This window comes from Chamaea fasciata, unplaced genomic scaffold (assembly GCF_029207755.1).
Source record: "Chamaea fasciata isolate MVZ Bird 193981 ecotype frontalis unplaced genomic scaffold, bChaFas1.0.hap1 SCAF_11, whole genome shotgun sequence".
In the NCBI taxonomy this organism is placed as follows: domain Eukaryota; kingdom Metazoa; phylum Chordata; class Aves; order Passeriformes; family Sylviidae; genus Chamaea; species Chamaea fasciata.
Genome location: NW_027094096.1, coordinates 12,078,560 through 12,206,168, shown reverse-complemented (window position 1 = coordinate 12,206,168; position 127,609 = coordinate 12,078,560). Strand labels below are relative to the sequence as shown.

The 127,609-nt window shown below is 41.0% G+C and overlaps 4 protein-coding genes and 1 long non-coding RNA gene across 14 annotated transcripts; 2 read left to right on the top strand and 3 right to left on the bottom strand.

Annotated features, from left to right (window-relative positions):
• Positions 1–7,900: 7,900 nt before the first annotated feature.
• Positions 7,901–49,303, bottom strand: U2SURP (U2 snRNP associated SURP domain containing). 8 transcript variants are annotated; one of them, XM_066193271.1, is made up of 28 exons: positions 49,205–49,302; positions 42,199–42,246; positions 39,237–39,341; positions 38,033–38,147; positions 37,499–37,632; positions 36,292–36,333; positions 35,410–35,477; positions 34,018–34,112; positions 33,899–33,934; positions 33,721–33,803; positions 33,174–33,339; positions 32,561–32,772; positions 31,571–31,614; positions 28,209–28,313; positions 27,203–27,269; positions 26,948–27,111; positions 25,694–25,856; positions 25,127–25,206; positions 23,995–24,082; positions 22,266–22,388; positions 21,196–21,352; positions 20,765–20,860; positions 20,108–20,174; positions 18,951–19,113; positions 11,222–11,332; positions 10,622–10,740; positions 9,670–9,846; positions 7,901–8,418 (listed from the first exon to the last, which is right to left on the bottom strand). In XM_066193271.1, the coding sequence occupies exons 1-28, from the start codon at positions 49,247–49,249 to the stop codon at positions 8,280–8,282; spliced, it is 3,012 nt and encodes a 1,003-aa protein (XP_066049368.1). In that variant the 5' UTR covers positions 49,250–49,302; the 3' UTR covers positions 7,901–8,279. The 8 variants fall into 8 exon arrangements, with proteins under 8 accessions (XP_066049368.1, XP_066049369.1, XP_066049370.1 ...); XM_066193272.1 differs by having other exon boundaries at positions 33,902–33,934; XM_066193273.1 differs by having other exon boundaries at positions 39,243–39,341.
• An 8,174-nt stretch (positions 49,304–57,477) lies between these two features.
• PAQR9 (progestin and adipoQ receptor family member 9) lies at positions 57,478–65,236 on the top strand. The gene has a single exon (XM_066193269.1). The coding sequence runs from the start codon at positions 57,478–57,480 to the stop codon at positions 58,693–58,695; it is 1,218 nt and encodes a 405-aa protein (XP_066049366.1). The 3' UTR covers positions 58,696–65,236.
• Positions 65,237–76,737: 11,501 nt separating this feature from the next.
• LOC136295291 (uncharacterized) lies at positions 76,738–78,218 on the bottom strand. The gene is made up of 3 exons (XR_010722625.1): positions 78,137–78,218; positions 77,949–78,042; positions 76,738–76,802 (listed from the first exon to the last, which is right to left on the bottom strand). It is a non-coding gene; the product is annotated as an uncharacterized lncRNA (long non-coding RNA).
• An 8,368-nt stretch (positions 78,219–86,586) lies between these two features.
• Positions 86,587–107,910, top strand: PCOLCE2 (procollagen C-endopeptidase enhancer 2). 2 transcript variants are annotated; one of them, XM_066193267.1, is made up of 9 exons: positions 86,587–86,915; positions 87,860–87,968; positions 95,443–95,698; positions 96,489–96,613; positions 99,524–99,660; positions 100,945–101,099; positions 103,539–103,622; positions 105,531–105,698; positions 107,322–107,910. In XM_066193267.1, the coding sequence occupies exons 1-9, from the start codon at positions 86,800–86,802 to the stop codon at positions 107,456–107,458; spliced, it is 1,287 nt and encodes a 428-aa protein (XP_066049364.1). In that variant the 5' UTR covers positions 86,587–86,799; the 3' UTR covers positions 107,459–107,910. The 2 variants fall into 2 exon arrangements, with proteins under 2 accessions (XP_066049364.1, XP_066049365.1); XM_066193268.1 differs by having other exon boundaries at positions 86,587–86,888; positions 107,322–107,908.
• A 905-nt stretch (positions 107,911–108,815) lies between these two features.
• On the bottom strand, positions 108,816–126,789 carry TRPC1 (transient receptor potential cation channel subfamily C member 1). Of its 2 annotated transcripts, XM_066193266.1 has the most exons (14): positions 126,531–126,789; positions 125,151–125,305; positions 123,868–123,969; positions 122,830–123,032; positions 121,538–121,669; positions 120,948–121,143; positions 119,647–119,983; positions 118,494–118,633; positions 116,763–116,906; positions 114,029–114,204; positions 113,692–113,893; positions 112,995–113,189; positions 111,930–112,171; positions 108,816–108,987 (listed from the first exon to the last, which is right to left on the bottom strand). In XM_066193266.1, the coding sequence occupies exons 1-13, from the start codon at positions 126,664–126,666 to the stop codon at positions 111,944–111,946; spliced, it is 2,346 nt and encodes a 781-aa protein (XP_066049363.1). In that variant the 5' UTR covers positions 126,667–126,789; the 3' UTR covers positions 108,816–108,987; positions 111,930–111,943. The 2 variants fall into 2 exon arrangements, with proteins under 2 accessions (XP_066049363.1, XP_066049362.1); XM_066193265.1 differs by lacking the exon at positions 108,816–108,987 and having other exon boundaries at positions 110,244–112,171.
• Positions 126,790–127,609: the final 820 nt, after the last annotated feature.

The following is a 127,609-nucleotide window of genomic DNA, read 5'->3' as shown; positions in this document are numbered from 1 at the left end:
ACTTCATGTCAATCTATTTTAGGCTCACTAATTTCAGTGTACTAGATCACCCATGTCAAATAATAAAGTTTCCTTTCTTCAAAAAGCAAAATTCATCATCAAAAAAGTAAAATTCAAAGGCCCAACACTTCTTTCTAGGCCAGCTTTACTTTTTGACAATTACATGTAGTTTCCTTTGAGGAGCAGAAGAGAATGCTCCTTTTCCAGGGCAGATTGTTGCACATTACAAAACTCAGAAGTAGGGTGGCTCTATTTACCTCAAACTCTCCAGCCAGCAATGCGTTAAGCGAGGGATAAGTAACTGCAATTAAAATGCCCCGACTTAAAATATGAGGGGAATTTTTTTTCATTCAATACTTAAATATTTTATATTACAGTTTAGTATTTTATATTTAGCAACTATATTTATGAATTTTACATGTAATATTTAGCCAACCCAAATCCTGACTAGCTGAATTTCTTCCTCCTTTAAAGTGATACTGCCCCAGTCAGAATTCTCCAAGGTCCCCTCCACAACATCCCTTCATTTAAGCAATGGGACTGAAAAAGGTTTCATACTTACTGGAGCACTTCCCAACTTTCTATTTTTTCGTGCTTTAAGATTTGTCTTTCTCACATTCACAAGGATGCAATGGGCACAAGGAGAAGTTTCTCCTGAAGTCAAACTTGAGCAACTTTATCTTTTAAAAGAAATTGAAAGATGGAGATTTATGCTGTTATATTCCTAGTGTGAGATAAGTTCTGGGTGCTGATTAAATAGTCCTGTATCTAGCCTAATCTATTCAGGATAAATAGAGATCCTGAATTCCTCAAACATTACCCAAAAGTGAGATTCTTAAAACTAAAGCACAAATTATAGACCACAAAATGTGAACAAAATTTATATAAAATTGGGTAGCTCTCAAAACTTGGGAAACCTATGAATTTGTTTAAGACTGTATTTTAGTCTCACCACTGGAGATGAGTGAGAAGAATCTGTACAGTAGCATTGAGAATTGCAGGTGTTTATATATTGCACGCTTCCTTTTAGTATTGTGCATGATGTCTAAACAGCATATTCAACATGTCACGCAGCAGTGGCAGCTGATTTCCCCCAAAACACACTTTTTTCCAGTAATGTTGAATCCTTCAGCAGCCATTCCATTAAGTGATGGCAGCCACAACCTGCCTCCTAAAGTATCCATTTTCTCTTGGACTTCCTTCTGAACTGTGTGTGCAGAAGCACCTGCCAGGGACCGAAATTAAAGCAGCCACTCATAAACCAGAAATACAAAGCCAAGTGGACAACCTGTCCGTAACAAGATGTTCCCTTCCACCCGTTTCTCTTTCATGTTCTCTTCCAGTTGCACAAGTGATGTTTTCCATAAACTTAATTTCAATAAATATTTATAAATTTTTGTTTGTGCAGCTGAAGGAATTCTAGAACTTTGCAAATGTCCTGGGGACACTGAAGTGTAGATTAGTCTCTATTTGACTTTTATTTAAATTAGAAATCTTTTTTTTTTTTTTTTGGCTGTTGTGTAACTGGTTCAAGTTCTAACGGAAATTAAGAGACTCTACTTTTATAACCACGTAGCTTTAAAACCACGAGCAGTGCACTGTTTCACATCAAAAGCTTCCCAAACCTTTAGCAGGTCACACCTAAGAGCTACCTCAGCCCCACACATTCAGGCATCTCTAAACTCCCTCCAACTAAATCCATGATCCTGGGTTAATGACTGCCCTAGTACCCTCTACCCCTGGGCCTCGGGGGTGCCCAGGAGCCCTTCAGCTGCTCAGGGCAGCCCTTTCCCTGGATAACATCCCTGTCCCAGCCACCCCAGGAATGTCCCATAACATTTCTGAAGGCTGGTATGAAAGATGAACTTTCCTCTGGTGAAGCTGCCTAGAAATCAGGCTTTATTACAAACTTATCTTCTTTCTCTATTTTTTTTTAAAAATATATTTAGTACAATTACCCTGTGCAAAAACAGAGCATGAGAATCTCCAGCCCCTTGGTTCGCACAATGGTCAGAATCCAAACTCAGTCTCATGTCTAAAAGTTTATAGCGCATTCTTTTCCAGAATTTGCCCAAGGCAAAAATCTCCATTCAGTTAGTCAGCAGACTGTTCTTTTCTCATAGCACAGGGAGGACAGCCTGAAATGCCAGGGAAAAAAAACCCAAATCACCAGCAACCCAAGAGATGCATATTTTGTGGTGAAAATGCCCAGTATCAGCTGCAGTCCAAATCTCTACACCATAATAAGTTCAGAAGATTCATCCCTACCCTCCTGAGCTTCTATTTGCAAGAATGTGGTCAGGGTTGGCTCTGGCAGGATCTAGCAGGTGAAAACATTTGGCTGCATCATTCCTGAAACACCAGAGCTGTACGTCTCTAGCATGGCTCAAGAAAGATGAAAACTGGTTTTTACTCCCAGTGATGGCTTTGATGATGATTCTGATTGCTGGTAATGATCCTGCAAGTTCAATCCTGGGCACAGGCTGTTCCATCTTCCACAAATCCAAATGGTATGCATCAATTCCACCCTCCTCTTCCCACGCCAGCTAAATTTTAAAACAAGAACAGTTTGTCATAGAGAATTAAGAAATTCTGCCAGGTTAAATCTTTCTGTGAAAGATTTCTGAGAGCTTTACACAGAGTGTATGCTTACCCTTTCCCCTTGCCCACCTCTCTACAGGCATAGTAACCATACACAAGCTCTAATCTCAGACCCAGGTCCAGGCTCAGGAGGCAAAGAAGGATTCAGGAAACATGCTCCACGCTTGTTTGCACACAGCCTCTTAGCAAGGTCTTGAAGAGTCAAACTGATGGTCTGCATTTAAGGCAAACAGCTACAAGTTCCCCAGTCCACACAAGAGTAAAAATAGAGCAAGGTCCAGGGATATCAAAACATTCCGTGTTTGGGAACTCTGAGCTCTAAGTGGAGATTCTCAGTTACTGGGATTTGTAATCTATCCCAAAGGAATACTCTGGGCTCCAACATAGAGTTCATATTCCTGCCTTTCCCATCTTGTGGGGGCATCTGAGGTCTTTTTCCTCATTTTCACCTTTCACAGATCTTGCAGAACCTAAATTATCTTGGAGGTATTTTCTCCTTTCAGGTTTGAGTGCTGTGTTCAAGTGTCCCTGGAGCGAAGGGGAGAAGGCGAGAGGCATAGCCTGTAACAGCTCACGGCTGCTAAGGGACGGCCCCAGTTCTGCACCTCATCCGTGGGCCTGCCCACCCTGTGCCCACTCACCCCTTCCACAAGGCAAGCAGTCAAACAAGGCAGCAGAAAGGACAGCAGAGAACAAGGGCACAGGGAAGGCTGGAACAGGACCTGCCCCCAAAGCAGCACCGAGGTGTGACACTGGCCCAGCCACAGCACTCAGGGTCCCACTGCCCTCGCCGCCCTCCTGCAAACTGCTGCCAGTGCTGATGAGCTGCTCATCATCTCCCTACCCAGCAGCAGTCCCGAGTGGGAGTTTCCTTAGTCCAAGAGAGATTTATACAGACAGCTACAGAGCGAGCAGCCTGTGCCTCATTAATGAGTTAGAGGAGCACAGAGGTCACTGTTGACAGAGGAACAGCAGCAGCCATTAGGGTTGGATAACACAGGCAGAACAGCATAAAGCAGCAGAAGAGCTGGTGAGGCCAAGGAACTGTTCATGCATAGCAGGCACGAACATTGCTCTCTTCCAGGTTAAAAATAAAACCATTTCTGGATATCAGCAAACTGACAATTTTATTGTTGCCATGTTAATTGGAAAATTTTCTGTATAAAATACGAACCCAAAGCAAGTAAGACAAAAAAGTTCTTGTGAAACTACCATTTCCTCTTTAAATAACCACAAACAGAAAACTTTCCAGCTTATGACAGAGTTACACTGTAGAACATCCCAGCACAAGACCCGACATCAGAAGTGGCAAATGGCACAGGTTCACCCATGAAAGCCAACACTGTAGAGACAGAAGCAGGTGGAGGAAAAAACAGTATGCAATTGTTTAAGACTTCTGTATCCTACAGGGGAAAGAAATTTGGACAAAATTAAATAAGCATTTTAGTTGAGATCCTTACAAGAGTGCCTTACGAACTGAGGAGCAGCAGCTCCAGCAGCAGCAAGAACCACCAAAGTACTGGAAGTCTTGCAACAGCACATGCAGCAATGAGAAAATGAAATTTTAAAATACTACTTTGAGCCGTTTTATTAAAATGACCTCAGCTGCCTTATTCAGAAAATGATACAATTTTCAGGCTGACAGTATCAGGTTTGTAATTTGATAAATCTCATTATACTGAGCAGTGCTTGATTTTAAGAGAAGGTAACTAAAATTCTCATCTAGATTATGCCACTGTTGCTGTCTTCTCCTCTAGAATATTCACCCTAAATATTCAGGCTAGACCGAGAATAGCTGACAGCCCTCCCACCACAAACTCCTCACACAGCTGTACAGAAGTGCAGCAAGCTACCTTTCTAAAAACTACCAAGCTCAGACCTTAGTCCATCTGCAGCAATACAGCAATGCTTTGCATTTTTACTTATTCAAGGCATTAATTCTACTGAAGCACTGTCAATGCCTGCGGAGAAAAACCCCACAAGCAAGCTGCCTCAAGTGATTAGAGAGAGTCAGAACAGATTTGCAATTTGTGGCTGATCCTGCTTTTCTCATCCCAAGATTCTGGTTTTTAAGGCATTACATGAACTCTTTGCTCTCGTGTCACCAGGACATATGAACTCACATCAGTGATAGTTGTGATTCTAAATACACACTTTGGAAAACATTGATTTGTTGCCCTTGTTCCTAAGTTGTTGTTGATTCTTACACTTCAAAACCTGCAAAGGGGAGGTGGGGGGAGACCTCATGCACATGTACGGTGTCTGAATAATAACCTGACACTGACGTTCAGAAACCAGCTCTTCCTCAAACAGTATTACAAAAAATGCATGCAGCTGTTGTGCAGGGAAGTCAAAAAAGTCAGAGTTTAAAAAAGGCAGTTCAGATACAAATACTTCTGTAACACTGGGAAGATTTTAATTGTTGAAGGAGGCTTTATGCACTATGCAGCTTTCTGCAGCAGCACAGGGCCCACAGATCAGCCCTGAGCCTGACCAAGCCTTGTGGAGACTCTCCCGAGGCCAGGACTGGCTCAGAGCAGACGCAGCTGTGTCCCTTGAAGGCCTTCCCGTAAGCATCGGGATGTCCAGGAGTGCAGGGCAGGCTTCACCAAAGCTTACCAGAACAGCAGTGTCCAGCAGATCTGGGAACACACCAGGGACATTCCCTTTCCGAGGTCACCCCACACTGTTCCTGGCTGCAAGGGGTTCTCAGCTAGCCTGGAACTGGACTGTACGAGCTACACTCTGCTCCTCTGCTTTGGACAAGCCTGAACACTGAAGCATGAACACTTCCCTCTGGTTTCCCTAGGGCAGGGCAGGAGAGGAGCCTGTTGCCCACTCGTGTCTCCACACCCTCCCAAAGTGAAGAGCGGGATGCTCACACACTGAGGGGTCTCAGAGGATAATGGGCTCCCTCTTCCTCTACAACCACCATTGGGAGACACAGGCCCACACCTCCTCAGGACAGGACTTTATCTCACAAGGATTCATCTGAATGCTACTTCCTGAACCCCAGATCAGTTATTGCCATTACCCATTCAGCACTTCACCCCAAAATGCTGCAGAAACACAAGTCACACAGTAATGGCACACGGTGATTGTACCTTGTCACGGCAACGTGACCTGAAGAAAAATGAATTTCATAAGCAGCCTAATTTAAAGTCTTCAATAATACTTTGCATCTTTTACAAAATATTTGTTACCAGATTTCCCCCCTTCCCACTTTGTGGAAAAGCCAAGCTATAAACAAAAGTACAAAAGCAGGAGGAAATTAAGACTAAGGAGGATCAGAAGATATTCTTTTCTACAGGGCAAAAAAGCCCGGGCAATCCAGTAAAGGATACAGATTCTTAATTGCTCTTCAGAGACTACTGGGTAAGAACAGCTGTTCAAGAGCCCAGGACACAAAGCAAAGAACAAGAGGTATGACAGGGGTATTCAGAGAACAGATTCTGAAAAAGGCATTGCATAATAGAGCAGTTACAAACTAAACCCTAATGGGTGTGCCCCTTTAGCCCTCTTGCTACTTGGCTTAAACTTTCCATAATCACTGATGAGAATTTTATAAAAGCTGAAATGAAAATTAATTATTGAAAAGTACCTGAAATGCTAAGTGATTTTCTACCCTGAGGCTTTTTAGCTATTAAATGAAATATACAATTGATTCTGCAGATAAAATACTCCTGTGGCAAAGCATCTTTAGTCCCATTTGACCCAGAACACTGACATTTATCACTCCTCCATTTATAAACAGCTACAAGATAAAAGTAATGAAGAAGGTAATTGGATCTGAAGTGATCATCTTCCCACTGCAGTTAGGATTTCCTGTCCCCAACTGATTTTAGTACCTACTTTTGTCTCTAGAAAGCCTCATCTGATCTGTGCCTGGTATGAATACACAGCATTTAAGAAAAAAATAAATTGGTTCATAATAGCTCAGCAACCAAAATCTCTGCTGAATCCTATCCTGAAACACCTTATGTTACGGGGAGGAAAAAAAATATGAGAAATAAACTCTGCATATTTCTCAAACAGATTCTGTATAATGTATTACAAACAGATAAAATGTGTATTTTCTCATTATCAATGCATCTATTCAATACTCATTCTAAGAAAAGTCTTTGCAGTATGCATGCGTTCTTCCTATTTTCAGAGTTCCAGATCACTTCAGAGTTCTCATTAGCAAAGGGAATTCTCCACTTAATTCTCACATATGCAACAATTTACATAATTTTATAACAATGTCTCTCATAAAGAAAAAAAGAGAGAATTTTTTTTGTAAGACCTCTTAGATCCTGCTTCTGGAAATGCAGCCAGTGAGACTATTTACACGTCCAACAGGTTTTCCCCAACACATTTACCAATCTCTGTGTGAAGCCTGTGGATACACCAATGTACCAAGAGTGTACCAGCAGGCCATCATCCAGCACTGTGTGCCTGCAGCTAAGCATAGCTTTGGCTTCTACAAACAGTTCACAAGAGGCCAGATCCCTTCTGATTTTATGTTTTTATTACAATCTCCCCACACCTCCATGTATAAACACTGAACCCTCCCCCTACCACAGAAAGGTTGCATGGTAAGGTGATGCAATTTAAAGCCACATCAATGCCTAAAATACAGAACAAGTTTGGAGAAGGGAAAGTCTAACACGAAATAAAGAAGTAAACAGCCTCTTGAATCAAAAATGTTAATAAATATGTAATAAAATTTAATTTTTCCTACCTTGAAAAATTTTCACAACAGAGGAATAAATTCAATAAAATAATGTAAAAGCTTTCCTTTTGCAGGAAAAATCAGTTTTAGAAAACAAGAATGTACTGAAGGCTGCAATTATTGTATCTGTACGTAAGAAATCACAGAGCCTCAGGCTTGCTTGTCCTGTAGTGTTCCCCAGTAAGTGTTCCACACTTTGTGTGCCACATCACACATATGCTACACAGAGGATGTCTTTGCAGAGGCTCCTTTTTTAAAAATGAACTGAAACATTACTGTGGTGTTATAAACATTCCCTGTGATTAAAATGGAGACATAAGAAGCAAAGATTTACCTGTAAAGCTTATCAGGGTAGGTAGCAGACTGTTCAATTCTTCTTACAGTAAAATCTCACAGCAGGAAGAAACCCCATCCACTGGATTCAGAAGGTGCCTTTATCTGGACAGTGAAACCAGTGAGAACAGGAACAGCCACACTGCACTGAACCATCCAGCACCACAGTCTGTCTGAAATACACAGTACTTCCAAACAAACTCTGCACTCCCTTAGGGATCTGGATCACCAGTGGGGCAAGAAAACAACATCTTCATTTTCTGTTCAGATTTTATTTGAAATCTAATTCAAATTGTCAAAGCTACAAAAAGGGGGAACATTTGGGTTATTTCTGCTATGTCACAACATTCTAAAAACAAAATATCACTACTGCCAGCAGATCAGTTACACACATTTCTGATGAAACTTCTAAACACAAAAATGTTTCTTTTGGGAAATAGTCACAATGAAGATATTTTGTACAATATAAAACAATGACAGGTCTACAGATGCTGATACTTATGAGAATACACGTGCATTCACAAAAAAAAAAAAATCAGGAATGCTTTTTTGTTTTTAAACAGACTGTTCAGGCACAAAAACAAAACTGCATTTCCAGTAAGTGACAGCATCATAAAAAATATTAACATTGTCAGTGTTTGCTTTTCTTTGACTTCTTGTGAGATCTGTGAGGAGAACGGGACTGAGACCTGGATTTTTTCCCTGACTTCTTAGGGGATCTGGATCGTGATCTTCTTGATCTTTTGGGTGTCCTGGACCCAGATGGCGACCTGCAAAAAACCAAAGTTCTATGTCAAATACTAATAGATAAAAACACCTTTTCCTGAAGTTATTTGTATTCATTTATTGAGCCAAACGACGTAGAAAATATTTTCCTTAATAACAAAAGTAACAGGATGGTATCTTGCTTTTGAGAAAAAGGCCACTTTTGCATTATAAAGTTTTGAGAGTATTTTAATGTAACTTTAGTGCTTAGAATCCACATGAAAAAATACCACACTCATGTCCTTAAACCCACATCGGGAATTCCCAGCCTTTCACATAAGCCTCAACCAGCTTAACTCTTGTATGAATTGCAGCCTATGTCCATACAAAAATGAAAAATGATGCTCAACTGTGTTATAGTGAAACACTTTTGATTCTCATCAAACATTCAGATTGCGATGCAACCCCACAGAAAAAAAAGGGACACTGAATATATGTACTGTCATCTAACACACACCTAAAATATTGATCTAATATAATGAAAACTTAATGAGCATCATATTAACTCTAAAAAAAGTCTCAACTATTTTTCTACTTTTATTTGAAATCTTTATTTACAAAAGCACAAGAATACTGTAGTTTTGTGCTACGGTTTTTTCAACACCAACAAAGGAGTTTTCCTCAGCCTGACTGAGGAATTTTATATCAGTAAGATATTCTATACTTCTAAAAGAAGTGGAAGGTGAGCTTTCAAGTTACAGCACCATTAGCAGAATAATAAAATTTCACCTCAAATTTAACATTAACTAAAGACAAATATTTGTGTCAGAGAGGAGGTTAGGAAATACCTAGTTTGGAAACAAAACCCCATAAGCAGTATCCAATTTCTTTTTTCCTTAAAAAACAAACTATAGGAGTGAGTAGCTTCATGTAAGCAAATCATCAGTGAAAGGCTGCACGGTCACTGTAATTTGAGAGGTTCTATAGAGGGGCTACAGAAATTTTAGAAGGACTACAGAAGACTTATCCTTTGAAAATAAAAAGCTAAGAAAGATGCAAGGTGCTCTAGTTTAAAGCAGCATTTCTTCAAATCACCAGTAAACAGGTAAACAAAACCACAGCAGAGCAGAGTCTGGAGCTATCGGGGCAGGAGGCTGCGTGCACTTCCATCCTCAGTGCCCATAGGAATTAATGAGGAATTTGCACTGTGGGAGAAAGTACTTGAGCATCAAATGCGCTCTGCTGAAACACCCCCGCCCCAAACCCCAGCCAAACACACCCATCGGCTCCCTGAACCAGAGAAGATACCAGCTCACCTTTTGCCTTTTTTACTGACATCTCTGGGAGAATCTTTGTGTGAGGAGCGGGAGCGGGAGCTCTCCTTGTGGGAGCGCTCGGAGCGCTCAGAGCGTTCCGATTTGGGCGAGGGCGACTTGGCTCGGCGGCTGCCGCTGCTGCGGGACGGGCTGGGGGAAGCGCTGTGCCGCCTTTTCCTGCCCACGGCAGCCACGCACACGGGGAGGGAAAAGGCACAGTAAGAACAGCTGCTCCATTCTGCAGGGATTTGCTTTAGCCAATGGCATGCCCAGTTATTTTTAAGTAATTAAGATATTGTAGGCTTTTTGTTATTGAAACAAAAAATCGAGCTGAACGCGTGCAACAGATTTTCTCTGCTTGGAAAAAATTAAGGCCTGTGAGTCATTTGGTAGTGTAAACACATTCTGTCACAGGTCCCTGAAAAGCAAGGCCTTTTACCATAGCTACACTGAGAACCATGGCAGAGTTTGCCTATGCAAGCATCAGAAGATTAGCGTCCAATCAGCTACCCCAAACCCAGGGCTCAAAGGGTCTGCACTATGAGATGAGTAACACGGAAACCACTGCCTATCATTTGTGGTCTGTCCTCAGAAGAGTGTTCTGACTGAGGCACTGCAGGCAATTCACTGCTACAAGACAGTTAACCCCGTTTGCAACTGGTAATCATTTTAGCATGCTTCCCCAGAGCATAAATGCGCCAAAGGGCAACTCTGCTCAAAGGGAAGTAGTGCCTCACTTGGGGTAGGGCAAAAATGACAATTCCGTTAACATTTTGCAACATGTTTTCATAGCCAAAGCATGGGTTTTGTTGGTTTTTTGTTCTGATGGGTGGTCTTGTGTTTTTCTTTTAAAATCAGATGTGTGATTCAAGGTAATTTCAAGGCTGCCACTGCCTACAAAGATACCGTGAGGGTTTTCCTCCCATCCACTTTAGTCCAAGGAGAGCCATACCTCTCTTTTCGTGTTGGTGTACATTCCTCTTTTTCCTTCTTATCTTTGGACCTGGTCTCAGACTTTTCCTTGTCCTTTTTGTCTCTGTCCCGTTCTCTTTCCATCTCTTTTTCTTTTTCCTAGATTATTAGAAGCATCATGATTTCAGATAAGGTGTGAATAATTATTAGAGGCAATCAAGCTAATGACAAACAGCATAAAAGCAGTGAGCACCGATGGGACACAGTACATGATCTGAACTAATGGTCACACCCTCCCAGCTCTTCAGCCCTTTGCTCTTGCTTAGGACACAGCACAAACATTCACAGTAACACAAACTAACAAAAACATGAGGGGTATCACCCTCAGTGAGAAAACCTGAGTATCTAACTGGAAATGAACAGTCTTTACACACTGTGATACCCAGCTGTACAGTGGGAAACGCGACAGGATTTGGATTAAAAAAGGAGATTTATCTGTTCTGCAGAAAGCACTTAGACATGCAGTTTGACAGTATTTTAACAAGAACCATGTGTTGTTATGTTTAAGCCACCTTACATTCAATAAACTCAATAAAAGCCTATCACAAAATCAGAGGCAAACATAAAGAACAGTTCTTACCCTCTGGAGCAGCTTGTCTCTATAGTGTTCAACTTGTTCCTGAAAACTCTGGCCTGGCTTCTTGGGTCTTTTCCCAGATTCTAACTCATCCTGAAACTTCATCACCTTAAGCTGTGAAAATAATACTGACCATTAGATTATTTGACTTATTATTACACAGTTAGGCAGGTGGCTGAGAATGAAATTTCCATGATGAATGATCTGCGTTCTTCATTCCTTCTATACAAGCTTGTGCACAGATACTAAATTTATTTAAACTGGATCTAAGTAACAAAACCACACTCACCTGCAGGCACCTGCAGTTGTTTACAGACACAGTGAGAACTAAAAATAGAGGGAATTTTTTTCTGTTATTCTACTAAATTCTGTTTCCATCATTAGTACACTGCAACCTTGTATTTCTTGGGTCATTATCTGTTTTTTTCTTTCAAAATGAAATCATTTACTGCAGGTGTCAATATATTCTTTCAACTTCTCATCTACTTTAAAGTTTCCTTTGGAAACTGCCTTTTTTCCATTTAACCCTGAATGTTAAAATCAAATGACTGACATAATTAGGACATAAAACAATGCTCCTCCTCTTCAGGGCTGTTTGCACAAAGTGGCTGATTTGAAAGAACTGATTTTTACTAACATAATACTTTTTCATGTGCTAACAAGCTTAGCAACTGAATTCAGTTCCCAAGTGCTGCTAAATGTAACACTAAATTTGCTTCAGTATCCCAGACAGAGTCAAAAAGTTAAGCAAATGTCAGAATTTCTCCATGTGTTGGAGTTTTTTTGTGGGTTGTTTTTCGTTTATTTGTTTGGGTTTTTTGGTCTAGATGAACTAAAACATTCTCCAAGTTGATTCACATCATGAAACTTCACCCACATCTCTTATCATCTGTTATTTCTTTATTCCCAGTGACATGTCCTTGTACAAACAATAATTCCTTTTTTTTTGGAGGAGAAGGTATCTCTTTTTTGGGGAAGGAGGGAAGAGCTTGGTAATAATTCAGGTTGTATTTGTCAGTCCTCGTCCAAATGTTCATGCTCTGACCCTCCTGCACATCCTGTTCCAACACCAACATTCTTTATATGAGTAGTTTTATTCAGTGCTTGAGCTTTTATTTCCAGCAAACACACTATGTTGTTTTATCTTTAAAAATATTTAATTCTTCCACACTGGAAACATACAAAGGAAAATACTTTGCAATCGTGTCCATTTTGATTATTTGAAAGGATTCCTACTCTCCAGGTCCTCAATTCCCTAATATGAAGTAGTCACAATATCAAACTCTACAGGGTTTTTCTTCCCTCTCAAAAATCCAGCAGACTGGATCTAATCAGCCCTTCCAATCACTGACAGAAAGGAAAGGTATCACAAAAACACACTAATCACAAGTATGTTAAGAAACATAAAACCCAAGCAAGGATAAAACTATTTTGAATAAGATCCCCTTTCCCTTCAGTTACAGAACTTATGCCAACACCACATTTTTCATTTTAGTCTCAAATATAAGGGAACAACTTGCTTTGGGGGAGAAAGAAATAAAATTTTTAAAAAGCACTGTTATCTCACACCACAGTAAATTTCTGTCAACTGTTCTACTTTCCTCCCTCACTTACAGAGCCTGCTCTACCTGCAGTTGTGCATTTTTTCTGACAATTCAGCCAATGGAAAACTGTCATTATCATTTGTAACATACCACCTTCTATAAAGGAATGTTTTTCTTCCTCCACTTTAAAAACAGAGTTTCAAAGGCAGAAATACCTTTTGGAACCATATACTCAGTGTAACTGTCCCACCTGTTCTGCCATGAAATCAGGATAGCATTCCCTACCATCACATAAACTCCAGGTCAGCAGCTGCTCAGCACCTTCAGTACCAAAGAGGAGGAATATAGAGGATGCTCAGCTGATCCAGGAAGCCTCTTAGGCTGTCGTGGCATGAATATGCCCATAAGACTTTGTTTTCCCAACTAAATAACCCATATAATTTAAAAAACAAAACAGAAACAAAACCCCAAAGCAATAAAGTCCACAAAAACTCTCCATCCTCATGTGGTTTTTTACATTTTTAGCCAACAAAGCTGTGACAGTCTCTGTTTAACCATATTTTGAAAGCAAGGAAGCCTTTGAATATAGTCCAAAGTAACCTAAGATGAAAATAAACTAGGAATCCAAACAACAGGGTTCACCTGATTTAACAAGCTAAATAGATGGGTAAAAAATGCTGACATGCATGGCGTATAACACACTGTCGGCAGTAAGTTTAAAATGGCAAAAGGATTATTTGCATGTAGCTTCTCCAGAAACTGTGGCTGGAGTGGGGGGCTGAAAGTGGTCATTAGCAGGCGCCTTGAAAAGGGAGAAAATAGGACAGGCTACCCTGTGGTAACATCTCACTCAACACCTCCCCAGACTCCAGCCATGGCAGGGTTATGAGGTTTCCTGAGACAGCTGTGGTCTTTTACCACATAGATGGATGTCTCCTCCACACAATTGCCGTATCTCCCTTTGAACCCATGCAAACAGACTTCTTTTAAAAGATGCTGTGGGCAGAGGAAATGAGTACACTCCCTGGAAAGGTGACCAAGTGTTACAAAGTTCTGAGATGGTATCAACAGCTCACTACAGAGTGATCAGGCTCTTCCATCCCTTCCTGCACTCCAGGCAAAGGGTCCCCCCTTCCACCCTTCCCTTGCACCAACTGCAGTGTCTGGCTGAGCCTTCCATACACCAGAAGCTCACCCTCTTCCCCAGTTCAATTTTCCCTCCCTTAGTGAGATGTATTGGGTCAGAGGAAAGTGTCAGCAACTCACAGGATCAGGATGGTTCCTCACCCTGCAGAGGTGAGCAGTTAGTCAGATCAGTTCATCCTACACGTTAAGGTAGAGAAGCTTTTGCTATTTGCTCTCCTCCATCACTACTGTAACTGTGTTTTTTAAGAAAGTTCCAAAGGCCACAAAAGAATTCTCTAAAATTTCTGACCACTCAGAATTACTATCTGAACTTAGATGCTTGCTCAAGCCTTTCACTGCTCACTGTACACTGGCCATAGTGAACGCTCTTCTCACCATCTCTCCATGCAGAGTATGGGATGCTCATATTCCTATCACACTGTTCAAGATACTCTCCCAGGAGAAAAAGATCCTTAATACTTAGGCTTAAATCTGCATAAACATCTAATTGATTAATTTTGTAAGCATTTCACTTTGTAAACCTGCATTGAGAATGAAGAAATACATCCTCACTGCATTGGTTATTCTTCAACCATTCTTGTTCAACAGACAAGAACTGGTAAGCCCGTTCATTTTCAGGAATAAATACATCAACTTTTATCTAGACTATCCCTGAAGTCAGTAATACTCATTATAAAATGGAAGAGGAAAATGTTTCAAATCCCTGTGTCAAAACTTTGCAATACTAATTCCTTAGACAGAGCAGTTTCCCAGAGCAGAGCTCCCAGTTCAGAGACTGAAATGCAGAAGTGTCAGATGTCACTGGAGCTGCTGTGAGCAATCCCGATGTATATGCTGCACTGCAGGATCACACTTCTCACTAACGAGGAGCTCTTTCCCATGAGCTCAAGACCAACACTCCACAGCCTAACTCCTGTCCATTGGTTCTCATCTGGAGCCTTCCCCCCTCTCTCCTTGAACCCATCTGAGGAGCATTTAAAGGGTTCAGCCTTAGCTAGAAGCTGAGGCCTTGATTACAGCCCACCCAGGGAGCAAGCAAGCCAAAGGAACTGGGAACGTTCTGCTACCATGGCTCAGGGAAACCAGACTGCTCCAAACCAAAGCTCTGCTTTTTCCATTTAGATACCAACAGGTGTGCTGTCAGCAGCCTCCCTCACTTAAAACTGCTCTGCTTCCAAAAACTGTTGTTTTCTAATCTTCTGCTGATACTGAGTCCATGCACAGGGTCTTCAGTGCAAAAAGGTTTTTTCACAAGAGGCTACTCCACAGTTACACAGCCTCTGAACTTAAAGCGGCCATGTTCAAACATAACTAATTTGAGATAAATCAGCTGTATGCTACATATTAGGATGAACAAGGAAGCTAATCACCACACACTTGATGGAATATAGGAATTTCTGCTTGGTAAGTAATGTAAGCACTCCAATGTAGACTGATTAGAGACAGTACAGACATCCAAACAGACTAAAGTGTTTTGGTTTTCTTTAGAACAGTCTTGCCCCAACAATGGCTGTCACAAGTCCTAGATTTGGCCAGAAGCAGAGCAAAATATTTCTTTGAAAGCTTGATTTTTCCAGCAAATCTATGAGCAGTGGAATCTCTGCAGCTACAATATTATCAACAACAGATGACAGATATACTGACATACACATGTGAAATATCTCTTCTTCCACAGACCCCTCTGGCACGCTCCATCACATTCACAGGTTGCCAAGTGTTGTGGAGCTAAGCAATTCCTTGCTTTTGGCTTTGTGTAAAATAGAAATAGAGTCAAAGACTTAGACCAGAATCTTCTGAGTAGTCATCACCTTCAAAGAAACAACTGCTATAAATAGTGAAACTATTGGTTAAGTAAAAGCCAATTTGTCTCATCTGTTATTATTAAGCCCCAATCAGTAGGATATTCAATAGGGTGTCTTTATGCCATTTTGCAGCAGCCTCAAATGAGCCAGCTACAGAAACCACCACAGACTACAAAAACCAAAGGGTTTTATTTTGTTCTAGTGATGATTACAGCAACTCCTGTGACCTGACAAACAAATACTCAACAGCTGAGTATTCTGCACACAAAGCAACATAACCCAGAGAAAGAAATAACAGAAACTGTATGGAACTTCTTGACAAAGGTAACCACCTGTCCTTTGTGACATCCAGGAAAATCTCCTTGGCTCTTGGTAGAACAATAAATTGGACTTTCAGTACTGTGAAGGGGCAGGGGGTGTTTGGTGTGGAGTATCTGTGCAGGGGGCAGGGAGGCACTGACAGAGCACAGGCACAGGATCGTGTAACAGGATCCAACCCTGCCCTCCTGCAGCTGGGGGGATCAGCAGAAAGACTCAGCATGAACCCCCTCCCCACCCCTGGTCTCCTGCCTCAGTCATACTCTCCTTTGAGGTCTCAGGTGGCCAACATGAAGCTGAGTAAAGGACTAAAATCCTGTTTAACCCTTTTGGAAGCACTGATATGTCTGGATTTGTGATGAGCCTGCAGCTGCAGATGAAGCCTGTGCTGTGCTTTTTTGTTTGGAGTAGGATTATCAAAATTTGTGCAGCAAGGTGAAGGCAGAAGTAAGATACCCTAGAGAAAGGTCCAAAGAGGACTACGCTGCTTCATTTTGTCTGTGAGTTTATCTACACTCTAAGGGACACTTAATGAACAATTTAAATAATAAAATTCCTATTTTTCTTCCACTTTATAGCACTAAGGTCTCTTTACAAAGAGGAATACACCTTTTTTTTTCAGATGTTCCAGGGGGGAAAAAAGACACACAAAGCACCATAAAGACAACTCTGAAATTTGATTTATACTATAAAGCAAAGTGCCAGTCTTTCCACACGTAAAAAAAACAGTTAAGAAATCACTGTTCTTCAGTGTTACAGGAAAGGCTCTGCTCCTGCTAAGTTCTGGAAAGAACTGACACTTCGGAAGGATTAACAGGGGCATGAGGGAAGCAAACAAAAGGTTACTAACTTGCCTCCTCTGATGGCACCAGTCTGATGCCGGAGGCCAAAGTTTGTTTCTTACTTCACTTTCTCCTTCCAGCTAACAAGCTTAATTTACTAACTGTGCCAAGAGAAAGAATTGTTGCTTTATTAATGAATTTCCAAAAAATGCATGAAAAAATGCTTTTCAGCTTCCCTGGCAGTCACTGTGTAGACTGTGTAGCTAGAGATTTAGACTTCACCTTTTTTTTTTTGCCAAATATTTTACAGAACATTTTTTACAGTGCATTTAGATGGCACAATTGTTCAAGGTGGTAATTGGTTGTTTTTTTCCTCAGCTCCTTTCCTCAAATTTAATAATGGATGGGGGCTTTGGCAAGGATTGGGTACACACTAAGAAGAAACCATGAGCGTGAATGCTCTGAAGTACAGGGAGTACTTTCCTGTCAATGACAAACTTGAGGAAAATTTTAAGTACTCCTACATAGCGTCTGAAATGTTCTCAAAAGAAAAAAAAGATTTTCTCCTGACAATTCCAAAAGTCTAAAACCAAAATGGTAATTTACTTACCAAAAAGAATAAAATGTAAGCATGCACTTGAAAAACTCAAATATTTGCCACCTAAAACTTTTACTGACAGAATACACTGATGAAAGAACTTAAAACACTTGTGCAGTGTAAAACTAACAATGGTTAAAGCAAATCACTGCCTAATCTGCCTCCACAACTGCCAAGATAATGTCTGTAAAACAGATACTCACTCTGAAAGGAGCTCTTTCCATAACCGCTACAATCAGTATTACAATCAACATGAAAATTAGTTTCACTTGTACTTTCATTAGTTGAACATCAAGTATTTTCTACAAAAATACTGCCACCATGAGTCAGGTCAGACATAAATCCCTTCCAGCTTCTCACATTCAGAATTTATTCACTTAATATGGCTGCATATCATGAACTTTCAAACTGCTGTGCAAAGCAAGAGATTTCTAAGTGCTTAGTGAGAGTCTATTAATTTAAATAAAATCTGAATAGTTAAAAGGAGGCATATTTAAGAGAAACAACATTTGTGACATTTTAAAATATTATAGGCTGAACATATTAGAAAAATATTACAGAGCTGTACTAATGTCTGATTTTAGCTAACTACCACAGTATAGTATGAACAGGTAGGCAGCCACAACTCCACCTTCAAAACATCACCCAGGTTATAACCTCTCATTTGGAGATGCTACAACTGCAATAAGCATTTAGCAACTTCTTAGTATCATTTTAGTGCACTGAAGAGAAGCTGCAAGAATTCTGGTGTTCAGTGTCCCCTGGGTTTGAATACTGAATACAAGCCAGGAAGTCACATACATTTTTAAACCTGATTTTACATGGCAGCATGTCAGAAAGGCTCCACTACTACACAAAGCTGGTGCTAAATTCCAGTTCTGGTTACCTTCTCAGTCAAGCACAAGCTCAGAAGCCAGAACAAAGCCATAACAACCTCTGCTGATCAAGTTTAACGGCTACACCAACACCTGTGCTTGAAGAAAGGAGAGAAGAACCAGGGAGCCCTATGAACTGAACACAGGGCTTCAATTAAAATACCTCTAATTCCACAACTGTGTGGGATTAGTTCTGTCTACTTCTTTGTTTGATGGCTGAGACAGTGAAAATAGACACTGTTAAATGCAATAAAATAGACACTTCAAGACAAGAAACAGAAAACAAGAAAGGTAGAGGTCTAAAGCTACATCCAAAAGTTAATCGCAAAAGTTCATTAGCCAAAGGGAGGAAAGTGTAAGGGCACCCAAGCAATCTAAAGCTACAGTGGCACTGAAACAGAGCACTGAAAAGGAACAGACATTCTCAACATGCAATATGCCCTATTTTTCATTTCTTCCTCCATTATTTTAAATGTCAAAACCAGGCAAGGTAAGGGTGTGCATGAATAAACCTTTACAAAAATACACCAGACTACAACAAAACCCCACTATATAACAGGACTATAATTATTTCAGTAAAAATAACTCTGAATTGTACATAGAGAAATCTGGATGGGCTGAAGACTGAAAAGGTACAGAAGGGTGGCACAAAACACCCCGTGCTCACCTCTATCTCTCGGAGTTTGGCACGCTTCTCTTCACTCATTTCTGAATATTTGACTGATGACTTGGATTCAGGCATTTCCTCTTTAATAGGATTGGAATACATGTGTTGTTCTTCTGACTTAGAACTCTGTGTGTCTTCTTCATCTTCACTTTCTTCTTCTTGACTTTACAGAAAACATACAGAATTAACTAAGATGTCACAGATATCTTAAGTACACATGAAATGCACTATTTCTCTTAGTTTCTATGATTACTAGTTTTGAAATCTGTTAAGTTAGATTATGTAAGTCTGCAGCTACAAATTAGTCTCCATCTGAGAGACAAATCTTTCTCATTTAATTAAACTGTTAGTTTTTATTACTCACACAATTTACACTTTTCATAGAAACAGAGTCCAGAAGAAATCATTAAATTTACAGTCATCAAATACAGATCTACCTCAGCTGCAAAAGGAAACCCACTCCCTCAGCAGAACCTCAAAGTGCTGTAATGGTGCTTTTCAGGTATATTAAGTTTAACAGAAGAACAATATTTACTAGTTTTGCTCTTGGAAGCAAAAGAGGTAGCTGCATCTGAGAGGTGGCAGATACCCAAAATTTTATTTTTATTCCCAGGCTGACCACTAGAGTGCTGCAGGATGCCATGGAATGCAGGAAGTATTTACAGCATTAACTGAAAGATTAATTCAACTCTGAGCTGCCTGAAGAGCAAAAAGACAACTCAAAACCAACTTCTGCTGGCATGGAGCCTATCAGCATCCAATGAAACACCCCAGAACATGACTCACTGTGCTTTTTTCAGCAGCAGAAGGCAGAGGTTTAGATTCATTCATATATACCTGACAGCAACATTTCCATACTACTACCTTAGCTCTTACTATTTGACACTGAATTCTCAAATCAGCATAAATTCAAAGATTATAGTTAACAACTCTACCAAAAAATCTAACCCATCATGTTAGAAAAAAAAAATCATGGAGGCTGAAAGCATGCTGTACTAAAATCCTGAGTTTTCACCACTTTCTTATTTTCCTACTTTCAAAGTTTCATTTTTGTTCTACTCATGTAATAACATATCTATCTCATAAGGAGTTCCAAAGACACTGAACCGTAGATACATAAAAGAATTATGCTTTCATTAGAATGAAAAAGTATTTACTTTTGAATTTCCTCCTCCTCAGATTCTTCATGTTGGTCAAAAAGCTCCCACTTAGAAGTAGTAACAGCTAGAAGAGACAGTAGGATAATTTCAACAACAAAAAAACCTACCACTTAATCAGAAAATTAGCATATGTAATATAATTATAGTGAGATATATATACATATAAAAATATATACTCAGTATATAACATATGATAAGAATTACGATGTGGTAAAATTTACCAGCATACATACCAACATTAAGAAATATTCTAACCAGCCCATTATCAGAATATTTACTATTCACAGAGCTATTCACTCACACTACATTTCACATTGCAGTAAAGCCTTCAAAAGCAGAAAAGTATCTGTCAGTTTGTAAAACAATATATTTCAAGCCAAGAGTTAAAAAGACTGCCAGCCACATACCCAGGTTGTTTGGGTTTTTTTGCTGTTTTCAGTATTTATTCTTCATAAACTGGAAATTACTTTTAAAGGTTGATAGGTTATTGAAGTAGAATAACCATAACGGAATACACTGTTTTCCTTTTCGGTTAAAAATTCAGTGAACAAGTTCCAACAGAAAATGCTGATCTGTTACAATATGAATCCTATTAGCATTTTAGCACAGATCAGCTGAAAATAACCATTACATAAAGATACTTTCAGAACTAACCTTGAGCTTCCAGTTCCGATTCATCCACTGCTTCCCACTTCGAAGGGGCAACTTTAAATATAGGCTCATTCTTTTTTGAGTCTTCAGTTGTATCCACTGTGGAGACAGACACAGAAAAATAACTTACAAAGCTCTTCAGAAGCTGAAACCAAAAAGTACTAAGGTAACAGTCAGAATAATGAAATAGATTATACAATCTTAATATTTACGAAGTAAAGCAACCAGGGTTTAGATCCTGACATGTGTAACATGGGAAGACACCTCCTGTGTTTCTGAAGCAACTACTATCTAAAGACAGTAAAGCATATTGAAATTAATCACATTTTACAAAGCTACATGCCAGATCAATTCTAGGCTGCATTTCTAAAAACTACCCAGGAAGAAAAGATCAAAGATTGAAGATTCAAATTGGAAGTTGAAACATTTCGTACAAGGAACTCCATCAAGATCATCATCCAGCGATTTAATTGGGACTCCATCCAGATCATCAATAGGAGCAGCATCAATAGGAATTCCATCCACGTCTTCCAGTGGAGCACCATCAAGCTCTTCCTCAATGGGAGCACCATCAAGATCATCCGGTACTTCCTGAAAGCAAATAGTATGTCATTATTTCAAGTACAAATCTACATTGCTTTTCTTTACTGCTCCAATTATCAAATAATTTCTTTTTAAAGAAGCACTTTTATAAATACCAAAACCTCAAAAAATCTACTTCAACAATTTTTACCAGCAATTTTAGTTGCTTATTGTTGAAGAAATAACACAACAGTATCTTCCTATAAAAAATTATAGGCAAGAACTTGGAATGTGTCCACAATGTACTGGAAGCTTTCCAATACCTATATTCAAAAGAAGAGCTATTAAGTTGAGGTTTAGCTCAAAGTCAGTAAATTAGAGTCAGATAAATCATACTTCCTTGATATGAAAGTTTACCCATGACCAATAAAATGAACAACTGACAAAAACGGACTATTTAGCAGGAACACCAACTTAAGGAACACACAAATTATAAATACAGCTGTGTATTCTAACTTGTTAGATACATGCACTGTCCTTCATATGTGTGTGTTCACCCTGCTCTTCCACTCCGAGAAATCAGCTTTAGTTAAATTATACTGCAGGCCTCCCTCCCACTGCTCTGAAAGGCATCTTTGCACACAGTTACAACGCCTGAAATTCCACTCAGAATTCAGAGACAGGTATTACAGAGTATTTCCAGCACAAAGGAAGTTCAGTGATTCTGTGCTAGTCTGCTATGAAACAACTTTCACAATGTAACTCCACCACACCACCTATTCTGCAAGCAAGAAACTCATGAACAGAATAAACAGTATTTGCTTTTGAAAATACGTTACACCTCTATTTAGGAGCAAGGACTTGGAAGAAAGAGAGGTTTATTCACCCCAAAAGAGAGAGCAAAATAATCCTTGCCAACCCTATTTTATATTAACACATTTTTCCCCTGCCATCTGAGAGCATCACTCCTGAGGTCACTTACCTCTGTTTCTTTATCTTCCATGATATTTACAAGTCCCAAGAAAATATTCTGTAGTTTGATCAGAAATGGTTCTGGATAGATTGCCCAGTCTTCCCATGCTCGGAAGCATGTCATCACCCGTTGCTAGAAGCAAGAGGAAAAAATAAATGCTAAAACATTTGTACGGAGAAATTTAATGTGATGGGAAATAAACCACATAGAACTACTACTGCAGACAACTATTTTCAAGTAGTTTCGTACTGAAGTATATTACAATGGTACCATGCTGGGCAAGACTAGTAATTTTACAAAAATACGTATATAGGAACTACATTTTAAGAAATCTCACTTGGGTTTCATTTTCCCTTTAAATTCTTATTACATTATCCATTTTGGCTGTTGCCAGTTCTCCCCTGAGAGTAAATTTTATTCTGCTCCAATGTTCGAAGCAGGTGCCTCTACCAAATCTAAGAGAAAATATCTCTTTGTAAAATAAAATAACTAAAAATTAACATTGGCTTATACGTATTATTGAACTAGAATTGTGCTCCTACTTTCATTTTGTTCAGCCTGCAGAAGAGAAGGCTCTGGGAAGACCTTAGAGCCCCTTCCAGCACCCAAAGGGACTAAAAGAAAGCTGGAAAAGGATTTCTTACAAGAGCAGGTAGTGATAGGACAAGGGGGGAATGGCTTTAAGCAGAAAGAGGGTTGGTTTAGATTAGCTATTATCATGAAACTCTTCAGTGTGAAGGTGCTGAGGCAATAGCACAGGTTGCCCAGAGAAGCTGTGGCTTCCCCAGCCCTGGAAGTGTCCAAGGCCAGGCTGGATGGAGTTCTGAGCAATATGGGATAGTGAAAGGTGTCCCTGCCCATGGCAGCAGGCTGGAACAGATGATCTTTAAGGTCCCTTCCAAACCAAGTAATTTTATCATTTTTCTTTTTAAAAAGCCTATTTGAAAGGTGTATTGAAAAGATGTGTTTCAGTTCAAGTTTGACACACTAAATTTAACTGAAGAAGCAGATATATTTAAAAAATCTGTCTCTCTTTATCATATAATTTAACTAAGTTTTAAAATAGCAGGTAACTAAAATTGATTCTCAATCCAGACCAACTGAGAGCAGAAGAAGGATAACCAGGATGAAAATCTTAATACACACCAACTAACTACTCTGTAAGCTTTGTATTTAAAGCTTCTGACTGAAAAACAAGAAGAAAAAAGAAGTGCAGAGGCATCATGGAAACAGAAGGAAACAGGTTGAGCATGAGAAGCTGAGAGCATTTGACCTCAAAAATCACTCTCAAGTACCCATGGTCAGACTGCTTATCAGAACTCTAAAATAAAGCCTGACACAAAAAAAACCCATTTAGAAGTAACTTTATGCTGTTCTGCCCAGGAGCTTCTCTCCCACACCGAGCACTTAACACAAGTTCACTTCTGAAATTGAAAGACAGGTGGCCCAAGAACAGTAAGAAAGCTAGAAGGCTTTGTTTGCAATTCACGTAATAGATATATATCCTCACAACTGCACAACTGTACATCTACTGGTACACTTCAGCCGGCAAATCCTCATTTTCTTCCTTAATTTCAAGGCTATCCTTGCACAAGAGAAAAGGTTTTTTAGATTATTCTTTTTAAAGCCTAAATAGGGACCTTGATGTCTAAACCACCTATCATAGTATGCAATCTCTTGTGCAGGAACATCTATTTATGTGACTTCTATGTCATGTAAATAACAATGAAATACATACCTTGAAATTTTCAGACTGTAAATGGCCTTGTATTGTACGGTAAGTAGCATTGAGATCAGAGAATATCTGACATAATTTTGTTTCAAAACTAGAATTAAACATATACATTTCTTTAGTTAAACTTCATAATATATGTTTTCTGGACATACATAATTCATGAAAATACCTGGGACATAGGACTCAAAAGCACAAGGTTCTGATCCTTACAGTAGCTATGAACTGAACTATAAAGCAAGTATGATTACTATATATTAAATCACCTTGGACAACAACAGAACTGTGAAGGGAGATCTTCACATCTGCTGCAGTCTCTTTATACACCCTGGAAAGATTGGAGGACGATAAAAGGAGTTTTACAACCTTAAATAGAATGAAAGAGTTGTCTCAAAATTCAATCTGTATTTTAAAAAAATTCTTAAGTTATACTTGTATTTTAATTTATTCAGTGAGGCCCTCAATGAAAGCACAGTGAGCAACAGCTGCCCAGCTTCCCTTGAGCTTCTCACGATGTGCAAAAAATAAACCAGGACAACACAGACACACTGCAACAAGAAACATCAATTGCAATCACTAGTTTTGTAACATGCTGAGTATTTCCCACCATGCTGCCCTAACATAAGAGGGACTCCAGGAACTAGACACAAACATTTAATATGACAAAGATACTGTCCCTTGGACATTTTTCCTAAATTCTCCTCAGCACCTCAGTAATAAAGTATGTAACATCCCCTTATACCTTATCCAGAGTTTATGGAAAGTTACACCTCCCCGCCCCATTTTAATAAAAATAAATATGCTTCAAAAATTTACTTCTTTGCTTGAACTATCTGCTACACCATATCTTGAGTATTATCTACAGGCTCTTTCTGTCAAGAGGCACATGAGGTACTCTCACCTTTATGCAGTTCCATGCAAGTGGTCCCTTGCATAGGGCACATACATTTTTTGCATTACCAACATGCTACATCTTACACATTTTCATGCAAACAGATACAAATACCATCAGTCTGTAACGGCAGTAGCACAGAAAAGTCTGGAATTTCCTACAGCCACACTTATCCAGAAATGTACATACAGAGATGAATACAAGAAAGCTTTTTTAACTGCCAATCATCTAAAATATTATACTTACAATTTTCTATAGTAGGAAGCATTGGCAACTTTAGCTGAGGAGTTGTATAACACATCCGACACCAGATACAATCTTGCGATCTACAATAAAAAACCATCAAATTAAGATAGCTCCAATTTAAATTCTCCTGAAAATAAAGGCGTTTTCACAGAAAGAATACGAGACAGTTTAAAGTACCTGGAAGTACCTAATTAGAATTAAGCGTAGGACAGCTACATTATTAATAAACATGTTAGAGAGGCAATTACCCCCTCTTATGCTATAGGGTACTAACTACTGTAACATTACCAGAGCATTACAAAGGAGAATCATGGCAATCCCATTTTAATTACCTCATTTGAACAGATCATTTCACTGTTTTCAATTTCACAATAAGCCAGAATATTATTTACAAGCAACTCCATAAAGAATAAAAAATATGTAACAAAATTCCATAGGAAGAGATCATACTTAAATACAAAACCTCAACACTACCTGAAACTTATGAAATAATGCCTGTAAATTACATGGATGTGCTGTTAAGTGAGCTCTTCCCCCAAAATACAAGATTATGGAAAACATCCACACCTTCTTAGGAAGAGGAGTCTTGAGGATGGACAATGACTCTGTAATGCAGTCCACAATTTCTTCAGCAGCTTCTGCATTATTTAGACAGAAAACCATTGCATCTCCGATGTCATTCTTCCGAGGTGTTAATCCACGAAGAATTTCCTCTAGTTTGTCCCTCTGCCTGAAATACCAGGAATTTTAATACTTTCAATATGAAATGAAAAGTACTTTTTCAAGTTTCCATTTAACAATGTTTTTTTGTTTTTCCATCCTTAGGACAAAAGCAATTTTCAATATTTTTAAATTTTTTTTTGCCTGAGCTCTTTCAGTGGTTCCTGAATTTGTGTGTCCATATTACATGAAGTGCAAAAAATTCTCAATCAAGTCCTGATTACATACAGAAATCAAGGAAAAATAGCTGAGAAATATCTAATTAAGCACATCAATTATCTTTCTGGATTTAGTTTAGGCCTAAACCAAATGGATAAATCTAAAGCGTGCAAGTCATTTCTGCTACAGAGTAAAAAAGACTAGATCCAGAAAGCTAGTAAATAAACAATTACTTCACATTTTCTCTGACCTCCATATGCAGAGAACATTTTTAAAAGAATCTCTTTTCGAGCCTTTGCAAAAGAAGGCATAAGAAACAAACTGTGTGTTAAAACCTACAGAAGCATGACTGGTGTGATAACTATGATCAGAAGAATTAAGGAAGGAAAAAAATTCCACGTTAGTAACATATTTGTAACAACAGCAGCAAAATTAGGAAAAGCAGGTCTCTACTTCCACTACCACAGCCATCCCCAGTACACTGACACTTCACAGCAAAGAACTCTGATGATCTCTCCCTGTTTATTGACAACTGTCCCCAACTTTAATTTCTGATGAACGGCATCAGAAAGTTTAAGATGACAACAGTTTAGTTTGTGAGGTCATAACAATGTTGAGAAAGATGCTTCATATATCCTCAGCTACAGACAGCAGCAGAAAATGGGGAACAACTCTCAACTTCCTAATCCCTTTCAAATTAAGGGTTAATAACAATTGGAATGAAAGGTTCAGTGATGACAAAGCTAACTAAATCAAGAAAGTATTTAGCAACAAGTATGATTAGAAGCACTGAGGTGAAGAGACACTTACTCATACACGTACACAATACTATGACAAGTACGACAAATTTATGGGATGGCACATTAGAACTACAAAAACCCAATGGGCAAAGGCAGCAGAGCAGCTATCAAGGCAGCACCATCAGTCAGTGGTGGTACATACTCTTCCTTAAGTGCACCCTTCTTGTTGGGTTCCTCCACAAACGCTTCCGTTTCTTGCTCCTCTGACATCCCATGTAGGTATGGATTCAATGGTGGTGGCCTCCAGAAGGATCCATTCTTGAACATACGGAAATCTTCTGTCCTCCACTTGGTTGGAGCATCCCCCTTTGGAAATTAAACCAGAAGTATTTTTACTTTGGTGTTATTTTACTTCACTATGCTTGAAGCTATGAATTATCACTAAAATTCTACTTGCCTGAAGAATTGAATAAAGCTTCCATCTATAATACACATGGGCTGGAGTCTGGTTTTCAAATAAAAACCTAAACAAAAGAGCAAAGAAAAGACACAAAGCATATTACAAATCTTGAACTGACACAAATTTAGAGGAAACAATTAGAAAAAAACCCAACAAAACCCTGTTCAGAATCCCACCCCAGCTGCAGAGTGAACACAATGAGCTAAAATCAGGCACACCCACAGCCAGGCAGAACATGTGAAACTGCTCCACACACTCATACGCACACACATGCAATCTGCAGAGAGCAGAGCTCCCCAAAGCCACAGCACTCCTCGGAACTCAAGAGCAGAACAAACAGGGTCAGAAAGAACACCTGTGCAACCTCACAGCAAAGCAAAAGAATCATCACTGCACAGAGTCACTACAGGAGCAACTGCAACCTCAGCACAAGTGATGCAGGAGCTTGCAGTTGCACAGTGAGGTGACTCATCAAATACTGAGTGACCTGAAGTTTTCTACCAGTAAATTGTCTGGCAGAACACTGGCAACATCTGACAGAGGATGTGAGGGACAATTTTTAATGGCATATTTTCTCACTTTGCATATAAAAATCGTAATGAAGCACTTCAAACTTACCGCAAATAAAACACTGCTAAAAGGTCATTTAGCACTTCCCTGAAAACCTTTTTTCAGAGACTGCACTTCACAAGAAATTTGGAAACTGGACCTTTTTTATTCTATTAATGACAAGTGCTAGAAGTTCTCAAAACTTCCCTTATGTCAGCTGTAGTTTAGGGTGTTAGTATACCATTTTACTTATTTATATGTACACATTAGTAACAACTGGAATAAAAGTGCATTCTTCCTTATAAAAGGATAGCACAGCCTTAGGTGCAATTTGTAAAGTTTACATCTGCACATGAAGATAAACACAGCAAAAGCCAGCCTTATTAGTATTTCAAGAATGCAGAATATTAACAACAGTGAAAACAGCCGGTGTTATAAGCAATGTAATAAGCACCTGAACATTGGGTTGTTGATTTCTCGGTTCATGATCATGGCTTCGAACATGGGCCCTTCCCGAACCACAAACTCTATCATTCGATGTATCAAAGCGAGCAAATTCCTACAACAACAACACAGTTAAAGAAAAATTGATTCAGACCTAACACTATATAAAACTACACTCCACCTAAGATACTACAACTGTGCAGGAGATTATTTTGCTGTATTGTTAAGAAATCTGCATAAAAGATAAGGCAACATGGAACATATTATAGCTTTGCATCACAGACACGGGCATTTTAAAAATCAAACCATGCCTAGCAGTGGTGGAGTAAGAATTTAAGAAACCTCCTTCCTGAATTTCCAAGGCTTAGCCGACAACCATGTCTTGCTTAGCAGAAGCCTGATACACAAATGTGGGCACCTGAACGCCAGAGTACAATTAGCTATCAGAAACTAAGCCCTCATCTACACTGTCTAGAACACTGAAGTGTTAAGTGAACTTCTGCAGGGGAACAAGTGGCTGAATATTTTGCTCAAAATAAAACACACATACTTCTGAATACTCAATAGAATCTGCATTCACCTTTCAAACTATTCAAGTATGAAAGGAAAAGCAAATAGCCTTCTTGATGCCAAACAGGGCAATGTATTAAATTTAGATCATCTCTTTTTGGTCAAGACTTCAATATTGGCATAGAACAAAACTGTCCATCCTTTTGTGTCATACCATCCCATGTTCCCTCCCTCATACACCCAAGAGAACTAAATCACAATTAAAAAAAAATAAAAATCTGTATCACTTCATTCAGCACTACATCCTGAGACAGGCAAAAAGTGGATGTGAAGTGCACATTTTTCAATGCAGAGTCACTTCTAAGCATGCTAACAGGAGTCAGTCACAAAAGCTTTATCAAAAACAGTGATAGCCAGTTTCCACCCCTTTGAGGTTTTATGGAAACAGGGCCCTGAATTTTTAAAATTGAATTACCTACATATAGCAAAAGCTTCACAGCACGTGTCCTTTGAATGTGATGCAAGCCAAAAAAAATACAGATTTTTACATTTTTTAATTTATTTTCTTAGATGCAACAACTGGATATTGGTTCTTTACATGTAATTCATGAGATTTCCGTATAGCACTTTTTTAATGACTGAAATTCCGTAATTGCTACATTGAAAAGTTGCAGAATTTTCTATTACTTCTTAGCAATGAGGTGACTATTTTCTACCATGAGTATCCCAAGTTCTGCCACAGATATAATGCACTAAATTTAAAAAAATCAACTTAAAAACACAGTAACAGAAATCTATCCCTGCCATCTGCAAGTGTTCTTTTGAACCATCTAGCATTGAACCTACATTTGCCTCAAATATTACATAAATAAAATTAAACAGCTACCAGTTCAATTTTCCTGTCTGCTTTTAATAATCTCAAAAACATTGCAAAGAGGATGTAGTTTCAACAACTCTGTACCCATTTTATTTACAGCAGTGTTCTGAAAGTCTAAACACCCAGACTCTTCTTGTTATATGAACTGTATTTGAAAACATCAGCAAGAAAGAAATCTATAATTAGCTTTCAAGCCTCTAAGCCATTACAGCATTTGTTTATTTTAAGGCAAATCCAGTGTGATCACTTCTGGCTTCCTGCAAACCATCATTGGTTTTCATCTAATTTTTCTTTCATCAAGTAAAATCAAGTTGTGTAAGAGCAGCTTATGCTTGAACAAGAACATCTGCTTCGTGTAGACCTCCAATGTATGAAAATAGATTCAGCTCATCCCATATCTAGAAGAGGTTGTTACAGGCATCTTGGTATGGAAGATGTGACTACTGGGAAGTGAATTTCTCAGACAGAACAATTGATCATACACACTCAAAGTTTGTTGTTTACTAAGAAGTAAGAGATGTTAAAAATGGTATTGAAAAATTTTAATTGAAGGAGAATAAATGTATTATCCCACTGAAGTCAGTCAAAATTTTTGCACGAAAGGATGCACTGAGTAATGAATGGTCTTAGCACTAGTCATTGGCAACTTCCAAAATCATCAGGAATCATTAGAAGTGTTTTCAAATACAATTCATTTAACGTGAGTTCATACAGGCTTTTACAATGCTACAGTAAATAAAATGGACATAGAAAAATAAAAATTTTTCTCTGACAGCTACTCTGTGAGCACTGTACAGTTTTACCATTACTTGTTCTACTACTCAATATGTTTCTCAAATCAAGACTCCTCCTGGTCGCCCCAATTAATCAAGTCTCTACCCAACAAAAATTGTACTGTCCTAAAATTCCATCAAAAATACAGCACATTGGACATGTACTGGCAAGTTTGTTAATGCACTATAACCAGCTTCACAAATCTCCTTCTGCCCCCTCCCCCCACGCGAAAAAAAGAAAAAAGGGACTTCGTGACAATTAAGACAGTGTAGTAAAAAACCAATAGTGCATTATTTTAAAATGTCATTTAGTTTAAATTGGCCAACAAAAAAAAAGGCTTTTCAGTTATAATAAAACCACATTTATTGGAGCCGATCGTACCAATGTCTGGTCAAAAACTGTATACTTTCCCAATCCATCCCATGATGTTTTCCTGGTCCCCCGCTGCCGCAGACAGTTCAGCTGGTGTTGCTCACCAAGGCCAATGTCAAAGAGAATTTGGTAATCTTTTGTGCTTCTTTACTTTCAAAACAGTGTTGTGTTCCTATGTTTGGGAAAAGGCTTTAGCTTAACTGAGCAAGAGTATGCCTAGACTAGCCTGAAGGTAGGAACAGTGATGGGGACCAAGATGGAAAAATATCCTTGCAATAATACAAAATTATCTTTTTCAGTGACAAAAATTATTAACTGCTGCATTTAAAAAATGAGCAGAAAATCAAAAGTGATTTCAAAAGTGATTTTCAACTGAACTGGTTATAAAATGTATAAGTAAAAAAAAAAAACAAAAAAAAAACAAAAAACCAAAAAAACCACCAAAAAAAACCCACAAAAAAAACCCCACCCAAAAAAACCCCAAACCAATAAAACACCACCCACAGCTGCCTCCCACAGAGGTTTATGTCAGGACTTATGCTGCATCTGTAAGACAATATTTCACCCCAGTGTCCACTCACAAAACTACCCTGCATCTATTTCTAGTGCTCAAATTAAACGCAAAAGATAGTTACTTAAGGCCACCCTCACTTAAAAAAAAAGAGTTAATAAGACAAGTATAGTTAGGCCGTAAACCACACACATTTCTTTTAAGTGTCACAAAATAACCATTGCTCAGTCAAGCCATTACCTTTTCCACAACATCACCATTTTTCTTTAAAATTCCGAAGGGGAAATTTTCTATATTTAGATCAGTAATAATAAAGAAAAACATGTACCTTTCTGTTGGGATAACCACTTTGACTATGGCTTGCGACAGAGTCTGTATATGAAGTCACATCAGATAATAAACATAGAATATGTGAGTATTGTTAACAAGTAACAAGCAAAAATATACATATGCAATGAAAATACTACACATCTATCACAAACTTTGCAGGCAATCACTGCTGTGAAGTTATAACTAAGCAATTACACAAAATTCAAATGGTTGTGTCAGTGAACCATGAAGGTTCACTAATTGCAAAGTATCAGAACATTCCTGTCAGAATGTACATTGAGGCACTGAATAGGAACTATGCTGAATATATAAGAAAGGAGTTCTTAAGTTTATGAAAAGATTCTAAACTATTTGACTTGGATCACATTGGTATTACTTTATCCCCAAGTCTTACAAAAAACAGCCCTGACATTTAAGTGTCATTCAAAGAATCAATAAATTCTTACAAATGTAAATCAAGTTGGTTTGTGATTTCAAGATACTTACCCTTTTATCAGCAAATATGCCACAAAAAGAAAAGTTTGAAAACTGACTCCATAAGTAGCATAAAATACTTACTTATTTAATGTCCAGATAAATTACCTTCTACACAAAATACATCAACTCTTCTAGGGTAAAAAATAATGCTACCCAAATTAAAATGTAGGATTTTCTATAAGGAAAACAATTTAGATACTGCAATTTGGCAGCCAAGAAAAGGGGGGGACGTAGGAGAAAAAAATCCAGGGAGCCTGGAGGGGGAAAATGATAGCCAGATTTTAAGCAGCACTAAATTAACCAAGAGTCAATATACTGTACCCTAACACAGACATGAAACAGAGCTTCAGGAATTAAGTAGGTTCCCTTGGGCTACAGCAGGGAGCCAGAGAATTTGCAGACTAAGGGCTGCCAAAGTCAGCCTGAACAATGCAAATCTATGAAGCCATTGAAATACTGTCACAGATGTAGTATTTAACAATGAGATACGGCCCAGGGTACTGTAAGTTACCTTCTCAAAATCTTCCTTGTTTTTTGGTGGTGGTAACATTGGAGCATTGGGATTCTTCAATCTCTCCCTGGGCTGGGCATTGAAAGGCAGTCCTGACGGGGGCGGTGGCAGCGTGTGCTCCATCATGGAGGGCGGAATGTAGATTGGATGTGGTGGGATAGGTACAGCTTTGCCCCAGCCCAGCTTCATTTCAAACGACATAATCATCTTGCCTGAAAAAGTGAAAGGAAAAAACCTCCATTACCATGATGTCATAAATTTCTCCTCGTTAAGTGCAACATTTAGGTTTGCTTGCCACAGTTTACCTTTTGCTTACATTGTTGATTACTGTTATTACACCTATCAGACTGCAATATAGGCAAATGAAGGCCTATTACACTAAATGTTTCATTAGTCTTCCCCCAATGGCTGTCTTCAGGACACTACAGCACACAATTACCATTGTTTGACAACATTCAGTTGCCAGTACAATAGTCAAGTGTAAACTAAATCATTGCCAGCCTGGTATCTACTGGAGTTACAGAATACATCTCACTCGTCTGATAAAACAACCCGAAAATGTGCTTACAGTCTGCAAAGATAATTACAGCCCTGAACACAGAAATCTTTTTACCATTTAAATTCTTCAGTGCTCTTTCAGCATCTCTCCTGTTCATAAAGGCAACAAAGCCACAATTTCTTTCTCTTGCTCTTTCTTCATCAGTTCTTGGCCACATGATTTTAACACTCGCTAATGGTCCAAAGCGGCCAAATTCTTGACATAACATCTCTTCGTTCATCTACATGAAAAAAAGGTAAAAATCAACATTTTGCCCCTGTATTTCTGTGAGACTTGTTCATATTATTGTCCAAATGTCAAAATTTTTATATTTTTAGTTTCTTGAAAAACACCACTTCATTGATAGTCCCCCAACGTAACCTACTGCAGAAACAAGAATCTAAAAAACTGCACTTTTAACTAAGCACACTCAAATTTTTAAGATATGATCCACCTTGCTTAGGAATATCAATGGAAAAAGAATTTTAACTGAGCTAGAGATTGGTAGTCTAAACCTTAACTTTTCAGCATTATTTACAGAGCATTTATTCCAATGAATATTGCAAAAACATTCATCTGGGCCCAAATATGCCAACACTGAACTCCTAGGCTCCAAACTTACCTGAGGATTGATGTTTCCCAGATACAAATTTGTTGTGCTTGGATCTCCAACATCATGTGACCCTGGTGCATAATCATCCAGTACTAAAATAAAGGGGAAAAAAACCAAAAAAAGTCATAATTCCTGCTATGCATTTAAATGACAACATTAAACTGAGTAAGAAAAGAATCAGTATTACCACCAGATGATCTGTTTCTTCTTGAAGGAGCATCCACTGAATATAGAGAAGAAAAATATGTACAATTTAGTCTACAAATCATGCAGCCCAGACTAAGATAAAAAATAACATCTACTTACTTGAACGTCGCTGCCCATCTGAATCAGACTGGGGTGGTTCAAAACGACTCAATCTACCTTTTGTTTTGTGCCTTTCATCACGCTCCTCTTGGATTCTACAAAGCAAGTTTAAAGTAAGCAACAACTTAAAACCATTCTGAAGTTTTTATTCTAAAATTTTGATTTACTTTGCAATTAGGAGAATTTTTAATATGAAACAATGAGTTTGTTAGAACTTCCAAATTGCCAATATGTCTGATCTTCTGTTTCATCAACTGGAATATATCTACCAGAATTATTCCAGCTGCATGCTTCCTCATCCATACTGTCAGGGTATTTCACTCTCAAACAAAATTGAAGAACTGTGCTCTGAAAAAGTGACCCCAATTCCACATCCAACTGCCAGAGATCTGCACACCACTCAGGTGACTTTTCAAGATGCACAAAACTCCTTAGTGTCTATTCATCCTTCTAGCTTTTCTAAGCCTTACTCACAGGCACACCCACATGACTATTTCCAGAATAAACTGGATTTCATCTCAGTTTCTAACTCTGAGGACAGTACCCACAAGCAACTATTTGCTTCCCTGCAGTCTGACCTTAAATCCTGATATGAAGATACTGAATCCCAGGAATACAAGGCTGTCAGTTCAATTCATTGACACCAGCTCAGGAACATGCAGCACTGAGGCTTAGGGACTCCTCACAAAAACCACATATGGATTTAGAATATTGTACCTACTGCTTTCTAATGTATTGAGATTCATTTGTTTTCCATCTCAAGCATCAGGATAAATACATGGCACTCAGCTGCACTCAATACATGCACTGCTCTTTGTTGTATCACAACACATCTGGAAGTGAAACAATCTGCCTTTTCAAGCATTATGCAGCTTGCTCTAATGCTACGTAAGTTGAAGTCTCTAGACTTGAATTACAACTCTCACTTCCGCATTATACAAAAGCTCAATCTCCTTCTACAAATTCCTCTGGATACAGTTTATAAACACTGACAAACTCACTCTTTTCTAGAGTGGCAGACATTTCACATTGTCACCAATCTCCCTGCTACAGCCCTGTCCTGGGTTTGCTGGGCAGGTTTTGGTAGCGGGGGGCTACAGGGGTGGCCCTTGTGAGAAGCTGCCAGCAGCTTCCCCCATGGCTGATAAGCCAACACCAGCCAGCTCCAAGAGAGACCCAACAATGGCCAAGGCCAAGCCCATCAGCAATGGCAGTATTTAACCCGAAGTTATTTTGAGCTAATTAGTTATACCATTACACAAGTATTTGAGGGAGAAAAAAATAAAAACCTTCTTTGGGAAACAACTTAGCAAGAATGATCTTAAATATTGTCTGCAAAACAAGGCAAAACCTTGGATTTTGTTTGTTTACAGTAAAAACTAGCAAACTTACTGCTTTAATTCTTCTTTAAAAAGTTCCAAATTACTCTTTTTCTTTTCCTTCTCTCCTTTCTTCAAAGGCTAAAATTAAAGATACATAAAACAACATTTCAGAAGACAAAATGAACAGAATTAAAAATCATAACAAAACTTTCCATAATGTCCATGCATATTTTACCCACAGCTTTCAAACCAAGTAACTACAGGAGGAAAAAACACCACCAAAAAAACCCAAAAAACAAAAAACCCACCAAAAAAAAAAAAAACCCAAAAAAACCCCCAACCAAACAGACTGAAACATTCAGACTGAGCGCTATCAAACACAAAGCTAGAAAATAAAACATTAAGGATAGATGAAAATAAACTTTGTTACTTCTCATTCTCACAATGCAGCACATGTGACCAAACATTCTCTCTACTACATACACATTTAAAATAACTGTGAGGTATTTTGTCACTTTGCTCCATTTGGAAACTAGGATGCTGACTACACCCCTAGCAAACCATCATGCTCTAATGAATTTGACAGATGTGTGTACATATATATGTAAATTATTTTACATATATATATTCAATTATTTTATCCACAAACATTCTACTTGAAAAGAATTTCCTTCTCTTGCTTCCTTTTGGATGTAAATACAGTCTGAAAAAACAATTACTTTAAATAGTTCAAGATCCTCAGGAAAAACACACTTGAATGACAAAGAATATGGATACTGCAATACTACTTTTAGCAGTAATGTATGTTCCTTAACTAAGTCATGTGAAATATTATCTTCAACAACATAGTTTTTATATAATCAAATTTAAATGAAAACGTTTCCAATAGGCAGACATACAAAATATTTGTGTTACACACTACAGCTTTGGAAAAACTGGACTTCCTACTCACCCCAGGCAAAGTTGTTTGTTTGTTTTTGTTTTTGGGGAGGGTCTGCCAAATAAATAAAATCATTTTTACCTCATTATCTTCAATCACCATTGGACAGGGCAAGTGAGTAAACTGCATTACTTCACAAGTATTTATGAAAAATTTGAAAAGCAGTAATAGTCTTACAGTACAAACACTTGCATATGACAGAACAGAGCTCAGAAAAATAAAAAAATGCTACAATTCATTTCTGTATCTGCAGAGCTTCACATACAATGAAAATCAAAACTGCCATCCAGTAGTATCCCACTGGTCTAACACTGACATTCGTTTAAAGCTGGAGGGAAGTTATGATGGAACTGCCCACAATTATCACATTACACTCCTTTCCCACCCTAACAGGCAGCATCATACATGTTTCACTTAAGCTTTAAAATTGTAGTAAGCTCTATTAGAAGACTTTTAAGACATCCAAGACATTCATTACACATACACAGTAGTAACAGTAATCATGTGCAATTATCACTTGACTTGAAGACTGCTTGTTCATATTTCTAATATTTTCATTACTATTTATGATGAACCTTGGTTAAAAAAAAAAAGAAACTCAAAACAAAAGAAAAAAAAAACTCCATCAAACCATGAAGAAGACAAAATAAATTAAATAAAGAAAGGTGTTCAGCTTCAGAACTGTGCAAATTCTGGAACTCAAAGAGGGACTTCTCAAGGGACTTCTGAAACTTCACCCCTCCAAAAAACCCAAAACAAAACAAACAAACAAACAAACTCAAAGAACCCTATCAAGAAAACTTGGATCAACACAAAAGTCAATTTATTTTTTGGGTTTAAGTTTAAAAAAAAATCAAAAACAGATGGTAGCAATAGGAATTGAGAAGAATTGCTTCTAAAACCAGAACTTCTCAGGACTGAAGAAGCTCTTACTTTGCAACAGACACTAAATCCATATCCATGAGAAGTTTGTCCACATTAGCAGCACCACAGTAAAAGGGCAGTGCAGCACCAGGTGTATTGTGCTACAGACAGGGCTCCTGGGCCTCTGCATTTCATCACCTTCACATCTGCTACGGGTTCCGGCAACTCCAAATGTTCCACCTTCTCTCAGTATGTGACATGTGCAGATAAAACTACTCTGCAAGGTCACATGGCCCTGCTCCTAAGCACTTCTAAATACATCAGGATGGAGTTAAGATTCAAGCAAGAAACTTACAGGCTTTTTGGTTTCTATCATTAGGAGGGATGGAGGTTTCTCATTAGATGGCTGACTTGGTTGATTTTTTTGATCTGAGAATCGTGACGAAGGCTTATAGATTTTACCCCGTTTTTCATCTGTTTCATGCTCCTCTGAAATTAAAGGCAAGTGGAAAGAAAACTTTAATAAGTAATGCTGCACAACACTGTTCATTAGAAAGAATGCGGTTCTTTAGTCCTGGTCATTCAATTCAATATATTATTTCATTTTTAAAAAGCTGAAAATGTGAATTTTACATAACTTAATATCTTTTAATATGAAGAAAAAGAACACAGATTAGGTAGTCTAAACCAAAGCATTTTTTCTTCTTATGGTTAAAACATAAATCCACACCACTGCCTACCTCAGTCAAAGCATAAAGTAGATTTTAGCATCAAGTTTTCTCTTCTGCTTCTAATGTAACATATTAATTTTAAAATGCAATTCAAAGCCAATCTTCATCTTTAGTCAAAGCCAAATGACCCACCACCTCCAAAAAAAGATTAGTTATACCTTTAGATGCATTAACGATTCCTCCTCTTACAAATGTTTTCACTTTATTGCCATCACCTCCTTCAAAGGCAGCAAGGAATTCTTCATAAATTTCTGCAGCAGCCTTCTCATCCTCCTACATAGCAAATGTTAATCTATTTACTATCATCACAGAACAAACTTCACTAGATAGTTACTCTTAAATTAGCTTTGTGACATTCCTTTTTATTTTCTAGAGATTAAGCTACAAACTGCATCACAGGAGTTTCAATTTTAGACAATTCAAATTTCTGAGAAATGTGGGCAGAACACAGCACATAACACTCAAAGCCAGAGAGGCTGTGTGCCCCAATATGTTCCTTTCCAGTTTACATGGCAATTTCACGTTCAAAAGATGCCAAACAGAAAAGCCTGAATCAAAGGCTTATGAGCCTGGAGCTTTGCTGGCCTCAGCAGGAGAGAAGAGTTCCCATTCCATCTCAACCTTTGTGATGAACCCACGGGCTGAACGAGACTTATAAACAACAGGACCACCTTTTTTGCATCTCCCAGAGAACAAAGTAACTCAATGATTAACCTGAGACACTAAATTTAGCACTATCATGATCTTTAGGCCAGCATTTCCAACAACCCAGCAGGAGATAAGCCACTGGAATATAGTATGAGTTGTGTGTATGAAGTTCAAACCCCAAAATTTTCAGAACTTCCATATTACCAACTACCAGACACATATTTCCTAAAATTTGGACACTCCTGAGTAAACTAAAATGCAGTATCAAATTTTAAGGTTTGTACTAGTTTCCAATACAGTCATTAGACAAAAAGATGTTTTACAGAACTAACAAGGATGCATACTGAAACAATTTCAAAAACGACAGGTACTCTTTGTAATGACTAAAATCCAGTGATAGAGAGCAAAGGAAGAACAGAAAATTACCTAAGGTGATGGCTGTCTCCATCCTGAGCAACACATCAATGGATTATTGTAATTCCCTATTTTATAGGAAGCCACAGAACTTGATTTCTCACAGATAAGGAAAGAGTAAGCCTCTCTGCATTGTAATGCCATGGATGCCAAAAATACATTATACATGTAAAATACAATTCCCTTTTGCTCTTAGAGAGGTACAATCATCAAAATTAAGATATTTGGTGCAAAAGCTGGTTGCAATCTAAAAGCAAACTTATTTGAGCTCCCATACAAAGTAAAATTTTCATTGCATACCATTACCTTCTTTTTTAATTCTTCTTGTTCCTTCTTGCTCAGAGTCCGTTTGGCAGCACTCATTTTTCCAATACTGAATGCTTTAAGCTTACTTTCCATTAGAGGCTGCAAAGGTGGTAAGAAAACAGACATCAAACTGTTTACAAAACAATTAAAATAATATTATTTTTGACCTTGGTCTGGACCAGTAACTCAAATAAAACAGAGAAAAGCCTTTCTGTAGTTATCTCTGAGGTTGCCATTATCCAACAGAACTAAAAAAAAAAAAAAATTAAATCTGTGTGGCTTTTTTTAAACAAATCATCTTTGGTTTAATGAGAAAGCTTTTAATACACTATTCAAACACAGCTGAAATCTGAAGGACACTTGCTGTAAGAGCCTGGACATTTATCACTGTGCAGTGCTGCAGTTTCTAAACCTTCAGAAATACATGTTATGCACTACAGCTCTTCCCCCTTCCCTCCCCCACCCCTCAAAAAAGCTTTCCGGACTATTCTGCCCAGAATAATGTTTGTGCAAGGTAATGGAACAACCAAACGGATGCTAAATTTCAGTTTTACTTCAAGGTAAAAATTAATAGCTTTGCCAGAACAACAAAACACATTCTAGAGGTTTTCAGATATCAATTAAATGAAACAAAAAGCCTCAAATTCAGCTCCTAGATTGTTTTTAATTTCTTTCCAAAACCCTGTTGAAGGAAGCACTCCATATAACAGTTAAGTTCTGGAGTATGGAACTGGAATTCTTAAAGCTCTGTTCTGGTAGTTAACAGGCAATAAAGCATCAAGAGAAGAACGACAACAGGATGGAGAACATGTTCCAAAGACACAGGCAGTGGCAAGTTAAACGAGAGAAAAGATACTTCTCTGGAAACTCCTACCTTAACACAGTAATTCATGAAGAATCAGCACAACAACAAAGCCCCAGAATAAAAAAACATAAGCTATGAGCCTTTTCTTCAAAATATTTGTGATACACTTACACAGACCACATAGTGATGCTTAAGACTACAGTTTTTGCAAGGACAGTTCTTAAAAAAAATCAGCTCAATAAAATATGAATACAAATAAAGCAAATAACTTAAATATCGAATTAGTTATTCAGTAACAAAGTAAATAATTTATTGTAAAGAAAAGAAAAAAAAAACCTGAAACCAACTGGAAAGGGTTTCCTCTAGGAATTATTTTCTTTGTAAAGAGTTTTATTTCTAGTACCAGCTTCCTATTCAAAAATTGTTTACATTTAAAAGCACCATGAAAAACAAACTGTTAGAAATATCTTCAATTTATAATCCTTGCTTAGCATCACAAACACCTCTTAGATCTGTGCCAAGCACAGGACCAAGTAGCTCCTATTCCTTTGAAAGTGCTACCTCCTCATGACTGAAAGTAAAGCCATCAGTGACAAATTTATGCAGTGTTGTCTGGGAAGTTAGCTGGTTTATGACACCGTGTTTGTCAACATGAGCTGCTGTGACAGGTTTATCAGGAGCTTTTAATTCACCTGTGTGATTTTAAATTTAATAAAACCAGTCTTCCAGTTGTCTGAAAAAAAGCTTTATTTCAGTATGACTAACAATTTACAACCTTGGCAAAACATGAGCCCACAGCTACGGCACAGCAATGCAGGCAGAACAAATACCACACTCCCACCCAAGGCTTAACCTGCCATCAGAAAATAATCTCTCACTGTAATGTCACAGGATACCTGCACATCAGCCACATCAATATTGGTTCCAGTGACATAAGGGAAGCAGCTGCAATATAAAGAGTTCTGGCACTAAGATCTGCTCAGTTTAGAAAGGGTCTCAGGGGAAAAAAACAACTTCCAAGTGGCAGGAGCAATATAAAGTTAAGAAAATTGATGCCTGCTAATTAGATTCCAGTGGGCAATTATAACATTATCATTAAGGATACACAGCTTCACAGAATTCCTAACAACAGAACTGTACAAAACTTGAAGGTCTTCCTCCTTCAAAAAATGCAAAATCCTGTGAAAAGGGTAAAGCAAATGACAGAAGCAAAGAGAAATTTGCAGCTGTGTAATCAAATCTCAGCATGAAGGCAAACTCCTGTTTAAACAGAACACTGCATTGACTGTAAGGTGGCACAAAGCACTCAAGTTCCAGTTACATCAGTACAAAATACACAGAAGAGACTTAACAGTAATTGTCCAAATTGCAGCAAGTAAAAAAAAAAAAATCAATAAAACAAGCTACTTCTTTATGAAAAGTTTCTGCTATGACAACTTGAATAATGCTGTCTTACAAGCAATTTAACAGCTGGTAATTGACTTTTGCATGTACAAAATCAAATTGAAATCTTGAAGAAAATCCAAACCACAGAATGAATTGTCTGGTATTAACTCCCAGCTTGGTTCTTGCTGCCTGATTTCATTTTAGCTCAGGAACAGGTGGGTCTTCATGCAACCCCAACCACACAACCAGGCAAAGGTCTCGTCACTGAGGGGATAAGGGCTGGGGTGGCCAGCAGGACCAGCTTATTCCTCTTACCTTATTCTTTACCATATTCTATTAGAAAGAAAAATAAAGGATGGAATTAGGGTTCCTGTGTCTCAACTTAGAGAAGCCAGCTGTATGTGGAAAGGCACTTCAATATCCTGTGACTCCTAGGATTAATCACCTCGTATTCTCAAGCACTCCTCAACGTAAGAGACAAACCCAGACAGAGTCCCTGCAGCTTCTTTCTGCTCCAGTACCTCCTGTGGATGCAGTACCATGCAGCACAGCTCCTACACTGGGGCTTGTTTTCAAAGTTTCAAGGTATTTTTAAACATGAAATCAATGGTTCATTTGCAAACACCTACAGGTTACATACCAATGCACCAGACTCTGCCTGCAGCAAGTAGTTTTCTTCAAAAACAGGCCTATTTTGAGTTTGTGGGTTTGGCTGAAATTTTTTTTTTTTTGGTTCTTTTGTTTGTTGAAGTGTTTTAGACTTACATGTGAATCAGCAGATCCAGCGGTATGTCCTGTATCTGGCCCTCTGACCTGAGGAGAGAATGACAGGAGGTGAGGCACTCAACAAGAAACAGAGGAACAACCTCGGGGGGGCTTTTCCCAGCTCTTGCAATGTGATTTTCATTTCAATTTCAACACCCGTAGACACAAGAACAAAGATACATATAATGTATTTTAATGATACATCTGACCTAGGTCACCTCAGAAAGAATGTCAATATAAGGCAAATAAGGGACAGACCTAAAGATAGACTATTAAAAAATCTGAATTTCCACAGCTGGATTTTATAAATATGCCACTAATGGCATCACTGGGAAAAGTCAGTTAGTTACACTGCATCTTCAAGACTTGTCTTAAAGCCTGTTAAAGATTACATAATGTGCTTGATTACATTTGGCTTCCTATAAAATAATTTCCAAAACTCCTTTTACTATATTGTGCATACGTGGAACCTGGCCACCTTAAAAACCTCAATTTGTGAGTAGGTACTAATTGACATTATTATTTTAAACCCTAACTGAACTTTAACACCTGAAATAGCATATACGAAAAATCAGGTTTTAAATACGTTTAAGTGATGGAAAACACACTTTTATATTATGTAATGCCCAAATTCCAGAAAACCTGACATAACATCTACTAATTAGATATCACTGCCTGATGCACAATTCATACCTTAATTGAAATTTAAGTCAAAATAACACACTTCCATTAGCTGAAATCTGTTCATTAGTTACAGACCATTAGCATTTCTCCTTATTACCAGGAGTTTATAGTTTATACCAGAAATAGTAATATATGATGCTCATTTCCAGTCTTTCAAAACCAACAAGCATCAAATGCTACTCTAGAAGATTATTTACTAGGCCTTGTTTTTATTGTGCATCCTGCTTTTTCATCAGCTAAGACAGACATTTCTCTTTCAACAAGTATATTCCTATGTTATACAGTAAAATCACTTTAGAAAAAAATGCTCTTCAACAGAAAGTACTTCAACAACCAGAATTAAGTGCACCAAGATAAAGAACAACACAAAGATACAGCCCTTCCAAGGCAGAAGCAAAAAGCTTCTAGGAATATGTTTGGAGGCCTTTTTAAGAATGTGAAATGGGGCAGGGAAAAAAAAGGAAAAAAATCATGTCTTACTCTCAAAGACCTCCCAAATCCCCTTGTTTGACTCACAAGCACATCTTTGCACAAAGTTAATAACAAGCTGAGTTCACATGCAGCAGTAGCAGTTCATTAGAATACACATGGAAGCAAATATCTCAAGCATCTTTTACCAATGCCACTTCCTGCAAACTTCTCCCCCTGTGTACTTGGTGCTGGATTTTCCTGTGATCCACAACTGCCTGTGACAGTCAGCTCAGCAATGTGTTATGCACAGGTCCACACACTGCACAAACACAGCCTAAGGAAAGCTGTCCTCCCCTCAAGAGTTTATGAATGTGTAGCCCAGCATCACACAGATAAAAGATGTCACTGTGCAAAAGAATTGCAGAGCATGTTAACAGCATTCCTCCTGCTGCCAGCTGCCACCCTGCAGCAACCACCACAGCAGCTGCAGTTCCAGCCTTCCAAAATACAATCTGAGACCTGCAGTTCAAACAATCAGTCTCAAAGGTGGAGTGATCCAGTGCTGCCTGCCTCAGTGTCCTGACAGAGATGGAGCACGGCTCCGGGAAAGGAGCTTGTCTGGCAACAGCACAAGGGAACGGCCACTTCCTCATCCTCCACATCTGTTTCATTTATGGAAGTTTTAGATAGTGACACCTCCCAACAGGGCTGGTGCTGAAGGTGCTAACAGGGAGGACAAAAACGAGGCGTTACACAGAATAACAAACAGTGGGAATGCTCAGTACAACAACAGATTATCCTGAGGAAGAACATAAAAAAAAGACAATAAATCTGCTTCTCCAGCAGCAAGCAGATGATAGTGCTCAGAAAAGCTGCAGTGTGTGGCAGCACACAGAGATTCTGTGGGAGGACAGTGGCACTCCCAGCCCACCAACAGGGACCACGGAACTGTGGAGCCACTGAACATGAGCAGAGCAGCAGAATTTCTATTGAAGTGCACTCAGAAAACTTCTAAAAGCAGTTTTAGCTTTCAGACCAACTGTACCTCACAATAACCAGCACCTTTGGAGAGCCATATTATCTTCCTCCTTCAACAATTCTTATTTTAAAGGTCTTCTCTCTTCTATGTATAAATTTAGTCTTATGATACTGCTCCTGACCAACCAAGCGACTGTTCTGACAAAGCACAAGATGAAAAGGTTCTTGACAAAATTACACATTACCATCAGCCAGTTTCTAAACAGCAGTTATTTTAAAAAAATCCCAAATTCTCACAGCACTGCACTTTGCATCCATCTGCAGTGCCTTGACAAAAGGGGCCATTTTGTTTTCTTAGGAGTCAGAGCAGCTGCACTGACTCAGCGGAATCCCTGTCTTTCTGAGAGGGAGAAACATTTTAGAAGATGTTGCCCACCTGTGTTGAAATCTGGAGCAGGGTTATTTTTTCTGTTCTCATCATGTCAAGTAGCTCAACTGAACTAAACTGCTGAAAGGAAGACTCACAAAGCTCTGTCCTACACGTGATGAGATGTGAGGACAGCTCCCTCGTGTTCAAAATGCCACAGACAAAACGCAGCGAATCCGACTTTCAGTCACCGCCAGCACAGACAACTGACAAATGCCTCCTTACGCCCAATTCATTGCATCTCTGCATGAAAAATATCTGTATTTATTTTTTTTCCCCTCAATTAGACTATTTTACAGCTGGATCACTTTTTCTATCACTTTCACACTGCACGTTGCTCAAAGCATGTGCCAGCACAGCTGAAATGCCATTTCAGCAGCTGCATTGCTCCTTCAGTAAGACACAGCCCTGGCAAACCCCAGCCCTGGAGGTCAGGTCACCCAAAGCTTCACTACTGAGTCCAGCCAACTCCACACAACCTCCAAGAGAAAAACCAAAATCCCCAAAGGACCACACGAATGAGATTTATGACAAACTTCCATGAAAATGCCAAAGCAGAGTCATCTCTGAGATTCTGATCTTTACATTTTCTTCCAGCTCCATGGAAGCTTCCAAGGAAAACAGAGAAGGGAACAGCTCTTTAAAATCTTCCTTCCTGCCCACAGTTCACATGGCCACAAATCCAGCTCCTCAGGGTTTCTCCAGACCTAAAAATCTCTTGGTAAAACTGGCATGATTGTGTTATATCACAAGTATTTAGAATACACTGTATACAATAAATATTTTTTTAATTAATACTGATGTCATTTAGTGAAACAACAAAGAGCAACAAAAGCTGACAACAGAAGCCAGGAGAGAATCTGTGGTCTTCTAAATGCTGAATGGTATTTTTGTAACTGTAATGGCTACAACTTAAAACATAAATGAAAGCCCTGTCCTTGAAAGAACCAATAGCTTCAGGGTGAAATGTTTAAAAGCAGCTCTGATGAAGCCATTCGTGCCCTGTGTCAACACCTTCCATTGATCCTGCCCCACACTGGTCACACTGAACTACAGCACTGCTCCTGCTCTAGCTGATCATCCACGACAGGGAGAGATGGTAAGGCTCAGCCAAACCATTTCCCAACTCACCCTGCTGCCCAAACCAACCAAAGAGGACAGCGTTTGGGAGGGAAGAAGTAGCCAAGGCTGGGACTGGTTTGTGTCCAAGGAAAAACATGGGAACACATCATAAATTAGGATGTCAAAATCCAGCAAAAGGAGGTTTCCAGCTTGCCTTATCCTTTTTATTCTTCCTTTCTCTCTGGAAAATAAGGGCCTGAAAATACCTGCAGATTATGTTATGGCTAATGTATTCATTTACTGGAACAATGCAGGTTAGCATTAGTCCCTATCTGAGCAGTCACACCTTGCAGACACACGTACAGTGCCTTTCTCTGGAAGTATTTGTACAGAATGGTATTCCCCTAGAACCTTAAACTCACATAGCAGACACAGCTTTTGGGATGAAAAAGGGAACAGTACAGCATGGTCCAACTGAAGTATTTCTTCTGCATATGGTACCCAATTTGAACAGCAGTCTGTGTAAGAGCAGCAGCCATGCCAGACAGTCTCTGTGCTCAGAGAATACAGTAACAAAATGGAAAAGTCACAGAGCAGCCGAAATTTTGTTACATGAAGATAATAACTGAACATCTATATCTGTCATTTCAGAATCACGTCCTACATCAATGTCCTGTGTAGTCTGTGGCAATCCCTACTTTCTCCTCTTTAATTATCCTTCTTTCCTACTTCTCCAAAATCTCAAGCATGAATCTTGCTATTCTAATCTCAAAGTGCCAAAGGAATAGTTAATGTTTCTCAACACATTTCACATGGGAGACTCTCCAAGTTATTTAGCAGCTGCCACCAGAGCAATGCAGGCACTGGGGGCTCCCTGAACCACCTCCAGCAATGCTCCTCAAACAGTGACTCAAACAGATAATGCCTAGCTGAAAATATGGCATTCTGCACTACAAATATATATAACTATATATATATATATAAAATCAAAATAACTGGGTCAAATTCAGTACTTGCACTCTAAGGCTGAAGAACAAACACCAACCATTCTGAAGGGGAGAATTATTTTATTTCAGGCACTGGGTCACAGTTCCTCCAGAGCACAGGAAATAAAAGGTCACTCTGTCTTCCCAGCAGGTATCTAGAAGCCAGCAAAGGGCACACCCTGGAATTGCCACTGAAACACATCATATGGAGTCTGAGAGATATAGAAATATTTGTATTTGCAAAACAAATATAATTTGCAAATACAGTGCACCAAAAGAAGCCTACGACTTCTGTTTTAATTATGTAAGTAAATGAATCCTAAAATGATTAAAAATAATCAAAATGTTAGATAAATAATTACTTTAAAAAATTGAGCAAACTGGTTATTTGCTCAATTGTTAAACCATAAGCATTTTCATAGAGGCTCAACTAAAAATACACATTTTAATCCTTGTCTGAATAAACTAACTAAACCAAAAAGACTATCAGTAATTTCAGTACTATTTCATTGTGCAGGTATCTGAAAAGTATCTCCATGTATAAACACACCACAAGCATTGATGGAATAACAAAACAGGTACTGAAGGGACCACACACTGTTCAGCCCCCCAACATTTCCCATGATTTGCTTCTTGGGAAATAAATCCCAAGAGATAGGCATGTCTTATTTTATTTTTCAACAGAAACATTCCCATGGATCCGACTCTGTACTCTCCCTATTTTCTTTGGCACATAAAATAATATTGACGAGAAGAAACAAGCAAGGTCTAGAACGTAAAGCACGGGAACAATACTAGTGGAACACCATGGATGTCTGCAGGAATGGGAAACTCAGGGATGAGGGGGAAGGGCACAAAGGTGCCAAGGGAGGTACAGGACCTCCTCATCTGACCTTACAAATACTCCCCAGGTGTCCTACTGACTGCCAGGGGATGGAAGAGTTAACTGGCTGAACACACCTCTGCACAACTGACATCAGGGACAGAAAACAATTCCTAGCAACTAATTATTACCGTAAACCGAAGAAAGAGTATCATCAGCACAGAAATAGTAAATGATGTAACAAAAATAGCTTATAATGTAACTGCAAGAAGAAAGGAATCACACCAGGGCTGGTTTTCTGTACCATGGTATCAGCTGCATTAATCAATAATTAAATATTCTATTTCTAATTATACTTGAAATCCCAAAATGTCCTACTCCCGGAAAGCCACTGCCCACAAATTAGGACCAATTCTACCACTCAAGTTTTCTGTCCAGCTCTTATTTGCCATTCCAAGCCAAAAGCAAGGCAAGGGAAAAAAAAAAAAAAAAAAAAAACCAAAAAAACCCACGTTTCTTGGCAATATTTGGAACAGATCATAAAAGGGAAACAGAAATAAAACTCTCCAACTCTAGTAACACCAGAAAAAACATGCAAGGACTTTAAGTAACTACATTTCATTACCAACTGCACTAATTACTACCGTTTCCTAACAGTAAAATAAAGGAAAAAAGAAATAAATAGCCCTGCTCTTGCTTAATAAAAAGATGGGCAAAATTATTCATTTACGGCACTAGCAATTCCTGAGCCGTAACACGGCTTCCTCTTTGAATGATTTACACACTCACACACCAAAACCTGGAGAATTTATACAGTTCTGACCTAAAACCTGAAACGAAAGTGAATGAAAGGGAGTAATCCTCAAACCATCCCCCAAATATCCCGCCCTCGGCCCGTGCAGCGGGAGCTGAGCGCCGGCAGCCCCGGGCCGTGCCCACCCGCGGGGTTCAGAGCACAGCTCTGGGCCAGGTTTCCCAGAAGTGCAGCACTCCCTGCGCTCCGGGGCTGGAAATCCACCCAGCAGGAACGACAGCAACTACAGCGGGCACAGTGAAAAGCGCGGGGAACACCATGGTAATGCTGCGAAACTTCTAATTGCATCGCACTGCAAAAGAACCCTCTCCACCTAAACTCGTCGTTTTCCTTCCCACTCGCGAGTTGGAAAGCAGCCCTGCGCAGGCTGCAGCCCACGGGGGGTGGGCAGTGAAAGGAAACCCGCCGGTGGGCACGGCTGGGGCCGGGGCATTAGGGACCAGTCCGCCGCCCAACCTGGGGCCGGCACAGCGCCTCCGCCGGGCCCCGAGTCTTCCTCCGCCGGCCCACGGGGACGCCACGGGGACACAAACGTGCCCGGGGCGGTCTCGGGAAGCGGGGGTGCCCCGCATGAGGCCCGGGACCCCGAGCCCCCTTCCCGCCTCCCAGCCCGCGCCGGGCCCGCGGTCACCCCGGGCTCAGAAAAAGAGCGCAGCAGGCCGCGCCGCCCGCGCCTTGCCGCCCTGCCGCTACCGGGCCCCGCCGCCGCGGCAATGGGCCGCGGGCCGCGCTCCCCCAGCGCAAAGGAGCGGGCCACGGGCCGTGCCTCCCGAGGCGAAGGGAGCGGGCGCGGGCCATACCCCGGGGCGGAGCGGCCTCACCTTCCCGGCGGGTTTCTGCGAGCCGCCGGGCGCCTTGTCCGCCATCTTGCCTCTCCCCTCGCCCAGCCCTGGCGGCCGCCGAGCGAGCGCCGATCCCACCGAGCCCGCGAGCGGAGGGCGCGAAGCCGATAGCCGAGCCGCCGATGGCTCCCGCCCACCCCCGGCGCCGCCCCGCCCGCAGGCAGCGCTCGCCCTGCACGTGTAACGGCGTGAAACGGAGCGGACGCCGCTTGGAGCAGCCTGAAATGTCACAGCTCATTGAGAAAAGCCCTTGAATACCGAAAAGGCTAACGCAGCAAATCCTTCCTTACTGGATTTGATATCACGCTACAATTGCAACTTTATTGAACGCTGTTTAACTGGGGCTTATAACCTGCGGTCACATTTATCATGAGTCTTGAAACCCTGTGCTTTCATGGATTTTCAAAGTGTAATATGCAGGGGCTGAGACAATACTTAAGGAAAAGACAAGAAGATACACAGAAATTAATGCAAGTTTTAATCCACTCCCTGCCGACACCCACTGTGAGGGAGCAGGGCTTGTGCTAACAGCCATCTGGGGCAGCGGAGAATGAAGGTTCCAGAAGCGAGGGAAAAAAAAAAAAAAAAAGGAGCGGTCGAACAGGGCAGAGGCAACTGCAGAGGGCTGAAAGGGCAAAACTCTCAGAAAACCTCACCGGCTCCAGATGTGCGTCCAGCTGTGCAGGGACATGGTCTGGTGGGAGCTGCTGCTGCTCTGCCCACAGCTGTGTCAGGGTGACGGCTCAGCTGCGAGCGCTTCCATGGCAGCTGTCACCGCGTGTCACCAGCACTGAGCAGGCTGGTCTGGACAGGGACGGCACAGAGGCGCGGCAGCGGGCTGGAGAACGCCAGGGAAGGCTCCCTCAGGGGCGGAGGACGGGTCAATGTGCACGAAGAGCAGGGCGGGCAGCAGGAACACGGGCCGGGATTTCCGATCCCGGGCGCCGGGCTGGGCACGGCGGGCTGCAGGCGCCGCCAGGGGGCAGGCACGGCCCGCGCCGCGCGCCCGCCTGAGGCGGCCCGTGCCACGTAACGTGACTCCACCCGAAGTTACACAGAAACTGGCAAAATAAGAAACAGCGATGCCCGTCGTTCCTTAGGTACGAGTCGCTTTACGCCGCAGTTCAGCCCGCAGCGGGCCAGGCGATGCTGCTGCGGCTGCGGCAGAGGCGAGGCAGGGAGAAAGGCCGCGCGGCAAGACGCGTTTGTCCGGCCCTTGGAGCGCCCGGCCGCCCCCGCAGCACCAGGCGGAGTGTGCCCGTCGCGGCGGGGCAGCCCAGCCTCCAGGGACGGGGGTGCGGGTCTACCGCACCTCGGCAATGCCAGCGATCAGCGCCTGCTGTTCCCGCGGCTGGCACGGTGATGGGTCGCACCTCCACCCTGGAAAAGCCTGCACGGCTCTCCGGGATAAATTTGAAGTGGAATGCTTGGAAGGAAGGAGGGAGAAATAAAACCCGCGCACTGACAGGCAAAATTCCGCCAGTCTTTTTAGGATATTTTGAGCCCCAAACTTTCCCATGGAGGAGTCCTTGTACATGAAGGGATGGCGTTGGTCAAGGAGCATTACGGATGGATTAGACAGGATTTGCTGCTTCAGAATCCAAGCCAAGCCCCTCTCTTCCCCCATCTTTCTCCCTGTGAAATGAGAACCATTTCACTGGCTTGCAGAGACACAGGATTACTATCGTCTGTGACCTGCTTTTGGGGTGGTTTTTAACATAGTGCAAACAGGTGCAGCAATGAATCGAAAGCAAACCAGCTGGAGAACTTGTACTGGCTAGAAAGAGCATTTAGGGCCACGGGAGAAGACAGTAGATGATGCTCAACTCTCCTGGGACTGTATTAATAAACCTGGCATGAAAGATGACTGACACTTCTAGATTAAAAAACAGATATTTAGCTGGAAAGAGGAATGTACCCTTGGATGATAGAGTTTTGGGGCCAGTAATGTTTAGAAAATTTGTGCTCCATTTGGCCTCAATCCCTTTATTTTATCCACCTCATTAATCCATTTTAATTATCCACTTCATTGTTCAAATCCTCTGCTTACTGCTTAGTCTCTACACTCTTTTGTAATTAATAAACTGCACCAAATTAAGAGCATCCCAATCCAGAGCATGCTGTGAAAAACAGAAAAGATACAGTTAGAGTTTCACAGGTCATCTCTAAAGATTATTTTTCAGAATGAACTGTACTCATCAATCTGCTATTTATAACACATTGCAATAGTACAGTAGCACTCATGTACAGTTAGTGAATGAGAACACATGTCACTGTTTTGGGCTTAATGGAAGAGCAAGGGCAGGAAGGAGAGCGGGAAGGAAAGGAAGCAGTAAGATGCAGAAGTCCATGGAGAATTAACACAGAAAAGGGTAGGCTAATAATAACAACAACAACATTTAAAAGTAAATTGTAGGCATTTTTCATTATAATTTAAATTGCAGTGGGTCTGGTTGCCTGCAGACCTGGGAATTGTTTATTAACTGTTGTTACAGTGACAAGTATCATTAGGCAATATACTTGGGAAAATCATGAATTATCATAAATAATTAACACTAAGTTACATTAAGTAAACCACATGCTGCAGTGTGTTACACTTGTCTTTCTGGCTGCTTTTTTCCCAACTTTCAGGTGAAAGCTCTCCACTGGCTCTCACTCCAGGCCAGGGCACAGAACTGCTGCAATTCTTTAGCAAATGTGGGTGTGAAGGAATGGGAGAGGAAGGATTTAGGGTGCTGTGGAAGTTCCCTACCCTGTGGCAAAGGAAGCATGTTTGAGGACATGGGGCAGGCAGATTATGAGTAGGACAGAAGTGTAGTGCTGAGTGTAGAGGTTTGTAATTCTGCAGTTTCACACTTTCCTGCGTAGTTTCACACAGTGGCTCACGGATCACCAAAGCCACCGGCTGTGTGTGTGTTCCCCAGTGCTTAGGCAGCAGTCTTCCAGTTCTTCCCTCATTCCACCCTCCACCTCCTCCCACCCGAGACTGAAAAGCGGCAGCGAGGATTCTCAAAGCAGGCAGCTGCAGCTCCCCCGTGCACTCGCGGGTTGCTAGGGAGCAACGCCGAGCCCAGAGGAGAGGCGGGCAGCACTCACAGCCGGAGCTCAGTTGAGATGCTTTAGCAGGGACCACCGGAATAACGAAGAAGAGCCAGAGGGCCTGGCTGGGAGAGGGCAGTTTGCCTCACAGGTTCCCAGCAGTCTGGACTTGCTGCCACTGCTCTGCTCTCTGTCCCCCGGCAGGAGGCATCTCTGTGTTACTCCATCTCTCAGGGCTGGTGCTCTACCTTACCTCAGCTGAGTCCTACTCTACTCCTGCCATTTAGCAGCTGCTTTCCCTTCCAGGACCCCACTGCTCCCTCCTGGGACACGTCTTATCAGGGAACCTGGGCCCTTTCTCCCCCTGGGATTCCTCAAGCAGTGAGGCACATTACGCAAACCAGCCACAGAGGCAACATCTGACTTGCACCGTCTGGCTGAGAAGGGTCTGTCATTTGCATTGTACTTTGCAGGCATTAGTGCAAGTATCAAATGAAGGCTTAATTTCTGAAGTTCTCTTGCAGCTTCTTGTCAGAGAGAATTGGCCTACGTGGCTGAATCCAGATGTGCACACCTATCAGCTGTTTGAAAGCATGGAAGTTCAAGATGAGTGCGATGCCAGTCATTCCTTTTCCATACTGGGAGTCCCTTCTGTCAGGTTACAAACAGTGAGTAGCAATTTGTGCTCTGCAAAACACTCCCACTCAGCACATACAAACAAAGCAATTTCTTAGTTATGCACTTTGTGAGGGTTCAGTCCTGCAACCCTTGCAAAGGACACGTTGCACTTTGCTCTTACCATGAGTCCCTGGAATCTGGGACAGTGGTGGATTTTGACCTGAAAACACGAAATATGCACCCACCCAATAGGTTATTCTTCATCACAGTGAAACTAATTTCACAGCAATACTTGTGTTCAGATTTGCTGCTGTCAAGAAAAAGGCAATTTTAACCTCAAATCTTTCAAAACCAACAACTTAGAAAAGACAACAACCAAACTTTCAGCGAAATTTTCTTAAAATGTGAAGTATTTTACCCAGTTTGCTGTGTTTGGTGTTTTTTCAGATGGGTTTCATTGCTGGTTTTTAAAGCATAAAGGATACAAGCCTGAAGATATTCAACTTCAGGGTAAAGAGGGCAGAAAATTAGAAGCTCCTGATCACAGACATTAAAATGAACATTGCTGTGCAACCATGATGGTGTTGGTTACTGTTATTCCCTTTTCCAATACTTACCTTTTCTCTCCTCCAGGTGAGGATTTAAAATATAGGTATCACTCCCACTTTTCTTCATCTATTAAGGTATTAGCTTTATAAAGTATAATTGACCCTAATTAGTTACTCAAGAAGGAGAAAGTGACGCAAGGTTTCCTGTTTATCCAGTCTTTAAAAGATAGTGGGGTAGAATCTCCAAAGGCAAGTTAATCGCTTCAGTATTAGATCAAAGCAGTGTCTATTCAATTATTACAAAGTATTGTAATCACTACAGTAAAAAGTTACCCATCAAGCCATTATTTGGAAGAGATTGATACACATTCAAGAAATGATAAAAAAAAGCAACACAGAACAAAAAGACCATTTTTGTATGTTTGTGTATCTCTTCAAACGTTCTTCCAGATAAAATGCAACCATGAGGTACAGCAAACAAAGTGAGATGAGGCTAAAGCTTCCCTTTCTTTAACAGCTACTCTTTTTAAATAGAACCAAATTCTACCCTCTCTCATGTTCAGTGGGGTTCCATGGAAGATGTCACAACAGAGTAACTAAGAAGATTTCAGTGCAGGAGAAGAATCCAGAGGAAAGAAAGAGGGTAAATGTTTTTTACTCAGATAAAATTTCTTACTGAGAAAGAAATCATCAAAATCTGTCTTAAAAGTGAAGATATAAAAAGAAAATAGATATTTTACAGGTGGAATTGTATGGTAGAGGATTAAGTCAAATAACTGCTAAGAGTGATATTTGCCAGTGTGAGTTAAATTGGGTGAGGCTAAAGCTTTATCTTCAAAAGCATCTTAAATCTTCCAAACACCATCACTGTATATTCACATTAGGACTTTCTCTATTTTTAAGAGGTTTTTTTAATTACTTTCTTTATTTATTCAAAAAAGCTATGTATAATAGGAGGGCTAAGTACAACCTCTTCCCTACTGTGCTGAGTATGTTTGAGTGCAAAACATGCATTTAGCTTTTTTTTTTTTTTAATTTCCTAACCTAAAGGTGTAATTTCAGTGGTAGGGTTGAAGTACTTTAGAATGTTTTTAGGGCTTTTGATATTTCAGACAAAATAACACCTCAGAAATTACTTCAATATTGAATAAAAAGGTATAATGTAGAAACAAACTCACATTTGATATTTTAGCACATCTTTTCCTTTGAGTCTTCATCCAGCACTAATTAACATTAGCTTCCATTACTCACCTCATTAGGCAGTACCTTCATCAGTGTTTTAAGAGTCTTCTAAAAGGTTATTTGGAGAGAAAGCCTGCAGAAAATTCTACACATGCTAAGAGAAACCATGGTATATGCTGACCATGCCCTTCTAAATATAAACTCTGGTTAGAGAAATGCAGAGGCTCTTCATGCACTACATTACGTGGACTCCTCTCTGTGACCTCCAGATGTCCTGATTCTCCCTGGCTTACCACATAATTGTCATGTAATACTAACCTTGATGGACTACATATGAATAAGAGGCTATTTTGAGGTTGTAAGTGCTTCAAATTGTAAGGTTGCCTGCACACTATCCCACAGCCGGCTTGGGAGGAGAACACTCAACTCAATGTAATATGTATGCGGTAGTCTTTATGAAAGCCCAGGCTGTCCTCAGAGATCATTCCCCCTGTGAGAAGTCTGCCTTGGAAATAAGCAAAATACTTCGATTATTAGCAATAAGTTCCATAAATGTGGCTGCTAAAGCATTAGTGTGTACCTCCAGCAACACCCAGACCAGTCCAGTGTCCACCAGAACTGTCAGCCTTGAATCACAAGCAAACCCCACCTGCTCCTCCCAGCCTGAGCTGTCTCAGTGGGCCATAAACCCAGTGGGCGTCTCTCCCAGGCAGCCAGGCCATAGCTCAGAACTCCTTGAGGCACAAAGGCTGAAATCCTCCCACATCCCTGAACATCAGGAGGCTGCAGGAAAGTCAGAACGTGTCTAACGAGCCCGGCCGCTGCTGCAAGGCCAGCAGTTCCCAATCAGCAGTGGATGCTGTCGTTCTTTAGACACCATCTGTTGCAACAGCTGCTGGTAGCTTTCCAACAGCCTCTTTAGTGCAGGTCTAAAACCTGATTGCTCTCAGTCAACCACCCCTTCTTATCTAACCTTGATGAGAGAGACTGAAGATCACGGTCCCTTTGGCCCTCTACCGTAGGGCATGCAGTGGCATTGACCACCACAAATAGCAGTGTCACTGCCATAGGGGACTGGGAGAAAGGACCACCAGAGCCCTACTAGGAGCACCTGCATGTGGGAGATGGTGGGAGTAGGGCAGGGATTCTCTAGTGAACAGCCCCCTCCCCACTGCCTGCATCAACAGGGATGCAGCACCCAGTCCAGCATCTGGCCCGTCTCTTCTTGACTGTGGCCTCTCCAGTGAAGAGCAGCACTATGAGAAGCCTGACCTCTACCAGAGGCTGTGCAGTTTCCAGTAATCCCCAAGAGCCTTTCCCCTCCCTAAACCCCACACTGCAGAGCCCACAAGGAGCAGGGCCCTGCTCACTCCTGAGGCTCCCTGCAGGCAGAGCCCCGTCAGTCACTCCCCAAGGAGTGTCCACTTGCTGTGTCCCTGCAGTCCAGCTGGCACCCCCTCTAAAACACATGGATATCAGAGCATATTAGGACTGCTATCTGAAAAATGTCTTTTGCTTAATATTTTGCTCCTCATGTAGTATTTTGCTCCCTATGTTGGCTTTTGAGCACCATTCAGTTATGTTTATTATCTTAGCAGGTCTCCTGTGTAATTTTTATAAAGATTATAAGCAGTGTCACCAGCCTGCCCTACTTTTGAATGAAAAATGCATTGAAAATCACTTTCAGCAACACACCGTAAAGACTTTTTTTTCTGCTAATTTTAAAAAAAACGTATTTCTGATTGCCTCCTTGTTCAGAAGATTATTCAGATTGTCGTGATTCACAATCTAAGAGAAGATTTTCATAAAAATCTTTGAACAGAATGTCCTAATTACACTTGACCTCAGTTTATACCATGTGACCATGTATGTATCTGAGTATCACCACTTAAAACGTACTTTTGGCAACCGAGAGCTATTGGATGTTTAAGACCATCTGAAAACAAACAAAAAGGAAACACGTTGAAGCAGCAGAGAGCAATCCCTTAGTCTGGCTCCTGCCTGCACCTGCACTAGTGACTTACCTTCTATTTCCTTCAGATGCCTTAGGGAACAGTAACACCCGTACAGCGCATTTCCCCGTATTTTTATATTCTGATTATGTAACTGTGGTGCTTGCATAACCGCAACAATAAGTGTAGGATTTGTCTAAGGATCAACACGGAGCAGCTCCTGCCAGCCGTTCCCGAGTGTCGCTCCCAGCCGCCCCGCTCGGAGCGCGCAGATAAGGTGGGTGCTGTGTCAGTGCCGCTCACCCCGTGCAGCCCGGCCGGGAACGTTTAGCTTCAAGTAACGTTTGCATTCACTGCATGAGATAACTTCACCAAAAAAATCAGGTCTCAGCGGCCTTACGGCAGCCGCACACACGACAGACCTCCACTCCTCTGCCACCCGTCCTCTGTCTGGGGTACTTCCCCGGGGATGCCCCAGCCCCGCAGGACCATCTCCGTTTTCCCGGGGCTCCCGCCCGGCTCCTGCCGTAGGCGCGGGCGCAGCCGCGCTCGGGGCTGGGCGGGCGCCCCGGTGCCCCCTTTGTGCTTTTGACACCAGAGCGGCCCCGCGGGCAGGCCCCGCACCGAGGCCGCCGGTGCCAGCCGACCTTGCGCCCGGGAAGGGGCGCCGCGGCTCCGGCCCGGCCTCGCTGCGGGGGCTCTCAGGACCCGCCCCCCCGCTGCGGCCGCATCAATCATTAACGGCGGCTCGGGTGTCCAGCGCCTCCCGGCCCGGGAAACCCTACCCGGGGCGGCGGGGGGCGTCTCTTCCCGCTCCTCGGGAGCGCTGGATGCGCCGCCGGTTTCCAGTTACCGCGATGCCGGGCGGCGGGGCGGGAGGAGCCGCGGCGGTGCCGCCACTGCCCGTGCTGCAATGAGTGATGCTGCCGGGGGCGGCGGCGGGGGCGGAGAGGCGCAGAGCTACCGCGGATCCTTCGCCGGCGGCTGCGGGCGCAGCGGCTCTGCCTCGCCCGGTCGGCGGCGAGGCGGCGGGCCCGGGGCCGGCCGGGGCAGCGGCAGCATGCCGGCGGGCGAGGGGGACAAGAAGGAGGCGGCGCCGCCGCCGCAGCCTCGCCCTGCCGCCCTGCTGCGGTGGGACGAGGTGCCCGAGGACTTCGTGGAGTGCTTCATCCTCTCGGGCTACCGGCGGCTGCACTGCTCGGCGCAGGAGTGCCTGGCCTCGGTGCTGCAGCCCACCAACGAGACCCTCAACTTCTGGACCCACTTCATCCCGCTGCTGCTCTTCCTCAGCCGCTTCGGGCGGCTGCTGCTGCTGCGGGGCGCCGGGGACGTGCCCTTCCACCACCCGGCCCTGCTGCCCCTCTGGTGCTACGCCTCGGGGGTGCTGCTCACCTTCGCCATGAGCTGCACGGCCCATCTCTTCAGCTGCCTCTCCCCGCGCCTCCGCGCCACCTTCTTCTACCTGGACTACGCCTCCATCAGCTACTACGGCTTCGCCAGCACCGTGGCCTACTCCTACTACCTGCTGCCAGGGCTGAGCCTGCTGGACGCCGGCGCCATGAGCCGCTACGTGCAGCAGCGGCTGGGCTGGCAGCTGGACTGCAGCCTGCCCATCGCGGCCTACCGCGTGCTGGTGCTGCCCGTGGCGCTGGCGCTGGCCGTGGGCTGCACGGCCGCGTGCTGCCGCAGCCGCGCCGCGTGCTGCGCCTACCCCTTCGCCGTGCGCACCTTCGTGTTCGCCATGCCGCTCAGCATGGCCTGCCCCATCATGCTGGAGAGCCTCCTCTTCGACCTGCGCGCACGAAACCCCACGCTCTTCGTCTACTTCTACCGCCGCTACTTCTGGCTGTTGGTGGCCGCCTTCTTCAACGTCAGCAAAATCCCCGAGCGGATCCAGCCGGGGCTTTTCGACATCGTAGGGCATAGCCATCAGCTTTTCCACATCTTCACCTTCCTCAGCATCTACGACCAGGTGCACTACGTGGAGGACGGGCTGGCTGAGTTTCTCAAGGCACCGCTGGCTGCCCCCACCTACCTGGGCACGGTGGGCTATATGCTGCTCCTGACCGTCTGCCTTGCCGTGGTAGTCAGGAGGTTCCTCAATGTCGCAGACCTCTGCAAGCAGGATTGACCGGGCCGGCGACCCTCGAGACAGCGACCACCATGCCGGTGACCCTTGGGCTGGAGACCTGTGGGCCGATGACCTTCAGACTGGTGACCCTTGGGCTGGAGACCCGTGGGCCGATGACCTTCAGACTGGTGACCCTCAGACCAGACCCACCATGTCCTGAAGAAGCTGTGAAACCAGGGGGGAACACACCTGTGGAAGAGCCAGGTCCCTTTCGTGGAGGGTTGCTGGAGAAAATGACCATGGCAGAACTGCTCGTGCTCTTTAAACTACTAGGTTACCAGGGGAAGCAAGCAAATGCTTACTGGTATGTTGCTGCTTAGAGTATAAGCTGAAATAATTTAGCTCTGCAACTAGGAAGAATGCATGAATGGTGAATGCCACTTACTAACAATTAGGTCTAAACTAGCTCTGTATATACATATATATTTATATATTTAGCTATATATTTATTAGCTACATATATGTGTGTATATATGTATACACCTCGAGACATTTATTTGTGCAATGATTTCTCACAGACTTTTAATCAACTCCTATGTGAAATTTCCTAGCAGATTATGCACTGACATTTATCTTCCTCTCTGATATTGTAACAGGCCTTTGCAGCCACATACTGGATTTTAAATGCAAACAAATCGATAGCTATCTATAGTTTCTAAGGTCTTGCAGCCTTTTCAGCCAGGGAACAATAGATTTAAAAGAGAGGAAAAACAGCTGTGAATTATTACAGAATTACCAGTTGATGGAGGAACTTTAATTAGACAGACAGTGAGTGGTTAGTGTAGCCACTCGGATACTAAAATAAAATAGAAGGATATGTAAAATAACTGAACCAGAAAGGGGTCAAACTGGTTTGGAACGGGGGCAGAGGAAGAAGAAGGACACTGCATAATGGAATGGCTCTTCCCTCAGCATGTCAGGAACATCTGTTGTGCTAAGGGAGTTGCTAAGGGGCCCCTTTGTCTTCCTGGGTAAATCACCCCCAAATCAGTCCTCTAGAGTCCAAGTGAGATGCCAGACTTTCTATAAACCCCTGCCAAGCTTGGTGGGAGTTCTGTGGATGTAAAGAGAGTAACTGATGCATGAGATCTCATTCTAGATCTTTTAAAAAACTACATGGAACTAGTTTCTACTGCTCTTTAATTAGAGCACTGTCAGATTTAACATCCTAAAATTAGTTGCAGAATAAGATACTGCTGAATCTGAGTTCAGCACCTAAAATCTGGCTCTGCAAGTACTGGATACTGGCCCTTTTTCATCATTCTGATGAAAATTTTTCTGATGAACTTTTTCCTATTCTGATTAGCTGTGGCTGCAGCTGGATGTGCTGAAGTCTTTCAGAAGCTTTGGGGGAGTTCAAAGACAAGAATTAGGGGGTATTTTCCAAAGCAGTATCTTTTTCAGAGCAATCCAGGTATTTTCCTTGTCACACAACAAAGAGCTAAGTACAGATTGAATTTGCTCTCCAGATACATTTTTGTAAACCATGTGCAGATTTTAGGCAGATGCATTTTGCTTTCATCTGACAGAATAAGTGCAATAATATTACACAAGGGGTTTACAAATCGAAGTTCAAGTGAGAAACTCCTTGTGTAACCCATTGTCAAAAGAAGGGCGGTTTCCTTAGGAAGCCCTTGTGTCAGACTGCATAATAGTGTAGGAGCTGTTTTACTCAGCTCCTGTTGTAGAAGTGTATTTATGCTTGGGTCTTTCCCATATTTGTGGACATGGCATCTGAATCCCAAGACAATGTTTTGAGTCCAGTCCTAATCTTCTGTAAGACAAAGGCCCCTTTGTTTGAAGTGGGAATATAGGAAGGACTGTAGCCCGGGATTATGAAGTCAAATCCTTAACATGGGTCAGAGTCATCACAGACCCAATAACTGATATGCCCTCTACCAATGTAACAGCTTTATGAGAATTTCTCAATGGAATTGCATAAGCTAAAAGAAAAATTACACTCACTCAATTTAGCTTTTATCTCAACGCATTTTAAGTATAATGGTTTGAATATTTTAGATTCTTAGTGAACAATGAAAATGGCCTAACAAAAAAATATACTCTTTGCCAGGCACAATTCTGCTGGTATGTAATTTCTGGAAAGTTCAGATGTGGTCTTTTAAGGAGATTGACTAGAATTAACTGAAGTAGCAGTTCCCAAACCGTGGCCTCTTGAGTTATTGCTGTTGGGCCGTAAAAACCTGCATGGCCCTGTATGAGTGGCTGTGTTCAGTTTTCATTTGCCAACCTGCATTAAAAGAAAATGGAAACTACTAAAATTAAGTATTTTACCTATTTTCACTAATTTTTTTTTTTTGTCATAAACGTAGCATTGCTTTCTTTAGCTGCCAGCAAAGCAGAAAATGGTCTGCACCACTGGGAAAGGAGGCTGGTTCACAACACTCTTATTTCTTGAAACATGCTTTAATATTGTGAAAACCCTGAAAAATCACTATAGAAAGCCAGTGTATCAAGACCTGCAACAATGTCATGCTATGAACTTCCACAACTGCATAAAGAGGCCAAAAATTTTTGAGATGGGCTGTATTCAAGTTAAAATAATAGAGGCATAGTAGTTAGAGCCCAATGACTCATCCAAACTAATTATGTAGAAAGGGTTTGCCTGAGAGATGGCACTAGCACATCCAACCAGCAATTAAATACTGAGAAATAAATCAGAAAGGCCGGGGACAGCAAACCTCAGCACTAGAAGGCAGCTCAGAAACAAACAGTAAAACTCAAATGTAAAAGACCAGGCTTTTAAAGCATACTGTATAATGAATTATATTTGTGCTTGTCAGTCACAATGTAGAGGACATCTCAAGAGGCAATGTCAAAAATGGCTGTTGCTAACTTGTAAAAATACATTTGATATTTGGAGTTAGGCCACACAGGGTCATCTATATATATCTCAATGACAGATAACAGTATAAAGTTTGGATTGCAACCAACTGCAATTTTACTGGAATCTTACTGCTGTTACAAGAGTTGCCTGTGAGCCCCAGTCACAATGAAGATTGTGTACCTGGCTCTGATATTATGAATATTGCTTCATTCAGAAGTTTCTGTTGGCAAATTGTTCAGGCACGTGTATGGGCCTGAGCACCTCATGGAATTATTTGTAAAAGCTGGTTGCAAGCACTGCTGTCTGAGCCACTGTGAGCAGGCTGCTGAATCCTGAGTGAATGGCTACAGGGAGATGTGATTAGAATTTAAGAGTTCTAATTAATGGATTTTTGTTTGTCTGTTTTTTGTTAAAAAAAATGTGACTACAAATTAAAAAGGTAAAGTAAGTGTGGAGAATATCTAGGGAAATGTTACCTGAGTGTCTGTGTCTATTCAGTGAAGGGCATGTATATAGATAATTGTTCCATTTGCTGTGTCCAATGGACAGAACAAATCTGAGATAAAAAGATTAAAATTGGAACAAGAGATCTATAATTATAGTGCTTGAATTTGCTCGCATAGAAGTGAGTCAGCATTTGTGCGACTTGTAAGGGTGCAGGATAACTTTCTGGTGTGAAAGTACACCACTGAAAAACATGTGTAAGCATGTCCAGAGCTCAGACAAGAGGTCTAACCTGCAGACTAGATGCATAAGGAAATCCTAGAAAACTAACTTGCTTGCAGAAGTACCTGTCATAATGTTTTTATAACCTGCCATAAGGTCTACACTGTGGATTCCACAGCTCACGCTAAAAACCAAAAAGGCTTTTCAGGCCTTTTGTAGTAGAATCTGTATGGGGATGGGAGCCAAGGTGGGGACTGGAGCACAGGGGGTGGCCTGTAAATGCCTGGGTGTCTTTCTGTGTTTGGCCAGCACTGACCTCCAGACTGACACACCTGTGCTGATGTGAAGTGACTGTTGCTGGGGCCACTTCCCAGAGTGTTGGTGGCATAGACACCCCCCCTTGCATTCAGCACGTGCCTAGAATTGCAATCTGCACTGGCAAATATTCTGTAAGCCTGGCTTCTGGGCACTTCTGAGTAGCCTGTGAGCTTCAAGCTCATCTTCATGTAAGATGGATAAACCTGGTGCGTAATCATTGCTCTGTTTTCTGTGGTGATACAGTATTTCTTCTGCAGTGTATTCATTTGAATGTCACTATCCAGAATATCTGTGAAGCTCTGAGCAGCTTCATTAGCAAGACTGGAATCTACAGTCTGGAAATAAAGGGAAAGGTTTCATCTGCATGCTGCACTTGTAGAAATGTAGTTAAAAGTAGAAGTATGTTGGGTTTTTTTGTTAAAATGGTTGTTCTGCTTAGTTGTCCAGGTGTTACGCTTATTATTTATTTCTTGAATCCAGCCACTTTGTCAAATTTTTGTCAACAGTGCACCTACAGAAAATGACAGTATGAAAGTTTTACTTCGTGTTTAAGTAAACTCTGAGGCAGCACATTCATAGAGCATTTTTGCACTAAACTCAGTTGATTACCATCCACATGCCTTACAGAAGCAAGTCATACCTGTAGTAATTGCCCAGATTAAACTATTTTTCATTGCCTATGAGAGTAAAAATGACCAAGTGGCCAGTAACAAGCTGAGGAGTCAGGCACTCCTGGGTTCTTATCCTTGCTTTGCCACTACCTGTTCTGTAATCTAGGGCAAGTTGTTTAAACTGTGTTCATTTTGAATGAATTTTAATTCATGTGAAACACTGGAATTGTACCAGGGTTGAATTTGACCCTTTGTGTCTCAGTTTCCACATCTGTAAGATGGGGAGAATATACCTTACCTACCTCGCAGGGTTGCTCTGAAGACTAGCAAATGTTTGTAAAGCACTTAAAAATGCAAAGACCCTCCCAGGTGCTAAGAAGAAGTATTACTGAACTCCAGCAGAGAGAATGTTATATTTTTCCTCATCTCATAGGGAGAGGAACATGAACGTTTCCAGATCATGAACTCTTGGGACAAACCCTTGTCATTGCCATACTCTGGGATGTTCACATCCTGTGTCTTGTGGAGCTGATGGCAAAATTTCCACTGGCTTCAAGTGGGGGGCAATCAAGACCCAGGCAGTATTAAACAGGCTGACTAAATGCTTAAGGGTCAGGAGTAAAGAGAAAACATACATGACTTACATAGGCTTTTCTTCAGAAATTCTCACTGGTAACTTGTACTGAGGAGCATTGTAACAGCCACGAGGCCTCCTTGTTCATTTGGCTATGGATTGTATTCCACTTACTATGAAACAATGGAGCAGGATTTCCCATCAGTGTCTGTAAGACTGTGATTATGTCTCAGTTGCCATTGGGAATTTTGAACTACATCAAACTGCTTCTTACCAGAGTAAAAAGACCTGAAATAAATGAAGCTTTTAAGAAAAAAAAATGTAATCATTTGATAATATAAAATTATATTGATCAAACAACTTTTTCCCTCCTGTTCTGCAAAACCAGGAACATGGAGTTAGTCCTATGGTTGGGTGAAATCTGAACTTGGATCTTTTGACCACATATATGTACTCTGTCAAGGAGCCCTGAATAATCATCCTGCTAACCCACTCTGCCCATCAACTGGAAGGGCTGATACAAAGAGCACCACTGAGAAGAGGACCATATTTTTAAGAGCTTTTCTAACTGGCAGCAGTAGCTAAGGGGGAAAAAAAAGAAGACATTAAAGGGTTTGAGTGATTTGTTAGTCAAGGCCTATACCTTTAGAAATTCTCCCAATATCCAAGTATATTCCTAGCTTTTGTTAGACACCTCTGAGTCAGGGCTATATAACCAACACCCAAGTTACAGCTGAGACTTTACTCTCTTCTCCTCAGATGAGATGCAAGATGGTAGTGTCACATGCACTGAAAGACACAGACCTCCATTCAAGACACTTGTGTCTTGGAACTGGGTGTGGAATAAAGTTTAATCATTTTCACATCTTGCTTAGACAGATGCTGCTTCATTCCACTGAATTCAGTAATAAATTATTGACCAAGACAAAGAAAGCAGGCTTTTGCTCGAAGTTGCCTGGAAGGAGACACCACCAGCAGACTTCTGCTTTCAGGGCAATTGCTTCTTGGGCCATACTCAGAACATGGAGGATTCTGAAGCGGGGCTTCGCTATTTCATGGGAATGCCTTAGGATTTGTGGTTGTAGCTGGGGGTTAATAGTACAGAGAAAGAGTTTATAGCAAGTCAATTCTGTCTGCTAGAGGTTCAAGCACGCTTTAGTAGGAGGTATCATGTTTAAGGGGCTGTGCATGCAATGAACAAAAAGTGTGAGTTTTGTGTGGTTATGTTGGGAGGGTTTGAAAATCTTATCTTTGTACACTTTTGGATGCTGACTACTGTATATGTAATGACTATGCATTTTTAGAAAAAAAAAGGGGGGTGTGATCTATAAATAAAGTTGATTCTGAGTTCATTTTTGCAGAAATGCATTTATAAAGGTTTTTCTCATTTCTTAGTATAATTTTCTGTGACACCTGTAGGATCAGAAATGTGTTGAATGTAGTTATCTTCAAACAGAGGCGATGCTAGCATGAGTACAAGAACCTTCAGTTCTTCTATAGGGGTGTTGGTATTTCTGAAAACACTATTCTAGCAAAAGTATCATTGCCATTTTGTTGTCCTTTATATTTTAAAGCAATAAAATAGCATTCTTTGCCATTTTAGTTCTCTGCTAACTAATTAATGATAGACATCCCTGCTACATTAGTATCTAAGTATTAGAAGATCAGTGTTCAGCCTACAGTGCTCACTGAAAAATCATGAAATTGGTAGCAATAGCAATGTCAAGAATCACAGCAAAATATTGACTGCAAAACGAAGAGGTCTATTTGGCATCAAGCAAAGTTTCCCATTTGGCAGAGTAGGATGGCAAAATACTGTTTTCAGTCCAAGTCAGGCACCAAAAAGCACTCAGTGAACTGCAATTACATAAAGTATCTGCCTTAAGCCTTTCCTGTCAAAATTCAGCAGGACAGGATGTATCCCACATAATGGCAGGCTCCCCCTGATACTGTGAAAAGACTGAACAGAATGGAAAACTAGGATCTTCCAGTTGAGGTCTGCAGCATTCCTTCTAAAATTCTAAAATTCTTGAGATTTTTATTTGCAGACTTTGTACATCCTATTTGAAATGTGGCAATGACTTCAAGAATTTGATGACCCCAGCAAAAAACTCCATTGTCCTCTTGGAAGCAGATGCTTCAAGAGACTACATCCTGCAAATAAACAAATGCTTCCAAACAAGACTGCATCCTCCTGTTAACACTTAAGGGTTTTCATAATGTTATCAGTAAACTCTGGATCTGACTGCTGGACATGAATGTGATGGAGGAAAACCACAAAACTGATGAAGCCAGTGAAGATGGCAAAACACTGAGCAGAATGGTAGGCAACAAAAGTTGCAGCTGCTAGGACAGGTAATTTATTGAGGTCAGTACCTCAACCTTCAGCTGTGGTGGATCCATAGTTACTCTGATAATCTACTGGAAGTCTGAAGGCAATCTATATTTTGTTACCATGACATCACTTCCCTGATAAATGACCCTAAAAGTCAGGACTGTATTAGAGGAGGAAGAAAGGAGCATCTGAAACACAAGAATTACCTTCAGATTTTACTCTCACCATAGGATCATGTAAGGTTTGCAGGATCTGCAAGTGGAGATGAAACTCTTTAAAAATTAAAAGCTGGTAAAAATGTAGAGCAAATCAGTATTAATGCTAAGGCTAAATCTTGGCTTGCCTTTGGGGCAGACACTACAGATGCACTTTCTGCATCAGAAACCCTCCACTACAAGGCAGATTTCTTATCAAGAGTGGCAATACACATCTGCGAGTGGGGAGCTGGAAATACTTCTTTTGCCAGGGAGCACAGCCTTTGGGTACATGATGCATGCTTTACAGAAGCAAAACAACCATGTCACACAATCTTTTTGGAGAGTAAGTAATTTTATAGAGTTTTCTAATTTGAGTCTCTCTTGCCTCAAAGGTCTAATCCTTTCCTGTCCCTCCTGACTGATAAAACATGAAAATAGTTTTCTTTCATTTTTGGTGTTAAGCATACTTTTCAATATTATACTCTGTTTGCTAGAAAATGTCTATTCTCTCTCACTCTCCTCTGCTGTCCAGAGAAACTGGGCAATGCCACATGTACAAGAAAAAAATCCTGGATTTTTTTCCCCCCTTTATATGCTGGGCTCTCCCCATCCACAGCCTGGGGCTATGAAATTCAATCATTGGCACTCACTAGTGTTCCAAAATCTCAGCTTTTCTTCTTAGCAGCACTTGGAAAGACAACTAGGAAATGTCAGTGGAGTGGATAACAAGCAGCAGTATCTGTAGCCCTCAGAAATAACACAAATAATGAGGAAAAGGTAAACAGGTCCCTGGGGCAGCTTCTCTGATAGCTTTGTACACACAGGCAGCATTTCACATTATCCAAAACTTAGCTCATAAGCACGTTTAACTTTAATAGCAGTGTATGATTATCTTTGTTCATTGGTGGGGTGAACTTTTCCTTGTGTTTAAATGTGCTATAGAAGCAGAGCCCTAATGAGCAGACAGTGCCAGGAAAATGCTGCCAGCAAGAGTCTGGCACAGCAGCTCCTGCCATGCAGCCCTAAGGCAGTGTCCTACACTCTAACACCCGAGGCTCCCATTCCCTCCTCAGCTGGAGCACTTTAGAGCACTCTTGTGGCATCGTCTGAAAAATTTTAATACAAAACAAAGAGCAAAATATAGAGACTATAGAGAGTGGGAAACTATACAAGAGACTATACAAGAGTGGGAAACCTGCTCAAAATGCAATATTCAGGTTGTTAAATTACTATTATTTGAAGTCCCAGCTAGCTTAGCACTCGGCAGCCCTATCACCTCAGAGGGAATATACAGCCGGTGTATTTTCAGATCTGCTTCTACTGAGACGACCATTATTCCAAAGAATATAGTGAATTGATATTATGAATGGCAAATAGTAGACACCTCCATTACAGTTAATCTGTATTGAGTATATTTTTGTATTCAGGCATAAGGCTGAATTACATACATGAAAAAGTTGGTGGTGCCCTATATACTTTGGTTGAGGTCTCCAGCTGTTACCAAAAGACATTTTAAACTCTTCCTTATTAAAGGAGGGAAAAAAAAAGGTAAAATTAACCTCACAGACCTCACAGAGTTTAAAAGATGTATTGATTTTGACTTTACTGGCAGATTCTTACATGGGTTTGCACAAAGCAAATGAACTGGTGGACTTACAAATATTACCAAGTGAAGTAATCAAAGTGAAGTAATCACTGCTTTCTCTTCTGAAAGTCACGGTGACTTTCTCCAAGCAGAGTTACTGAAGACCCACAGTGAATCTGGCCCTCTCCCCTTTAAAGCACTTGTGGCTTGGAGTGCAAGTTCTCTGTGGAAAGTACTTGATGTTCCCCTAACAGTTTCCAACACACTTCATTGATGCTTTTAAATAACCCCAAGGAATGTTATTCATTAGCCAAATATGCACATAGAGCCAAAAAATAATTATGATTTTTCAGGCTCTGGAATTGTCAGGATTTCTAGTTTCAGTGTCAGGGCAACACTGCCAGGTATGTCCTAGACATGAGTGACTTCCAACTTACTACTCAATACTCTTTGTTTCAAAAGCCGTTTCAGTCCCCTACAAACTAATGAATGAAACAATCTGCAACAAACAGGCTGCTAAATGAAGTCTCTCAGGTGACAACTTCCCATGTGCACTCTAATAGGTCAGCACTAGCACGGTTCCTTTCACAAGTGATTCCTGAGCTAAATTCACAAACAAGCACCAGACTCAATTCTCTTCCCTGGGCATTTTGCCCAGAAGACTCAAACAGGCTGGAGAATAATTCTGACTTGTGAAAAGTTCTTTTCCCCTCCTATTCCCTGACCACGTCGCTGTGTGCCGTACTGGCCCAGAGGATGCAGCAGGAATGCAGTGTGGCACAGCACATCTCTGCGCTGCACCAGCCCATCCGTGGCACGGAGCCACATGCTCCCAGCAGGGCAGCTCCCGCACACGAGTCAAAGCAGCCTGAGAAGCAGGCAGTGACAGCCCTGCCTGCCCGCTGTGCCCAGTGAACCTCAGAATAAAGAGGCTCAGGCCTGCTGTTCAGAAGAAAGTTTTGCAACATTAGTCTGTGCCCAGCAGACCTGTGGAGGACACTGAGGTCAACCAGCGGGAGTTTCCTAGACAAGATTTGGTCTTACTAGTTTTAAGAAAGCAAACCTTCATTTTCTAACTCAGCCATCAATGATAAATTATATAGAAAACAGAAATTTTCAATTTCCCTGAAGTTGCTGGATAGAGCTTAAAGACTAAATGACAAAAAAAGAAAAAGATAAATGGATGTAAAAATATGACCACAGGAGGATAAACATGGCTGGAACCAGTAGAGAAACAGATAAAAAGGACTACAGTGTTTTTTGCAAGTCATGTAACAAAGACATAACAGCACATGCCCAAAGAAAAAGTTCAAGGAAAAGTCACCTTTAATATCAAAGCATTCAGTGAATACAACCGCCAGAGACCCCTTTTATGACTCTCCAGGACCTAAAAAGGACTTCCAGTGGGAGGTAGATACATAAAAATTAGTTCTAGGAAAGTAATGTTTATGTATTAAATAAGAACCACGTTTAAATGAGTATGTATGATTATGATGGATAAATACCTTGTTGTAAACCCTCACAACATACACAGAAAAAAAAAATCCTCAGTGTGTTCTGCACAGATAAAGAATGCCTGCTTTCTAATGATTCAAATGTATTAGAAAGTTTATTACAGCTGATTTCCGTGTCTTCAGTGCTCTGAGGTCTGAGTTGGATCGAATCCTCAATTTCACCAGCTTGAAATGAACAAGGCAAAGCAAATTATTCACATGCACTGAAACCCATCGGAAAATTCAGACTGCTTTAATCTGCCCCAGCGCATGCACACGGATGAACAGGAGCAGAGCGGTGTGTGCGGTGATGAAGTTGCAGCGGTGGGGCCGCAGTGGCTCTGCGGCCGGGGCCGGCCCGGGGCAGTGCCGTGGGCCCGGGGCAGTGCCGTGGGGCCGGAGCAGGGGCAGGGGCCGGCCCGGGGCAGTGCCGTGGGGCCGGGGCCGGCCCGGGGCAGTGCCGTGGGGCCGGGGCAGTGCCGTGGGGCCGGGGCCGGGGCAGTGCCGTGGGGCAGGGGCCGGCCCGGGGCAGTGCCGTGGGGCCGGGGCAGTGCCGTGGGGCCGGGGCAGTGCCGTGGGGCCGGGGCCGGCCCGGGGCAGTGCCGTGGGGCCGGGGCCGGGGCAGTGCCGTGGGCCCGGGGCAGTGCCGTGGGGCCGGGGCCGGGGCAGGGGCAGGGGCCGGCCCGGGGCAGTGCCGTGGGGCCGGGGCAGTGCCGTGGGCCCGGGGCAGTGCCGTGGGGCCGGGGCCGGGGCAGGGGCAGGGGCCGGCCCGGGGCAGTGCCGTGGGGCCGGGGCAGTGCCGTGGGCCCGGGGCAGTGCCGTGGGGCCGGGGCCGGGGCAGGGGCAGGGGCCGGCCCGGGGCAGTGCCGTGGGGCCGGGGCAGTGCCGTGGGCCCGGGGCAGTGCCGTGGGGCCGGGGCCGGGGCAGGGGCAGGGGCCGGCCCGGGGCAGTGCCGTGGGGCCGGGGCAGTGCCGTGGGCCCGGGGCAGTGCCGTGGGGCCGGGGCCGGCCCGGGGCAGTGCCGTGGGGCCGGGGCAGGGCCCGGGGCTCCGGGCCGCCAGGAGGAGCCGCAGAAGCGCTGCCGGCGCGGGCACGGCCGGGGCCGAGGGCGGAGAGCGGCTGGACGGCACCGGCACGGACACGTCCTCTCTCCATGGGAGCCGGCGCTGCATTTCTCATCTGCAGCGCACAGGAGGGAGCACAGGAGCCCCCGGCAGGCGCCTCCGCCCCGCCCGCCCTGGCACAGCTGCCCTTTGCAGCACCTCCACTGGGCACCGCTGCTGTCTCCTGGGCTGGTTTGGAAGGGATGCCCCCCCATCCATAGAACACTCTCAGGGAGAAGCTGGCACAGAGAGCCTCGCTGTCTGGCAAAACAAAATGCCTTAGAGGCAGCTGCTGGCTGTTATAATTCAATAGGGAAAAAATATTTCGAAGGGGATGATGCCACCCTCTTAGACGTTCCTGGAACTTAAAGTGAACATAAGTTAGTCGGAGGGAGAAGTATGCATCTTGCCATGTTGACTTTTTATTTAAATATATTGACTAAAATAAGTTCATTTGATCAGTTTCATTTATCATGTGCATACCACAGCAGATGCAGATTAACATACCTATTAGACATATATTAGTTTAAAACCAGTGTGATAAGCAAGCAAAGAAACAAAACAGGCAAGAAATTAAAAAAAAAAAAATCTGAAAGTATCTTCCTATGCAGGATTTCACCTTTCAAAGTTGAGCAGTTGAAAGTCATCAGTTCAGAAACGGCTCCTTCCTGGCCCAGAACAAGTGAGATGGATGAGCTCTGGTAAAGCCCAAGGTAGCCATGGGGCACACACCTGGCTGGCACAATGCCATGACCACCCTGCCACTGCCAGCATGTTGCCTGCTGGATGGGAACAACTCTCTTACTCTGCTACTCAGGTTTCCGACTGACCCATGTTCATAGAACCCGCCTACCCTGTTCCCAGCTGATGTCAAATAATGCACATATATTTCATGCTACAGTTTTCAACAGCTTAGGCATTAAAATGTACTTTCTGAAATACTGCAGTCCCCTTCTTGGCTCTAACATTGCAGTGTTAACTGGAGTATTGTAACAGCACTATGATTCAATCCCTGTGTGCTTTATGATTCAAACTCCTGCATAGCTTACTGCAGGAGCTGTTGGACTGGCTATGCTGTTTGTAGGGCAGAGCTGACACTCATCCTCTCAGTGACAGACACAGACACCAGCTCTTGCCTTGCCATGACCTTCAAGCTTTCCTGGGGAACTCCCATTCATTTTGGCCAGTGACACTTCACTCCCAACCTACTGCCAAAGATCATACAGCACCCTCGAGACAGCTCTGCATTTCTGTGCACTGTTCATTTTTCAAATAAGTCTCTTCTGGGCACAGCCACAATCCAGAGCTGCTCTGAGGCTGTCAGGTGATGTCCACAGCCCTTGTCAAAGTTGGGATATAATCCAGCCTGGTCCATTCTTTTCTTATTTAACACCAACATATGGAAAAATTTTTTACAGTATTATGACTCCCTGTGCAAGCTGCCCAGTGATCCTTACATCTTGTGTGGGCACAAGCTGTGAAAGTCAGCAGCCTCATTGTATGGATGCAGATGTAGCATCTCATCAAAGTGTTCCCAACTCTCTTTACTACTTTCTTCCTTTCATTTATTTCTTCCCACTTTTTCACCCAACTTCACTATCTCCTCTGTTTCTTTTACAAATTTCAAGCCTGAAGCCAAATTTCTTCAGATCTGACTCATTCTATGCAAGCTGAGCACTGACAACTGCCTTGAATGTGGGTGGAAGCTCTCTGAGAGGAACCAAGGTGGAGCAGCCAGTAGGGCTGTCCATGCTGCACACAGGACGCTGCTCCCTGTGTCAGTGCCACACCAGTGCCCTGCCTGAGGCTTGTGCAGCCCTGTGTAGCCACATGTGCTGCTGCCACACAGGCAGGACACACAGGTGACTTCCCTACTGCCTGTGGCCTTTCAGCAGTCTTCCTGTCTTATACAGTTGGTTGTATTAGCACTAAAGAGTAAACAACTCTACATCCCACTGGAAATATGGTCAAAATGTGGCAGCATGCAATCATGCTTGTACATTCAGTTAAATCCAGTAATAACATATTTTATTCTGACATGCCATTGAAAACTGAATGCATTTATTTCCTCACACAGCCCAGCTATAGGTAAAGCTTTTCTGGATGTTTCAGACACATTATATAAACTAAGTCAACACAGCCTCTAGATACAAAATACCCTTTGAGAGTGAAATTCTGGTCTCTAAGGAATATGCTCTGGCAATAGCAAGATTTACTGTTTTTGTCATTAGATTTTTCATTGTTTTCTTAGGATATCAGTCATAATTTTTTTGTCAACAGGTTTTGTGTATCTCAACATGAGTGATTGACTTGCATGTCCAATCAATGAGAACTCAGAGGCTTCAGCATCTCTTCTGGTAACAACTGCTGGGATTTACTCTCAGGAGTATAGGAAATGTTCTGCAGTACAAGCCCCATCTCTCATGCTCAATGTCAAATGTAACAGGTTTCTAATAATAGAACCACCACAACCTGTCCAGCAATTCCAGTCCTGGATTTGCCATGGGACACATCTCATTAGGTTATAGCTAATACAGTAAACAGTGACCCTTCCTAGTGACATGGTAAAAATAGAAAGACTTCACATGACAGGGAGTTTTCTCATCTACAACACACTTCAGAAGGTTTCAGCAGGGTGCGTTTCAGTGACATGTTTACATTCCTCTTACACAAATTACAAAAGAACTCTGGGGCTTTCATACGGCTCTTTATAGGTAGGAAGGACAACCATCTCCAGGGTATACAGATGCTAAATATTTAATTTTATACCTCACTCATAATTGTATATTCAAAGATTTTTATTTTATGGTGGGAACATAATAGAAGAAAGAGGAATGTAATGCGGAAAATAGAACTTTCCACATTATCCCTTAACTGAATTTTCTTGAAAATTCTCACGTTCCTTTAATTACTTCCATGAAGAGATCAAGTTGCAAAAGTATCAGTTGCTTTAGGACTAGCTGTCAACATAATAAAATAACATAGTTGTAAACTGTTGCTCAGCTTTGACTACTGGGGGCAGTAATTCTCTGGTCCAGCTGGTGTTACAGTGCAGTGTTCTCACCAATGCTCAGTTAAGAGTTATCTTAAACCTACAGAGAATTCATGTGACACCCACAGACTGAACGGGAAAGACAAAAATGATGCAGAGGTGCCGGGCTTCAGAGGTCTCTGAGCTACCATGCAAAACCTTCATCAACCCACCCCCTACAGCTGCACAGCCACAGTTCCCCAGGGATCCCAGCCTCCTGCTTCCCGCTGTGCAGTGCCACCATCCCAGCCTTACCCCCTCGACCACCACCAGAGGAAGAGCTGAGGCAAGGAGACAGGTTACACTCAGCATGCCACAGCCCAGGGGCAGGAGCAGGGCTGGACAGAGTTAGGAAGTCATGAAAACCCAGATCAGACACCCAAGGACAGGCAGCTATAAACTAAACCTGCACAAAGCTTTACATCTGCACTGCCTGCACATCCTGGGCCAGGAGAGCAGCTTGTTTCCTGTGAGCACGTGGCCAGGGACAGCCTGCAGGACACCCCAGTCTGAAGGACACCTCAGCCTCAGCTAGGATCACTGCACTCATTTTCCAAGGCCAAGGTCACTTATCCCATTGACCCAAAGTCTGGTTCCTGGGCTGGGTTTTGTGGCTGGTGCTGTGGTGAACGCAGCAGAGCAGCGAGTGGAACAGAGAAATGCTGCTTCCTTCAAAAATTCAGACATCCACAGCACTTGCTCACAGCGTTTCTGTACATATTGTAATGTCTGCATTTAGTTTTGTCCACATGCCAAATGTGCACTATAGTCAGAATACATGTACACAATTGTGCCTCCCTTTCTTCCCTGCAACACTGGGTAAATTGTGTGTCCCTGCCTCAAGGAATTGAGTGGAGAGGTATTGGAGCATATTTGGAAGATACCAGTTAGAGTTGTATACCAGCTTCACACTGAATTTCAATAGCAATGTAGTGTTAGCATCCAGCTTTATGACCACTACCACTGCCTCAATCTCACTTTGACACTATTAGATTTCTTCCTGAAGAAAGAGGCCTGAGATGCTGACCTGCACCACATGGGAAAAATGCCAGCAGATTCAAAAATTCTGCATTTCCTTGCTATAGCTTTAGAAATACTACAACTTTTTAATTTGTTGTGATAGTCTAAGTTTTGTTCATCTTTAACTAAAAATCTGTATGGACATATTATTGTACTTTGCAAGCATCAGCTGCATATACTAGATTTGATGCAGTACTTGCTGCTTGGTCATTCTCTTTTTATCTGCCAGAGCCTATGTAATGTTTAACTCCTTAACTTTTGAGCATTCATCACGGTATCATTCTTACCTCTTGCTGACAGCTGCTTGGTTTTTACAGCTTTTATATAAGATGTGTAGATGCAGAAATCTGCTCTGTCCCATCCATCTCTGAGTTTCAAGACAGTCTTCTCTGCTTTTGCAGCAGCTTTCATTCAAAATTTTCTTTGAAAATATTTCATCTGAAAATATTTTTTAAAGGTTACAGGTCATTTATTGCTCTTCAGTCAAGAATTTCTTTCCAGACGTCAGAAACTACTGTGCTTTAATTATACAGTCCTCTGAAAGGCCTTCCACACTATGATTTTTTTTTGTTTTATGAAAGTCATTTTATTGGCAAAACATATGACTAACAAAAGGGATATGACTATGCTTACTGTAATATGAAGTATTACAACACTGTTTACAGCTGAGCTTTAAAAACAATTTTCGGGCAGCTCTGGTTTTGATGACTAAAGCTTAAACCTCTTGGGGTTTTTTACTCATTTTTTAAAGGCAGAGGTGGTGAATTTCTAATTCCTGATGCCATTTTTGTCAAGCCGGGTGTCTGTAGGTCAGGCATATGCACTACAACCGTCCATGTTTTTTTGAGTTCTCTAATGGAAACTCATATAAACTGTAAGAAGATTGTGACACGCTGTCTAATTCACAAATTGAGATAACGTGAGAGCAGTTCTCCTCAGCCTACACATAACTTAAAACTTGCTCCTTCTGCCTTAGCCCTGAAGGAGAAGTTGTTGCCTGAAACATTGTCTGTCTTTTAGCTGGTCCAATGAAAACCCATTTGGGCTGAAGAACCATGCTTTGCATGATGCTTTCGGCAGGACTCTGCACAAACATTACTGCTGGAGCTCCTTATAGTCATGGTTAGTCAACTGGCTGGCAGATCTCAAGAGTTCTTTATTCCTGTCAGACACAAACCATTATAGAGCAGCATTCTCCAAGAGACAGATCTGCTTGTGGGACATATAAATACTGCTTTTCCTTCCATTGATGTCAATAGAAGCAAGGCTGGAGGTATGATGTTATGAGATGCTAAGTTCTTAAAATATGTTCTGAATGATTTCTATTTTTAAGAGCTGTTTTGCTTTGGAGGATGAAAGGTCTGTTCACTTAATATGAGAAACAAGGTCTGTCTCAGAGATGTGGAAGAATATCCAACAGCTTAGCTATTTCAGGAATAATCTGTAAATTATTTTTAGAGTTTGTTTAAACCGTTGTTAACTATACCTGGCAGATTTCTGGCAAATGCATTATTGTTTCTTTAGACTTCTCCATTTCTGCAAGGAAACTTTTTGGGAGACGGGACTTGTCGCTTCTCCTGTTTACACTGTTCTACTTCGTATAAATAATTACACATTCACTGGGAGTGGGACTAACACCTCCACCCTCCCCAGGAGGGTTACTGAACCATCAGACTAGAGCATTGTTTTTCTCTCACCAGCTGGCTCCATGAATATTTAAGTATTTCTTACAAAGTGGGACTGTTCCAATGAAAGGGGCTGATGGTCAGGTCACTGCTGTGAGGCAGAAACCTGAATTTGCAGAGAGGTGAAAACCTCTCAAACACAGGTAGGAGTTAGATTTTGTGAGGCTTGCAATGACTTCTTGAGGAGCACTGATGTGATCCTCACTTTCTCTGTGGGATTTACACATCAATTTGTGTCATTGTTTTGACAACCACTTCCATTAAAAATGCATCTTTAGCATTAAGTGGAATAGTTTGCACCAGATGAAATTGAATTTGGGAACTTAATTTCATTCAGAAATATGAAAAGTCATATTCAGCTTCTAGGTACTGAGATTTTCTTTCTTGTCCAAGTATTCAAGAAATTATTAGCTCATACTGAATTATAAAGTCTTCTAATAATATGTTGTTTACAATTATGGGCTCCACAAATTCTATGCCTTTTATCTTAGTCTAATCAAAGGTCAGGTAGATAATTTCTGCTTTCTGCTATAGAAACTGTGAATTTTAGGAAGCATACCTTGTTGTCATAGAGTGAAGAAGGGTTTTTGTGAAAGGTAGGGTAACTTGGGAATCCACAGCCTGGAAAGACTTCATTTTCCTTTACTGAAAAACATTCAGTTTAAGAAATAGACTTACATATTGAGGATAGTTTAAATAGCAAACTAAACCAAAACAGATAAACTGGGATTATGAGTGGAAAAGATTGCTTAACTATCCAAAACTGAATGGCAGATTTAACTCCGGATTCTTGTATTAACACAAAGTATTGAAGAATTTGAAAATGGAGTCAAAATTGTCACAATAATCTTTGAACACAAGGATGCAGTAAAATCAAAAGCCCTGTTGTGTTTGGATTAGACCTCTGATCACTTTCTTACAGTTAAAACCTTTTGGGTCGAAGTCTTGTATTAGACTTTGACTGGAAATGGATGCTGGAGTCTTCTTCTGCATTGCAGAAAATGTAAAAGTGACACAACAGGTATACATTCAGAAAATAATAATCCAGGGCAGACCAGAGACAGAGTACACTGAGTTCAGAATCTGCTTTGTTGAATTAGATGTTCTGGACTTTCACTTATGTTAAAAAGAGATAATTGAATAAGGGTACTTAAGAGGACACTCTGGTGTTAATAATTACAGAAAAATATTAAGGAATCCACAGAGTCACACTTTTACCTGGGTAAAACCTGTAACCATGAGATGGGTGATAACCAAGAGACAGGCCAGCAAACACTTTAGGATGGTGTCAAGGCAGAGAGAAGTGACAGTGGCGTTTAAGTTCCTAAGAGCCCAGAGCTTTGAAAACTTAGCTGGAAAGCTGAATACAGAGATGTTGTACTGGATAGACAGTATAATAACCATGATCTATTGGTTGCACTTAGAACTCAGGCTCCATATGAATCAGTTCTTCTCATGCCCTTTCAAGAATCTATATACCTCACATCACATATCTACATCTGCACCTATTTACAGCAGGAATTCCCTGCCATTTGACACTGCCCAGGATAATTATTATCAGTGCACTGCAGTACATCTGGAAGGATGAAGGAATGCTGGCTCAGCATACCTCAGGCAAAGCACTGCACCTCTTAAAGAAGGATGGATCACATAAAACAGGAGCACGAGCGCTGCATCAGCCTTTCATGCACACCCAAAGCCAGGCATAATTGCTTTGAAGTGGAAGAGTTGCAGCAGTACAGCTCTCCAGCTGAAGAACAGGTAACAACAGAAATTTAAATAAATACTCACCAATCCTTGCAAACTCTCTGATTCCCTATTCAAAGATGTTTCCCATCCACCAGAAAATGTTATGTGGTAGAGGCAGGCAGTCTTCATTCCTTTCCTGCTGGGATTAAAATGAAATTTGGCTGTTATCTCAAGAATGAGCCCAAAGACCAGACCTACATTCTGGAAAGACTTTTCTCATCCCGAAGTACCCTTTCAATAAGTGAGTAGAAGAATTTAAACATAAAGACTCTTTCAAAACAGTTGCCTGTGCTCAAGTGTCCGTGTCCAAACTGAACTCAAGTATAGTTTAGGAATACTGAAATTAAATTACACTATTACTTACTCAGTCTGACCTTTATTTTGTTTGGTGGATATGAGAAATTTCCTCAGAGACTGTTAAAACAAAAATAGTCTGAGGGTCTTGAAAGGATTAAAACAAGTAACTCCTGGAATACGAAAAGGATAAACTGCTGCTTGATTCTGGCACTGCACTTTTGATTCCTAATGTACTAAAGGACTGTTGCTAAGTTAGAACTGAATACAAGTTTCAAGCATTTTTATACCAAGTATATATCTAATTTAGGCATATAATGCTGTTTCTATAATGCCTTTCCAGCGTTTAGCTTACTTTTCTGATACATTTTGTAACTAAAATTACTACTGTCTAGAAGTCTCTGGTCCCAGCTCCTAAAATTTCCATGTATGTTCCTCCAATTTTTTTATAACTTTTCCCCTTGATACCTTAACATTTTAATGACCTGTAATGTTTTGACCATAGCAAAAAGCACTTATCTAGTACTCAGATGTGTTCTTTGCAATACCATGCTGAGACTGATATTGACAGTGACATTTCTTTACATAATAAATAACAATGATTCTGTGAAAATCATTACCCAGCAACGTAATAGATCACAGATGTGTTTTAAAAACATAATATTAGGCAAAACTCTGAATTCTGGTCTGGAATGCATGTGTGCATCTCCCAGGGCAGTAATTCAGCACTTAGAAAAAGTAAACTCACTATTGTAATGCACATGGCAAATAGCTGAGTTTCAGCCACCAGTGAAATAATTTGGCCCCAATTTTGCATTCCATGACCCCTGTGCTCTGATGGGAAGTAGGCCATAGGGACTGACAGTAATTCCTGTAGTCAGAACTGCCCAGCCCTGGTACAATTTATTGTTGCACAGGAACATCAGTGATGCAACACCCACTTCCTTGCCAGGGACTCTGTGCTGAATAAGGACAACTGAGGATCCAGCATGAACAGCAGGAGAAACCCAGGAAGTCTTTCTGTACCATCAATGTGATGCTGTACCTGGCAGAGAATGACTGTATCAAGATATTCCCTCGCAATTACTTCAGCTCTCTTGGCTTGGCCTAATCTGCCTGTTAAAGAAGGAGTACTCTCCCTGTTCTGAATTTTCATCTTTGAGGAAGGAAGTCCTTCAGATGTAGCCTCCTCCAGTTTATCATTTAGATGTAGCTGTTGAGCTGCTCAGTTAAGTTAGGGACTCCTTTTCAAGCCGAGAAAACAAGTGCAAGAATCATTCCAGCAGATGGAAACTTGACTGTATTTTCCCATCTTTTGTTGCACAGGCTGTCATATCATTTGCACATTTTGTAAAGTGCTTTTTCCTCATTGTCTCCTTTGTGGTAATTTGGAAGCAGATAATGAATTTTCTTATCAGTAAAAGTAGGAAAACAGTGTTTTAGTTGGCTGAAAAACACTTTCCTTCTTAAGAGCATTTGCAGTAAGTAAATTAGATCCAACTGTTCTTTTTATGTCTACCCTTGTAAATAATAGTAGAGGGAAATTCAGGAAAAGCAATGAGAGCACTGGCAGGAAACATTTTCTCACAGGACTTAGTTCTGATTTCAAAACTAATTACATGTGAAACTGCACCATGAAACTCAGGTCGCAGGTATCACCTGTGCAATAGAATATGACAGCATAACACATTTGATTCTCTTAAGAAATATCTCTTTCCTGCAAATTCAGACTTCAGAAGACAGGAAAGAACAAAAATGGGAGGGGAGGGAACTGAAGCTAGATGCCTTAATACAAACCTACTTATTTACAGATGATGTAAAAGTCTTTCTTGAATGCCAGAGAATTAAAGCACACACACACAAAACAGTTACCTTCTTTGCTTGAGGTTCCAGTTTTATTTTTGACAGCATTCCTGCTGAAAGCACACTCTCATCCTGAAACAGACTTTTCTGCAGCACCCTTGATGCCTTTTGCAACTTTCCTTTCCCTACTTTTGCACTAAGAGTACCTGACAGTCTCTCACTGCACACACTCCTGAGTGCATTCCCATGTGCCTTTACCCTGTGCCTCCAGGGTCACTTGCAGCCAGCTCAAAGGGAAGGTGGCTGTGACTATCACCAGTTTGTTAGCACCAACTGTGTCATGTAACAGCACTGGCTCCACACTCTCATTTTCTTCATTTGGGTCAGAGCTGAGTTTAACAGTGTCTAGTGGAGGTTTTGCTTTTGGAGGGGAAAAGATGCTATTGTACAGTAGATTGTTCAAAATATCAGCTCTTTTCATGTCTCAATCTATAAACCAGACTCTAAGTCTCCAGAAATTTATTCATAAACAGACATAAATGAGTCTTGTCATTAAATGAGAACAATGGCTCCAAGGATGATTTTTATATATATATATATATTTATATCCTTCATAAAAGTAATTCTATTTTGTAACAAGGAACAGAAAGTCTATTTTTTTCCATTTTTTGGACACAATTTTTTAGCTGCTCTCCTATTTCATTCACAAGGAAAACACAATTAATAGTCTCAGGTTTCTTTCTCACATTCACCAAAGCTAAGGGAATCTGTTTTGTAATTTTGTTTCATAATATTATCCACTTGAAGATTTGCTGGTTTAGATTACATCAAGACAGGCTAGCTGATCTGTCTTAGCTTTTACAGCTCTCTAGATAAGAATAGCACCCTGTGACCCTTCATGATGCCCTGCCCCGTGCTGGAGCTCAGAAGCTGACCTGCAGAGACTGGGGTGCCTTGCTCCTCTCCTCTCCTCTCCTCTCCTCTCCTCTCCTCTCCTCTCCTCTCCTCTCCTCTCCTCTCCTCTCCTCTCCTCTCCTCTCCTCTCCTCTCCTCTCCTCTCCTCTCCTCTCCTCTCCTCTCCTCTCCTCTCCTCTCCTCTCCTCTCCTCTCCTCTCCTCTCCTCTCCTCTCCTCTCCTCTCCTCTCCTCTCCTCTCTGTGTGGTGCTGGAAGATTTGGCCATGGCACTGCCTGATTCACAGGTACCTGCTGGCAGTTCAGGCGCTCTGCCTTTTTTTGTTTTAGGGCCTTCTACTCCATATTTTATGCTCCTGTTCCTTTTACATACTGAGTATTTTCCTCAGACTATTATGTTTAAAATGCACTATTAGGGACATAGCACTTGCTTAAAAATGGGAGATTTTTTTAGACTCCATTCTTCTGATTGGTACTTCGGCCATTTCTACACCTGCTCCGTGATATGGTTACTGTAAGTGTCTGTTCTTGGTCAGTGGACCCTGGGATGTTTCACTGGAAGTGCTGAAAGAATCTTTTAGGAGTCTTGTACTATGAAGGAGCAGCTGTTCACGACATTATCAATGTTTCAAGCATCCTGCTTGATAGTGGGTGCTCTGGTTAATCATTATTAGATCTCATTGGTTACAGGAATGTTCACAATTTAGCAGTAGTTATCTAATTTATATTTTTATATTATGATGCAAAACAGTTCAAGTAATGATAGATCAGCACCATTCTCCTTAATATTTTCTTATGCTGGCAAATAAGCAATTGACTGTGAACAATAGAAGGTAAAACTTTTTTAAAAAATAATTTTTGGATACCAGTTTGTATTCCTATAAAGAGAAGAGGCAAGTAGAAACTGATATTAGAATTACCCAAACTGACAAATGGAAACACCAGGAGGTAATTTAGAAAAGCCATGCTGAAAAACTATACTGCTTTTATGATGAATGCACCATGTCCAGTCTCTGTTAAACACTAAAATGAAATTTGAAGTTTTGCAACTGTATTAAATATGACATTACTTAAGGTAAAACTAGCAAAGAGACAAAAAAAAAGTTAATTAAAGAATGTAAGCTTAGTTCCTAATAAGTTCCTGAATTCCTAAGGTGTGGGAATATTGTCAATACTACAATTATATTTTGTATCTCAGTATCAGAACTACCAGAGGAGGGGAGGTTTATGGCTCATCACAGACATTCTTTATATAAAGTCAGAAACCATATTGTCATTTGATAAATGAGCCAAGAGCAAAGCTTGACAGACAAAAAGAGAGAAGAGTGAAAATTCCAGCCTGGGGAAGGGTGGAGGCTCTGTAAGTTTTCCAGTGACAATTCTTGTGTGGGTTTTTATTTCTATAAAGTAGCAGATTCAGTTGAAGGTGTAACACGGATAACTCTTTGTCTTACAGATCTAAGCAAAGTTAGGAATCCTAGGAGCTGGCTGGGCATATCAGTTTGCAAGAGTCATTTTAGGTGCTTGGATTATCAAGAACATAGGGATAAATCCTCTCTATTGCATGTTTTCCAATGCTGTTATGTAAAGAGACAACTTGCAATTTCAGGAAATACCAGAGTTCTTTTGGAAGTGAAAATATCAAGGTCTTGGCACTTAAGACTGCACTGCAAGAGTTGGGGTTGTTTAGCCTGGAGAAGGCTCAAGAGCAGCCTAATTGCAGCCTTCCAGTAGGTGAAGGGGACTCACTAGAAAGATGGGAGGAAACTTTGTAATGTAGCAATAGGACAAGGAGTAATGGTTTTAAACTAAAAGAGTGTAAACTCAAATAAGATATGAGGAAAGAATTTATCATGAGGGTGGCAACACCAAGAGAGGTGGTGGATGCCCCATCTCTGGAAACATTCAAGGTCAGATTGGATGGGGCTCTGAACGACCTGATCTAGTCCCTGCTCATTGCAGGGGTGTTGGATTAGACGACCTTTAAAGGTCCCTGCTAACTCAAACCATTCTACGATTCAAATGAAATAAAGAGTAGTTGTTGATAGTATTTATGTAAATTTAAATTAATTTCACAGTGTTAGCTGAACAAGAGAGTACTGAAAAGTCTTTTGGCACAGTAAAAAATGTCAAGGTATTTTGTCTGAGTGACACTCCGCAGAGAAAAGATGATTTGGTGAGAAGCCTGAAAGCTGGAGCATAAACTAAGCTTCATTTTCAGTAGGGTCATCAGGCCACTTTGGCCACTGCACAGCAACATCATGATTCACTTTGTCACAGGAAAGATGTCAGGGATACATAGAGGCACAGGAGGTTTGCACCAACATTCTTTTCAGAGAACATCTCAGGGACAGTCTGACACACAGGGTTACATTTCAGGAAGAGGTTTCCACTTTCCACTTAAGTAGTTTTCTCATTTTCAGGCAGAGAAGGTCTCACTTGCCAGACATTCATTAGGAAGTTTGTCTCTTGTCAGCTTTGTGTACAAAATATCTTTCTTCAGTGACTGATAGGGAGAAGTTCTCACCCCAGGATCACCAGCATCACTAGCTGAGCCCAGGATTGCTGGCAGCAGCTGGTGGGGGAAGAGGGGTCACTCAGGCTGGCATTTCTGCCAGACCACTGCAGGAGGCAACAACACCCTGGGACAGCAGGCATTCTTTATAATTACTACAGCACTGGCCCTGTAGCTCATACTTTAAATATCTGTCACTAATCATTCCAAGCCTGAAGATCTGCCACCTCAGGGACACATGACAGAAAAAAGTTTTTGTTCTATCTGCAAAAAGAAACTACTGCAGAAAACTTTTGTTGCAATGTCAACTGTTAAAAGTTAGACATCTTTTGTCCACATTAATAAAGACACTTTGCTTATGCAACTCCATACTATTTTTGTCACATAACCTATGCATCATCTATGCAAAGAATACATACACAAGGCAGCATAATTAGGATTCCATGAGACTGTAAATCTGCCATCTTTTGGGTTTGAGCTTAAAACCTTTTTAGCTGAATTTATATCCACTACCTACAAACAATTCCCACCTGTGCATTCCAATGGTTTTATCCCCAAAAGACAAGGACTCTAACAGATTGAGCAGCTTCCTGACTTCAAAAATGAAATACCAGAACATGAAAGGGTTTATTTTATTTGGTTCCCTCCAAGAGTAGAGGACTGGACTTGGTGAAGAAGAAAGGTCACTCCTGTTTCTGTGTTCCTAACAGATCATAATTTAGCTGAAGATTAATGTCAATGCTAACACGTTTATTTATGGGTAATTACTTCCTCGCCTTTTACTTTTCTGTTCCTTCTGCAGCCATTGATGGAAACCAGCCAGACATCTCTGGGTTAGTTTGTGGGCGAATTCTCTCTAGCAATATCATTTACATTTGGTAAATGTAGTTTAATTTGAGAGCCTTGTTTATAGTCTGTCATTTACTACTTGTGGTATTCATAATCTATTTAACAGTGGGGCACTAAAGAAGTACTTGAGCACACTAGATTCAGGGTGCTTAGGGAACACACATTTAGGGTGTGTCCCCGGACACGCAGTGCCAGCGAGTGATGCTGCTGTTTTCCTCATTGGCAAAGGTGCAGGAGCTTGGCTGCACGGGCTGTGCACGGGCTGGGGGCTTTCCCAGCAGCCTGTTCCTCACCTCAATTTGCTCAACAGGCCTGAATTGCCCTGTTGCTGCAGAGATCTATAGATACGCTTGGGTGGCAGTGCAAAACCTGTTAAGGTGTTAATTGTTCAGAAGTTTTAAACTGTCTTTAGATGAGGCAAAATCTGCAGCAATCACATATAAAAGGAGTCCTCAAACATGCAATCCATGGGAACTAACAGCCTTTGTTGGTGGTTTTGCATGGAGCACAGCTCTTCAGTGGACACAAGGTCTGAAATATTCTTATAAAATAGAGGATCTTCTCTAGACTAAAAAATGTTGACAGAAAGGAGCAGCAAGGAACTCGTGTCTGTGCTGTGAGGATTACACAACCTTCTGTCATACACACTGACTTTCAGATCTAGCAATTTTTATTATCATTATATTATAAATATTGTATTAATTATATTATATTATATTGTATTATATTATATCATATCATATCATATCATATCATATCATATCTTCATGACTACACCAAATATACCTAGTGGTAGCAGTTAAACTTCTAGCTGCCAACCAGCTCCTAACCTGCTAAGTAGCTATTGGCCATGTTGTAAGTAAATGTCTCCTTTTTAGCTTTCTTACTTCTCATTTCTGTCACTTAAAATCAGTTCAAAAGCCAGCTGCAAACAGTCTATGCTCTCACAATGTTATGATCTCTGTTTCCACAGCCTCCTTTTTGTGAGCTGGACTCCCTGCCCCAACCATCCACAAAGTCTTGCCTAGATGTGTCCTCCTCCTTCCTCCAGTCCCACTGGGGACACGTGGGGTAGCTTCTCCTCAGGGCTGCAGGCCAGGCCCTCTCACCTGGCTGCCAACACACCTGCACTCCTAAAAACCTGGGCCTTGCAAAACCCACACAGCCCCCAGCCTCTGCTGTTTCTTGTCTCCCAGTGCCTCTGTGCGCACGGGAACGCTGTTTGCACCTCTCACTCGCCAGCCGTCTTGCAGGCTGCCTCCAAAGATCTGAGACATTCCAATAGCAGCTGCACCTCCTCTCTCACAAAAACCCTCTTGGAAACGTAGCAAGCACGGATCCAGGTTAGTCTACTGCTTCCTTCACCCAGCACTGGGGAAAGCAGAGTACAGGTATCATGACTGCTAAACTGCAGCATCCACTTTCTCTTTAATCCTCAGAACCTCTTCTCTAATCAACAGTGCTTCTTTAAAGTTTTGGTAGTGGGACCACTCTTCTTTGTATTTTGCAAGAATAGGAATGCTAAGAGCTTAATAGATGAGCTAAAAATAAGAGAATATGCTTATATTCTGCCTTATATGCAGGAGAATTTCTGTTTAGTTCCTCGAGTCTTTGTTCAGTTGGCTGTGCCTGAACACTTCTACAGACTTACCTCCTTCTTCTACAAGAGGTACATATGGGAAAAAGTACTTAAAAACAGTAAGAGGAACAGGTTCTTTTTAAAGCAATACTCAGAACATAAATTATCACTTACTGATGTGATGATTTGCATGTCGTTATTCAATAGCACTAACAATGTGGGGTTTTTCAAACGCCACGTTCAATAAGAATACAGTGTCCAAAATAAGAATACTGACTTAATTTTTCATTTCTTTTCTCGGTCAAACAATTTTGGCCCAAATCCTGTAAAACACCCAAGTATTGAGTTCATCACTGTATGCTGTGCCACAGCCTTTTAAAGAGTATCCTTCACAGCCAGAGCGAAAAGGCTACTAAATGGGTCAGGATTACCCATCGGTAAACAAAACGAAGCATTTCAAGTTTACTTTAGAATTTAAATAAAGAAGAAATTTCAAAGCGGCATTACTATTTTTCAAGCTTTGGCGCAGCTGCAGACGATTGCACAGGCGGCAACACTGAGTTCATTCATGCCCAGGACAAACACCCGCACTGTGCCACCTGAGGACAGCGGCGGGGCGTCGCGGGGGGCTGCGGGCTCGGGGCGGGGCCGCGCTGCGCTCGGGCAGCCCCCGCAGGAGCAAAGCGCGCGGGGCCCGGCCGAGCCCGCCGCCCCCGGGAGGCACCGGGGCGGGGCCCGGCACACCCCGGGCAGCGCCCGCGCCCCGCGCCGGGAGAGAGGGCGGCCCTGCCCGGGCCCCTGCCCTGCCCTGGGGGCGGAGGGCCGCGGAAGCCTTTGCCTCCTCCCCCGGCCCCGGCAGCCACAGGAGGAGGAGGAGGCGGCGGCCGGAGTAGCGGCTCCGTGGCCCCAGCCCTGCCCCAGTCTCCGCTGTCGCCCTGAGATGCCGCCCGCCATCCCGCTGCTGCTGCTGCTGCTGCTGCCGCCTCTGCCGCTGCTGGCGGCGGCGCGCCCCGCCGTCCCCCCGCACAGGTACCGCGCCCCGCTGTCCCCGCACAGGTACCGCTGTCCCCGCTGTCCCCGCACAGGTACCGCCCCCCCACTGTCCCCGCCCCAGGTCCCGCTGTCCCCGCACAGGTACCGCACCCCCTCCCCTCTCTTCATGCCCCGCAGTCGCGTTCCCGCCGTGCCTCCGCGGGGGGCGCGAATGTTTCAGTGCCCGTGACTGCATCAAGGCAAGAGCATTTCCCACAGAGCCCGGGACCCTGCGAGAGCAGCCCGGTGCGGGGTAACCTGTAGCCTCTCTAACATAACGGCGTGATACGCTGAGGCATCCCGGTGTCTAAAGGTTGGCAGGGCGTTCGCTCACCCTCGTGTCCTCAGCAGTAGCACTGGTTCCACTCGGGTTTTCCGGAGTTCCTCGCGTGTCCGTGCAGTGTGTCCGGAGCCGGCACCAGCACCGGAGCTCACCTGAGCTGAGCCCTGAGCACAGCTGGGCCACAGGGCTCAGCACCAGGAGCGGGGATCAGCACGGGGTGGGTTGTGCTACTGAGGTACAAAAAAGTACCAGAACTTCCTTGATTCAAACATACAAATTCAAAGCATAGAAAGGAATGAGAAGTGATTTTTATATCAGTGCTGTTTTAACTACTTTTATATGTACTATAAAAAGTCATTGCTAATGACTTTTTAATAATTATTTTTCCATTATGATAGCAATTTGCAATGATGTATCACACTGACACACCACTGCTCTAACGAAGTAAAAAAGGAGGGAGGGATAACAGTCTGTGCCTACCCAGAATTAAGGCCCAAGTAGTTAATTTTTTTCTACACCTAAGTTTGCACATTAAATTGCAAATTCTATGTCAATAGTGATTTTATGTAAATAATTAAATATGTTTCATTTTAGCAGTGATTTTAAATATTTAAGCTGTTGAGACAGTTTGTGCCTTTTATACAAAGAATAAATTTTATATATTTTTTTTTTCTATTATTCTCAGGCCTACATTTACATGTGGAGGAGTTGTATCTGGAGAGTCAGGGTTTATTGGGAGTGAAGGATTTCCTGGCGTCTACCCACCAAACAGCAAATGTACTTGGAAAATCACAGTAAGAATTTTTAATACCACAAAATCAGTGCTGAAGACAATGAACAGCTATTTGTTGTACAACTGTGTTTTACATGGGGTAACATGTGCAGTAATGAACTCAGTAACTCAGAGTAGCTCAACTATCTGGAGCTTTTTAGGGTTGCAGCAGTACGATAATAGCAGCTGAAACAGAGCTGGCTTTGCTTCACGTCAGAACCAAATTTTCATTGACTTCCCTGATGCACCTCTAATTGTTTTCAATTAACTCACAAGCAAACATCACTCCTTCTGTCACTGTGGAAAGCAATAGTGAGTTCTATCAAAGAAAAGATTTGAGGTAGCAGTTATGAAAAGCAAAATTTCTTGGCAGGAAGATATATAAAAAGTTTCAATCAAACCCAAAACGTTCAGGCAGGTTTTCTTGAAGTGTGCTGCTAGCAGTGTTCTGCCAGCCAGGACATCTGGAGTCTGTCATACAGCAGGCTGACAGCAGTAGGGAAGTGTTGTAACATTTATAAATGACTATGTGAAATGGAACCATGTGGTACAATTGATAGTTCGATACTGAAATGAGACTGTAGGGCAGAGATACCATATTTAGGGACAACAGATTCCATGAAACGACTAGGACTAAATCTTCCTGTTCTGGATGTCCTTATCCACAGACTCAGAGAAATGGATGTGAGTGAATGATTACTTTTCCTCACATCTGCACAGATTAAACTCTGAAACTGCTGACTAAATTTCCTCTCTTTTTTAGGCATGGTTCACCAAGAACTCTTCTAACATTTGGGCCTACAGAAAAAATGAGAAGGCATAAAAAATGAGTTAGTCTGTGTGTTGACAGGATCACTAAAGACAACTTCAGCTGAAAGACTGCATCACAGGCCAGGTATTGGCAGGAGAATAGGATGTCACAGGATAATTGTTTCCTGCTACTATAGAGATGCTGACGCAAAGCAGGAGACATTGATCTGTTTACAATGTTCAGTTTCAAACAACTCTCGTACCAAATGAGTGATGTGATTTTAATCATTTTATCTGAACAATCCCAGTGAAGCTGCAGAGTTACTTTCTGCACCTTTCTGTTGCATTTTTATTGGGGCCTAGTTAGAGGTTACCTTTGATCTGTGCCTGGCTTCATCCAGAGGAGGATGTGAAGCAGTGTATGGCCATAAACTTGCTTTCTTGCTATTGGGCTGAGGTGACAGCAATTAGCATGGCCCACCTTGCAATCTGAAGAGCAGATGCAAATTGCATTTAGAATCATACAGACGTGCCTTAAATAAAAGAGAAAAAATACAAAATTAGTTTAGCAGTATAAATCAGTATTAGATGTTGAAAAGTTCAAAATTGAATCTGGAGGGAAATAATAATTTTGCTTATGACAGCATGAAGTTTTCATCATTAAAAAACTTAGATAACAAATGGAGGCAGCACTAAAGAAGCAACTACTGAATCATGCCATGTATCTGCCCTTCATATATGGGAGGTAGAGGGAGAAGAGAACAGATTATTTTACTTAGAAAGTCCATACGGAGTGGTTTCATTGCAGACTTTATGTGGCTGTTGCTAACAGGATACCAGCACCCAGGTGAGCCTGGGCATGGTGAGAAGCTTTACTACAAAGCTGTAGCAGAGCTGTGTCTGCACTTGAGCTTTCTTAACAATGGGAGGAACTCGATGGCTTCTGTCATTTCATGATCACCCTGATGCCAGTTTTCTGCTATGCTGCCATTTGACTGCCTCTTCCTTGTCCTCTGTAGTTTGCCCAAAGCCAGAGAAGGGCTGCACAGCTGGAGCAGTCCAGGCTTGCTTGTGCCCTCACCTGATTTAACCCCTGTTTTATTAAACAACAGTATTCACTAAGCCAAGCTGATTTCTTTTACTCCATCAACTGTAGAACACTCTGTGTCCTTTGGGTGTGCAGGAAGTATGTAGGGAAGGCAAGGACTAATAAACTTGCAAGACTAAGCCTGTACTCTCTTTAAAAAGCCCATGGTTTACCAAACTGCGGCAAAGTGGTACATGCAAGGGTCTGGTTAGCCTGAATTTAAACAACAAAATTCTTTCACTGAATACTGCTGAGACTCAGAATAGCTTGCAATAGCACCCAAGCAAGAAAGTCAGTTACACTGCCATGAAGAAATACTCTGTAGTTACTGTTAGTCTTCCTCATTTAGATCTGGTCTTAGAAAGTGACTAAGATATTTGCCTGTCTGTTTTAGCCAAGGGCTGTGAACACCTTCCTGAAAACATTCTGCTAATGCAGGATCTGACCAGTCTGCAAGACTGAAAGAGATGTTGATTCACTTTGTGTCTGGGTCACGAGAAGCATGAAGCTGTTGTTTTCTCAACTACAGGATCTCATCATCTGCACAAGAAATGCAAAGAGAGGCAGAATGAGAGCTAATTCATTCTTTAGAGGAAAGTAGGCTTAGAAACATTACACGTAATACAGATAAAGCAATGTAGCATTCAGGTATCATCTGAAATTTTTCCAACTAGTTTGCTAAAGCTGGAAGAGTCTCTCCAACTCAATTATGGTTCTATTATTTCAAGAGACTGGAGCTTTTTCAACTGGCTAAAGAAAACAGCTTCTCTATTCTAAGAGCTCTAAGAAGTGTTCAGCACATGCTTGTGGTTCTATTACAACCTTGGCAGAGTACCCAGCAGCTTTTCACTGGCTTTGCTAAGAAGTCATTTGTAGAGCTATTTCCTTTCCTATAGTAATGTATATAGCTTTATCTCAAATATGTCATATACACTTACTTTTAATACTCTGTAATCCTTCTTGGCCATCACCTCACATAAATGTGTCACACAGTCTGAGAATCTGGACTGCTATCCTGTGTTTTTCTGGCAAACTGCTTAGTTCCCATAAAACTCCAACAACTTTATGTGCAACAATAATATTGAAAACTGTCAGAGTTATGTAAGGTTATGTTTTTATAGGTTCAGGAGCTGCGTTCCAGCAGGTTTGCTGACAATAGGAAAAGTTTGAAAAATTTACTTATCAGGGCAGTTGGGAATCTGCCCTGAGAGAGCAGAATATTTAAAATACTTTTTCTATGTTATAAGCATTCATTTTCCTGTGTCATTGGAAAACTGCAAGAGCAGAATATTTAAAATAATTTTTTCTGTGTTTTAAGCATTCATTTTCCTATGTCATTGGAAAACTGCCCTTCCAGTAGAAAACAGGTCTTTACACATTGGTTGTATTGCCAGAAAAGAAAGAGATAAACGGAACCTAATGCCCTCATTAGGAAGGGCAAACTAATACAATTTTTTAAAATTGGAGATAGAGAGTAAGCAACTAGGCAGAAGTCATGGTTCTTCCCAGGATGTAACTCCAAATGACTTCCACATTCATTCTCAGTAGAGAGAAATAATACGCTTGGCTTGCAGGTAGCTGATGCATTTTTCAACTCTACCTGGGACTGCTATAGCAAAACATACAGTCAGCATCTTTGTATTAAACTTATATCAAAATATATTCAGCCCAGTGTAGGTTTAAAAGTTAGGCAAAATATATTTATGAAAGTTGGCATTTAAGGGGATTCCTCCCCCAGAAAGATTATTTTCAAAGTAAATAGTCTAAACCATGTAATTTTGATGAAGAGGGCTTGTATTCAGTCAGATCAACAACAGAAAAACAGCTTCATTACTTTAAAGGTAACTGGACTTTGATTACTGATTATATGAAATATCTGCAATGAATGATAACCAAAAACAATCTCAGGACCTTATTTTGAGGTGTGTTATATACATGGAATAATCATGCCCTTTTGAAGAGGTTAGTGATTTACACCGATGATTCTAGGGAATTATGCTCTACAAAAATTCCCTCTAAAAACTTCTTTAGACTTTCATAGGAGTAAGGCATCCTTCACATTAGTTTAGCATCATAATTTTTCAACGTAAAGAAGTTCATAGAGTTAAAATAAGAAGGGAAGCAGAGAGTGAGTATGGGTCAGTTGCACTCTTTGTGACAAGGAGAGGGAGAGGATGAAGTGCCGCTGTTGTTGAAAGATACCAGCTGGATGGATAAAACAAAAATAAGGCACACCCTGCAGAGGAAGTATCACATCATTCTTCCTTTGACTCTCCCTCCTTTTTTTTTTTTTCCCCCTTTTCTTTTAAGAGCTGAATTCCTTCCAGTTCTTCCTCTGAAGTATCCCATCTTCTTACTGCATCAGGCTCAAATTTGGCTCAAAGTAAACAATACTGAGTCATGCTGGCCTTTGCTTACTCCCCTGTGTTTCTCATGGAACAATATTTTAAATGTCCTGGAATAATCATTGGCAGTTTTTAGTACATTAGTTCTCAACATTTAAAGAAGTGAAGTGGCAGAAATCAAAGAAAAGTACAGTTCTGCAAAGATGCCTGTGTTTAGCACAAGATTTCTTGGGAGTAGCTGTAAACTGGAACAGCTGCTGCCAGAATGTGGAACCACCATCCTCTGCCCTTCTGATTGTCATCTACTCAGACCACAAAATTTTAACTGATTTAACATACTGGAACAAATTTGTTATTTTTTGTGAATGACAAATATTTTAATAAGCAAGTATATTTTAAGAATAAAAGTAATAGAAGTAAGTAGTGACTGTAATTAAGGGCTTGCCACATTTCTCTAAATGACCTACCTCCCAAATTCAGCTAAACATGGACAAGGATTATTCTGATAATGAAAACCTGCAGTAGGTTCCTAGTTAAACCTTCATGACCATGTGGCTGAGTTTTTCCTATATTTTTTACAGACTGTCATGAAACAGAAGTCAGTACATCTATGGGGAACAGTCTTGACTTGACCAAGTTCAAATAGCCTAACTGACAGAAGCAGAGATGAAAAGCTGCAATGAAATAGAATTAGAAGGTTACTGTTGTATAGTATAGCCTAGCCAGTGGCAGAGAGAGGAGAAAGGAGGAGAACACTGCACAGAATGACTGATACTATGAACCAGAAAAAACTGGGACTTGAGTGAATGGCTGCCTGCAGTTTGGGGTTTGGCAGCTTTGGCAGCTCCTCTCCCTCCGGAGCAGGGCTCTGTCCCATATTCCCTCTGCCCCGAGGTGTGGCACAAGGGACTGGAATGTCCAGGGGCAGCAGTGAGGGCCTTGCGGCTGCTGTGAGTAGAGCAATGCTGGGTCAGCGCACTCCTGGAACAAAGCTGTCACTGAGCACCATCAGCATTACTGAGGGGTAACAACTTGCCTAAATCTGAATGCAATTTTACAAGGACAGCAAAAAGACCTTTACTTACCCCAGAACCAGCCACCTCTCACATTTCCACTTCCTTCTTCAAACTCTGGGAGAGAGCAGGTATATTCAAAGAAGCAATTCAGGCTGAGAAAGTTGGGAAACATCTCATAATGACTGATAAACTGTTTAATCTAATATGCTAGAGCAACTTCTGTTCAGCTTTCAAAAACAGGATAAGGAAAAGGGGAAATATCTTAAAGATGGGCAAGTTTTAGCTAAAGCTGCAAGACACTGTTGTGGAGTACGTTGGACAAACTTAACTGTAGGCATGATATTTTATTTTAAAACATGACAACCTTTAAAGGTCACCCCTTTTGTGTCCCGTCATATCAGTTGTACGTACTTGTGAAAATGACTGTTCACCCCAAAAGAGCATATGCCATTTTATATACATACTTCTGGAAAAAAGGCTTTTAACTGCCTAAATTTGACTTAATCTATCTGATTTTACTGTCAGCATTTCTGAACTGACTTGTCCAGTCACACAGAGTTTGCAGTACAACCATAAATTATATTCAGGTCTGCTGACAGGAATACCAAATTCATTTTAGCTCATTTTCCGTTAAAATGACCACGCCTTAATGCTCCTTAGTGATTCAGACCACAAGAAAAGTGAATGCAATAAGAGATTTAGATATGAGAGCAGTGAGTCAAGGAATAAATTCAAGAATAGATGAGTTGTGGTTTTGTAGCAGTAGCAGTGATATGTATCAGCACAGGGGCCCTGAATGCATTTTTGAGAGAACTTTGAACTTAAAAGAAAAATTCTCTGAAACCAGCAGCAGGAACTGTAGTGGAGCTGGTGAGGCAGTGGGCGCATGGACCCTGGGCAGCTCAGAACACCTCAGGCAAAGTCTGTCCTGCTGCAGGATCAGTGTCAGCACTGGACATAAAAGCAGCCACATGAGTGAGTAATCTGAACACAGCTACAGCACATTTTTCAGTACTTCTAGAACTGCTGCCTCTATCAGTATCTTCTGTGGGTTAAAGCAGACACTTCCATTTATAGCACTTCCATCTATACTTGACGAGCAATTTTTAACTGTTGAGACTCAAACAGTTTGACAATTTCATATAGGAACAGTTTAGTTTTAGTTTATTTCAAAATAGCGTTTTAAAATGAGTCACTGTTAAGGAATGAAAAAAATTTCACGAACTCTTAAATAACATGGGTTAAATATGAACTTAATGCAGATATATTAAGTGTGTGTTTAAAGCAGAAAATTATAGTAGTGTCTCAGTAAAGCAGAACAGCTGCAATTATTTTAATAGCTAACCACTCTACATGATATGGATTGAATGCAGATAATTACCCTTGCCTGTCTAGGGTCTCTCTATACTTTAAAATACTGTTTCCCTTCTTCAGCTCTGTTACACAGCATTAAGTGCTTTATTAGAATAGTTTTCACTTCTCAGTATGCTGCTTTTTCTCTTAAAGGCCTGTAACTGTATCCCAGGAAATGTTCTCCTTGTAAACTATTATATTGTATTAATTTACATCCTTCTCTGTACTCTTGTCTCTTCTGCAATGTCCACAGATGCAGACATGTAAGATTTGCCCTGTGTTTCCTCAGATATTTCAGAAAACAAAACTCTCCTCTATATTGAGAACACCCACTAATGGTTCTTTTGAATTCTCTGTTTATAATTTTACATTGTCTTTCCAAATACAAATCTTTCACTACCCCCACTCCAGTAACTAAATATTAGGGTTTGTACAGTGTTAGCCATAAAGTTTCCAATTTTATTTATAAATGTAAGATGAATGTCAGTAAATTAAAAAAAAATCCTTCAAACTATGAAACTTGGTAACACAAATCAGAAAGAGAGGCCATTTCATTTGTTTAAAATGGTAAATTGCTTGTTCTGTATTTTTTTTTTATACTAATCTCATCCTCCTCACCTTACCTGGTGACAGGGAGCTGCATGGCTGATTCTATACTTTCAGCAAAAAGTAAGTGAAACACACCAAGCTGAACTAGTTTATAATTAACAGTATGAGCCTGACTAGAGGATAAGAAATAAGATAATGGCAAGAGATGGCCAGAGCTTTGTATTTAGGATTGGTCCAAGTTACTTTAAAAACTGCTTTGCCTGGAATATAGTTGACAAAAAGAGCCCATCTGATGGGAAGTGAAGGGTATTAAAAACAGTCATGCAAACAGTGGGGTCCGATAGAGATGTGGTGACACTTCCAGATGCGTCTCTCCCTCCTTCCCTCTCTCTGCAGGTCCCAGAGGGCAAAGTGGTGGTTCTTTCCTTCCGCTACTTAGACCTGGAGAGTGACAATCTGTGCCGGTATGACTTTGTGGATATTTACAGTGGCCATGCCAACGGACAGCGCATCGGCAGGTTCTGTGGGACTGTCAAACCAGGCGCCCTTGTGTCCAGCAGCAATAAAATGTTGGTGCAGATGACTTCAGATGCTAATACTGCTGGAAGTGGATTCATTGCAAAGTTTTCTGCAGCAGAACCACATGAAAGAGGTAATTACCCATTATATATGTGCTGAAGACAAATATAACTCAGCTCTATCCAGAGCCACATTAATGCTTAAAAAGATGCGGTCCCAGAGATTCTAAGGATTGTGCTGTTCAACATATTTATTAATTACCTTGTTTGGCAAATAACTGAGTGTAACTGTTTAGCCATCTTAGTTCATCAGGTGGTCAAAAGAAAGGCTGACAAGTCTTAAGAGTAGTGGAAGAACTGTACCTAGTAGTAGACTGGTAATAGCTCCTCATTAAAAGGGCAGATGAAATTCCATATAGATAAATGTTGTAAATAAGGGGAAAACACTCTAACTTTCTGTACATTGTGACCAAGAACTCAGAAACTAAATAAGAATTCTTATTAATTTACAGTTAATTTTATAAGAAGGTCCACAATAATATTGTAAATAAGGATTACAGACCTGATGGGATTTTAATTTGGAACTGAGGGCAGGAGATACTGAAGAAAAAGACCCCTGTCCATCGAGCACTCCGCAGGCTGCGGTTCCCTTGGGAGTGCGTGTCAGCCCCACCATCGCTGCCGCATGGGCTGCGGGTATGGCTCCTGCGGTACCTGCGGCTTCTCCTCCCGCTCCAGCCCCGTGTTTGCAGGAGGGCGTCTCTCTGTGTTGCTGCCGTTCATTCACTGTGTTTCCCCGAGGCGCCCCGGCGGAGGCGGAGGGCCCGGCCGTGTCCGTGGCGGGGCTGCGGCAGAGGCCGCTGCCGGCCCTCAGGGGTGCGGCCCCCCTTGGCGCTCAGCGCCCCGCGCTCTGCTGCTTTGCAGGGGACCAGTACTGCGGGGGGCGGCTGGACAAGCCCTCGGGATCCTTCCACACGCCCAACTGGCCAGAGCGGGACTACCCCGCGGGAGTCACCTGCTCCTGGCACATCGTGGCCCCGAAGAACCAGGTAAGGCGCTGCCGTGGCGCTGCGGGCGCAGCTCAGCTTCCAGTGCCTGCAGGGAGCCACACCTGAGGGCGGCCCGCTGCCCACGCTGCCCCGGGCCGCTGCGATGGCACGGCCGCGCTCCGCCATCCCGCCTTCTCTGCTGGATCGCCCCGGTCACTCCTGTGCCTCCTCAGCAGGGCCAGGCGCTGCCACACTCCCCTCAGTGAAACCCGTCACAGCATCTGTGACTGCTGAGGCTTTTCGGCCAGGGAGGGGTTAAAAATTATTTTCTTAATTCAAAAAATACCATGCAAATTAAGTTAGGGCAGGTGAACATCTCAGCACCAAACATGATGATGACCAATGCTGAATTTAAGTCTAGCAATGTTTGAGCGTTTTTGGTGTTGCTGCAGTTTATTATTGCGGTACCCAGGTAGAGCTGATTGAATTTCATAAAAGCAGTTTGTTTTTATTTCATATTTTGGAGGCTCCATGGCATAACATGCTCACTTAATTAGCCAGATGCCATGAGAGCATATGTTACCACTTCATTAAGAGCTGAGGAGATGTGACAGCAGACTGAGAGGGCTCTTGTGCTACGCACGGCAAACACGAGCGTGTTCCCTACACTGCAGAGCAAATCTCAGTCCTAGCTGCACATTTTCTGGTTGCTGCTGAGCCATCTGCTCTGTATCTTAGCAGGAGTTCTACAGTGATTGAATGTTTTGGTTGACAGGCTTGGTTGGTTGGTTGCTTTTCTTGCCACATCCAGCTTTTAAAATTCATTTACATATAAAGATGACTTTCCTCTTCATCTCCTGCTCATGACTAATCCTTGAAATAAAAAAAGCTGCCCCAAATAAATATATTCTTCTGATCTTTCCTACTTTTCCATTTACCAAGACAGTTCCTCCCTTGAACTGAAGCAGTATGTCAGCTTAGTCTTTCCTGTAGTCCTTTTTAATCCACATTCCTTGTTTGCTAGATACAGATCGTTTAACAATCCTGTAGATAGTGGTTTTTATACCCTTATCTGTAAACTGCAGATTACTTTGGTTCTTTCCAAGTGTCTCTATATAAGCCTAAGAACTTTTCCTAAGCCCATAGAGAAGATTTGAGAAAGACTATACCAGCATAAAAATAAGGGCATTATATCCTGTGCCTTTTGATGATTCTATTCCATAAAACTACCTGTTTCCAAATATATATTATTCATGTACTGTAACAGTGGTTTGCATGGAAAAAAAGGCAGAATTTTGACAGGGACAAAAGCCATTTTCCATGAAGTAGTGAATAAGCATCTCTCAAGTTGCACAGGAAAAGCTCCCCAGTCTTCCATTTGCCAGAATTTAGGTGTCGTCGTCTCTATTTCCCTTTCATAAGCACATGAGCAGTAAAACACGGCACTCTTGTTTTGTTGCTTCAAACATTAACCAATAATTACTTAATTTATTAAAGATGGAGGAGCTTCTCCTGATCATGAAAAGCTTCTGTTCTGCCATGAAATACTTACTAGTGCAAAGTGCACTTATTGAACAATAGTGAAGTAGGTATTATGGCCTGCTGTTCTGCCTGCTATGGAAAAATTTAGCATTTCTATTCCCAGCTGCATTACTTCTTTCTATGCCATCTTTTTTGATCACAAGCATGTTATTCAGATGGGTATTTCCATTTAAAGTGAATTTTTTCATCATGAGTCTGAGGGTTTTGAAACGAGCCTGTTAGTCATCTCTGAAAGCAAGTCCCCCAAGGTTACTCATACTTCATGGAAAACAAAATTATGCCTTAAACATCTTAATAGTGCAAAACTATATCCATGCAAAATGAAGACATCAGGTGATAACAGGCTATCATTACTATGAATGTTGAACAAGATAACTTTTACTATGTCAATAAGCAAATAAAGTACATGCCATGTACAAATTACTTCTTTTTCTTTTTACAGTCTTAGAAAATTTAATACCATCTTTGTTTTGAGTCAGATCTTTATAAAGGTTGATCTACAATCAGCACAAATCAGTCTTGTCATTCAAGCCTCATTTGTGCTATTTATGGGAGGGTGATTTAAATAGTTGTGCTTCATCTGAAGAAGCAACCTAAATGCATATATTAGCTCTGTTTCCATGCAGTAGTGAGGTTGTGTTTCCCTTCCCTGGCACATGACTGACAGAATCATTCTGCAGGATTTAATTTCGGAGTAGTAGATTCCATTTCTGTTTTCTTGTACTTTTTTTTTTCCTTAAGTAAAAAATTCCATAAATAAAAGTCGTTGGGAGATAATAGAATAAGTGCTGGAAATACCAGAAGAATACTAGTTCACATTTATGACTTGTAAAGCCTCAACAGTTATGGAAATCTGACATGGAAATATTATTCTTTTAAGTACTTACTTTCTCTTGAATTTAGTTTTACTATTTTCTAGTTTTCTTTCTATCAATATTTTAATTTCTAATTTAAAAAATTCTCCATCAAGTATACACAGCATTGGCAACCATAGTGCTTTAGGCCCTGCTGTTAATGAAGTCAGTGAAATGTCTCATATCAACTTTGCCTTTGCTTTTTCTTTAGCATATTTAGAATGACACAATGACATTAAAAGCTCCTTTTCTGTTGCTTTCACTTGCTGTAGTTATTTTAAGAGCATTGTAACACCTAACTCCTACTAACATTCACTCATAAAAATAACTTTCTCAGAAGTTACTTGCATACATATGAGAAGAAAAAATTTTACAGAATATTAGTCATATGCTGAACTATTAGTTAGAGAGGTCATGTGGGTTAAAATACTTTACAGTTAAGTGGATTAAGGATTTTTCCTTTATCAAAAGAAAAATTCAATAGTACTTCATATGAAGATGTCACTTACTACAAGAAGTATTAATAAATTCTGCATGTCAAAACCGTAATGAGTTATTTCCATTTTCCCTTTAGCTAATAGAGTTGAAGTTTGAGAAGTTTGATGTGGAGAGAGACAACTACTGCAGATATGACTACGTTGCAGTGTTTAATGGTGGGGAAATCAATGATGCTAAAAGAATTGGCAAGTACTGTGGAGACAGTCCACCAGCGTGAGTAACTTCCTTTCATTGTGAACTGCACTACCACTGTGTTGTCATTTTCTGACTGTGCTGGCCAAGGCTTCTAGAAATTGTAATTTTTAAATTAAACATGGTGTTTTCTACCTCCAACTGAACATGTAGAAATTGCTTAGTATTTTGTCTCTGTCTAGGTTTTCTCTATTTTCTCTCTCACCATGACTAATTCTGGCTCCCAGCCATGTTTTCTCCTGTTCCACAAGCCTCATGAGACCACTGTGTAATGTTACAACACCAATGCTAATCCCAATGCTACTGATACTGGTGTAGCACCAATAGTAATGGTAGCTGAACATTAACATAAATATGTTTGTTTTGATTATAGGTACTGAAGTACAAGGATCCAGCTGAGCTCTCTAGCCCCTTGGCTCATTCCTCACTTTATCTGACTCATTTTCCTCTTGGCCCTTTTTAAAAAGACAGGATACACAGTCTGGGTCAGATTTGGCCTTGTAGTCCTGGTGTTCAAGGAGCAGAACAAAGCTCTTGGTAGCTGATAATCAGTGCCCTGCTCCATCCGCAGGCTGTGCCAATAGTGCAGCAAGGAAAGGCTAATCTGGGCAACCACCATGGCAGCTGTAAATCCATAGAGTTCCAGTTAACCAGCCCCTTACTTTTGGTTATGTCAGACCCAGCCATCAGAGTAAACTGATTTCTGATCATTTGCCAAAAAAATGGGAAACAACGACAAGTTTGTACTTCAAAGACCTCATTAAGTGTTTTGAAGATGTCCTTGGTAATCAATATCCAATCATGGACAAAAAATGAGTCCACAGAAATAATAGCCCAAAACATTTTATTTTTGGTGGGTTTGTTGAAGAGTTGCAGAATACAATACTTGATGAATTTTCATAGCCCTTCCAATTGTGCAGTATCTTTTTCATGAAACAAAATCAAATCAAAAAAATGCCAAACATTTACTTACTTCCCCTGTGGACTGAGGATTTCTTCAATGTATTTTCCCACTTTCCTAATCTACCCATTTCATGGAAGTGAAGTCTGCAATGAAGTTACACAGAAGAATTTAACAGTATTCATATTGGCATAAACTTCAGGAGACAGAGTTTTAGGTGATTAATGGAAATGAGTTTCATCCTCAAAACACCAGTGAGTGACATGCCAGCAAAGAACCATGTGTTTTTCAGTATTAGTCTGAAGTGGGTTTTGTTTTGTTTTGTTTTTAAAGAACGTTATTAATGCTTTTTGGCTTTGACATGCAAACAAATGGAAATATTTTATTCTGGTTTTCTATTATAGGCCTATTCTGTCTGAGAAAAATGAGTTGCTTGTTCAGTTTTTATCTGATTTAAGCTTAACAGCTGATGGGTTTATTGGCCATTATAAATTTAGACCAAAAAAGTTACCCACAACTACAGCCCTGCCTACAACCACAACAGTGCCTGCTACCTCAAGTAAGTCTGACTGGCTTTATTTCATTTTCTATAAAAATTAATTATTCCAGGACAAGGAGAGAGTTGCAGAAATACAAAATAGAAATTATATTTAAAATTCCAGTTTTGTGGTTTGTTAGTATTAATTAAAATTAATACTCTCCAGGGAGTGCCAGAATATACTCAAGGGAGAATACACTTAACATTATTAAAGGAAATCTATCCAGACAAGAGTTCAGTGTAAATGTCACTTACTCCACCTGAGAGAATTTTCCTGTCTCTTCTCAGTTTTGGACAGTTAACTAGCACATTCCATAGAAGAACGGATAAGCTAATTTCTTTTGAATAAAAGGTTCTGATTATTTCAGGAAATACCTTTATTTAAAGGAACTCTTTCTTCTATACAAGTTGATACGTAAAAATCTAAGTGTAGTTTTCTTCATCTAGTTATTAAGATCAAGCAAAATTGGTATGGAAGCCACCTGAGCCCTCTTCAGGTTCTGTCAGCACCCTGTCAATATGACACTTTCCTAGGATAATTTTTATTTGAAAATCTTCAGGGATTGGAACTTAGAGAGAAATATGTCTCCCTAAAAATAAATCTCCTTTTATATTTAAAACTAGACAGCATATATGAAAGATCAGAGCTGGATTTCTCTGAAGGTGTTGCCAAAAATACCTCATTACTGAGATATTGAAGGGATAAGTTCGTAGAATTTCTATAACCTGAATGTGAGGCATTTCAGATACAATTATAGCAGAAAACGAAATTATTTATGATGTTTTTGCAAGACATAACCTGATTTGTACTTAAAACACATCAAAAATCAGGGCAGCAATGGCTTGTTGGCAGGAAACCAAGAAGCTGTGGTGCTTTAATACTGCTAATGAAGGTATTTAAAATAGATGAAACTAAACATTAAAAAAATGAAATCATAGTGACCTGTAAATCATTCTGATGTGGCTCTAACAATAAATAATTTAGCTCTTCTTCACTCTAAAGCACTTGTTAACGATGCTGTTGGTTCGAACACTTGGTCTCAAGGAACCCAGACTGTCAATAACCCTGTTCAGGGTTTTACACAGGCAAGAGAGGTGAACTTCACAAATTAACTCCAAATCAATTTTCATGACAGCATCAGTGTTAGAAAATAAAAACATGCAGATTCATCTGAGAGAGGACAACAGAGGCAAAGTGCTCAGAAGGACTTGCCAGGCAGACAGAAAGAAGACGACCTTTCAAGGTGTGATCAGTTTTGCACAGTGTAGACATTTCTGATCTTCCAAACAAACCAAAGCAAACCAAACCTTCACAGTTCAGTTACATTTCTGAGCAGTCATTTGCATTCAGAAGTGTCCAGTTCAAAGAGACTCATTATCTTGCAAAACAGAACTGCTTAAACTTGCACAGAACTCCAGGCATGAATAAAATATTAAACTTTAGTAGGCTCTTTCAAGAATTATGTCAGTCTATATGTAACATAAAAATATTAGTACTTGCAGAAATAAATAAATGCTATAAATACATTTGTAAAAGTAAAGAAGATTAATCCAGTACCTGTGGTGAGGTATTTGTCTTCCTTGTGTCATTGGATAAAGTCATGCATTTTCCTGTCATGTGCCTACATATTAAGTGGTAGGCAACTAAACTTCTATTTCAGTTCTTCTCCAGTTCATGTTTTGCTAAAGTACCTTACAAACAATACACAGCCTCTGCTGCCAAGTCATAGCAAAGTTGGTTACCAACCAAAATTTATTAAACTGTAAAAAAAGAAAGGAAAAAAGTGCCCAAAAGAACCAAACAAGAATATTTTGTGATGCATAATCCCAGTTTTAAATACAGAAAACTCAAGAGCACCTCAGTAAATTTTTGGCAGCTAAAATGCCAAAACATACAAACAAATGCTATAAACAAAGCATTCAATTTCAGAAAGGAAATGTCAATCCCTAATGTTAAATACATACTTCAAACATTGTGTTTCAAAGTGTCATGAAGAAAAACTGTGCAACACTACCTGACGTGAAGCTATGTGAAAAATTTGGGGAAAAGAGGTCAGGAATTCAAACTCTGATCCCTTTCAGCACAGGGTGGTAATTTCCAATAAAAGCCTCCCCAGTCCCTGGGAAGTGTTACTGTAATATCATATTGTGGTACTTAGGTGCTCTCCTAGGGCTGTATGGCAACAGCAGTGACAGATTGAAGATGCCAGGCAGATCTTGAGTAGGATCCCATTCTCTTAGGCCACTAGAACTGGCAAAGCTGAGACACCTGAAAGGAAGATGACAGGAGTTGACAGCAGAGAAGAAGAACATTGTTACTGTGGTGCTCATCTCCTGAAATGCTAGGTCTAGTGCATCAGGATTATTCATCTTTCTACTTGTCTTTATCTGAATATAGTGCTTTTCATTTGTATCAAATGCTTTGTTTCAATTTCAATTTACTTTTTGCTCTTCAAAAAGTTGTGAAACCTACAGTTGCTCTGTGCCAGCAGAAGTGTAAAAGGAGTGGGACTCTGGAAAGCAATTATTGTTCAAGCAACTTCGGTAAGGAAGCAAAGTTTCTTTTTAATTATTTATTCACTACTGTGTTTTTAGACTCAAGGAAATTTTCCCAGATCTAGTTCTGAGTTACCATTAGTATATAGGCTAATATTTTTACACTACCTTATGTATGTATCTGACATTGTATCTGTTTCACTCAGTACATTCTTGGAGATATTCTGAAATAGGCACTGCACAGATATCTGAGACAAACATTTCTTCTCAATGTGAGAAGCAAATGACAACGTAAGACAGTGCCAGGATTCATCGATTCAGTTACTGTATTGTCATCTCTGTTTTCTGTAACCGGCCCATACATCTTATACTGCCCCTGCTGACTGTTCCACAATACAGTGTTTAGACTTCCAAAATGCTTTGAAAAAAATTAGAAGGGATGGAGTCTTCCAAGCACTGCTGTCTGTATACAGACATAAATCAGTCAGGAAAAATGATGCCTGCTGTGTATTAGCACAGCCTTGTCACTGCCGATCTATTCCACTGTCAGGGTATTTTCCCATATTAATTCCGCAATCTTTTTTTAATCCCCTATAACATGCCTGGCAATTTGATGGGAAAACTCCCTGCCACCATCCTTTTTTCATTTTAAGCTGACTCTTACTGCACTGCTAATCCCACGAGATTTGTGGAAATCTGCAGGATACCAGGGAAGCAGAGCAGGGCTGTGGCTGCACCCTGGGGCAGGGTGGGCTCAGGGCACCACCAGCCTCTTCCAGTCTGCAGCCACCACAGGCTGGTCCAATACAAAAAGAAACAGGTAGGGAAAAAACACAAACCATAAATGGTCTCCTCTTACTGATCACACCTCAGCTCTTGTGGCTCATGGTAATTGATACCATATAAAGCTTGGTTTTTTCCTCTAGCATCACAGTAATAAATCACATTCTTCTCTCCCATCTTCTGTCAAGTACTTGACATTTTTCAGTCTTTTCCATGACAGGAGTGAGAGTAAAAATAGTTTATATGCTACTGTGAATGCAAGCATACCCTAAGGTAAGAATAGGAAGTCTGTTGTTAATAGAGTATGATTTATTCTAAGTTTATTTGTAGACTTTATGATTTTAGAAAATAACTATTTCTCTTTCATCATGCATTTCATTTTATTGTTTCTAGAAATATTGCTGCTATACCCAGCACTTTAACATCCACAGTTCTCTCTTGATTGAACTAGAACATTCTATTTAATTAAAAGCTCTGCATTAAAGGAAGATGATGTACAAATTTACAAAATCCCAAAATGTGGATTATGCAGTTTTGTAAAATAAATCTGGCTGTACATACTTGATAATTGAAGACTGAATTTATCCTAGGATAGAATGTCTGATTTAAAAAGATGACCTGAGAAGAAACCAACTTGTTAATACCAATTACCATTTCCTTTTGATAAATAAAGATGGCCTACCAGTTAATTTAGTCATCCTAGGGAAAAGAAGGTATCTTTGTTTTCATGCTGAGAGGTCTATGATGGTCAAATCTGTAATTGCATTCATCTGAAATAAGTAAGTTTGTATCAGGCCTCGGATGAAAATCTAGTTCTTAGGGCATTAACTGTTCCCTGCTAGTCATCTGGGAGTGTCAAGAGAGTTGGGAATTCAGGTTTTGGCTAGAGAGCTTCAATTCAACTTCTCCACTATTTGAAAATGACTCATTAAAAGCAGTACTGTTTAACTGGAATCAGAGAACTGGGCTTGCATGAGACTGACACATTGTAGAACAATTTCATATTTGGTGCCACCAAAATCTGACAGAAGTGATGCTCATATTTTTAGTAAGTGTTCCTAGTACTGTTTTCTTATTAGGGACTATGTACTTAATAAGTTTTTATGATGCCTCAAAATTTATGTCTAAAAAGAATAAAAATTTACCAAATATATCAAACGTTTTTTCTTCTAGTAATAACAGGAACTGTAATCGCAGCAGTAACGCGGGCTGGCAGTCTGCATGCAACAGTATCCATCATTAATGTCTATAAGGAGGGAAATTTAGCAATCCAACAAGCTGGCAAGAATATGAGTGCCAAGATTCTTGTTATGTGTAAGCAGTGTCCTCTCATCAGGAGAGGTAAGTACACAGTAATAACTGCTTTGTGTGTTTATAAAAGATAACATTATAAAAACTGCTGTTTGAAATATGGCCACAAAAATCAATAAAATTACCATGGTTTTTTCTATAATCAGCAGTTACTATTACAATCAATTTAAAATAACCAGCAATCCAGGGGTTTAGTGCATTTTTTTCTGTTTTACTGGAAAAGGATTAGGCTCATGTATATCACAGGAGTTTGAAAAACCTTTTTCTTTAAAAGCCACGTGATCCAAGATAAAATCTGATTTGGATCTCTCAGATGAAGCTGAGGTAGATTTTGTGTTTACATGTATGTATTTTGGAGCTAGTTTTTATACACAGTTGTTTAGAAGGGAAAGACAACAGCCTGCTAAACCTAGAAGAGCAATATCTCAGAGGAAATGGCAGAAATCAAAAAGTTCCTCTGTTGTGTATCTTCTAAATGTATTTACAGCTTTACAGAAATACTCATAGTATTAAGCCCACTTTATATCTGCAAACAGCCAGTACTGCTAAAAGCTACCTTAAATAATATTATACAGACATCAACCAACATAAATTCCAGTTAATTGTGGTAAAGGTGTTAAAAGAAATACTGAGAGTATTTTTATTGAAGTAACTAATAAAAAGATTAAACTGTTTTTTAGCTCTGCCTCATAAGAAAACAGGTAGAACACGAGAACATAAACGGAGCCATAGCAGGAAACAGTAAAAATAATTTAATAAACATCAAAAAAACCCCGGTATTATTCCAGATACTGCCAGTGCTTAAGCATATTAACTCAAAGTGGGCAGTAACAAAGTGAAAAATCATGATCAGAAATTAGTTTTTGCCTTTAGTTATATGAAAACTACACATTGGGAGACATCATAATGTCCTTGGTGGAAAAAAAAATGTCTCCTTTTAGGCAGACTTCTGACTCCAAACCACACATTTCTGTTTCTCATCCTAAATCTCAATGAATTATTTAAGAGACATTACTTAAAATCTGAACTTCTCTGTTTATATCCCTGTGTTACCATTCCTTCCAGCCCAAGACCCTGCATTTGCCCAACCCTTCTAAGGCATAAAAATACACAGATCCAATTGAATTGTCCAATGCCAGGTCTTACCACTCATTAAGTCCACCTTGCCTGAATGCTTCTGTGTATATCTGGAAATTACTTATATCTCTGGGGAGGGATAGGGAGTGAAAAGATTTAAGTGCATTATCGCTTAAGGGCATTAACCGACAAGCTGAGCAAATGTGAAAATATTCCAAACTAATATGAGACATACTCCACCCTGGATGACAGTGGTTAGGTTATCCAGTGCTGATAGCATTTCTAGTGCCTCTTAGACTCACTTGACACTCTATAGTTAAAGACTATCCCCTATATATTTAATTATGTAGTAGGCACTTAGCTGTGTAGCTGCTTGATTTTTTACATAACCGTAGTTTGTGGTGTAACAAGCATGACAAAGATGGGTAAGAGAGTAAATGTTGCAGGTAGGAAGGAAAAAATGTTGGAAGGCATTGGTAACAAACAGTGAAATGAACAGAAACCACAGGTAAAGAACTATACTTACCAAATGATGTCCCAGATTTCTGTCTTGTAATCTCATTCTCTACTTTCTAGGTTTAAACTACATCATCATGGGCCAGGTAGAAGAAGATGGTAGAGGCAAAGTCTTTCCCAACAGCTTTGTCATGAGTTTTAAGACTAAGAACTCAAAGATCCTAAATGCCTTGAAAAACAAAACATGTCAAAATTGAACTCTGCAGCTGCATTCTATCATCTGCCTTGAAAGGTCATTTTAACTTTAGCCTAAGTCATGGAAATGCAGCTGACTGCCAAGAGCCCGGCCACGCTGACCTTCCTCCCTCCTGTCCACACAAACACACCTGGCACAAAGTGAAACCATTCCATGTACCAGATGAGAACAGACCTTCCCAAGGCTGAAAGCTGAAGGTGTGCAGCACAGCCATCTGATTTCAAACATACAAATTCCAGTTACTTGGAAGATGGTAATTTATAACTGTCCAGTTTTTTAAGGAGTTTTGTACGTAAAATAAGAATCCTAAGTGCAATATTTATAGCAATTCAGTTTAACTTACCTTTTTTCTCTAAAGTTGTTTTATTACATGGATTTCTGCATTATTATCAGTGCTTAATAAAATATTTCAAGAGTTAAATTGTATACCAACTAGTTATTCATTATTTATAAAGCGGGGCAGCTAAATATAGAAACTGTTTGTTGATCATTTACATGCTTTTGATGGTTTGGGCCTTGTACATTGTAACTGTCACTACACTTCCTTGCTGATTAAGGGTCTGATTTTCGTTATATAAAAGTCAGTGAATCATTGATCTGAACAGGAACTTTTCAAAGAATTAGACAGCTGTAAAACAGCACCATGCTTTTTTCCATTGGTAACTATCTACTTAGTAAATGTCACTATTAAGTTCTCCAAGGTACTAAGGTAGAAGAAGGTAGGAATTAGTTTAGTGGTAGTAAGGTGCATATAGAATCTAAAATCCCTTTAAGAATTTTTTTCCTTTTATATAAATACCAGACCAGAATTCTTTGGATAACCTGTGACCAGGGGCAGGAAACTAATGAAACACACAGTCCCTACTGGAAGTACCCATTGCTTATTCCAGCAGGGGAATGTAGATTGCCGTTCTCTTCACTGATGGATTCTCACACGTCATGCCAAGGGGCACTGCCACAGTGCAGCTCCAGCACAGCAGCCTCTCTTCCAAAGACTTCATGGGCAGCTGGGCTGAGGACAAAAGCATCAGAGGGGGGCACAGAGGTACAAAGAGGCTCTGCTGGGAGCTCACATCCAAGAGCTCAGTGCTGCGGCCACACTTCAAAGATTGCATTGCCTGACTGACCAAACTGAACAGCACTTCTCTGTGGAGCCAACAACAACATTTGTTTGCAAAGCAGATGTAGTTCTGAAATTTTAAAACTTTTAAATCGGAATTTTAATTTTCCAGCATTGATTCCTATGCAGACTAAGGAATTTCATGCACAGTGCTCACTGCATTTCCTGGCAGCAGCCTGGGGAAAAGCAATGTGGAAATCATGCTCGGAGCTGTCTTGAACTACAACAATCTATTTTTATTTATGATGACATGCCCATCTGTCATGCAGCTTTTTTCAGTGAGGCAAGAAAGGTCTGGCAGCTTACTCATTGTCTGCCAAATGGAAGGTAGGGAGAGCTCTTGCCTGCTCTTCTCAACACTCCTTTTACACCAGTTCCTTTTCCAAATCAATGCACTGGTAGCAGTAGGCCTGAAACAGGGAACAGAGGAACACAGAGCAGTGCCAGTTTTCTCAAGTAAGAGTTGGTTACAAAACACAGGTAATGACTGTTACAAGTTTTTAAACCCAGTTTGTAGTTACTGTAAATTTCAAACATTTGAAATCCAATCTGCAGCCAAACAGAATCAAAATTATCTAATCACGACTTCTGAAATAATTTCTACAGAAATAACAAGACCATATTCAGCAAGAGTGTAAAGTAAGCTGACTTTCAGTAATCAGTGATTTTGACGTTCCTGCTCCAAATGAAGGACTGAAAATTTTCATCTCCATTTTTCATTTATGAAGGCAAAGTTAGCTCTAGGACAAAACTGACATTAATATGAAAGGGAAGAAAAAACCTTTTCCAGTTATCCCAAAACCTCTTAGTCCTTTCATGACTTGCAGAAAAGTTTGTACAAAGAAACTCTGAATCCTTTAGCCAATTAAACTCCAGCTTCTCCAGATTTTTTTTTTAATATGTAAAATTTTGTTTCTGTGCCTGTCTAGAACTATTCTGTGAGTGTGCATAAGGCAGACATTGGAACAGCCAGTAATAATTTTCCAAATGAGAAAGCAGTAGCATGTTTAACACACGTGAACTAGAAAAATCTAAATGATGAGAGAAAATTGAGTACAGAGCACTTGGTACTGATTAGTAACCACGCAGATCAGAAGAGCACAGCAGCTTTCAAATAAAACAGAGATGTATAGTGTCATATAACTGAGCTATGGCAGAGAACAAACTTCTTTCTGTCTCATTCTGCAGGTTTGTGTTTCAGTGACAAGTAAAAACTCTGGAACTCCCAATCCATCAATCCAAAACCCTCGAGAGCCTTGAAGTGCCACGGTTCTCCCTAAGGCCATCCACACCACAGTAGAGCACAGTGCCACAAGGCACTGACCAAGCTCTGATGGACTCTGCTCAGTGTATGAAAAGCACTCAGAAACAGCTCCATTAGTACTGTCAACACTCCCAGGTTCCCAGAACCAACCATCCCAGTGCCAAACAGCTGATGGTGCATCTAGGACCCAAGCCAGCTGGTCTGGAACCAGCATCACTTCATGGCACTGCATGAAGCCATTTCAATGAACCGAACAGGATGGGTCCAGAAGGAAAAAGGCAGTAACACATTAACACCAGCTACCTTCCTTAAATCTATTACCTCAACATGACAAAGAAAATACTTTCAGTGTGGTAGCTGATACATAATGTGCTTTCAATATGACAAGTATTAATACAACCATATTTTTCAAAGAGCTTTTATTTGCTTCCTTTCTTGAATATACATAACATACACAGCACAGTTTTTATGTTGGTGCATTATTCAAACATGAGATCTCAGTCCAAATACAAAACTCAGTGATCCTCTTTGCTTTGAACCAGGAGGTTAACTTCCTATTCCCATGAAAAGCCAACACACAGTAGAATCCCTCTATACTCTATCACTTCTGGAAGCAGAGTATTAAAACCTAGTTCAGAAATACATAATTTCATAGTACGGAAAATATATTACCTTTACAAGAAAGAGTTTTATAAGAATTCCTTCAAAAAAGTTAACATTCATGTAAGCCTCCACTCTGCCAATTTCCCAAAATCAACTGTAGTCAAAGAGCACAATGGCTACCGGCGCCTTCTGGACACACAACCATTTCAGCAGAGCACCATCAGAACAGTAAAACTGTCAATCAATCCTTTAGCTGTCAGAAATATACTTACTTTGTAATTAAAAATACAGGAATCTCACATTTCTCAGTTACAGTTTGTCAGCTTGAATTATATATAAGCATATAAAGCCATATAGGACCCTCTAGCACAGAAAATCCACAAAGCCCTTACTGTCCATTGTAAGCAAAGTCAGATAAACTATTTTCACAAAACACAGTATACCTGACATAAAAAAAGTCTACCTTGGCAACAATTCTGGTTAAAAAAAACATGAAAAAGAAAACCAAATGTAAAAGTAGGATATGTAAAACCTGTGTGAAGCAGACCCTTCTAAAGTACATCTCTCCAATGACAAGACTAAATAACCTCACAGAAAGAAGAATAGAATGGTTCACAGGAATTGTTCAGCACTGCAAACAATAGCACTCAAGTGCTCCACCTCATTTTAATGAAATCACAGGTTTTAATAATTCAAATAATTTATCTAAATTTTAAAAACCCAAGATACTAAACATTAAATGTTCACAGATGAATTTTTAAATTCTGTTCCCAATCCTAACACGTGTATTAAAATGCACTATTGAGGCACTGCTGAAAAATCCAAGCAGGGTTAAACTGTCTTACACATAGCCATAAGCATTCAAAAATTATTGGTCTATTTTGTGTTCAAAATGTCAATGTTCCCACAAAAGTGAAAAGTCTTGATGATTTGATTTACTGTATTCTATAAATGTTAGTTTACAGTCAGTGTTAAGGTACAAAACTAGAACTGCCTCTTTCAGGGCCATACAGTCTTCACATGCACTGTAACCTACAGTCACACATAATTTCCAACTGTGCTGGAAATTTTCTATTATTCTTTATCTGACTTCTCTATTAAAAATAAACTGCTGCATTTTCATTTTAAAATAAAGGCTATCTTCCCCCACAAACTGAAAAACAAGTATCAAAAAAGAACAAACAGTAAAAATAGAAGAAAGAAACACGTTGTGCTAGTTAAGAAGCTCCAACACCTGACAGCCACAGACAGTCTGAGGAACATTTAAAAAACTCCTATATACAAATTTTATATACACACCAAGATTAAGAGGTGAAGAAAATCAGTGTATCTGTTTCTGCATTCATTTTGACCACTTGGGCACCAAGCTGAAATTCATGCAAACGCATTTTCAAACGTATTTTTGTGCAATAGTCTTCTTGTCTATATGATCTGACAACAGAATTAGGTCAACACTTTCACCTATGGCTATCTAAAAGTACACACCTTTTATGTAACAGTTAGTTTCTTGGATAAAACATAGCATATTTGGAAGTTCGAAAGCCAAGCAGGTCTCTCATTTCGTTCCGGAATTTTGACAAGTCCTGCCGCAGCTCGTTGAGGTTCTCCACAGTGGCCTGATCTGTACTTTGCATCTTCTGCCTCATGGAAGTCAAGTAGCGGTGGACTAAGCAACACATCACCTTTTGGTAATTCTCATCTCTCTTCTGCTTCAGATTTCTCCATTCCTTTAAACAAACAGAACATATTTACTATGGAAGTGATTTTTGAGCCCTAAAACCTATATACAATTCTACAGAGAAGAAACGTGAACAAAACAAGAAAGCTATTTTTTAAATACATCCTGAGGTACACAAATATACAATGCATATAAACTGTCTACAAAATCCAAATTAGATTATAATCCGCTGTACTGGCAAAACTGAAAGTTTTTATCTACCTGGCTTGGTAATTGTTCTGTGAGCAATCAAGAGTTCCATAACCCTGAATGTCTCTCAGTGCAAATTCCACGAAGTGCTTAAATTTGTTTATTCAATGCTATTTTCATCAGCAAGAAGGTGCAAAATTGCAGGGTACAAAAAATATTTATAAAATAAACAAACAAAAAATTCCTTCCCTACTAATGAGAGGCTTCAGTGATTTTTTTTGGTTATTCTGACACTTCTGTAATATGTTTAAAACCAATTACCTTCTCTAAAGAATATTCTTACCTTACCATTTTTGAGATTAGCACATACTTCCTTGAGGTTTCTATGTGTTTTCATTCAATCAAAGCTTTTTTTTTTTTTCAGACTATTTTGGGGGAATTGGGGGTTGAAGGGAAGTGGGTTGGAATTCCCAAACCAGAAAGTGAATAAAACCTTACTCAAGTAGAAATAAGTAACACTTATTTATCTTGGATGCAACACACATTATTCTGTAGTTCCTATTTATCTTAGTAGCATTCACCTTCTGACAGGCAGCTTCAGGCTGCAATCTGCATTTTCATTTTAGCAAGCAGCACCTTTCCAGCTGCTCCAAGAGCTCAGAGCTTGCCCAATCATTCCTCACCTTGAGGCTATTCTGACGTTTCACTTTGCCACTTGATGTATGAGAGCAGATCCATTTACTGAGACTGTTGAAAAGGTAACAAATAGTCTTGGGAGAGGGTATGATGTTAAAAGGTGGAGGGAGTGTGCATTTATCATCAAAGTAGCTAAGCCAAAGCTTGGCACGAGCAAACTTCCACTCCTTATCTTCATGATTCTAAAACATCAGACACATTAACAGAGAAAAGAAGCAGGAATATGAATAGGTTATTTTGTAAGTTTCATTTTCTCATACCTTAAAAACTGACCATTATTTAACTTTAATTATATAACATTGTAATAGATTATAGAGTTTTGCTTGAATATTCCAATATTAAATGCTTAAAACAAGTACATCTTTCTTCAATTCCCTATACACTCTGGTATAAAATTCAGACGGTATTACCCCAGATCAAAATGTCAAAGCACCACACATATCAAAACCAGCTACTGTATCAAGAAAGTAATCAATGCCCAGTGGGCCAAAGCCCTGCACATATTCAACATGGAAATTACAATTTTTTTAATCAAAGTAAATAAAAACTTCTTATTTGAAAAAAAAATATGAGCTCACAGAGCTCATCTATGAGGTCTTCAGATCATGAGTTTCCACATCATAGGAAGAAATTTGTGTAAATCCAAAGCTACAGGTAATTGGTAATTAATCAGACACCACTTACTGCTATCAGCTGAAAACTTTTGTGAAGCATTGCCACAAGGAGTTTAGTTAATACTATCACAACCACCACGTTGTAGGTCCCAACAATAACAGCACCCACAAAAGACTGTAACTCTTCACCGTAGCTAAAACGTGTCACAAAGATCGCAACATGTGCCAGGGAGAAGATGTACCAGAAGAGAGCAAAGCACGTACCAATAAACCTACAGAAACAAGGAAAAACATCTGCTCAGGTAAACCTAACACCAATTCAAGGTGAGTGAAAAAATCCAGTTCTGTTTAACTACTAGGGATTAAAGGTTAAAACAATACAGTTCTTTTATAGATCTCAAACTCACGAATGGAATGTGTCATTGCTCTGTTGTTCACAGAAAATGCCCGCACAGTCCTTTTCTTCATTTACAGTAAATCCTTTATCATAAAGTTGGGTCAATCCAATTGTGAATGAGAACAAAACAAGAAGAAACATGCCCAGAAATTTTCCAAAATCTTGTAGCATCTGCCCCATTGAAATCTGTGAAATAGATTTATTCATAATTTTAGTAAAACATGTAATTATTTTTATTTGTGTTGTTTCTTTCAGCCTTTGATCAACAAAACATCTATTTACATATTGAATATTTACATTAATTTTTGATAAGCTAAACAGACTTTAAGGTCAGGAGATAACCTTGCACTTTTCCAAATAAAAATTCTAGATATTAAAAAGAATATATCAGTAATTTTAACATCGCCTGGAAAAATTAATATCCTCCAAATAACCATAAGCAATAGTATGTACACCTTGTTATTTATTTGCAATACCAATAGTAATAAGGAATTCACAGGTCAACAGACAAAAGCAGTAAATTAAATGCATTCGAACATAAATGCCATCACAGAAAGTTAAGAAAACACTTAGAAGAACATTGAATTAATCAAAACATTTGGAATAATTTATCACTAATTAAAAAAAGTTGTATACAAAAGCCCATCTGCAGAATACAAAATTAGTTCACTGTACATTTTATGTATGATTTAAAATAAACACTTGTGTAGGCACACAGAAATGGAAGGATAAAGCATACAAGGTATGACAGTAAATTCGGATCATTAGTTTCCATTTCAAAATATCCTATACAGAATTTGGCAACATTAGAAATACAGCACCTTTAAAAAAAAACAATCATATGCTTGTGATTTTTTCCAACACAGGAAAGACCTCGATTTGCTTTTGACATAAGCACAAATTTTTACATAGACAGAGCATAAACTGTTCATATAATTGAATTAGTCTTCCTACAAACTTCTTCAGAACAGTGTACCATTATAAAGAATGGAAATACATGTAATGTGGGATTGGGCGGATCTGATCTATATAAATCAGTGTGTGGAAAGCCTGGTCCTGTCTGAACCAAAATCTGTACCAAATCCCTATCCAGAACTGTAGCACAATTGCCAGGTTTGCAAGTACAGCTTTACTGGGAGATGAATTCCTACTCCCTCCTTTGCTGCTGGAAACTCACCAAGTTCCTCCTGCAGCACAGCACATTTGGAGTCTGTACAGTTTGTAATGGCCATGGAGATTCTGCAGCTGTGGGCAAAGCTCTGCACCAATTCCATGCATGTTTGCTCAGAGGCTGACTGTACTCCCCATCAAACTGTTTCATCACATCCAACCCTTTAATAAAAAAACCCAACCCAAATCCCAGCAACAAAACATTTCCCCTTTAACACATGGCTCCAGCCAAGAGAGAGAAAAACTAGATGAAACAGGAATGCACAAAAAGTGCAAACTGTCCAAAACTACTTTGGAAGATAGTGTAATAACCTATCCCAAATGCCAGTTGCTTTCTTCATAGTTCATGCTTTCCCTCTCTAAGTATTTACAATTTCTAAGCACTTGAAATCTTATTATCTCATCTAGGGAAGTACTACTCTGCCTTCTGTTAATAATAAAATCCATCACACACAGCCAATTTACAAATCTGGATTCTAAGAGGTTTTATTAGCCAATAAGTAACTGAAAGCTTAAAAATAACTCTAAGAGCCAAGAGAACACGGTAGCTGCCTTCCCCTGCCCCCACTGCTGGGTTTCCATGCCATATTTGATTACCACCATCTGAACTTTGTGACCTACTTTCAGAAAATACTGTAAGAGTTGTTGCACCAGCCCTGCTGGCAAGGAGTAATAACGTAAGCTCCTGTGTGCCTCTCAATGGGGTGACTGTTGACTGTTTTTATTTACTTGGAAAATTTTGTAACACAGCCTCCTAATAAAAAACTTGTGAAAGATCTAGTACATAAATAAATATGGACATTAAACAGTGAATCTCTTTAAAATGTGCAGAGACTTCAGTGTTCAATCAATTTGTACAACCCTAATGCTTAATGCAACATCAAGACTTCAGTATTTTTTTCAAAGTGTGCAAGTACATTTTCATTTAAAATGTATAAATTAGATAGTTAGATAATTAAAATGTGAGAGGTTTTACTGTCATCATTACTGGAAGGCTTCAACAAATACCAAGCAAGAAGAAACCCGTTCTCCCTTCTTACAATTGCCAATAAATATAAATCTCTCAATAGTCTTGAGAGATTTATATTTTTCAAACAAAGGCAATTTGCACAACTCAAGGTGCAGCTTCAAGGAGATCACAGACATAAACAATAAGGCTTTTGATTACTCTTCCTTGCTACACAATTATTCATCTATCTCTTTAGAGATAAGAAGCTAAGGCAGTTATTTGCACAAATTTTACAGGAAGAACATGATCCTTATACTTTCCAAACTGTGAAAGCTTAGGCATTATGTTAACCTTAAAACAGATTAAAACAAAAAGACAGTATAGGTATAGCTGTCATGGAAAAGTACATTAACTGAACTACACAAGGTCTTTCACTCTTTGTATTACCTTTTCCCATCTGAATCAGTATGTTTTACACAAGAGATTACTTTTTTAAAAAAATTCAAACTTCAATGCAGTATACTTCTTTCAACTTTTCACTTTCTTTAACATTTTTTCCTATTTTCAATAAGACTCTTGATAGCAAATTAGGTTTAATATTTTTTCAAAAAGTAATGCTATTCACCTGGAGTGGTCCCAAAATGGAGCTGGTTGTGTACATGAAGAAGAGACGCAGGTAACTAAGAACATTGGCAAAGGCAAAAAGACCTTCTGCCACTAGGGTAGGATGAAATGCATCCCAGTCCTTCCTTTCAGCATAATCATGAAACTGCAACATAAAAAAGGACAAGTTGAGATCACTAACATTATAAATACAGAAATGTACCCATACGCCTCTCCCTATTTCAACTTCCAAACCAGGCAAGAGCATAGAAGAAATTAATATGTATCACTCATAGGTGTCATGCCTCTTTCAGACAAAGGCATTTTAAAAGCCACTCCAAAGGGAGCCAGAAATCAGACAATTTAAATTCAACATCTAACTCTGCCACTCACTTGTTCAAACCATTTATTCTCCTGTTCTCTTTTACTTCTACTCTGTTTTGCAAAGTCTATTGAAACAGGGACTTGGGCACTTAATAAATATGTGCATTGCTTTGTATAATAGGCCTCAGTCAAAAATAGCATGGAAAAGAAAACCCTTGTACACATGCAATTGCAACGTGGTGACAGCTGATCTTAACCAGTTTTGGAAAGACTATGACTTGGGGTTCCTTCAACAGATTTTATGAATGGCTACAGAGAATGGGAGTCACAAGCAAACTGTTCCTTGAGGTATTATCCACTAAGTACTACTATTCAACTTATTCAGGGAACATCCACAGATTCCTAACTTTTGGTTTGGCTGAAAATATTCAGCATTTATATTACCAGCCCAATGTAGCACTCTCCCTCTACTTTTTTTCCAAGAAATGGAGCCTTCCTTTCCAAATGATTACCAGCCTCTGAATCGATGCTAGGACAGGGAAATGAGCCAAACACCAAGTTGGGAAGAACTGAAGCAGTTTATTTCCCTCCCAACTGCCAGACAGCTGTCAACTTGGAGTTTTCAAGGCACAATAATGGTGCTACTGCATTGGCTTGGATTTTGCTGTAATATTCACATTCAATTGGTCTGGCAGTTTGCCATCTGCTGTGTGGTTAACAACACATGCAACAGAATGGCAATGATCATTTTCAAAACTCGTATTTTCCATCAAATCCAGATGGCTTTTTATAGAGACAAGACAAGGCTCCTCAATGGTCTCAGAGCTTTTATCCTTACTACGAAAGAAAACCCCAACCAAAAAAACCCTACCAAGCAAAAACCAATCAAAAATCCACCACTTACGAGTATATGTAATCAAACGCTAAATAAAACTTTCTGTAACAAAAATGCACTAGGCAAACCAAACACAGACAATACTATTAGCTTTCTGCATGGTACCGAATCAGGCAAGCTCAAATGCCCAGTGTGATGAGATGCATTTCCCTAAACAAAAATCAAGCCATTTGGAAGAGCAGCCTGTTCTTACAAGGAAGACAGTAGCTCTCTTTGGGGGTTCCAAGGGCTTGGACATGTCATGATGTGTTTTGTGACTCCCATTTGCCTGATCAAGTGTGCTTTGAAGACCAAGGTGCAACAAGACCTGAGGTCTTGACAGCTGTATGGCCCACACCACACAGAGCATGTAAACCCAAAACCTACACTGCACCACATCATAGGCTATTACTAATGCTGTACATTTAACCACAACACCCTACTTCTAACACACCACACCTAACACATCTTCAGGTATTTTGCAGCAACGTACTAAAATCATACTTGCTCAGTCAGCCCCAGAGGAGCTTTGGGTCTGTGAAGATTGGTGCTCACCTTGTTATGGGCAACCACTTTAAGAGCAAAAGTTGCCAAATACAGGGAATTCATGACAAAACTAAGCTGATTGCGGGATTCTTCTAAAAAATCTTCTAAACCATCATACCAGAGCCTCTTAACATCTGACCACACCATTCCTGCAGGAAAAATAACAATCTCATTTTAATGATTATGTTGCTGAGATGTAATTTTTAAATCCTGCTTGAAATCTATATTAGAATATTACATGCAGAAAAGATATATTTCTATAGTCTTTAATGAAAATTATCAAGACCACCTAATGACACACTTTGTCTACAGCAGACTTGATGGAACAAAAGAATTTACAAAATTATATTTAATTTCAAAGCAAAGGAGGAACCTGACTTGTACTCAAAATTTGAAGTTTTCAAGCTTCTTTTAAGACCTGCCTGTGTTTGTGTAGGAGATACTACGTATTTCCAAAATCTGCAAGAACTGCTCAACAGTTTTAATACAGCTCAGTTGTGAAAGGAATCACCATTACACAAAAATTCCCTCAACCTAAAATATCAAATAAATCGCTCTCAGAATTACTTAGAAAAAAACTGTGTTGTTTTTTACTACATCACTGCTTTTTACCAGTCCAATGCAACAAATGATACATATCTAATTACCTTATATTAAGAAAGGTAAATTTTAATATAAAAACAATCGCATGCCAGACAACGAAAACCAAGGTAAAAGTTATGAACTTTCAACCAAAGTTCTTGAGAACTCAGCAAATGTTATACCTGTGCTCCCTCTGCTGCATCAACCAGAAGTGACATGCAGCCTTTCTGGTACAGTTAGGTTAAATGGTGACAATGACATACAGAAATAGAAAAACAGAACATGGGAAAACAATACTTGTTTTTGTGTTTTGAAACAAGCATGAGGTAAATGCACACCTCTAATTTCTTAGACTAAGATGGAGCATGCATACATAAACATACACAACATAGACTTTTATCTTTAAACCATGTACCAACTGTGCAGCAAGTCCAAATTTTGTTAGTAACTACTTTTCCAAACAAGCATTACAGAACTGGTCATGAGACGAAGTTATTACTTATTGCTGATGTACCACTAAACTGGCAATATTTTATATATATTCAGCAATTGTCATCCAACCCACTCAAATCATACCTACCAACAAGCCATATTATCAGAAGATAGTCTATTCTCTCAAGGGCTGGTCCCATTGTATTCTTCTTATTCTCATTGTAGACAAGGGAGTACAAATTAAGTAATAACAGAAATGTGAAATATGAAGCTCCATGAATAATAAACTTCATAAAGGGAGTGTGAATTATTCGACCTACTCGAGATTTAGGGGCTAACAAATAACACAGGGACAGAAGTGGCCAGAAAATGCCAACCATGAGAACAGTGAGGATCTTCTTGCAAGTGTGCTTGCGCCGATAGCCGGCCATCTGCCCGAACCACACCGTGTTGAGAAACTGCTGGCAGTTGGACTGGGCAACAAACTGGGGGGGGAGGAGGGGGAGAAAAAAACAAGGAATCACTCTAAGTTTCTTAAAACACATTACCAAGTTGCATAAATAAAATTAATTTTCTAACTATATGTATACCACACAAAAAAGTTGTTATTTTCCAAGCCCTGTAGTAAAAGCAAGCCATGCTCAATCCCAGTGGAACACCGAAATACTTCAGTGAGCTTGATGAGTGCAGGCCAGAAATGTGTACTGCTGGTTGAGGGGCATTCCAGAACTACAGCTTAGACTTTTAAATGCTATGTATTTCAACAGCTTCAAAAAAGTTCAAGCCTAGACATGTAGAACAGACAGAATTATATAATTCCTTCTGTAAATGCTAACTAAAAATGGATTTTGCATGAAAAGGAAACTTCCACTCTGTCCTTGGTCCTTGTACTAGAATACTACAAGTATCCATTTGCCTTCCAGCACAGAAAATGAGAGCTATAATTTATGAAGGGACAAAAATACAATAACCTACTGCAGGGAAGAAGTTGCATACTGATGGCATAAAAAGTGCTGCTATTCTGGAACAGAGGGGCTATTCAGTTATACCAGCACAGGTCCAACCTAATTACTGAACAGCACAGGCAAGGCCTGAGACAAAGCTGAACAGTTAATGAGCAGTGAGAAGATGATAAATCATGTTTGGCACCTAAGGATTCATGCCTCTCTAGGCAAGGATTTAATGAGAACTGAATAAATAATTACCACTACCAGAGCTGTTCATAACAAAGCAGTAGCCTTTACTTCAATACAGAAACTACTACATTTACCTCCACAGTAAGCATCTTGCAGCATCCCTGTTTCACGTACTGATACTTGTGTATTACCATCTCTCCTGTAAATCCTGCAAATTTAATTCCACTTCTGTGTCCAGAGGCAGAACAACAAAGTAATTAATTACTAGCAAAATATGATATGAAACGTCTATCAAGTTACTGCAAAGACAAACCTCTTTCTGATTATACTTGATTGCAAGTTTTAAGCGGCTTAGGTTCATCCTCTCTTCCAACAATCCTCGCTTGTCCACGTGTTCATCACTGGAGGTGTGATTCAGAATCACTTCCAGTTCCCGGGAATTCCGTGCCTGTGCAAGTAAATCTTTAGCAAAGGTTTTGCACTGTTGGGCGAGCTCCTCATAATCATTTCTGAAACACACAGAAGCAGTATGTACTATTACACTGCTCCTGTATTTTCATTAAATCATGAGATATTGCTATGATTAACACATGTGTGATTTCCAAGTAAGTCAGCATTTCGCATAATTTCTGTTTATTTTTGCAGAGTAGAGCTGAAATTTGAACTATTGGTGCAACTACACACATTGAAATGTCTATACCTAAACTTAGTTAAAGTAATTAAACTGTCAAAATGACTACTAATGAGGCATAAATTACATTATATAACTTACTATGGTCTAATTATAAATTTAAAAACTCTAGTTAAAAAAAATTAAGAATAAACTTTTTCTAATGCATATATATTTCTACACTTGTAATTTCATAAAAAGTATTCAAATGGATTTGTGTTTTTATTTCCTACCTGAACTCAACCTCAACAAGGCTTAATTCTTTCAAGTCTGCACTAAGTTCAAAAGCTCTTAGGATTGGATCCTCCTCTGTCAACATTATTAAGGCAGGACTGGCCAAACACCGATAAATGTCCAGACGAAATCTGTGACAAAAGAACAGAAAGCACAATGAAGGCGTTTTATTTCCTTAGCAGCTTCAAACCAGAACCTGTTCCAAAGGTTTGCCTAAAATGGCCAGCTGAAAGACAAAACAATTTGGTTTGTTAAAATCAGACACTACAAGCATTAACTGCAGTTATGTCCTGGAAGATACATGACATATCCAGAATCTCAAAGTATCCAAAATAGGGCAAACTGGTTCTCTCTTCTTTTCTCACTACTTCCACTGTTACCAGTACATCAGCAGAAGTTCTAGATTAAATTAAGAGCTGCTATCTCAAATATTTCTATTGTTTGTCTGCTCAGGATACCCTGACATCTTTTCTCATACTGAAGTTAATGATATAGGGAATAGAATGGATACCAGAATGTGGCCTGTGGTAGCTCAGCACCAAAAACTCAAATCCTCTCACTTCTCTTATTTTTTAGTATTTTGGATACAGACTGAAGTAACTTTGCAATAATTATTGTGTATTGAAATTGCAGTACACTTATGATCTTTGAACTCTGTGATTTTTTATCCAAATTCTCTCATAATTAATTTTATTCAACCCTCAAATATGTTCTCAAGTTAACCACACAAAATATTTACCAGATTGCTACATCCCTCTCCTCACTTGAATCTTTATTGAAAAGCTTTCTACTTTCAAAAATACTGAAGAAAAAAGAAACAAAAAAGAAAAATTGTCTTTAGTTTGCATTCATCAATCCATGCCACATAAACACTTTTAAAAACATGATTCAAAATTATCCACTTCCTCACTCTGGCTCACAAATCCCCAAGTATTAAAAGTAACTTGAGAAAAATTTTTATTTGCATAGTCCCTACGGCCCCAAGCCAAAGGTAGCTGGAATGTTTGAGACACACCTGGTAGAAAGGAAAGGCACATAGTGACTATGCACAGTGACTAGAAGTATGAAACCAAAATGGAAAAAAGCCACTGCCTCCCAATAACCTTTTCAGGCACAACCCATCCCCAAGAACTACCATCTCTCACAGTAAGAGCTACAATATATTAAAGGAATCTGCTCATAAAAGTTCACCTTAAAAAGAAAAAGGAAACATACTGAATCTGACCCAATTCTCTGCAATTCCAGAGAATTCAGAATCTTTTTATTATGGCTCATGACTGCTAAGTCTTACCTGGAATGTCGCAGGCTATCTTTTTTGTTCTTGGCAGTGCACAGTGTGCACTCACAGCCCACAGCATGAGGTTTGGGTAATGATATGTCTTGCTTCAACAGCATGGTGAGAATTTCATAGTTGTTACGATGAGCAGCTAAAATTACTGGTGCCACATCCATGGTTGTTGAGTACTCTGGGTTCTGAATGCGCTCCATTAATTTCTGGAATAAAATGTAGGAAGTATCTAAATTTATTACCTAGAGTTATACTACATGTAAGGGGGTTTTTGACTGTTCAACCAAGAATTTCTCCTTCAAAATACTTCCCAATATTTCATAACATGATCAGAAAGAACAGTATGTAACAACATTCAAACAGATGTCGGATAAATACTAAAAAAGAATAAAAGACCCAGATACTTTCCTGGTTAATTTACATAGAAATACTGCCTATTTTTCCAATACACACAGGATATTAGAAATTGTTATTTTGCTCCAGTTTGGGAAAAAAATATTGCAATCAGCACTGAAGTGCAGAAGAAATATCCTGAATGTGTTATACTCTGTTACGCAACACCTTATTCCTTCCCAGCCTCCACCTCCTTTTTGTGCTTTCAAAAGTTCTTTGGTACTTAAGCATTGACAAGGTAAGCTTCAACTGCTTAATTTCAAGGAGATGCTCTGATGTTTATAGATTTGCTCTGAAAATCTATGAAGCTTCAGTACATGAATAAACACATTATAAGCCAAGGCTGCTAACTACCTTGCAAACAGACTACTAGAAAAGATTTATAATCACTAGTTTTTTTCTCTTCTGAACTTGGCATGTGTTTGGCAGGTATAAAGCCACAGGATTCCATAGGTGATAATGCAAAATAATATATTTCAGCTTTCAGGACTAAACAGGTTACAAAAATAATCTCTGATGTCTAGATTTTATCATCTTAAGAGATGCAGAATTTAAGAACATTGTTTTAAATACTACAGATACCCCAAGAAAGCAAGAGTCTTCACAGCCCTAACCAAAAATCAAGGACAACACTTAACAACACTTAACCACAATGGTTGGTCTGGAGGATCGTTTTGGTCGGTGATTAAGTAGAATGTCAACAGCTCCCACCACTTCTGAGTCAATAGCCACCAAAAGTGCATCCGAGGACTAAGTAAAGAAAACAAATCATATGTGAAAGCAGCAGTAACTTAAACAGCACAAAGAGACAAACTTAAGCCGAACTGCATTTTTTCATGTATTTTTTAAAATTTAATTTTTAAGTACTAAAATGATGTTCTGTATTATCACCAGGCGTATGATCAGGATACAAATTCAAGTTGCCATTGCAGGAGTTCATACAGCATCAGTGACAATTTGTATCACTGCACCAACAGCAGAGGAATCAATTGAATAAATTGCTTTCCAGCAAAGATGATGCAGAAAACTTACAAAAAACAAGTTTAAAGACCCAATTTGCCAGGTTATTAGATAAAAGGCAACTGTTAGTGTAACACAGCTCAGGCATATGGGATACTTCAGCCCTGCATTTGTAATTCTGGGGTATAGCTAGGAAAATAAGCTTTTTCCTTCTTGGCTGGTAACCAACCACTTCTGCACCTTCTATTATGCTGAGACAAGCAGCATTTCATTTTCCCTACAGATGATATTATTCTTCTTGATTAATTTGCAAAAATTTGCATTTTCACTTAAAAAATTAAAAGACACAGCTTTTATTACTGCCACTAATTCAGGCAGTGAGAAGTTTGTGGTTTTATCCGTGCCCAATATCAAACAATGTAACAAAAGATGCTACTTTTCCCTGTCTTACATATTTAATCCATCATAGCTTCACCTCTCCCACCAGTAGCAGAGCTGCTGCAGACATTTAAGGAAGCCTTGTTGGTAGGAAACTGCCCTGCCATAAAGCACAGATCAAATTTAACAGAAGAACACTGCAGAAATGCATGTTCACCTTCAATGAAAATCAACTAATATAATGAATTTCTCTGTGCTAGCATTTAAAAAGTTAATATAAGGCGCTCACACCATGTATGCTTTGTCTTGAGGATAATGTATGCATTATATCAGCAGCAGTAGTAACATTTAAAATAAAACTCAAACTTGTTAATATCATAGAAAATATTACTTATACATTTGCCATGCCAATAAAATCCCACTAGAAAAGTCAACCTGTGAGAAAAAAACCACCTTCACAACTGCTTTTTCCAATTTACTAGAAAAAGAATTGAACTGCCTAAAAGGCAGACTGCATTTATGTCCAAATTCTGACAGATTAACAAAGAAGACATATGACTACATTGAACATTTTAATAACATTTGTTGGATACCTGGCAGCCATAATCCAAAAGCAGCTGTAGTATGTCCAAGTTTTCATTTTCAATGGTTATGGTAACAGCATTTCGTCCAAGCACATCCACACAATTTATGTTCATTTCACCTGAGCTGTTTTCCTCCAAGAGTTTCTTAACCATGTAATAGTCACCTGCAGGAGTAAGGTAGGGATATCACTTCATGTTATAAAGTAATAAAAGCATGTGATCCTTTTAAGTACCAGCTACCATCACACAAGACACTGTTCCATAGCTGGCAACAGTAACTGAGCATCAGTTACAGCAACAGTATCAGACAAGTAAGAAGTCAAAGTAAATACGCATTCTCTCATCAGGGAAAAAACTAAAGATATTTCAGGAGATCTGTCTTCAGGAAAGCACCAGACATGTACTTTAATCCACCCCTTTAGTTCCAGTCCTAAAAATAAACACAGACAAAAGAATGGGTGCTTTTCAAAACTGTCTCTCGGGTAACAAATTACTCTGCAACACAGAAGGCCATGACCAAGACAGATCTCAGTGTAGAGTACTTACATGCAGAAGTATATGTAGAATACAGTAAAATACATACCAAGAGTACTGAACCAGCTGTTACACAGACAGCTAGGTTACTTTTTTTTTTCTTTTTTCTTTTTTTTTTTTTTTTTTTTGGTTATGCAGCCTTTTAGCTCTCTGAACCTCTGTTTATAGTTAAAGTGAAAAAGCCATGGCTTCCTCTGATGTTCAGGACAGACTGTACCGGCTGTGCAGATGCAAGGCATCCCACCACCGAGAGTCCCAGAGCAAAACTGCTAAGCAGGCTGGCGACTGCCAGTACAGAAATACCCCCGTGGCTGTGAGCTGAGCTGAGCTCGGGGCCGGCACGCAGCTCTGCGAGCGAACACCGCAGCTCCTGCAGCCGTGCTTATGGCACAAGCACGCACAGCCGTGCAACACACCATTAAAAACATACTTTGGAGTCCAACGTTTCAGACCTTTTAAGAACAGTTTGATTTAAGGCCACGTTTCGACTCACAGGTAACTAAACATAGGCTTAAAGCAAGCAGCGTATTTTAGAAAGACAGATCTCTTCCCATCCGCCACCAATGGTGCAAATCGCAGGATATCGGTCTCATTTATCCTGGGGATGTCTAGAAAAGCCCCAATTTTACTGCAGGTCTCTACTCAGAGACTCTTTAAACAGCGAGGACCTCCCAGATCCCTCCGACACAAACCGAACGCCCTGAGGACCGCGGGAGGAGCCGGCCGCGGCCGCCGCGGGGCCCCATCACGGCGGGACCCGCACGCCGGGCGAGGGGAGGGCGGAGCAGGGCTGACACCCGGCCCCGGCCCGTCTGGACCGAGCGGCCGGGCTGCACCGTGCCGCGGGGCCGGTACCTTTGTCGCAGGCCAGCAGGAAAAGCTTCTCGTCCAGCGTGGTCTCCTCCTTCACCTGCCGCACATCCTTCAGCGCCAGCAGCTTGTTGGGCGAGGCCGAGGCGGACGGGTCCGCGCTCTGGTACAGGGCGGCCATGGCTCCGCCAGGCCCATGCGGACCGGGCGGGGCGGTGTGGCGGCCCCCCCGCTGCCCCTCGGCACCGCCGGCGAGCGGGGCGGCGGCCCCGGCCGGGTCACCCCTGGCGGGCGGGCGGGCAGGGCCGGGCGGGGCAGGGCCGGGCCGGGCCGGGCGGCCGCTCCCCGCCGCAGTGCGCAGGCTCCGGGCCCGCCGCCGGGGCAGCGCAGGCGGGCGGGTCGGCGGGCGGAGCGCGGGGGCCGGCCCCGGCCCGCCCCACGGCCGGCCCCGGCCCGCCCCACGGCCGGCCCCCGCCCGCCCCACGGCCGGCCCCCGCCCGCCCCACGGCCGGCCCCCGCCCGCCCCACGGCCGGCCCCGGCCCGCCCCACGGCCGGCCCCCGCCCGCCCACGGCCGGCCCCCGCCCGCCCCACGGCCGGCCCCGGCCCGCCCCACGGCCGGCCCCCGCCCGCCCCACGGCCGGCCCCCGCCCGCCCCACGGCCGGCCCCGGCCCGCCCCACGGCCGGCCCCCGCCCGCCCCACGGCCGGCCCCCGCCCGCCCCACGGCCGGCCCACCCCACGGCCGGCCCCCGCCCGCCCCACGGCCGGCCCCCGCCCGCCCCACGGCCGGCCCCCGCCCGCCCACGGCCGGCCCCCGCCCGCCCCACGGCCGGCCCCGGCCCGCCCCACGGCCGGCCCCCGCCCGCCCCACGGCCGGCCCCGGCCCGCCCCACGGCCGGCCCCCGCCCGCCCCACGGCCGGCCCCCGCCCCACGGCCGGCCCCGGCCCGCCCCACGGCCGGCCCCGGCCCGCCCCACGGCCGGCCCCCGCCCGCCCCACGGCCGGCCCCCGCCCGCCCCACGGCCGGCCCCCGCCCGCCCCACGGCCGGCCCGCCCCACAGCCGGGCGGGGGCCGCCGGCCGCCGGGGCGCCTTGGGACGCGGAGCGCGCACGCTGCAGCAGC

Bases quoted from the DNA above. Each gene is read 5' to 3' on its own strand.
- U2SURP (XM_066193271.1), bottom strand. From the start codon at position 49,249: ATGGCGGACAAGGCGCCCGGCGGCTCGCAGAAACCCGCCGGGAAG. The intron at 39,342-42,198 runs GTAAGTCTAAAA...CCACCTTTGCAG, and splicing joins CTGGATCTGCTGATTCACAT to CCTCTAATGGAAAGTAAGCT. The intron at 33,935-34,017 runs GTAAGTAGATGT...CTCTATATTCAG, and splicing joins AGATGGGCAGCGACGTTCAA to TGGATGCTCCTTCAAGAAGA.
- PAQR9 (XM_066193269.1), top strand. From the start codon at position 57,478: ATGAGTGATGCTGCCGGGGGCGGCGGCGGGGGCGGAGAGGCGCAGAGC.
- PCOLCE2 (XM_066193267.1), top strand. From the start codon at position 86,800: ATGCCGCCCGCCATCCCGCTGCTGCTGCTGCTGCTGCTGCCGCCTCTG. The intron at 87,969-95,442 runs GTAAGAATTTTT...CTCTCTCTGCAG, and splicing joins AATGTACTTGGAAAATCACA to GTCCCAGAGGGCAAAGTGGT. The intron at 103,623-105,530 runs GTAAGGAAGCAA...TTTTTCTTCTAG, and splicing joins TTATTGTTCAAGCAACTTCG to TAATAACAGGAACTGTAATC.
- TRPC1 (XM_066193266.1), bottom strand. From the start codon at position 126,666: ATGGCCGCCCTGTACCAGAGCGCGGACCCGTCCGCCTCGGCCTCGCCC. The intron at 118,634-119,646 runs GTAGGTATGATT...TTTTTCCTGCAG, and splicing joins TCTGATAATATGGCTTGTTG to GAATGGTGTGGTCAGATGTT. The intron at 112,172-112,994 runs GTGAGGAATGAT...GTTTGTTTAAAG, and splicing joins AACGTCAGAATAGCCTCAAG to GAATGGAGAAATCTGAAGCA.